At 37.2% G+C, this 115265-nt stretch overlaps 1 protein-coding gene across 4 annotated transcripts; it reads right to left on the bottom strand.

Moving 5' to 3' along the window:
• Positions 1-17803: 17803 nt before the first annotated feature.
• TSC22D2 (TSC22 domain family member 2) lies at positions 17804-65915 on the bottom strand. Of its 4 annotated transcripts, none has more exons than XM_055321654.1 (4): positions 63297-65908; positions 52098-52169; positions 20472-20526; positions 17804-19511 (listed from the first exon to the last, which is right to left on the bottom strand). In XM_055321654.1, exons 1-4 carry the CDS (start codon positions 65225-65227, stop codon positions 19251-19253), a joined length of 2319 nt encoding a protein of 772 aa, XP_055177629.1. In that variant the 5' UTR covers positions 65228-65908; the 3' UTR covers positions 17804-19250. The 4 variants fall into 4 exon arrangements, 3 of the variants coding, with proteins under 3 accessions (XP_055177629.1, XP_055177630.1, XP_055177631.1); XR_008663957.1 differs by lacking the exon at positions 52098-52169 and adding an exon at positions 40082-40240 and having other exon boundaries at positions 19489-19511; positions 63297-65915; XM_055321655.1 differs by lacking the exon at positions 52098-52169 and having other exon boundaries at positions 63297-65906.
• Between the last annotated feature and the right edge of the window lie 49350 nt (positions 65916-115265).

The raw sequence follows: 115265 nt of genomic DNA, 5'->3' as shown, positions 1-115265 counted from the left end.
AATCTGCCTCATGCAACAAGTAAATAATATTCATCCATGGATACACTAATTAACTTAAAAATGATCAGCAATAGTGCTCTTATTAAGATATTCCAGTAGAGCTTTTTAAGTTTAAAATTTATCATGATTTTTAATAGTTTTTGTTTTTTTTTGATTAATTGTATACTGATACAATGATATACTAATAATTGAAAAAAATCTTAACAGCCAGAACTTTACAGTCATGGGTAATAAAAATTGTTTCAGTCTGTTCAGGCTGCTATAAGAAAAATACCTTAGACTAGATGGCTTGCAAACAACAGAGATTTATTTCTCACAGTTGTAGAGGCAAGGCAGTCCAAGATCAAGATGCAGGCCCATTGAGAGCCTGGTGAAGACCCACGCCTGGTTCATAGACAGCCATCTTCTTACTGTGTCCTTACATGGTGGAAGGGATGAGCGATCTCTCTGAAATCTTTTTTATAAGAATATGAATCCACTCTTATGACCTAATCACTTCCCAAATGATGCCATCACACTGTAGTTAGGACTAGAACCTATGAATCTGTGGGGGGACACAAACATGTAGTCTATAGCAAAAATGTATTTTGATTCTTATAAGCATATTTTTATTGCAGTGAGTAGGGTTATAAAGACTTTCAGGCGTAAGAATGTATTAGATGGAGTCAGGTCTCTTACCACAATACATTATGGGGCAGTTAATTCTCTGTTGTTGCTTTCCTGTGTTCTTAAGAATAATTAGCATTCCTGGTCTCTACCAACTAGACATCAGTAGCATACCCCCCAACTCCCCAAGTTATGACAACAAAAAATGTCTAGCTATTGCCAAAAGTTCCTTGCGGCACAAAATCACCAGTGGTTAAAAACCACTGCATTACGATATAATTTTGTGGGGGGAGCGAAATGGAAAATGGAAATTCAAGAGAAATCATGTGCAGTCTCTGCCTCTTAAAGGAGAGCTTGTTCATCTTTATTTAATAATGAATATCTACTCACTATGAGATTTAGATTCTACAGCTCTATATCACCATGTAAATGGAAAACCAATTTTCTTTGCTATTATGGGTTAGATTGTGTCTCCCACCCCCTGCACAAAAGATATATTGATGTTCTAACCCCTGTTCCCTCAGAATATGACATTATTTAGAAATTAAGAGATCACAGAGATAATCAAGTTAAAATGAAATTATTAGGATGGGTCCTAATCTAGTCTGATGGTTTCCTTCTAGAAAGGGGAAATTTGGACACAGACACAGACATACACAAAAGGAAGACAATGTGAAGATGGCCATGTGCGATGGGAAGCAGAGATGGGGCTGATGGTAAACCAGGGAACATCAGGGATTACTAGTCACCACAGGAAGCTATCAGAGGCGAGGAAGAAGTCTACCCAGAGTCCCAGATGAAGCAAGGCCCTGCCAACACCATGATTTTGGATTTCTAGCCTCCTAAACTACATGGCAGTAAATTATTATTATTTTTTTTGATCACCCAGTTTGTGGTTCCTTGTTATGGCAGCCCTTATAGACGAATGTACTTGCCATAAAAATAAAACCATAAAAACAAATACAATAAAAACAAGACAAGGCTCTTAAATGTTATTAAATTCCAGCTAGATGCTTAGGAGTCTACTAAAGACAGGCCTGGGCCTTACTACCTCTTTATTAAGAGGGAAGCATGGCCAATGTTATAACCATGTTAACAGCAGCATTATTTGCAATAGAAAAAAGATGGAAGTAACCAGAGTATCTGGATGATAGATGTATCCATTGTATCCACTGGTGGATGCCTGGACAAACAAACAGTGGTATATACACATACAATGGGATTTTATTCATGCTTAAGAAGAAATTCTGACACGAGCTACCACATGAATGAACTTTGAGGGCCTTCTGCTAAGTGAAATAAGCCAGTCGCAAAAGGACAAATACTGTATGATCCCACTTATATGAGGTTCTTAGGGTAGTTCAGTTCATGGGACAGAAAGGAGAGTGGTGATTGCCAGGGGTAGGAGGAGTGAAGAATGGGAACAGAGTTTCAGTTTTTCTTCTTCTTCCTTTTTTAAAAAATATTTATTTATTTATTTATTTATTTATTTATTTATTTATTTATTTATTTTAGTACTTTATTTAAAAAAATATTTATTTATTCATGAGAGACACAGAGAGAGAGGCAGAGGGAGAAGCAGACTCCATGAGGGGAGCCTGATGTGGGATTTGATCCCAGGTCCCCAGGATCGTGACCTGAGCCTAAGGCAGATGCTCAACCACTGAGCCACCCACGTGCTCCAGAGTTTGTTTTTTAAGATGAAAGGAGTTCTGTAGATAGATGGTGGTAATGGTAGCAAGCAATGTGAATGCAGTTTATGCCAAAGAACTGCACTCTTAAAAATGGTTAACACGAGGGGGCACCTGGATGACTCAGCTGATTAAGTATCAGACTCTTGATCTCAGTTCAGTTCTTGATCTCAGGGTCATGAGTTCAAGCCCTGTGTTGGGTTCCACATTGGGTGTGGAGTCTACTTTACAAAAAAAAAAAAAAAAGATTAACATGGTAAATGTTATATTGTGTATTTTGGCACAATTAAAAAGAAAAAAAAGAATAGCCAATGTTAAAAGAGATGTTAAAGGCTGAGTAACAGGGAGGCCTGGGTGGCTCAGTAGCCTGAGCGCCTGCCTTTGGCTCAGGTCCTGATCCCGGGGTCCTGGGATCAAGCCCTTTGTCGGGCTCCCTGCTCAGTGAGGAGTCTCCCTCTCCGTCTGCTTGCCCCTCCCCCTGCTTATGCACACTCTCCCTCTCTTTCTCTGTCAAATGAATAAATAAATAAATCTTAAAAGAAAAAAGACCTGGTAACACAAACTTGAGGTGACCTCATCATGCAAATTAGAAGTTAATTGAAATTCGAATAACTCTTGATGTGGGTCAGTATTATCTTTTTGCTGGATGAATGTCTACACAGTACCTAAATTCATCCCACAGGGTGGAAACGCTACCCTACATCACGTGGTAACTTCCTCTGACAAGGGTTTTAAGCCATACAGAGCCAGGACCAGGCCTTGGACCTAGGCCCTTTGACTCTTTTAGTTCAGTACACTTCCTTCCCTTTCTTTCTTTTTAAAATTTGAATATAGTTGAGACGCATGTTACATTAGTTTCAAGTGTACAACATAGTGATTCAGCAAGTCTGTGCTTAGGAGTGTGTAGCTCCCGTTTGTGCCCATACAACACTATCACAACACCATGGACTACATTCCCTATGCTGTATTTTTTATTTGCATGATTTGTTATTTAGTGTGCTTTCCCTGTAACACAAAAGAACTTCTATTTTGGAATAATCACACCTGGACCTCAGATATTGGACCAGAGAACAAACTGTGAGCCCAGTAGCCCTCTGTTAGGTTGGTGGTTGGCAATGAAGCATGACATAGGGAAGGTTAGACAAAGGAACTTCTGAATATTCAGTTTCTAGGGAGAAGTCAGGGGGCTTTGAGGCAAAACTAAAGTGCCAAGGAGAGAGACAGTGACCAGAAAAAATAAACATGGTTTCTCTTGTTTCATTGTGATGTAACTGAGGTGGAAAAGTAAAGGTCCATATGTGAAGATTACCACAGGCCTCTTGGAAAAATGAAGTTATTTGGTAGTTATCTGTATCACTCCTGTTTTGTTTGATCATTCTGAGGTGCCTTGCAGCTTGGGTAGTTATTAAATGATAGCTGGAGACAGATGCTTAAAGATATTTAATCTAGAATTAGGAACAAGAAAGATTGGGGATGAATTTGTTAAGTGTGAACAGGAGTAGAATGCTCAGACCAAATATTATTTGAAACACTAATTGTATGCCTGGATTTAGAAGACACATTTTAAATGTGGGTTTGACATTAGTTTGGGAATTGTCTTTAAGCAGGGATTGTATAAATTATTTGAAAGCTGGGCCTCATTAAAAATGCATTAAGTAACAATCAGATACTGTGGGTCTGCTAATGTGATACAGTATGAAGCACAGAACATCATATAGGAAGCTGCTCGCCAATAATGTGGAACTTGAACCTGAGCAGGACTCTGGAGATGACTCCTATTTACAGGAGACAGGGGAGGAAGGAGGGAAGAAAGATTCAATAATAACATTTGAGCTAAGATCTGTGTTAAAATACTTTAGCAAGGAAAAAAGTAAAAGGAATGTGCATTCGTTTCCTGGGTTTGCCATAACAAATCACCACCAACTGGGTGGCTTCAAACAACAAATTTCTTCTCTTTCAGTTTTGGAGGCTACAAGTCCAAGGTATGGGTCGGACAGGATTTCCTCTAAAGGCTCTAGAGGAAAGTTCATTCGTTGTCTCTTCCAGCTTCCACTGGCTTCCGGTCATCCTTGGCTCGTGGCTTTATCACTCTGAGCTCTGCCTCCATGGTTCCATTGCCTCCTCCTCTTCTATGGTAAAATTTCCTCTTTCTTGCAAGGATACATATGATTGCATTTAGAGTCCACCTGGGTAATTCAGGACATACACCTCCTCTCAATACCCTTAACTTAATCACACCTTTGCTGTATAATACACTTTTTCATATAAGACAGTATTAGCCACAGGTTGAGGATTAGGATGTGGACATGTTGTTGGAGGGCCACCATTCAGCTCACTGTGGAATGGAAGGCGAAATCTTGATCATTGATAAATTTCATTATTTATTATTAATTTGTTCTGCTTCATTGAGGAATGATGACAAATATATATATTTAAATTCTATAACATGATGATTTGATATACCTATACATTATGGAATGGTTACCAAGATCAAGATAATTAACGTATCCATTGCCAACTTACATAGTTAATATTTCTTTCTTCGTTTGTTTTTTGTTTCTTTCTTTCTTTCCTCCCTCCCTCCCCTCCTCCTTTTTGTACTGAGAACCTATAATATCTGCTTTCAATGACTTTCAAGTATACGACACTGTATTATTGACCATAGTCAACATGTTGTATATCAGGTTCTCAGAACTTATTCATCTTGATAGTTAATAAATTTGAGTCACAGACATAGAAGAGGTTTCAGTTTGGGACAAGGTTGTACATTTTCAATATGTAAAAAAAATGGATTTCCACCTCTGGTAATGACAAAGTAATTGAGATCAGATTTAGCCTTTTGTTAGAAACAAGTAGAACACTAGACGTAATAGGTGGTTAAACAATTGTTCCCAAATGCTGGACAAAGGACATTGCAGAACTCCCTGACAGAAGGAAAATAAATGAGATGAGCCCTGTGGTCACCCTAATTTTCTACATAGAGGTAATTTTCAGACCATTGCACAGGAAAAGAAAACTCAAATAGGGCACAGCAGTCTCAGTGAGAAGACTGAGACTGGAGTTTGGAGAAGCTGAGGTGGTTACAATTTGTAGAGCAGAGTGCTGATGAGAAAGGAGCTAAATGGAGACATAGCTCAGAAAATTGCATAGAGGTCCTACTAATACATTGCTCAATACCAAATTGTACACCTGCAGAGCAAATTCTGTAAGAGAGGCAAGGAATCACCAAGAAGCTGAGAAATAAACGCCTCAGAACTCATTCTGAATTCCAGTCAACCAGGGTATTAAACTGTCATTGAACATCCAGGTCTTCTCATACTTTAGAAGTGGGGCTAAACTAGCTCAGAGTGAAGGCTTCTCTAGGCCTTCCCTTTAAAAAGCTTAAAAATCAGGGGCACCTGGGAGACTCAGTGGTTGAGCATCTCCCTTTGGCTCAGGTAGTGATCCCAGGGTCCTGGGGTCAAAGCCCACATCAAGCTCTCTGCAGGGAGCCTGCTTCTCCCTCTGCCTGTGTCTCTGCTCTCTCTTTCTCTCTCTGTGTGTCTCTCATGAATAAATAAATAAAATCTTAAAAAAAAAAAGCTTAAGAATCAGCCTAAAAAATATCAAGCTTTTCCTCAATCTGCTTAACTGTCAGAACAAGTCTGATTTTTTTTAAGTCACCAAAATCTAGAAGTCAAGAATGCAAAATTTACAATGCCTAGTATCCAGTCAAATATTACTAGACATGTGAAAAAGCAGGACAATGTGACCCTTAATGAAGAGAAAAGTAAGTAAATAGAAACAGACCTGGAAAAAAAAAAAAGAAAAAAAGAAACAGACCTGGAAATGACAATGTAAGTAGCAAGCAAGGATTTAAAATATTTATTATAAATATGGGCAAGAAAATAATTACATAACTCTGTATGGTGATAGATGTTAGACTTATTGTGGTGATTGTTTTTCAGGATACATGATATTGAATCATTATATCATAAACCTGAAACTAATATAATGTTATATATCACATCTTAATTTAGAAAAATAAAAAAATAAAATTTTCTGAAGTTTGACTTTTACCACAAATAAATGAAAGTGATGATTTAGCATATCTATGCTACATTTGAAGATAATTACTTGTAAAATTCTTTGCTTTTTGCAAGATAAAATTTATCCTATTGTTTTAATTCTGCATGATTTTGCATAGCATGCATATGTACAGACCAAACAAGAAGAGCTTAGATCAAATGGCAAATATTTTCCCATTATCAGCCTGTAATAAGTCCCAGGAAAGTATTTTGAAAGACTTTTTAGAAGGTGACATAGTATCAATAGGGAAGAATTCCTCAGAAGCCAAGAAACAGAATAGCACAAGTGCATAATTACACAGTTTGTAAAACAAAACCAAAAAAATCCCTAAAGATAAAACTCTGGTTTTACCTTTTGTGAGTCTCAGTTCTCCACTTTTTTTTACAGTGAGATGAGTTCATGGCCACAACTCAGCAATCCTCTTGTCCTGATCACCTGGTGTGAAGGCAAAGGACTCAAGAAATGTTGGCTAATGACATTCTGAAGAAATTCTCATGCGATTGGACAAAGATATACAGATAAACAATTTTGGTTATAGGAAAAAATCAAGTGCCAATTGTCCACTAATAGGGAAATGTTATGGCGTAAACTATGCAACCATTTCAATGGTAAAGATAATCTCTGTGGTGATAGGTCCATTGATTACTATAGATTTGTGGAAAGCAGGTTGAAGAAGAATATGTTTGGTATGATCCCATTTATGTGAAAAAACTACACACACGCGTCTTGTGTGATGCACGTATATTTGAATTATATGCAGATTAACTGCAGAGTTAGCAGAGATTAACTGCAGAGTAGGGTTGAGAGTGCGTAGGTAGGGGAGGTTTGGGCTCTTTAAAAAAATAAGCTTTTTTGGGGGAATTTTTCAATGATCATGTAGTACTTAAGGAAATACACATTTAAACAAGTTTTAAATTATTATTTTTATTACAGATTATTGTTGTTGTTTTTAAAGTAGGCTCCATGTCAACAATGGAGCCCAATGCAGGGCTTGAACTCACAACCCTGAGATCAAGACCTGAGGTGAAATCAAGAGTCAGTTGCTTCACCAACTGAGCCACCCACAGGCCCCAGGAATACACATTTTTTCTTTTCTTTTTTTTTTTTAAGATTTTATTTATTTATTTGACACACAGAGAGAGAGAGAGAGAATACAAGCAGGAGGAGTGGCAGGCAAAGGCAGAGGAAGAAGCAGGCTCCCCGCTGAGTCAGGAGGCTGATGCAAGGCTCCATCCCAGGACCCTGGGGTCCTGACCTAAGGTGACGGCAGGCATTTAACGGACTGAGCCACCGGGTGCCCTCGGAATGCACATTTCTTTTTCTTTTCTTTTTTTTTTTTTTTTTTTTTAAGATTTTATTTATTTATTCATGAGAGACAGAGAGAGAGAGGCAGAGACCCAGGCAGAGGGAGAAGTAGGCTCCCTGCGGGGACCTGATGTGGGACTCGATCCCAGGACTCCAGGATCAGGCCCTGGGCTGAAGGCAGGCGCCAAACGCTGAGCCTCCCAGGGATCCCCTGGAATACACATGTCTAACAAATGAACAAATAGCACCTCTCCCCTGCACCGAGGCTGCAGAAGTCGGAGGTGTCAGTGAGCTGACTGCAGTGTGGTTGGTATTGCAGGGTTGGCGACTTACCTTTCTTCATTCCGAGGAGGATATATTGTCACGTATTATTCTCACTTTATGTATCCCATGTGGCCATCTTTTGAATCACAGAGCTGCCTCAATGAAATAAAATAGATGAATCAATGAGTAGGAATGATTTGTATGCAGCTTCAACATTATTTGTTCCACAAAAGGAATGCTCTTTTTCTGGTGACTTCCAACCCATTTGAGTCCAACAGGGAGAAAAGCACGGGATACGGCAACCACAGCCTGCAATCTAGTTCTACCACCAACCTGATCTGACATCTTTGGCGGGTTACAAGCTCTCAGGATTCCCTGAACCTGTTTCCCCATCTGAACTGAGCAAAATACCTGCGTTTCCAAACCTTACAATAGGATAGTTAGGAGGAGGAGATAAAAGGTGAAAAAAAAGGTTTTGGAGGTGACCTGAATTATCACAGGTGCTATTTCTAGGGCTTCAAAATCACTCAGCCTTTTCCCTAGACCTTTTGGTCAAAAAGTGATGAGGAAACAGAGCCTGGCCTCTGTCGGATGGCCAACCGGGGGTAGAAAGGAAAGCAAGACAAACATTTATTGCACGTATCCAGCAGGCCAGGCCCAGGTGAGTGTGTACATATTTCATACTGTTTAATCCTCACAACAAACCTATGATCTGGTTATCTCAGGCTGCATTTACAGACCAGAAAACTCAAGAATAAAGAATATTTAACATAAATGTGAATCCTCATTCATTCGTCCACGTAGCTCTCCATCCATTTAATGAAAGCACTAAGTACTGCAACTGTAAATAAAAAAGGAGTCTCTGCTCTCACTCAGCTACCTTTGAGGGAGGCCTGGTTTGAAGTTGCCCGGCTATCAACGGGCAAAGGTAGATTCTCATTTAGTTCTATACCTCTCAGCTCCCAGCTCTAGGCGTTGGCAGCCTTCTGTGCCATGTTTCTTAGTTAGATTTTAAGTCCCACATATTGGCCCCAGGACCCTGATGCCTTTTCTTCTCCTCTGACACTCTCTACATTGTGCCAACATTTTTTCATCTTCATTTTTTCATCTTTCATCTCTAACATTAGATCACTTTTTTCCACACCATACACAAAAACAAACTCCAAATGGATTAAAGAATTAAATGTGAGACCTGAAAAAAAAAAAAAAGATCTTGTATTAACCAGTGTTTTTCACCCCCCACCCCCCAAGGTGTGATTATCTAAGCAGAGGAAACTTCCAGGAAAGCTGCATTCCCGGATGAGTCAGCTGTCATCACAGGCATTGCCTAATGCCGAAAGGGGATGGGTTCGGGGAAGCTGAAGTCAGTGAAAAAGCCAAGACTCACAGGTTTGGAACTCGAGGTCCTGGAAGCAAGAAGGCGGATGTGTCTCTGCAACCGGGGCCAAGTCTTCACTTGTTCATTTTTTTTTTTTTTTTCTGGAGCACAGGACAGAGTAGTCTTCAGGAGTCCCATGTATTTTTATTTTCTTTTTAAAGATGTATTTATTTGAGAGAGAGTGTGTGTGTGAGACAGAGAGTAGGAATGGGGGAAGGGGCAGATGGAGAGAGTGTCCAAGCAGACTCTGAGCGGGGAGCCAGACCTCGGCTGATCTCCAGAGCCATGAGAGCAGGACCTGAGCTGAATCCAAGAGGAGGATGCTTAATGGACTGAGCCACCCCGGGTGTCCCCAGAGTCACATTGAAAAAGAGGCTGATATTTCAAGGCAGGAGGTTCTTTTTGATCTTAGTGAGTGCTTCAGGAGGACGGTCAAAGGGGGGGGGCAGGATAGGATGGAGGAGGAAAGGGGAGAAGCAAGGGAGAGAAGTAGGACCTAAGAAGGGTGGATGAGAGGAGTGGTTGCTAGGAGGGCTGTACAGACCTAGGTTCTTGTGTCCACCACCTAGGTTCTTAAGCTGATGTCCCAACACTGAAACCTCTTCTTGTGTCCGGGGCAGTATCATGAAAATGATAAAACTGAGTCGCAGGGAGAGTCAAGACAAGGTTAATAAAGATGATAGGACACATGGGCACCAGTGTTGCTGCTCTTCACTGCATTGCTTAGAGGACATGCTGCATAAGCTAAATATCCCTCATCCCATGCTGTGTCTCTTAGGAAACCTCCCGACTTGGAAGGGTAAGCATCTCCGGGATCCATGTGGTCGAAAGCAAACACACAAAAGTCCGCTGCTCATTTGTGTAACTCTTCATTCTCTGCAGGCTCAGGGCACCCTGCCCTGATTTTCCTGTCTGCCAACAGTGCCTCCGAGCCAGCCCCCACCCTGCCCAGAGGTGGACTTCCTACCTGTGTTCTCTCAAGGTACTCCTGCTCGGAAGTTACACCCAGACTCAGCTGAAAACAGGCAAGTCTTTAGGTTGCCATTTCCCGTCTCCCAGCTTTTTGGGAGTTTCCTGGCTCCTCCCTACCAACACCTGAAATAGAAGTCCTAAATCAACTCACTTAATTCTCTCTTCTCAGAATAAAGATCAGAGTAAGTCTTCCTTAATCACTCCTTATTTATTTTTATTCCTTTGTAGGTGTGCAACTCATTGTTTTGAAAACTGAGAAATAAAAGGAAAGACATAAGTCTCTGCCTTCCTTAAGGAACCATACCTCTGTGTAACTGAATAGCTGAGTTTCTCCTTCGAGAAGTGACTTCACTTATGAGTAAGAAGGAATGATAGAATTAAAAGGTTACTGGTCTGGACAGTGATTATTAATTGATGCCCAAATCACAAAATAGGGACAAGCAGACATTATATGATGGAAGTGTACACCACCACTTATGAATTAATCTGGGCAAAATTTGAACCTGAATCTCATTAGGCTTCTAGATCTAACTAATCTAACTCCAGGGGACAGATGATTGTACCAGAAGGTAATCAGGAAAAAATGGAATTTGGAAAAGCTACAGGACAAATGACACTGATTTTTAAAGAACTTCCAGGGAAAAAAGAAGGGAGTAGGGAATCTCTAGATTAAAAGAGACTTCAGAGGCATGCCAACCAGTTGCCCTGTATGGACCTTACTTTGATCCAAATTCTGATAAATGCACTATAAAAAAATTTAAACAAGGAAATGTAGACATAAACTAGATTTTTAATGATATTAAGGAATCGTTAATTTTGAAGTGGGATAATAGCATTATGGTTATGTTTGTTTAAAGAATTCTTATCTTGTAGCAGTATGTGCTGAAATATAATAGGAATGGAGGAAGTGTCATGATGTCTTGAATTTCTTTCAAAATAATCCAGAGGATAGTGGGCAAAATTGGTGCAAGTGTAAATAATACGAGATTGGTCATGAGTGGATAATCGTTTAAACTGGGTGATAGGTATATAGGAGTTCATTATATTGTTTACTTTGTACACAAAATGTTTGACTCAACATTTTCACAGCAAAATGATAAAAAAAATCTAGAACATAAACCACTGGAAGAATGGATATGGAATGTATAACTTACCAATGATCAGAGAGGGAAAAATGAATGAGAAAACAATTAGTTGAATAAAAGCCCAAAAAACGGAGAAGGGGGGGGGGCTAGAAAGCATTTTAAGGAGAAAACACAAAATAAGATGGCAAAAATATAGCCAAATATGCCTGTAATGATAATATATGGAAATGGATGAATCTATTAAAAGACAAATTGCAAATTCAGCTCTCTCATATATATATATAGATATGTACATATATGTATAATTTTTTTTACAAGAGGAACCCCTAAAAAGATGAAAAGAAGGGACATAAAGGAGTCGACAACCATCTTGAAGACTAAACAGATGATAATAAACCAAAATTAGGTAAAACCGTTCAATAAGCCAAGGGCTGAAACTCACTGGATGGAGTTAGCAACACAGGGATCATTGGGGACTGTGTGAAAAGGGCTTTGGGGGCACGGGGGGGGGGGGGGGCTCCTACCAGGTCAGGCTGTGTGCGGCCAGCAGTCAGTGGAAGTGGAAGAGCAGAAACGGAGAATTGGTAGAAAAAGCAAGTGGGGAGGGTTACTTATTTATCATGTATTTACGTATTAGGCCTGTATAAACACGGACTCTGGTGAAGTCCCAGGAGAGGGGCAAGGAGAAGAAATGAGAGAGAGAGGGGAGGGCAGGAGGCTGAAAACAGCGAGACCCAGAGCACCGGGGCGGGTGGGGGGGGGAAGCATTAGCAGAAGACAAGAAGAAAACACTTTCTATTTTATTTTATTTCTAATTTATTAATTTGTCATTACACAAACAATACATGAATGCATACTCAAAAACATCGAATATTACAGTTAAAGCTAATGCACTCCACCAAACTACTGTTAACAGTTTGGTTAGTATCCTTCCAGACCTTCTCTGTACATTTTTATAATATACAAATAGGTACTTAAGAAGTACACTATACAGTATTTGTGTGTGTGTGTTTTAAAATCAATGGTATCATATGTATTGCATGTATTAGCCTTCATTTTCCCCCAAACTCAAAAAAAAATTATTGTATCTTAGAGACCTTTCCATGTCAGTATGCGTATGAATCTTACTCTTTTTCATTGATGCCCAGTATTGTATATTGTTCCATCCTCTTGATTTTTTTTTTTTTACCAATTTTATTCTATTACAAAGGTACACTTGACACCATTGTACACGCCACCCTGTGAAAACAGGTATGAAAAGTGTTTCATTTAAAAACGGAAATGTTGGGTGAGAGGGCATTTGAATTTTAAATTTTAGTGGGGACCATTTGATTGCCTTTAAAGGTAGCTGTGCCAATTTACACATTCCCTAACAATGTAGGATTCCTGTTTTTCCGCACCCTTGCAAGACTTGTGACTTACATATATTTTAAATATTTGCCAATTGGATTTGAGATAGTTTCTTATTTTTTAAGTAAGTGCATTTCCCTTATTCTGCTGAGGTTGGGCCTCTCTTCCTAATTTTGTAAAACTTTTTGCTTATCCGCCATTTCACAGGGAGATTTCTATAAGGGATATGTGACCAAAACGCGTAAGACCTCCTGCTTGTCTAGCTGGAATTACTTTTTGTGAGCTAGAGATCTAAATTTTTTTTCCCTCCAAATAGTTATGTCATCCCAATACTATTTGCTGAATAATCCATTCTCCCCCTACTGATTTGAAATGTTACTTTTATCCTTTACTCAGTACAAAGTTGTTTCTGGATTCTCAGCTCTATCAGATTTATTTTTGGCATCAGGCACCTGAGTTATTCTTAACTTGGTTCGTTGAATGGTAGCTGATTTTGTCAGCCAAGATAATGAGTGTGTTCCTTATGAGACAATAGATAATATAACTCATGACACACAAACTCTATTCTAGTTAAGTTTGATTTAAATCAGTTCCATTATCTACAAACTTAGAATATCAAAAAATGTGTAAACTTCTCTCTTTTAGGGGACACCTCACAGGCTCACTGTAGAGATAGGAAGCTTTTCACCAAGTCCCCTCTTTTTAAAAGTATTGTTTGATGTTAAAGCTTTTTGGTGATTTAAAGTTGTTTCCTGGCAATGTCAAAGGGTTTCATGTGGCATGGCAATATCACTGTTGATTTACATGAACCTTTCATTCAACAGATCATACGAGGTCCACAAACCATGACACATACTTTGAATAAGCAATGGCACTTTAGTTTTTGCTTTTACATTGGACGATAGCTCCTGGAGTGCACAAATCATGTTCCATTTATCTTCCTATCCCCCAATATCTAGTCCAGGGTGCAGCACCTGAATTGAAATAGGATTGAAGTGCATTTCGACAATGTTTCTATAAAATAAAAAAATAAAACCCAAACTTCTCAAAAAGCAAAAACCTAGAGGGGATTTACAAAGTTACACGCACTTATTTTTCTGTCCATCAGACACCCGATTAAATTACATATTGTTATGTATTTTAGTAGAAACACTAGAATAAGACACTGACCTGATATTATTTCATGCCAAGTGTGAGAAAAATATTCCTTTGCTGTCCATGGACGTCCTCAGGTGTGATCTATCTATAGATGAGATGCTCGTCTGTGAAATGATAAGAAGTGTGATCTGGAAAACAGTTGGATCGCACTGGGCAAGAATACTGTACAGTTGTTATATAGAAAAATGAAAAGGTAACAACTTTTTTTTTCTGGGGGGGGGGGAGCAGAAGTGCGGCATTTGCCCTATTTTAAAATTCAGTTACTTTTATGATCTCAGTTGGCACACCTTTTCCTTCCCTCTATCAAGGAGGTAACTGGCTTCTGTGGGCAATGTCTTAGTCCGTAAATTTAGATGCTCTGTTTTATAGCTCAAACCATGGCATCAGATCATGGGAAAATGCTCAAAACTGCCCAATCTATCAGTTTCTCTGGTGAGAAGAAGAAGAAGAAAAAAAATAAAGCTAACTCGCTCTGTGGAACAAATTTTATGACCAAGTAGACTGTGTCAGTGCAAAATACCAACTTCATACTTTACTCTTACCAATCCTGTCTTACTTTTATTTATGATGAGTCTTGGAAAAAAAAAAAGTCTATGACCTTTAACTTGCTTTGTATAGTACCTCACTTAGCATCTTTCATCTGCGAACAAAGCAGGTTAGACCAATTATATCCCACCAAGGAGATCATTAAATAGCACTTGTGCAGTAATATGCTCCGCTGACAAAGGAATACATACATTCAAAGAACACATTTTGCTATAGAAATTCTGTGACTTCAGCATAGAAATACATGTAACAGGGAAGCAACCTAGACGGTTGAAAAGGAGAAAATAGGGCGCAAATATACGTCACCAAACAAGAAGTCCTTAGTATTGCTAGAAAATAGAAACAGGAGTTCCGAGGTTTGAGGCGGCCGGAGGTGGGGAGAGGTGGTTTTGCTAGGCAGCAGACTCCCAGGAAAGAGAAGCCCTCCTGGGTCGAACCGTGTCGAAGAATGAATTAAAGTCGAAGCCAGCAAAACCTCTTTTGACTTGGGTTTCGGTATCTGCAGCGGGGCCAGAACCCGCGTTCTCCTTTTTGGGGAGGGATAGCCCTGAACGGCAGGCTTGGGACTCCTGCTTCTGGGCCGCTCTAATCCTAGTCCCCATAAAAGGACTAAATGTGGTTTACCTGCAGGGATGAACTGACTGAGGCATAAATGTGATAGCCAGGGTTCCTCCATTCTCCTTACCCTTTTGCCAAATTTGTGAAATTCCCCTAAACAAAGACTTTCAGTTCCTAGAGGTATATGGTTGTTGGAAGGAAAAGTCTTGACTAGAACATTGTAAGACTCGGGGTTCTCAGATCTTTCTTTGGAAGCAGAAAGAATAGGCACCTGACATTAGGAATGGTATAGAAAGATCCAGGACAAACTTCCTCATGAGTATCACAAACCTATTTATCATTTTGCAATTTTGCCTATTCATTTCTGGATTAGTGTCTCTCCAACCACAAGTGGAAAAATAAATTTTCCACTTGTGGTTTCAGCTCCCCTATCTACCTCCCATCATTGATAACTACAAGGATTTTTTTTTCCCGATGCTTATCTGATCACAATCCCACTGCCTAAAATCATTCAATAAATTATCTTTACTCTAGATGCCAACCTGCTGGGGCGGATGAGTCGGCCTTTGCCTGTCTCCTGGGAAACAATCCTGTGGCTATCCAACCGTTTGGGTCTCCTTTAAGCTTTTGAGCACTTTTCGTTATCAGGGCACTTATCGTTATCACTCAAAGAGGTGACCTTCCTTCACAAAACCATCCTTCCCTGTGTTTATTGCATTGTACATGTTGGTTCATCTATGCCCTCCAACTGTTGGTAGTCTTTAGAGCTGGGCTTTGTCCTTTTAACAAAATTACTGAAGAAAATTGAGTCATGTTACAAAGTGCCCACCACTGAGCCTCCTTAAAAAAAAAAAAAACAAAAAACAAAACCTCATGACTTCAGATCATCTTAAACATCTGTTCCCCTAAAATCAACTGGTATTTTATTTCTGGTTCTACGGAGATACATTTCCATGATGAACAGGTATTTTTGTTACTCTAATTTTAAGGGCTTTCCCTTGCTCTTTTTAAATAGCTCTAGGAATGACTAGAGTCTGGAGCTCGGAGGAACATCACAATCTCTCATCTGTGACAATTCTTTGTGAATAAAAGCAGTTATGAGTACTCATCTCTAGGGACTTGATGGTAAAGCATTGTCTTAATACTTCTTAGCTCAGAACGTCTGTAACAGAATTGGAAACATCCAGTTATTCTGAACATACAGCTATGAGTTAAAGTAACTGCATACTTAATACTTCGTTAACACTTTTCGGGGGTGGGTGGGTGGGGTGTAGCAGGCTGTAAAATCACATCATCAACTACCTAAAATAAATTTCTGGGGAAAATTAGATTTGTACTGCAGACACGTTGCCATTATCAGAAAAATTTTCGCCTAGCATTTTCTGGTTGGCCAAAGTAACCAACAGAAAACTTATGCGGCACCTTGGTCTATGGGCATTGCATTGAGAAAATTATAGATGGCATTCCTAGAAGACTGTGGCCCAAAATTAGCATCTTAATAAATATTTGAATTATGGAGAGCAAGAGACCTTAAATCTCCTGACGTCTAACAAAGTAATCACTTGGGGAAATAATCTGATGCGGTTTCCAAATACAATGTATCTGATTCTGAAAAGAAGCTTCCTTTCACAGCTGTTTTCAGGGGTAGATACTGAGGAGGGAGATCCAAAGGGAAAGGGCCGGGGAATGGGAGAGCAAAGGACGAGCACTACTGTCATTTTTGAACACTGCACCATGAGTTATCTTCTTATACTATTAAACTGAAAAGTTTATTAATATTTAAGGCTCTTGATACATATTGTCAAGTTAACTTTCTAGAATTACAGAGGAGTTTGCCTTTCTCCATTAGGTCCTGCTATTTAAAAGACAAATGACAATTTGTTAAATGTTAATTTGCATTTTTTTCCGTTACTAGGGGCTGAAACTTTATAAACTGTCATTTATTTCTTCTGTGAATTACCCATATTTTCTATCGTGGTGGTTTTTAAAAAATGTAGTAATAATTGCTTTTAATTACCATTTAAAATTAACCTATCATTTCCTTTGTAATTACTTCTGTATTTATAAAGTGTTTTTTTTTTATCCCAAGAACCAAACTTTATTTTTTCACAAAAATCCCAATACTAGTTTTTCTTTGCCTGTATTAAATATCACACTCTGCACTTTGAGGGGCACATTCGGTGAGCCTTCTGGTTAACATTCCAACACAGAAATTTCATTTTCTAACTCATCTGTGGGTGATTACTTAAAATCTTACTCCACATCTACAGGATAGCTTCTTTCTTCAAGCACACGACATTAGTTCCTTGGTTATTTCTAATGTTATCATTAAGATTAAAATTTTGTTTATATTCAACAATATATCTTCTAGCACAACTGGAATAGAAGATATCTGGGTGATCCCACATATACCCCAACTTTATGCATTTAGTTTGTGGCTAAATCTGATGGAGTTTTAATTTTAAATAAAGAACACTTATTTATCCTCTTTTAACAATACGGAGAGCTAACTATTGGTTCTCATTAACTCCTGATTAGCTAGCTGGCTATAGACACAAAGCATGTTAATTTTCTACAGGCACCTTTCTGAATTCAAGTAAAAGTTTTGGTAGACAAGGATTTACTTAAATGTCACTGACATAATATGAGTCTTGAGTACAAATATTGCTCACCATTCTTGCATTCTTTAAATTATTTTACTTTGAAAATGTAAGAACTATTATTAACTCATTAATAACACAGGTTTTCATTTAACGAATATCTTGAACTGTGAAAATACAAATCTAATCAAATTAAATTTTGAACACATATAGAGCCAAATATTTCAACAAAACTGCAGTTTAATTTCAGAAAATGTGTTAAAATATATATTTATACATCAATTTCTGACATACACTTAATGTGTTAGTATACACAAAATGATGCTTTCTCTTGAAACTGTATTTATGAAATGTACATTTTAATTTAAATACTCAGTATACACTGCACTTAATCTGCATGTTGCATTTATTAAATACATTAAAATCTGCAATGTAACAAAACGTTTTCTGCATACGAAATTCAAAACACCATTTTAAATGAACAAAAGATGGCTCACTTCATTTTTTTTTTTTAACAACTAGTGTAGAGTACACTAGCTCAGCTCCAACATACTACCTGTTCGTTCTTTTTTATTTGACATTGTTCACAGACTAGTACATATTACAATAAGAGTGCTGGATAAAAACATGAGGTACGAAAGTGGTTCAAAGATTATAGATCATGCAGATCATGCTAGACAGCAAAGAAAATTGTGACCGAGAAAACACTAAATAAAAATACATAAAGAATGTGCATTATAAAAAAAACTCCATTACACAGCTTTGCTTCTTTGGTTACAAAGTAGGTTGAACAATTTCACAGCTTTTTATTCCCACCCGAAAAAAGAAAGTCATACGAAATGTCAAAAAGCAGAGGAATCGTGGCAATTTCTCTATTAGAAAGTAGAAACAAATGAACAGTTTTCTTCATCAAAATAGCCCAATTATTTATTATATCACAATAACTGGTGACTACCTGTACAGTTGCACTATGTTCTTCATACTTACACTATACAAAATTTACATTCAAGCTGGGTCTTTACTACTGAAAATAAATACCGAAGGTAAATTGCCATTAGTGTTAGAAATATGCCAGGATTCTTTTGTTCAATTATTGCCTAAACGTTTTATCTATTAAATGCAATCCTGTCTTTCAAATCCTTTACTGATACTTATAATTATTCAAAAAAAAATTAAAAAAGTTCTGTGACATTGTTCATGTACATTATGAAAATAGCAGCCCTGTAATAAATAAAACACAAATAAATGAAAACTTACATAGGCAAATGTTACTGATATTGAAAGAAAAGTGGCTCTTTAGATGAACTGTTATTTATGTGATAGGAAGGCTCAGGGTAAATCCATGGGTAATAGGAAAAACGGGAGAGCCACCAAAGCTCTTAAAAGACCCCACTCATGCGCACCAGGTAAAATGCAGACTTTGCTTGCTTTAATAAACCCCATCTATTATTCTCCTTGTGTACTGATGACATAAAACTGGACATCAACAGCGCTGCATGACATCTCAAAGGGAGGAAAAGCTCCTGTAGAATGATTGTCTAATACTGAAAAGGCCAAACACACAACCGAAGCATGGCTACTTGCTTTCGTATAAAGTGGAAAGAATACCAGTGGCACACAAGGATAGATTGCTTTCAGTTTTTTTTTTTCTTAATGAGGCAAGAAAGCTTTATGCTGAGGAGACATTCGGCTGCTGTGGAGGTTGCGTTGGCTGCGGAGGCTGTGCTATCACTGCTTGCTGTTGAGAAGTGCTACCAGTATTGGCCTGTTGGGCTGGGAGTTGGGATAATTGATCATTGTTTGAAAGAGATTTTAACAGTGCATTTTCTCGTTCAAGTAAAGAGTTTCTTTCAACTAATTCTTTTATTTGTTCCTTTAGAACTTCCACTTCTTCTCTTACTGCATACATCAAATGGCTTTTCACCAGATCCTGTGAAAAACAAAATTAGCAATGTCAAAAACGGTGAAAGGGAAAGGTGTTGCTATTTGGTTCTGGCCTACTTGGTGCCTTATAAACATGAGGCATTTTTATATTAAGTTTTTGTGCTCTTGCTTTTAATGTTTCTACTGTATCTTGACTGGCCTTAAAGGAGATAAGGGTGGAAAAAAAATCCAGTTTCCAACTAGGCAGCAAGCCCAGGATTTCTTTTCAAAGTTTGGAGTGATTTCCAAAAATACTAGGCTCCTTAAATTGTCAATTACAAGCTTAGAATTAAAAAAAAAAGTTTAAAATCACATGCTTAGAGGCTAGACCAAGAGAACAAAGGATATTAAACTAGTTATAGCACTTCTTTAAGAGATAAAGTGACCTACTATTTCCAACTCTAAAACCTTTATAGAAAAATAGTTTGAGACTAATGGTCCTTATTTATAGTCTATAGTTTTAATAAGCTTCAATCAAAATATTTTATACAATATGAACAAAGTATCTTTAAGGGAACAAAAAAATTGATAGTAATAGAAATCAGAAACAGATTCCACAAGGTCTATTTATTAGAACTGACTAAAAACAGCATTTATAAATGCATGACAAAGGTTTCCAGCTGAAGTTTTCATTTTAATGCTGTTTTGTCTATCAACTATTTTTGATGCTGAAATATCTGAAGGCACATAATGCATTCTGATTATGTATGCCCCTCAAAATGGCCCTGACATCAATGGTAATGCATGAAATGTGAGATGTTCAAATGGGGGGAAATATTAACTCCACTGGTATTTCTAGATTAAAAGTCCTCAGTGTTCTAGCATGTTCAACTAAATGTGATTATCAAAAAATATACTTTGGTTACCTTGGTTTAAAGAAATTTGGTGTTTTCTTAGAATTGATAAAAACCAACTGCTTCTTACAACCAACAACCTATGAAAGAGAGAACTATAAACTTTTACTTACCATTGCTTGTTCTATTTTGTTGTCAATGGCTACAACACCACCTCCCCCAGATGCACTGGAAAAAATTAGAATATTTCATTAAATTATTCTAAAAAATGTAACCTGCTTTCCAACTCTTAAAATAATTAAAAACATGTTTTACATAAAGCCAAAAATAGTAACTTAAAATAGCTTATTAAGTCTGTTCTCATAATCTCAGTACCCAAAGCTCTCATTTTGAAAGTGAGAGATCTCAGTAAATAGAGGACTTTTAAAAATGCTTCATAGTTCCAACATTTCTAAATTCCCATGACATATATATGCTACTTTAAAAGCCAACTCCCAGTTCTATTCAGGAGTTCTTAACTCCATGAACTTTTAAAAAGATACATTTTGAATGTATCTCTCCACACTCTCCACATCTCTTAAACTTCATTTACAAATTATATATTCTAATTGACTTTCATGTGGAAATTCTAGTGGTCACTTATTGCATTAAAATTCAGATGAAGGCTTTCCTTCTATAGATATCACTTCTCGTTTAAAAATTTCTAGAACCAGCTTATAAAGAGCCTTTGGGCAAATGATATTTGCAGGTGGGTTAATAGGATCCCAACATTCTGGCAAATCTACATACTTTAATTGTAGCTTACTAGCCGGCAAAAATCACCTACAATGAATGGTATGTGGTTTAGCCCAGTTTTTCCTGGAAATATTTGGAAGTAGTCTAGCAGTAAGTATATCCCAAGTTCAACTATCACCCTAGCAGTTGTATGAGAACACGGAAGGTTCAATAATTGTCCTCTTAAACAGTAAGAATAGTACATATTTATATCCTTTTCTTGGTATTTTTGTAAATTTTGAAGAACAGTTACTAAATTTTCTTGTAAAGACAAAAAATACTTTATCAATACAAAAAAGGTCTTTAAACAATTTTGATACAAAATTTTGCAAAATACTCTTCATAAAGTATATTCTATCTAAGAAAATTTAGATGCTAATGTATTTGAAGACTATTCTATTTTAGATGATATGGGCTCTCAGACTGATATCAGATTGAGGCACAGGAATATTTCGTCTTATGTAGTGGTGCCTTTGATATTGTAATCCAAGTAGATTTAGTTATAATCCTGGTTCTGCTACTCACTCCCTGTGTGACCATCAGCAAATCAAGTATTTAACTTCCCTGGACATATTTTTTCATGTGTAAAATGAAGAGTTCTTTGTCAGTACCTCAGTGGACTTCCTATTTCTAGATCCTTGAATCAATACACGGAAGACACTAAGCTTGTTTATCTGAGCATTAATCATATTAATTACAGCATACGCCTTCATTTCTTGCTTCTATTTCTAAGATGAAAACGGGTTTTGCATACCTAATAACTAGAAAGGATATATAGATTGTTAACAAATACTTATATACATTAGGCTTTAAATGCTTGTAGAAAGCAGTGCAAAACAAAGTATGGCTACATGTAACTATAATATAGAACAATCATATAAACCATAAGGTTTTGGTATAAAGTTCAGTTCAGACACCACGTGGATATGTTCACCAAATATTGGCTACAATTTGCAGAAAAGACAGTACTAGGCATTTAGATCAGAGTTTGTCTGACCATCCTAGATTATACTCTACATTTTTTATTTCTATGTCAAGGAAAAGGTAAATTCGTTTTAGTTGTTTCTTGATGTAAATACATTCTTTTAACACATCTGTTTTAAACAGAACACCTTAAATACTAACAAGCGACCAAAATGAAACGAAAAATTAAGTCCCTAACCCTTAAAAAGGATTTATTGCTTTTTTTTTTTTTTGATGATTAGAGTAATATTAGTAAGTTTCCAAACCATTCCCTTAGGCTAAGGAACAATAATTAGCATCTTATTCTTGCTGATATATTAAACTCTAATTCTACTAACTAAGACCTCCTTCACAGCAATGAAGGGCTATGTTTGCAAAGTATAAATGGATCATACTGAAGATGTGCCCCTTACAAAGTAGTAACAACTCAATTTTGTTAGGCACTGCACTTAATTAAATCAGTCAGATACAATTACTATTACTACAGTGATATCTGGCTATTTGAAGGCTATTTTTTAAAGAATTCTATATAACCTATGGCAGTGGTTCTCAAATTTTAGCATGCACCAGTCATCTAGAGGTAATTCTAAAACAGATTGCTGGATTTCACCTCGTTTCTGATTTAGAAGGTCTGGGGTGGGGCCCAGGAATTTGCATTTCTACACCTTTCCAGGTGATGCTGATTGTGCTACCTGATAGACCATACTTTGAGAACCAATGGCTTACAAAGATGAAAGTTAGAAGAATAAAAACAAAACAAAACCTAATTCTATTTTAAAACCTTAACCTGGAATATAAAACTTCTTACCCTTCATGACTTTGACCCCTGTCTTCTAGGGTCTCCTTTCTTCTCACACTTCATCTGGCCTATTGTGTTATGTCTTGTGTAACTCTTTATAATCTGTGAAACATAGGTTCTCTTAAGTTTCCATGGCTTTGCAGAACTGCTCCCTCTGCTGCAAATGCTCATGGTTTCCAATTCATCATCTGGCTGTCTTGTACTTGTTCCTTAAGATGCTTCAGTGCCAGGTGTTCTGTAATGCCTTATGGCTTCCTAAGGTAGAACCAGTTAGTCCATCTTTTCTGTGGTTCCCTAATCTTCACAAACTTTTTATACTGCATAACCAGGAAAGCAGAATAACAAATTCCAGCTCCTTTATACAGTCACTGTGTGAATTCTGGAAAAAAATTATTTGACGTTTCTAGATCCCAGGTTTTTAATCTAAAATGAGGATTATATACTTCAATACATAAAACTCCTGTAAGGATAAAGGAGCTTAAATAATACTACCACTGTTAACTCTATCAGACTGAGTTCCTTGAGAGAGGTTCCTTATCTTCACCTCTGTGAAGAAGTGAACACAGTGCTTGGCACTGGAAAAGTTCAAATGCATACTGAAAGAGTCTGAAAGAGTCAAAGAGTCAATATGACAGCAATTAGATTTGAAACAATTACTGGTTTATATTAGAAAGCCATTAGAATATATTTTTTTATTTTTTAATTTATTTATTCATGAGAGAGAGAGAGAGAGGCAGAGACACAGGCATACGGAGAAGCAGACTCCATGCAGGGAGTCTGATGTGGGACTCGATCCTGGGTCTCCAGGATCGGGCCCTGGGCTGAAGGCAGGCGCTAAATCGCTGAGCCACCCAGGGTGCCCACCATTAAAATATTTTGAGTTTGAATAAGTTCATAGTTCTTAAAGTATGGTCACTGGACCAACAGTTATCAGTTATCACCTGGGAACTTAGGAATGTAAACATTTGGGTCCACCCCAGACCTACTGCATTACATACTCTTGAGGTAGGACCCAGGAAATGTAGCTTAATAACTTCCAGGTAACTGATAGAAACTAAAGGTTGAGAAGCCAATTTATAATAAAGATATCAATATGGTTGTCTTAAATAAGCAAATAAGAGTATTATATTTCAAGAACATACCTGAACATAGTTTAAGAATATTATTTCAATGAGGGTAGTAACAAGTTGGTTTCTGTTGTGTTCAAAGCCAACATAGTGGTTTGGGCTTCACTCACTCTTAAAAATGAGATCAACTGAAGTGGAATAAAAAATTTTCCTTTATTTGCTTTCTTGATCTAATGTTTAAGTAATATGCCTTGTTTTCTCTTTTACTATTGCATTCATCACACTATAACTTGATGGTTAACTAGTTTCTGAACTTAAGTTCCTAAGACTTTGAACTATTCTGGTAAGCTGTAAGTGCTATACAAAGACAAAGGATAATTTTTAAAAGGAAATATTGGTTTGATATGGGTCACTCTTTTAGAATAAAAACATACAATGATTATTATTTACTAGATGAATTAAAAATTGTGGGTATGGAGGAAATTGACAGATATATACAACTGTGGGGAGAAAAGACACTAAGCATGGCTATATTACCTTTTATATGATGAATTTTTTTTAAAGATTTTATTTTTTTAAAGTAATCTCTATACCCAACGTAGTAGGGCTTAAAAACTCACAACCCTGAGTTCAAGAGTCACACACACCATTGACTGAGCCAGCCAGGTGTCCCTGAATTTAGTGTTTAAATAAATTAAAATCACATTCACAGGAAAAATAAAACCCAATGAATCAAAGGTACAGCATGATAGCTTGGCTTTCAATGTTATTCATTTTAAAATTCATCTCAACTGGCTCTCCACACCTAGCTTTTCTTCCCAGATCTCCTTCCTCTTACCACAATAGATCACTCGCAACCTCACTGAGGCTGGATATGAACTTCTGGCTTCAAAAATTCCCTACATTTTCATCTTTCTTAAAGGGTTAACCATTTCATTCATGCTCTCACTCAGGAAGATGATTGTACAAATCATCTCCAGTCTCTATTCAAAAATTAAAATCCATGAAGGTGAAGGGTTAGGTTAACCTGATCTCTCTATTAAAAAAAAACTCTTTTTATGAGAAATCAACTTTTTTATCTTCATTAATGTGGGCAGAGACATCAATGGCTACTTGTTTAAAATAAAAATAGAGCAAATTTCTTCTCTTACATTTTGATTACTTTTTCTTTCTGTTCTCCCCTCAACACAAATGCTAATTAACAAAGCAACAAGGTAGAGGAAAACACTTGAATGACTGACCACTTTTGCAGGCACATATTACTTTAGTGAGTCCTTACTACAGGGTTGAGAAACAATCTCATCTTACAGTTGAGGAAACTGAGGCCAAGTAACTTACTCAAAAACATAATGCTACAGAAAGAACTGAAACCTAGACTTAATGTTAAAACACATGCTTTTTCTACCTCAACAGTAACACTGTGTGAGGGGAATAAGCAACTGTCTATAACAACCTAAGAGAAATGCAGACTTATGCGTATCATGGAGAGTGCTTTACTATGTACCAAATGTCATTTGTGAAACTATAGCATGGATTCAAAGATTAAATTATGTGCATAATATGCCATTTATCTTAGCTAGCACATTCCTAGAAGAGGCTGAACTCTGAGAACAAGGGAGGTAACTTCTTAGAAAAGGCGCTGTCATCTTCAGACAGCTAGCATAGTTTACCTATTTGCTAAGAACTAAACTGTTCTTTTGGTTTGTTAGAAAGCTGAAGATATCTTAAAATTATATGTATCTATATGCAGAGTATCATTTAAAAAATTACCCTCTTCTGCTTAAAGACCCTTCTAACTTTGTGTTTGAATCACAATCACAATTAAAACTCCACTACAGGAATTCCCCAAATTATAAAATCAAATCTTTTATAACAAGAACTTCTTTGCTTGAGCTGGCAAGTCTGATATGTTTATGTTCAAGACCCCTTATCCAAACAAGGTAAAAATGATTCTTCATAAACTCACAAGTAGAAGCTACAATCTTTCCACAAAAAAAAAAAAAAAGTGATCATCGTTCTTTAAGGCCAGTCTTCAGGAATCATGTATTGTTTCTAGTAAATAATCTAGAATCTTCATCCTCCTACCCCTTTCCAAAAAACTGTAAAATAATATAACTACTACTATACTGGATTAATTCTAACCTGGTAACATTTGGCCAAAATCTTTCCTTTTCTTTCTTTCTTTTTAAAAGATTTACTTACTCATTTTTTTTTGGGGGGGGGGCGGTTGGAGATGATGACGACAAGGGCAGGGAAAGAGGGAGAGACAGACTCTCAAATAGACTCTGTGCTCAGCACACAGCCTGACACTGGTCTTGATCCCACAACCCTCAGATCATGACCTGAGCCAAAATCAAAAGTTGGACACTCAATGGACTGAACGATCCCAGGTGCCCAACTGGCCTTTTTTCTAAGAAATATATATTTTTGTTTTTTAGAAATAAACATATTAAGTCACTGATGCAAAAAAATAAACCTAATGAATGCACAGTTCAGCAAGCCTATGAAAGATAAACAGAAAAAAATACATCACTCTTCTCTAAGAAGAATTTTAAAATATTTACAGTTTAACACTTAAGAGCAAATAACAGTCCTTCTAAAAAAAAAAAAAGCCAAAATAGATATAATTCAGGCAAACTTATTCTATGGCCAAATGCAAACTTCTATGCTTAGCAATAAAACTATCAAAGTTAAGAGTAACTTAACCTAAAAACTAAAAACTTTATGTATTCTAATTACTGATCATAAGATCTCTATGTAAAAACAAACTCTGTTTAATTTCATGATTAAATTTACAAAAAGCCCCATGAAGATTTTTTATTAACACAAAATAAGTGATTTTTGTGAATGATAAAAACTATTATTCATGCTAATAAGCAAGTAGGTAAAATGGCGACTCACAAAACTGAGTATTATTATTTTCTCAAGTAACCAGTGTTCCAGTGGTGCAAAAAAAAAAAAAAAAAAAGCTTTTAACCAAGGAACAATGAAAAAGTTAAAAATATACATAAAGATTGAGATTTGTTTTTAGCATCTACAGAAACCAATTATGTCCTTAGCATCGTTTACATTCAGGTAATTAGTTTAAGGTCAAAATCCTGGCCAGAAATGAGTATTTAAAAAGTGAAAAAGCATACATACTGCGGATTACACCAATGTCAATTTCCTGGCTTTGGACCTTATGATATAAGCATGTAAGATGTTACCATTGCAGGAGGGGGGCAGGAGACAGGACACACAGGACTGTATGAAGGAGTACGTGAGACCTCACTATACTTTTTTCTTTTTTTTGCAACTTCTTATGAATCAATAATTATTTCAAAATAAAAGCTAAAAAAGATACATACACATGGTAAAAAGTACATCCAAAGAGTATACATAAAAGTACAGGTGTACAAGGAGAGTCCCTCTCCTACCTCAGACCCCTTTTGTCCAGAGTCAACCATATCATCTGTACCAATGGCCTTTTGAAAAGTCCTTTTAAGAAGAATTTCTGTAAAATACTTCGAAGAAGCCTAACTAGATGCCTCAAAATATAGAAAAATAAAAAACTCCTTTAATAATTTCACTAAAATATAAAGTACTTCTAGAAATCTATTAAATCTATTAAGACTAGACTCCCAATTTGAAAAATGGGTAGATTTCACATAGAATATTCACAAGACATGAAAAAAAACTCAAGATCTCATTCATAATAAAAATACAGATTATAATGTAATACCATTTCCCTAAACAGACTGGCAAGCGTATTAAAATTTAATACACTGTTAGTGAGGCTGTGGGAAATGGGCCTTCTTATAGAATGGTTATTTAAATTGTATACTGGTATAATCCTTATACAAAGCAATTTGGTTATATCAGTTTTTTTTTAAAGATTTTATTTATTTATTTATCAATAAGAGACACACAGAGACAGGCAGAGACACAGGCAGAGGGAGAAGCAGGCTCTATGCAGGGAGCCTGACACGGGACTTGATCCCGGGTTTCCAGGATCACGCCCGGGACTGAAGGCGGCGCTAAACCGCTGAGCCACCTGGGCTGCCCGGTTATATCACAGTTTTACATGCGTGCGCGCACACACACACATACATGCTCACTCACTCTTATTTATACTCTGAGTCAGCAATCCTACATGTGGGAATTTATCCTATATTTTTACATACAAGGGAAATAATATATTTATACAAGGCTACTCATTATAGCACTGTTTAAAACAAAGTTGAATAATCAACAGGGAACTGATCAACTAAATCATGGTATAGCCATCTATGCAATTGAATACTACCTATTTATAAAAAAAGACCCCACACAAAGATGTTTTTCTGTGTATTGAGATCAGAACAATGTATCTTAGAGACCTTTAAAAGTAAAAGGTGCAGATGTATGTATATTATCACTAGTGTGAGGGGGACACAGATATAATAAATACAGCATTTGCTTGCATATGGATAAAGAAACCGGAAGAATACACACATACAAACTAAGAAAGTGGTTATCTGTCTGGGAAGGCAGGCAGATGGGGGACAGAGATAGAAGAATACTTTCATTGCACTTTGGAGAATACTGAAGTTAAAAAACAAAAGAACTACCACATTCCAAAAAAGAAAATGACTCACGAAAGTTATTAAGTTATTTCCTGTACAGTGTGAACTCAGGGGATGAACAAATGAAAGACAGGAGACAGAAAAGAGAGAGAGGAGCGAAGAGGAGGCAACAACTCCATGTTCCTTAGGAACTACTTCATTCTAGAAGATAGGTACTTTAACATTCAAAATAACAATATAAAGGATACTTGTGATTTGTAAAATTTATTTCTTTGGCTTAGGGTGAATTATAATCACTTAAAAATATGATAGAAAACAATTTTTATAACTTCTATTATAGTTACTTCTGTTCAAAATGATTCTGGAAAGAAAAAAACAAAAGTGTGATTAACATTTGATATATAACAGGCTATATAACTTTATACAATAAAAATGTTACATTAAAAATGTTTTCCAGAGAAGGTATAGATAAGATTAATATTAGCTTTACCTTCTTTTTCTAGATCTCTTTACATTTCCAAGTGAGGATATCTTGGGGGAGGTATCTCTATCTAGTATTAGGCAAGTAAAATTCTGATAGTTTTTTTCCTATAGAGTCACTGAGGAAACAATTTAAAAAACCAGCCAAACTAAAATTCTATTAAAACACTCAAGATGGCAGATGTAAAAATTTAGTCTTGAAAAGCTAGAGAATAATACAAAAGTGAAATATGTACAACAATTTTACCATTACAATCCAATATTCCACATAAACTAAGAAAGTTTAATATTCTATTATTTGAAGTTAAATACTTGTATGTAAAAAATGATATCCACTTAAAGCAGAAGAGCTTATGCACTAGTTATTTTTTATTAGACTAACATTAGGTAAGGTTTGACAGGATGAAAAAGTTATTTTTTTCCTTTGAGTCAGGACTGAAATAAAAAAGGGTGTGAGAAAGGGGTAGGAGGAGAGTGGCATTTTCCCTAAAGTTGGTGTACTTAACATTTAGAGCAGGCTCTCCTAAAAGAAACTGCATTGTACTATTTACACAGCAGCTAGGTAATTTGATGATAGCATAACTGATTACTGAGAAGTGAAGAATATGTATCAAGGAGCTTTGGCCCAAATTAAAAAGTTGACACTATGGTCCTGGTTACTTTACTCCCTGGGGATTGGGAAAAGAGTATATGATTGACAATTATCTAGACTGAGATGTATACTAGCACCTAAGACTAAAAAAGCGGAGAGAGATTAGAAAGGATTTCAAATGTTGCCAACTGATGTCTAGCTCAGAGTACCTTACGAAAATAATGTGATTTTACTGAAAGGGAATAAAGTGGATATAATTCCATATATTCATTCTAGATATTCTAGAACCATTCTTTTAGTCTGCTAGAAACTAATGGTTAACCAACTTCTAAAAACATCAGAATTAACAATTAAAATACACCTTAACCTAGCAAAAGATCTATACTTTTCAGTACTGACTTGATGGACCATCTTTCATAGAAAGATGGAAAATTGAAATAGAAAAGAGAAAAACTCAATAAAAATTCTTAATATGAAATGAGGACATTAAAAACACAGAAGAGTTCAAGTTACTTCAGCTGTGTTAAGAAAAAGTCTTCCAAGGAAGGGGCTATGTTTAACAGTCATTTTGTAGAAAAGATCAATTCTCTTTTAAAAGGTTAACAATAGCATTCCTTCCTTTTGACTATGAAGAAATAACAGCACTTTCATCACTAAGGAAATTTTCATGGTGTTAAGTGTATGAAAATGAACCAAACTGGAGAAAGAACAAGATAGAAAAGAGTGTCAAGGGAAATGAAACACAAACAAGCAGCCTTGAATTAACTTCACCCAGAAGTGGGCCTATTATAAAAACAACCTTTTTATATAGATAAATCCACCTAACATTTCTAAAAGTAATTCAGGATTCTTTAGCAATGACATAAAAATGGGTCAAAGGAAAAAAAATTAGAACTAGCTTACTAAGTTATTTCTAAGGGCAGCATTTATATTACTTCCTCCCATTCCAAATGCTTGCTCAACTTTTAAACCGAATATCCTACACTCCTTGAGACTGTGTAGTTTATTCTCACTCTTTGCTCATACGGTTTCTTATTCTCTAAATACTTCTGTGGATATTCTACCTTTCTTTCATAGCTTTCAGCTCAAATATTTTCTTTTCAGTAAAGGTTAGTTTTCCTATCCTTCCAGAAGCACTAGAGGAAGTCATGGCCCACACTACCCTTACAGCTCTAACCACTTATCTATCATAGGTTGTGTTGTAATAGCTACATCTATCTCCTAGATAATTGTATAGTTGGACTTTTGAGTCATATATATATCATTTACTACGTTGCCTCTAGGACCTCAATTCTCCAGTTACATTAGGTAGCTGTACTAGATCACCTCCAAAGCCATTTCCCATACCTAATGGCAAAAGTGACTTTTCCCGAAGCAGTCCTCAGTATCTAAATGGATATGGATAATGCCATCATTTCAACTAAACTCAAAACAAGTAATTAGGGAAATTGTTCTTAATTTCATTAATTTTCAGTCTGAAACTAAACTTGCCATATCTTCTTGCTGCCTAGTATCTAATTCATACATCTAGGTAATCCAAATTCCTTTAGAGGCAATAGGGCATACATGCTAAACAAATTTTGCCTCTAATTTCCTATGTAGCCAAATCTCAGTAACATTTATCTTTCAGACTTTTTTCTTTCTGACGTTTTTATAAAAAATGAGAAATTCTCATCTGTCTCCTCTGCACAATGTCCAATGCTCAATGAACACTGGTTGGAAGAAGAGAAGTCAGACAATGTCCATCAGTGAAAAGATCACTAGATATGGAATTAGCACATATATGTTGCAGCTTGGCCTCACCTTAGATTTGCTGTGTCCTGAAGCAAGCTACTCTCACTGGGCTTTTTTCTTTCATCATTTAGTTTCAAAGGCTTTTATGGAACTTAATATAACCCTCAAATGTGGGCTTCTCTTGGGCATGCCTGTGTGGTGTGAATGGAGGTTGATGAGAAGGAAAGAAAACTCTTTAAAAAAAATATTACCTAAGCAAGCAAGGGGGGAGGACACTGCAAAATGCTCGGTCACAGGCATTAAGCAAGGAAAAATGAAATAGTTTTTATAGTCAAAGCACAGAGAATCTATGAGAAATCAGAGGGATGGTAAAGGAAAAGGGACTCACCTATAACAAAGAAAATACCAAGGATGGCTGGAATTTTTTTTTAGCTTGGAGCAATTAGGTGTGGGCAGACAGTTTTTGTGTCATAGGAAGGTGGCTAGATTTTAGGGGATAAGGAGTGGAAGAGGAACCACGAATAAAGATGAGAAAATGAGAAATTTAAGTTTCGCTTGGGACTCTTGAATTTTAAGACATCTAGGATATAGATTCTAGCAGAGAAATATATAGAAAGAAGACTGCTGAAAATAGGTATCTAGAACTCTAGAGTAATCTCTGGCCTAGAAGTCTAGATTTGAGAGCCGTAGAAATGTGGTAGGTAGAGCCAAACTGTGAGAGATGAGCTTGCTTAAATAGAGAGAAAAGAAGTAGGGCCAAAACAATGGAAAACTCTAATACGTGAAGAGTTAATGAAAAGATGGGCTCAGGACAAAGTGCCCTTCTTGAGAAAGCTAAGTATTTCATTGAATGGCCTCACATTTATCTCTTCTACCTTCAGCACTCTGTATACCAATTTTTTTCAACTCAACAGTTCTTGAAAAAACCCTTTCAACTCCATTTCCACAATGAGCCTAACCAAATGAGCGATGAGATGATCCCCTTGAATACCACATGCCAAATACTAGCGAAGAGCACAGAGATAATTTTGTTCATCTAAAACTTATCTTTTCACTTATACCCAATTCTTAAAGGTACAGAAATGTTATTCATAATAGCTCCATAGAAAAAGCAAATGTAATTGTATGGACAACCTATCTGACAAAGTAAAATTATATCAGGCTAGTCCTTAGGATTATCTGACCAAACCCTAGCTTTTGTTTTTAGGTGATTAACCAGTCTTTGTTAACCTTATGTCTCTTCCCAATCTGTCCCCAAAGTCCAGGGATAGTAATAAATAAAAAAGGTTATCAAGGAACTGTTTCAAAGCAGGGATAAACCCAGAAAAATAAAAGTATCATAAGGTTTTTAGAGAGACAGTTGCTTCATTCTGGTTTAGCCTAAAGGAACAGTCACCATCCTATCATCAGGGAAAACTCTGATTTATTTTACTTTTAATTAATCAATACATGTTTTGCAATTGAGGTATTTTAAAAATTTGGATTGGCTTGGTTTTGAGCAAAAATTTAAACTGCTTGTCTAAAACAAATATAAAGTATTGTGAATATATACCTAGAAAAGTTAAAATTGTCTAGGTTATCAGCTTACTACCAATTGGTTTAATTCCCTTTTTCTCTCTACTTCATTCTGGGGCAAGACATCTTACCTTTTAGCAGTTACTTAAGTAAAAGACTAAATTCCCAAAGAATAATAAAGTGGTTTTAAGAGCACAAGCTTTAGGGGTGCCTGTGTGGCTCAGTCGGATAAGTGTCCGACAGTTTATTTCAGCTCAGGTCATGATCTCAGGGTCGTGAGATTGAGCCTGGAGCCCACACTGGGCATGGAATGTGCTTAAGATTCTCTCTCCCCTTGTTCCTGCCACACTGTCACTCACACACTCTTAAAATAAAGGGGTGAGCTACAGGCTTCAGAATTAGACAAGCTATCTATCTATCCATTTGTCTATCAATGAGCTTGTTTTAAATCCCAACTCCACTACTTACTAGTGGGATGATCACAGCAAGCTAAATACTAAAACCAGTTTCCTCATTTATAAAGTGGGATCATAGTTGTACCTACCCTAAAGGATTGCTGTGACAATTATGAGATTTTTTTTTATAATAGTAAACACTAAAAAAGTTAGTTTCTTCTATTGTTTGGATCAATTTTGGCCGACACTGTATAAGGTTTACTATCCCAGTGTATCTTAGATTGCAAATGAAGCAGTGAGGTACAAATAAAAATCAATTTTGAAAAGAAACAATCTTTATATTTATACCTCACCCAAAAAATGAAATAATTCTAGTTATGCCTTAAATTTATTCCTTTGTACTCAACTAGTCAAATGTTAAAGATTTAAGGCAGTCATAAAATATATGCAAATAAAAATTATTTGACTTGAGATTTAAATTTACATCAATATTTATTAAGGACAGAATTCCTGTGGATTGAACATTAATGACTGTTTAGAATAAAAAGTCTTAATTTACTGTGGGAAATTTTTTCCAAAGGCCAATGATATATAACTGGACTTATTTCAAAACATGTTTAACTAAACATGTCCCATGCCTTCCTTTTTCAACAGTATTACTAAAAACAGATCAAGTGTGAGTCAAGTACTGCTTTGCTTCTATACTACATACTATACATACATACTAGTTGAAAATCACTGCTTTAGAATTAATTCAAGAAGACATTCTGGTATAAGACAATGAAGAAAAATATAAGTAGCACTACTATAAAATCTAAAGGTTTATAAGGTTTTTTCACTCAAGCAAAACTATACTCAAATAGGTACATTTTCAGCTATAAAGTTTCTGACAGCTAACAACTTTTCCTCATCTCATTGTGCATCAATGTCCTTGAATTCTTCTAGGTGATAACAATACTATAACATAGCTATGATAAATGACAAAGTTATAATCACTTTTATACCTCAATTTGTATAAAATCATTTATGATAAATTCTAGACTTACATTATGATCTAAAATTTGTTAAATCACCTTAGATTCTGGAGTTTAGACTATCATCTGAAATGGAATGCTTCACCTACATTCTCTTTGCTTTCTCCCTTTCTTGAGTCCTCCATAAAGAGTTGTTTTTGCTGTCTCTACTTAATATTGTTCACCCTTGAATTAAAACACAAAGGGAGGAACTGTGTCTATGCAGGGGGTTTACTAATTATAACACTGTCCATAAAATTGATATTAAACATTTAATTGAAGAAAAAGATAGAATATAATAGTATTTAATATGTTATCTAATTATATTTTTTAAGTTACCACAAACTTATGTTATTTGGGGTTAATCATGACAGGAAAAAGAACTAAGAAATTAGCTAGCTATTTAAATATTAGAAATTATGAAAAAAGCATCCTTGGAACATAGTAAAAATGGGCAGGCCCCCTGAGATAGTTTTTCTCCTTGACAAAGATAGCTTAAATAAAAAGCCAATAAACCTTTTGTCATGTTCCTCTCATCTGGTTGTTATTGAGGAGGAAGAAAGTGCAGTAGTTTCTATGTAACTGGCAACTGAAGTAAGCAGAAAAACAGTTTAAGTTTGAGGAATAGAATATACAGAGTTCCACTGACTTTCAGGTTACTTCTGACAAAATTATGCCAGTGAAACTTAGCAGTTTCAGATACAGATCATGGTAATGACAAAACTCATAAAAGACTTTGTGGAAAATAAAAGTGGACTCTAAAGACTCTTATCTTTTGGATAAAAACCTAGACAAAGATCTTTTTACATTAGAATCACAGATTTAGGGAAAATAATTTTGTGAACCTATGAAAGGCTTAACTGTATAACCATACATCATAAATATCTATCTGTGGGTTCTCTCAACATCATTTGCTATAGACAATCAGAATCAAATCTAAGGAGAAGAAGTGAAAAAAACCCAAAAGCTATGCTGAAGGTGGAAAGAGGAAGCCAAAGGCTTGGTAGTTAAAAAACAAAAACAAACAAACAAACAAAAAAAAACCAATAACAAAGGCTGGTAGTTTAGTCAGCTCAGAGAAAGAAGACAATTCATATCACCATGTCATTAAGCATGTCTCATAGACAAGTGGAAGTTCTAAGTGGACTAGATCCAGGAGTCTGAAGAAATTCAGATGTATTAATACTTTGTTTTTACGCATTGTTGGATTAAAGCAGTCCACATAGGAGTCCTGTGAAATCCTTACATCCATCACGAGAATCATTAATTATCAAGTGGGAAAATATCCTTGTGGTCTCTTTAGATATTAAGCAATGTTTCCGTATCCATTTTTGAAAAAGAACTTTAGAACTATATTAACACCAATGACTTTTGGCCACAAACTGGAACCCATGTTCTTGACTATGATAGCTATACTATGATAGCTATGAAGACACTGAAATAGAGAATGTTCTCAGTTCAATGTTTTGACAGAATGCATAATTCAGCTTATATTTTTACATGAACGTAATCTCTATTAAATGTTTTCAGTGATGGCAATCATCAGATTTTTCTGCTCCACATTTTAGACGCTGTTGTACAGGACAAATTTCTAAAAGGTTTAAACATGAAATGTAAAAATAAAGAAGACCAGGATGCCATGATAAACATCACTGGAGGTGTTCGAAGGCTAAACAACAACCGAGAAGGTGTATTATAGACATGAGACAAATATGAGACAAATGGTTGGAATAAATGACCACTAAATTCCCTTCCAACCCAAATTTATAATTCTGGACACAGAAGATAAACTCAGAGGAGATATCGGATAAAAAAAAAAAGGCTTTGCTTCTGGAGTCATACCCAGGTTTGAATCCCACCCTATCACTTTTATAGTTTCATACAAGTTATTTATCCTCTCCAAAGAATAACAGGACCAGACAAGAGTATTCAGTGAGGATAATGCATTAGAGTCTGGCACATATTAAACACTGAATTTATTAACTATATAAATCTGTATTAGTAAGGTATAGTGATCAAAATCTAAATATCAGGAAATACACAGTGAGGTGATGTGGTTTTTACATCTGATTTTTGCCTCTACTAATGATAATTTCTAACATTCTTTCCAGTTACTAAATTTATATGATGTCACATTCTAGGGGGATTTTAATGTATCTAAACATCAGACACTGATTTTGTAGACACATTATCAAATAAACCATACACTAGAACTTACGAGTATACAGTTGAATGTAGGAGATAGACAAGTTAGAGGTGTGATAAATGCTAAGAAAGGGAAGATTTTAGAGGGTGTTTTGGGGAAACATAATCAACATCAAGGGTCAGGAAAGAACGTTTAGTAAAAGAAGTGCCAAAGTTGGGTGGAGAAGATGAAAGGACACACACACATAGATGTTCCAAGTAAAAAGAACAGCAGGTACAGTTAGCCATGTTAGAAAACTCAAATAAGGAAAACCAGTTAGAAGATTGTTGCATTTCCACATAAGGATTGGGCCCTGAATGGGGAGGAAAGAGATGGAGAGGCTGAAGAAATACTCACAAGGGATACGTGGCAGTACTTTCCAATTATGGGAGATCACAGACGATTGAGGGTTAAGGAGAGATGCCTAGGTAAAAAGTCTGAGCGACTACAGCACATAGGCTTCCTACCGTATACAGATGACACTTAGAACCATCTACATGTTCTTAGCATGAAGAAGAATGTGAAAAGAGGGTCTCAACAGCATGCTGAGGACACCAATAATACTTAAAAGAACAAACAGAAAGGAAAAGCTTGACAAGGAGACTAAGAAGAAATGAGAAGTAGAATGAAAAACTGGAAGGGATGGTATCGTAGATATCAAAATTATCAGTCCAAAATTTAAAACCTATGACATGTCAATATCAGCTTTGCACACATTAGATAAGTATTTGGAATGCTAAAAACTATTTAAAAGCTACTCAACTGTGAGTGCAATTGTTAACATCCATGCGTATGTACTCAAAGTCTGGAAGGGAATATGTGAATACTGAGACAGTCACTATGTTAAAAACTTGAATTAGGTGTGATTGTTTATTCTATTTCCCAAAATTCCAAAGTTTTAATTTTGAAAAGGCAAATATATCACTATTAAAGAAGCTGGGATACAAATGTATCATCTGGAAAAAGACTTCTCATGTTCTGACCTATCAAATTGCTATATACTTTAAACCATGGTCTTAATTTTATGCTTAATAGGCTATTTCAACTAAACTGAAAAGTAAATGAATTCTTACAGTTTTACTTATCTTTGTTTTAAGCAGTACTATTATTGTGGATTTAACTGTAAGTCCTATGTAGACAGGAATTTTTGTATAAACACTTTAAAAATAAAGTTTAATATAAAGTATTCAATAAAAAAATCCATGTATCTAATATATAGATTTTGTTATATACATGTTTAAAAAGTAAACATAGAAAAGGTATCTTAATAGAATTATTCACAACTAAGGGCAAATGGGAAAGTGATATAGCACTTAGTAGGAGGTTTTACATGTGATTCATTTCCCTACCTCAAGAAACACTTGCAGCTCAAAGCAGATTTTTAAACTGCTTCCCAATGTTTGCTATTTATAAATCCTAAATATTAAAAGGTGAGTTCTTTTTTCTTCTAAAGATTTTATTTTGACAGAGAGAGCGAGCGAGCTGAGTGAGAGAGAGCACGTGCCCAAGCAGGGGGAGCAGCAAGCAGAGGAACAGGGAGAAGGAGACTCCCCGGTGAGCAGGGAGCCCCATGTGGGGCTCTATCTCAGGATCCTGGGATCGCGACCTGAGCCCAAGGCAGACGCTTAACTGACTGAGCCAACCAAGTACCCCTAAAGGGTGAGTTTCTTAATGGTTACAGTTGATACAAAATCTGTTTAATAAGTACTAAAACTTTTCTAACACATGTATATTTGCTTACAGTCATAAGCATTAAATTTGAATAGAAGTTATTTTCTAATGCAATAAGTATTTAAAATCATAAGCAACTTACCAAATTTATTTTTTTGACAGGTGCCTTAAAAGATGGTTTTATAATAAAGGATCACCCAATGGTACTTAAGTTCAAAGGAAATCAAATTTATGTATTCACATCTTCACTCAATATAAAATTCTTCTTTATCAAGTTCCCCAGGGTTACTCTCTGCATACCAGCATACAATTGAGAACCATGATTCCAGTGAGAAAGCTAGATTTGAATCCTAGCTCCACCACTAAATGGCTGTGTGACCTGATCAAGTTATATAATCTTTAAGCTTTCAATTTCCTTCTATACTATAAACTGAGGATACTGATAATATCTATATAATACAGCTGTTGTAAAAATTAAACATGACAAAAATACTTAGGAGAGTGCCTGACACATAGTAAGCACTAAGTAGTAGCAAGAACAAACAAACAAAAAACTACTACGTGGAGCAATCAACATTTGAGCCCAGGGACTGACAGTATGAAATTCTTAAGCTAAAAGTGGGTAGGGTCTGATCTGTTCCATCAGTCTAATGATCACTTAAACTAGCCTTGGATTAAATTCAGTTAAGAGTTATAGAATCAGCATACTCATTAAAAATCTTTCCTACATCATGTACTTGGGTACATAACAAAGCTTGTCTCTTAGATGTATTCACTAGCAATGTTATTTAACTGCTTGTGAAAATCTGGCAAATGCTCTGAACTTTTCATCAAAAACTGAACATACATTAAGTTCTATCCAATATTTCACAGGGTTCATGATCCTTTGAGACGTACCCCATCCACTGACTACTAAAGACGGATATCCTACAATAAAGAAATTAGAAGTTATTTTCCTAATTACCTAAGTTGGGTGGGTAACGTTATTGTACTAAGTGAAAAATAAAAATTTAAGTTTATAGAATACAGGACAATTGTTATTAGTTTGCTGCATTTCCTTCCAGACTACTGACTGGAATACCGTATCAGAAACAATTTAGAATATTATTCAAAAGACAAGATGCATGTATGCAAGGGAGAGACTAACATATTTCTGGTTAAGGATAAAGTTTAAACCAGATATGGTAGCCTATTCAATAATTTCAAATAATTTTTGATACACTTATAGGATATGTATGCCATACTTTAATGAAAATATTAATTCTACAATTTTGGACATATAACTTAATCCAAGCTCTTTTTCTACACTTGCAAGATATGGATCTTCAGGTTGAAGATTAAGATCTCATCCTAGTCTAAACTGTATTATTCTAAGAGTCCTCTGCAAAATACAGCTGTGTAAAAACAAAGCAGTAAGACACTATATAAAACAAGTATCAAAATTTGTTTTCCAAGCAGAATACAATGCTGAAAGGAAGTATTTTATTTTCAGGGAAAATAAAAAAAGTATACTGACTTCTACTGTATCATTTTCATTTGATATTGATTCTCAAGATAAGAATTGAGATAATTTTCCTGGCTTTAGTTTTAGAGACATCGAGAAGAAAAATAAAATCCCAAAAGCAATAGGAGTAATTTAAACTATATTTTATGAAGAAAATGGATATAAGGTGTTTTTTTTTAAATAAAAGATTAATATATTATTTCTCAAATACCTCCTGTGATAATAACTAGAAAGTATTTGGGGCTCTTAACTGCACTGTAAGCACCTATAGCAGATGCCAGAGCAATATTTAAATAATGTTACTATAATACAGGATGTCACTTTATTTTTTAAACTGATTATTTATTAAACACCACTGCAAAGATACGGCCTTCAGCCTCACGAAATTTTGAAAGGATGACATATTCCCAAGTATTTAAAATTCCAAGTTTGAACTTATATTTAATACTATACTTAGTTATACAATGTGCTCATTTTGTTCATAAATATTCATCTCAATACAATAACATCAGGTATAATACATAAAATCTAATCCATTAAGTCTTACCAATTTATGACCTGATGAGACACTCTTGTGGACAACATTCAGTCCTTAGAAGCTAGAATAACCCTCCAACCATGTGAGGGCATCACAACTTTTAAACTTTCGGCTTTCGATCATTATTATGTCACATTCCTCCTCCGATGCTGAATTCTAAAAAAAATTCTAGCAAAGAGTTTAAGTAAATAAGTGTTTTAATCAAATAGCCTTTAAAAATCTTTTATAGCAAAGTTTTATGTTTTACCATGATTACACAACTGATATTTTGTACTTAAGTATTTTTTTTAAAATGTAAAATAATTTCATATTTAATCTGGATACTTCAAACTGTAAATTTCAACATGGACTTTCAGGCCATCAGGAATACTTGTTAGTAAAGAGTCAAGGAGAAATGGAACCAATTAAAGGTTTAAGATCATGATCCAGAAATTATGATTTAACACCATAACTTACTACAGACATTTTTGAAGTCCTACAGAATGGCACTTGAGTCTATCATCTGACTCACATCCATATGAATTTCTAAACTTCTAACACAGGTGGATGGATCAATAATAATCCATACCAATCATTTAAATGCTCAAGACAGCATTCAATTTTTATACCTAAATCCTAGTCTGTCTCTACCACCCCAAATTTTAAAATTAGACAACATGATGGAAAGAATAAAATTTTATTATGCATTTTCTGTAACAGACATAACAATGTATCCTGTTCAGAAGTGGTCCTATAGCTCATCTATGTTATGAGCAAAGAACAAAATTAGGGATAGGAATATTTAATAATGGCAAAAACTACTTCATTAAGAATGATCTTATATTCATTAAATTTTTACAAGAAAACTTTCAATTGGGCATCTATTTTAATTGTTGAAGGGTAGTATTAGTAACATTTGTGTAGTGTGAATACTCATTTCTACTTTTAGTTGTCAGTAATCCACAGAAAAAGGCAACCCACATATTTATGGGCATAGTTTTGCCTAAATTAACCCCCTAAATAAAATGGCACAGTGGGTCAAAAGAAAGGGGGGAAAGGAAGCCATTATTGAGGAAGATCAATAATATATGCAAAGCTATAGAAAACTCAAAGATAGCACTGTAAGGAAACTCTGCGGCCATCTCCAGAAATATTTGACCCAAATATAGGGGGTTGGAATTATGCTGTTACAGATGTTAACTTTTAATGGAATTTTTCTATTATGCATGGTCTTTAAAAGTCTCCCACACAATCTGAAGATTAGGATTTTTCCAATTTACAAATATAACCTTTCCAAATGTAATCTCACAACACATTTGACTTAAATAAAATCATAAAACTTTACTATCTTTTGTCAAAGCACAGCCTTATTATGTAATCACCTGGTGAAGGCAAAAACCCATACTGATGAGGATAAGCAACAGTTTAAAGTTGTGGTCATTTCATCAACATATTACCAAAACATTTGTTAGCAAGTTTTTATGCAACTTTTGTCTCCTATCAACCAAAATACTACCATAATTTTAAAAAATCCTTTTGATTATTTACTCTTATGGGGCAAGTCCCAAGAGAAGATATAATACCAGCCACATGCAGCAAAGTAAATGCTTCCTGAAATATATCTATCTGTAATGCTGTTAATTTGGCTTGTCTGTAAAGGCTCTGATAGACTGGCCATTTTAAGGGCAGACTACAAACCCTCTGTTAAAGGGCCTGCCAACAATAAACATTTTTTATGATAAATGCCCGGAAAGCCTCTGGAATATAGAATTAAAACCAGTCATATAAAGTAAATGTAGTTATTTTCCTATGAAGCTTATAGAAAACAATTTATAAAGGGTGTGTACATTATACAAATACATGGTAAGTTTAGGACTTAAGAACTGTATTACATTTAAAAATACAAAGCTTCCATTATCAGATTTTTCCCCATCATGCACTTTCAAAGTTAGTTGCTACCAACTACAGGGGTTAACTTTGAAGGGTTTCAATGACTTAATTCCAATGTGTAGGAAATCCTTATTAAAAATTTGAAAACTGGGTAACTGAGGTGTCTGTAGAGGAACATAGTTAAGATTAATTTGATACTCCTTAAAATTTAATTTAAAATTATAATTCTCCCCCAAATGAGTATTTAGAAGCTTGTTCTAATATATCAATCATATTGAATCTCTGACAAGACTGCTATCAAAAACAAATCCTCAATATTTGCAGTTTATCATTTCTTTCTTTTTTAATTTGTGAGGAGGAAAAATTCCATTTACCTAAGAGTGAGCTACTAAGTTGTATGGTATAGTTCGGCAAGAACTAGGCTTAAATTTACTATTATTTAGCTACTTTTATGGCAAATTTATACTGATAGAGAACAAAGTAGAGAAAACAGGGGTAAGAAGGTGGGATGATCTGCAATTTCCAAGTCATCTGAAAACTTATATGTGAAATTAAGTAAAACCTACAAAGTTCCTAAAGGAACTTGCTATTTGAATAAATATACTTTGCTTTGTTTGGTACAAAATTTCACTTTCAAGTATAAACCACCTTCTTCAAAAAGTTCACTACACTGTTTTGAGAAACCCTAGACATGATAAATCAATGCTTGCTTCCCTAAACATCAGAAATGCTTATTTTTAAGAAGAATTTTAAAGGGGGAAATGGGCCAATCCTGTATGACTCCCAATAAAGTATGTATAGTCTTTCCATAGATTACTTATTGGGAAAATGAGGCTAGGAATATCAAAAATAAGCTTATGAAAAAAAATTAGTCCAAACGTATCTAACAGAATACGAACACTGTGAGTTCTAAGAAGCTCACATATAAAAAGACATACACAATTATAGGAAACTTCATGTATCTGTGGGTGAGCCAAGATATAACTTAAGATGATTAGCTATGTTAAAAACTAAGTATGAGAAATATATGAAAAGGTGTTTAGCATGTTATACATATCAAATGTACCTGTTAGTGGAAGAAATGCAAAATACATGGCTTAGAAAATTTCATTCATACAGCTTTAGAAAATACACCTAACAAGATAGGTTATTGGTATTTTTAATAGATCATGTTCATTCACAAATGATTTAAAATCCTCATTTTCTCAAAAGGAGTAGAAATAGCATACAGAGGATTAAAATAAATAGAAATGGGGGTTGGGACAGAAGATAAAAAAGGTAAAACAGTAGATGGAAGCCGGTTATACATTATTCAAATACATAGGTGATAAGGAATGGCAGGCTTTGTTAACAGAAAGCTGTATATTTGACTCTGAGCTTTCATAACAGCTAACATTAGAAAATACAACTACTCTTCAACTAAGTTAGCAATATCTAAAATAGAAAAGTGCTGCAAAGTAATTTTCTGAAGATCAATTGTCAATAATCACCGTGAACAGAAGGAGTGGGATTAGCCAGACAATACAACTCTTCTCCCTCCTTACCCTTCAAATAGTCTGTAGACCTAGGGAAAGAATACCTTCTTCATCTGGACATATCACCAGGTAGATATGTCATATAAGATACAATTTTTGGCTTCCAAGACACAAGTTACATATACCACTCTTTCTGGGCCAAAAATAATTAAAAACAGAAAAAAAAAATATGACGAGCACCCTCCAAACCTTTTAGTATTTATAACTAAGGATCTTTAAACTTTGAAAATAACCCAGAAACAAAATGGCATAAGAATGCTATTTCTTTTTTTTTTTAAGAATGCTATTTCTTAAAGATATATATAAATGAATATATATTCTAAATTAGCACGTTTAAATTTGTTTCTGTAAAATATGAAAAAAGTTTTAGAAATAGTTAACAGAAACCTAAACACAGGAGCTAATTTTGGGTAAGCTAATACATTTAAATGCTTTATATCAATCACAAACATCATATATATATACATATATATATATATCTTGATCTGAGTGATTTAGAATATTGGTACAAGTGGGCACATTTGCACACAAAGAGAATGCCAACTAGAATATAGTCAGCCATTTCTCTCATCTATACCAACCCAAATGAATGAAACAAAAATATAAAATAATTCCACTTCATATTTCTTTCTTCCCAAAAGGTTGCCAAACTATCTGCAGATAAAATACACTGTATTTTGTATTTTTAAATACACTGAAAGAAGTGTGAGTTTGAATTTTTAAATTGTCGAAAGTCTGGGAGGAAAACAAACCAGATGTTACATATGTTTGTTCTGGTTCAACAACTTCAGGCTGTATTTAAATATCCTTCTCATCTGAACAAGTTCAGTAAGAGATTTTTCTTAAAAAGCTTTGCTACAGAGTTCTAGATTCTGCAGAAAAAAATAAATTGGGTTTAGCAAATTAGTTTACACGTTAATTCACACAAGTTTCTGTTCTAGTCAAAGGTTTGGTTTACTTAAACTATTCTGGTGAAAAGTAAAAATAAATTAACAAGACCTTACCAACTATTTTCACCTATTTCAACTGCTTCTCAAATTCCACCCTGAAAACAATAACCATGACCTTATAGGGTAGGCTGTGATCACTTATGTTAAGAAAATTTACTAACTAAAGAAGGTGGTAAACACATGAGCAGAAGCATATAATGGATGAGCTGTCAGTTTTTCATCATCAATTCTGAAGTCTGGTTATGTGATGAAAATAATGTCAGTATATCAGGTATCCCATTTTAGCCAACCACAGCAAAGCTAAGAGAGGAGAAGAAATGCTTAGGATCCACTAAATAGCATATCAAACAATGAGATGCAGACCTAATGGTTAAAAATCTGGCAGCAGACAATCAACCCTAGGCAACTGTCAGAATGAACCTACGAGGATACAACAGAACAGATAGTAATTACATAATTTGTAAAGCCCAAGAGGTAACTAAAAATGTCTTCAAATGAACTACTTTTTCCAATTCCAGATAATTAGAATCCCAACTTAATACATACATATATATATATATATATATATATACACACACACACACACACATATATATGTATATAAAACGATACAGGAAAAAAATGGTGCATGAATACACTTCAATTTCTGTTCCAAGGGACACATCCACATTAATATGTTCTCCTTGCCATTACCTCTCTCCTTGCCATCACCCCCCTCCAAACTGTGAGAAATAAGACATCTTCTTTTTTTTTTTTTTTTATAAATAAAGTCTTTTTTTTTTAATTTTTATTTATTTATGATAGTCACAGAGAGATAGAGAGAGGCAGAGACAGAGGCAGAGGGAGAAGCAGGCTCCATGCACCGGGAGCCCGACGTGGGATTCGATCCCGGGTCTCCAGGATCGCGCCCTGGGCCAAAGGCAAGCGCCAAACCGCTGCGCCACCCAGGGATCCCAAGACATCTTCTTATAACATTTTTCCAGTCCCAATAATTGTTTCAGCTGGATTTTAGGCATCTTGCCTATCTCTGCTCCACACCCCTTATAATACAGACTTTAAGTCTACTCAAACTTTAGATAGTTCTACTGAAGACTAATAAGAAAAATATTTATCTATATAAGACAGAAGGAAAAAAGACAAGTGTTTGATAATTAAATGCATTCTGTGGTCTTGGCTTTTGGATGAAGTAAAAAATGTCATGAAAGACACTGGGACAACCGTAAAATCTGAATATAAACCGTATATTACATATTAGATAACAATATATCAAACCTGAGTTTGCTAATTAAACTGTTGTCATATAACATAATCTTCTTAGGCAACATATGCTGAAAGTATTCTTTGATCAAATGGACAGGGTATCTACAACTTACTCTTAAAGGATTCCTAAATAATGTTAGGATAATAAAGCAAGTATGACAAAATGTTAATGAATGTTCAATCTCAGTAAGATTACTGGAGAGTTTTTAATTATTCTTATAATTCTTCTGTAAATTTGAAATTTTTAAAAAATAGATTCAAATATTCTCTTTCTTTTTGGTTAGTAAATAATATCCCCAGAATCTTCTAGTCTCTAAGATCACGTGTCTTCTTCAGAGCTTCTCCTGTTCTCTAAAAGTAGGTAGTGGTTCCCAAGGTCCTGGCTTGATCCTCTTACCCTACTCTGCTACTTCTTGGCAATCTCAGCCTTTTCTAAAGCTCGAACTCTAAAAAAATAATAGCAATAGTAATAACAATAATGAAACAAATAAATAAATGGTCTTCAATCTCTTCTAGCCTTAGCTTCTCTAACAGGTCTGCAGGTCTGCAGCTCTAGTTATACCTTGAGTATTTCCACCTTGATTTTCCACCAGCTCAACTCATCCAAAAGTAACTAAAACTAAGAAGCTCATTATTATTTTCTCCTTCCCACACCAATTCTTTCACTAATATTTCCTAACAGTACCACCATTCCCTCAGTCAATTAGGTTTTAGACTCTGGAATCAAATTTGACTGCTTTTCCCTGGCATATCCCTTGAGTTGTAACATCACATAATTCCTATCTTCTGACAACTGATCTTTCCTCATCTTGATTGCCTCATTCAGGTCTTCATTACATTTCTATGATCTTTGATCTCTGTCCAATCAAATATCTCTTCTCTGTTGTCTTCAAATGATTTGTGCACCAAATTTAACCATCCTTATCACATATGACCTGTACTTTCACAGTGGCTGAATTCCTCTAACTGGAATTTTCGCTTTCCCTCAGGTCTTTAACTCTTGATGACCAAATTCTAAGCACCTTTCAGGTTCCAACTCAAAAAGCCACTTCCTAAAGAAGCTTTGACCAATACTTCCAGGCTATACTTGAGAGACATAAAATGTCTGAATTTTAAATGACAACACTTTCAATCATGTGATGTCGTTCTTACATATCTTTTCCCTATTAAGATCCAGCTCATTGTTTTCCCTATTGTGACCGCCCCGCCCCCCCTTAATTACCTCTGATATGGGATTCTTTCCTAAGAGTTTGCCAGTCTTTCATTCATTAAGCAAATACACAGCTCTTTGAGGTTTTAATTAGCCTACTACATGCCCAACATGGAGCTCAACAAAGGGCTTAAACTGAGATGAAGACCTGAGGGAGACTGAGTCAAGTACTTAACCAAATGAGCCGCCCAGGTACCCTATTTCAGGTTTTCTGATAATCGTGGCCAACAATGACAAAACAAGGAGCTCAATTCCAATGTTTTTCTTATCTCTTCTTTCCCATTTAGAACTAAGTGTGTGTGTGTGGGGGGGGAGGGGGAATAATTCTACAGAATAAGGATTTTAAAAATAATTGGCTTTAAGCCTCATTCAAGGTCATCATTCCTGACATAGCCAGGAAGAAAATTATTAATTGTATTAATATTAATTTGTAGTGATGGCAAGACTATTTTGTAGGAATGCATCTACTTGTAGAAAGTAAGCTCAAAGCCTCTGTTGAAATACCCCCTGGCTGCCCAGGTAGAGTTTCTAGTTACCTTTGTATTTAGAGTAACTAACCTATACAAATACAGTACATCTGTCACTACTTTTCCTCTTTTTTCTAATTATTAAAAGATTGCCTAAAATTACATTAGCTTTTTTGACAGGCCTGTCACTTGCTAATCAATATCACTTGCTGATCAATACTGTAAAACACAGGCAACTAATACATTTTAGGTATTTTTTCATTCTAACCTAAATTTCAACTTTCCTGAATTTACATACAAGTTCTGCCAATTTCTCAATCTCTTCACATGCTTCAGATTGTTAAATTTATAAATGCTATCATCCAAGAATAGCTGTAACTTCCTACTTTAATGTCTGGATATTCTATAAGCATGTCCTTAGATTTTTATATAAATCTGAGATCCAGTCCTACAAGGTGACAGGTCACTAAAACTTTGTCCTCTAACATCATCATGTCTTTAATTATCTTCTACTGGGTGTCTGTAACTGGAATAGGTCAAAATGTAATCACATAATAAATTATGTAAGTACTAAAGGACGAATTATTAGAGAATATGTTTGGGGTGCTTACAAAAATAGTTCAGGTTCATATCATCCTCAAGGTACTTATAATAAAACGTCTCCTAAATAAGGAGAGAATATTTAACTAGTAAAGTCTCCAAAAAAGCAATTCACTATGGTGATTCTTCAAAATTATGTACTGTTGACCTTATAACAACATAGGTTTGGACTGGTTGGGTCCAGATAAATACAGACACAAAATACGGAGCTTACAATATTGTGTCTGAGCTGGGTCTTGGTTACACAGGTGTATTCAGCTTGAGGTATACATTTATAAATTGTGTACCTTTCTGATACAAATTATACTTCAATAAAAATATTTTTAAAAAGTCTTATCACTGAGCTTTCAAAAACTAGATTAACCCAATCTTCTAGGCAGATGAATAAAACAAATTATCTCATACAAGCAGCTTATTTCTGATTTACTAACTTCAAAAATGAAATTTCATAGGATCAATGATAGAAAATACTGAATACTTGTTTTCTAACACAAAATAGCTTGATTTAAACAAGAACTTTAAAAAATCCAGTAATTCTTAAACTACATATAGATTAAGTGAATAATCACTATAAAAAACATCTTCACTGAAATCAGGTATCTAGTAAAAAGACCATAAACTTAGACATTCATTTTAAGTTAATAATAACCATGTGCACTACTTTCCTTATTCGTATCTCTTTAAAGAGTGGTGCTATCATAAAGAAGGACAAGCCAACTCACAGGGATAGCACACCTAGCAACTGTTACTCATTTGTTAACTACACTTATGCATTTTCTTCATTAAGGCAGAAATACTGCAAGCGTTTATTAACGAAGTTTAAATCCTGACAGATTACCTGGTTTCTTCCTTTAGTCTACCTGAGCAAAAGTTTCTTCCTCCCTAATATTCTTTTACCTTACTGACCTGCTATATACAAGAGGGTAAATTTGTTTGCTATAAATTCTTACCCTCAGCTTTTTTTTTTTTTTTTTTTTTTTTTTTTTGCAGACAAAGGACTCCCAACAAGAGCCTGTTCCCCAGTAAAGTAAGTTTCTAAACTAATTTTGTCGCTGTTAACAAAGCAATGCCAATAATTAAGTTTGGGACTGTTCTTTAAAGAAGTAGAAAGTCAAAATTTAAAGTTGTTACTCTGAAATGCCAATAGGCTAGACTATCACTAGGTATCACTATAGTAAGATAATCTCCAGAAAGCTAATTATGACAGCTACATTATTCAGTTTAATAAACCATCAATGCAAACATTCTGCACTTCCTAAGAAAGGGTTGTATTATTTTTGAGCTATCAGTATCATTTGTCCTTTTATTTGGAATAAGAGGTGTCCTTTTATTTGGAGTAAGATGGTTTCAGCTTGACTGATTCCCTGAATACTCTGCAAATGACAAACTGGGAAGACCGAGAACAATGATGGCACCTACAGGAAAAGGGAAAGGAAGGCTTGACAGTAGCTTCAATTTTAGTACAGTAACTGAATAAAGCATTGGCTATCAATGGAAAGAGAATTTCTAAATACAGGCAGAAGCAAATGGGTGGAAAACTTGTCAACTTACTAATTCTAATTTAAATAGGGAAGGAAACAAAGGAGCCATTAGGGACCTCTGAGTCAATGTGAGGAAAGGTATATTAATTACTTATATTTTGATTAAAAGATACTCTGCTAAAAGAATTCTGAAAAAAAAAAAAAAGATTCCAGTCTTTCAAGTAAAGCAAAGCCAAGGATCTTCAGCTATTTAGGGCAGGTTTAATGAAAACTGGCACAGGGCTTAAAAGCTGTCTACTGAAAATGAGTTCCATGATTTCATAAATAAGAGCCTGAAATATGGTATATGTCAACACTGATAAGCAATTTTTATACCTCAAACTAAGTAGATAATGTAAAGGATTTACAGTCCCTTAAGCTCTTGAATGGTTCTGTTTAATAGAATCATTCCTGCAAAATACATTCTTCCCAAATTAGTAAAAATGGTTTAAAAACCCTTAATTTATAACAGTAAAAAAATGAACAAGGCAATTTGGTGAAATCTAACACAAACATAGTCAGGAGAAGTTATATTTAATATTTTTAAAAGCTTAACACAAATCTTCAACCCTGTCTGCAATGAAAAAGAATGTATAGTCGATAATACTTTATTTGCTAATTACTAAAAAGTCTGTAGTAGATATTGGCCAACTGAAGTCATACAGTTAGAACTATTAAAGCTAACCTACTGCTCGTATCAATTGAAACAATTTTAAGTTTTATCTTATTTAAGTAATCTCTATACCCAGCCTGGGGCTTGACTCATGACCCCGAGATCAACAGTCACACACTCTACCAATTGAGCTAGCTAGGTATCCCTCTAATGAAAATTTAATAAGCTAGGTGCCAAGTTAAAAGGAAACCACTAGTATTGGGTTGGACCTGTCACTTTAGTACCAAAGGGCCAACTTATAGTGCAGAATGGCTGATCTAGAATAGAAGTTCTGATTATAGTTTGGCATTAACGTACTATTAACACACTATTAACTGTTTTGGCTCTGGATAACAGGCTTCAAGAAGAGAAAATACATTCAACCAATGAGAAACTACAGATACAGCAACTTGCCTCATTTCTGATACCTTAAATACTTCTGTATCTAGAAAAGAAAACAGATAAGGAGTATTTGGCTGTAACAACAAATGATGAGTAGGCAACTTCTATGGTTGTTTTATTATGAAACAAAAACCTTTAATATTAGGTCAAAATTAGAAAAAAATAAAACATTGTTTTATTGTTCTGATGAAAATAATAGCTCTTACTAATAATGGTATCATGGTAGCTTACAAAATTTAGCTATTTGAAATAAATTACCATACAACCAATACTATTTCTTATTACATTTCTAAACAGAATATTATTTTTCCTTTTTCTAATGGGAAAGTAAAGTACAACCCAAAGTACTCACCCTGGCTACACTGGATAAGCCTTTTGAATGACTGAACTTTCATGCTTGTTTCATGCCACAATTTACATTTATGTCTTAATTTACATTGATACAGCTATATAATTTCAAAATTGAAATTATAAACATTGTACTATAAATTTCAGAAGTTCTTGCTCTGTAGTAACTGTTTTAAAACATTTTTGGTTAAGGAACATTCACTGAAAAGATGTTTTGTTAGAAAATCTCTTTAGAGTAACACACAAACAAATCAAGCCTAAGAATTAAAAGACTGTTACCATTTGTAGGCAATATAAACCATGTCTGAACATGACATGTACATGCACTTAGCAATACTCTTTTCTAATGAAAGAGATGGAGTTAAGTCCATGAGTAGTATCCAAACTATGCCAGAGGACACAAATGCGTTGCCAGGCAGAGTTAAAAGAATCTAACGAAGCTTTGTGTGAATTTTTAAAATAGCATTTGTGCTTGTTCTATTAATTAAAGACAGAATGATGGAGCACTGATAATATTCAGCAAAATAACTGAACAGAGCATATACTACTTAAAATGTGTGTTAAGCAGAAAGATAAACCAAATTATCTTTTGCTATAAATGAACTCTTAAGACTTTATATTTTAAAAAGTTAAAAACAAAATGTATATAGCATTTCTAAGAGAAAAACTGTTTTAGGGGTTTACAAAACAGTAAAGTAGGCACGTCTAGGATATCTAACAAACAAGCTTGATGTTAGTTTCTCAACAGGATTCAACAATGACTATTTTTGATACCTTGGTCTTGTAATTTCTCCAATTTCTTAATATGAAATAACATTTTGCTTTGAGTCACTAAGGCATTTACAGGGAAAGCATATAAAATAGGACAAAAGTAAATTAACTGTAGTTTATTTTACAGAATATATTTTTACATTAAAATATACAAGGAAAAGTGGTATTTCATATAATAAAATTCAATAGAATCTGTAAATCCTTCAAAAAAGTAAATATAGTTAAAAGTGAAGTAAAAAGAAAAGTATGTTTATATTCTATTTAAAATATAGATTGTTCTTTTGGTTTATTTTGCTGCTTTGTCCCATGCTAGATATCGCATGATTTCCCCCCCTAAAATGACATATAAAGTTTAGGTTTAATGATGAGAAACCAGTACAGTGCAAAGCAATTCATGCATACACTTTTGTATGTATGCATTCCATATATAAGTATTCATACCTATCCCAGAGGTTCTTTGATTCCTGAAACGTGTTCAAATGGAACGCTTGGTAGAAAGCAGTTGAAGGATTCCTGTGAGATCCAAGAATCAAATGGAAATGAGGTTGAGAAAGTACAGTAAAATCACTACTTTTCAAAAAAAGATGGAAGATTTTAGATTTCTAACATTGTGTAACAGCTTTAATAAAAAAAAAACACTTTTGCTTAAAAACATTTTGAAAGAAATTAAAAAACCGAATGAAATCTAGCTGACCCTCACAATAATTCAGGATTATGGTTCTAGAAGAAAGGGTTTAATACAGATAAAATAACATCCAATTATGTGTGTGCGCCTATGTTTGTATCCATGTGAATGGGACCAGTGCATAGCCTAATCGCTACTACTCTGTATCAGATGCCTTTATAAGTCTCTAAACATTTAGCAGTTTAGCAAAGCTGTTCCCAGGTATGATATTCATGTAAAATAAATTAAGCTACTACATCTTCATAGTATAAAAATTCAGATCTATTTGATAGGGTTTGATGATGAACAATTGAGTCCTTTTCTGGGATGAACTTGATATGATTTCTACCTTCATAATCCATTTATTTACATGTGGTTTCTCTGGATTAGGGCAAAACATGGCACAGCAATTATATGACAGCTTTCTAATTTCTTGCATTAGTAATGCCCCTTTAAGAGGTAAAAGCTCCCACATCTTAATCACCATCTATTTCTACCATTCCCTAGAGACACACTCCCTAGGGCTATAACCATAGAATCTTAACTGATGGGCTCATCCTGGCAAGCTCCCAGCCTTCATGATTCACCTCACAGCTCTGGAGTAGTTTCTTAGGGACTACTAACTAACCTTTTGACAAACCTGCTTTCTAATAGCTCCCCGTCTACCTCAGCATATTGCCGTAGTTCCCCAACTCCAATCTATACAACACTAGGGAGCTAACAAAAACTTGTCACATTACCTCTAAAATCCTTGACCCATGCTATCGCAAACTAACAGCAAGTTAAGAACATAAGTGCTTATTACATACCAGACATTATTCTGAGTGTTTTACATTTATTAATGCAATTCTACAACAACCCTAAGTGGTAGGTGTTATTGTTCCCATCTCATCAATAAGGAAACAGATCAGATAGAAGTTACTTGACTGATGACACAGAGCTAGTAGGTAACAATCTGGTCCTAGAGTTTATGCTCTTAAACCACTATGCTAAACATACAGTAGAGTTCAATATTAACCCCTCCAGGATTGTCTCTTTATCAGTTAAATGGTGATATTATGATCTAAGCCTTGCAGGGTGGTTAAGGAACTGAGACTATATATAAAGCTCCCTGTATATATAATCAATGGCCAACAAATAATGGCTATTATTTTATCACCAAAATGAAGTTCAAATACAACATGGCAATTCTGAGACCCTCACAAGCACCTTAAGACAGTCTCTACATTACTAGTACAATAAGAAAACGATTTCCAAATTCTACTGGAATACCAATCAAGTATCAATGATCAACAAGCAGAACAAATGCTCAATAAATTCCATGATTTCAAAATTCAGATTAGCCTTACTGTGTAATCTACTGAGTTTTTTAAAAATACATTTTTTAAAAGGCGTTTATTTTAACACTAGGGTACCTCTTAGATGATCCAAAATTAGGAATGGCAGACAAGACACTAGAAGCCAGAGTATCACCAAAGCAACTGCTTTAATTGGCATCTTCAGTGTATGTATTTCTCTTTGCCTGCTCTATCTACTTTAAACTCCTTTCTATTCTTTTAACTCTTTCTCTATTTTTCTCTAGACTAGGTCCAAGACCTACTAATACCAAGGATTAAGAGGCTGCTAACTACTGTTTAACAGCTTGGATCCTCTCAAGATAGATTTGTCAGGCCCTTTTCTCCCCACTGTGCTTACCTGGAAATCAGTCTAACAAATTAAATCAAAGACAAGTGAACCAACTGAAAACTCAATTGGCTTTTCTTTTTTTTTTCTTTTCTTCTTCTTTTTTTAATACCAGGCTTACCCGGGACCATCTGAGGACAAGTTTGCTACTCACAAAGGTCTATTTGGAGACCTTGGATTTAAAACAGAGTGACTCAAAGAGGAAAGTAGTAAATATGAGAAAATAATAAAGAGGAAACCTAGAGGTTATTCTGCAGGTCTGGAATTTAAAATTCATTAAAGAGTATTTACAATATATTTATGAGGATGACATTCTTTAAAAAAAAACCTTCAGATCCCCTGACTTTAGAATACATACATATATATTTAATTTGAATCAAATTCATGCCAGATAAATTGGTTTTAAATGAAATCATGTAACTTAAGTTATGAGACTCCAGCATTTTTACAGCACAGACTCTAAAAATGAAATGTTTCTTATAAGTCAAATGTAGAAGTGAAAAAAGAACATATCTGCAGTTAGTTGTGTATCTTGAGGCAAAAAAGGAACCTATGAAATAAAATACTACCAATGAACCTAAAGTCTTCAGAACATGTCAGGACGAATAGATTTAGGTTCCAAAAGCTGGCAGTGAATCACTTTCTACATACATTCAAAATGAAGAAGCCATATGGAGTAATTCAATCTATGTACTCTAGAAAAATTTAAATAGTCTAGATTCCAAAGATAAACATTTAGACAAGTCTTTATAAAACATGGCATTTTTGGTTTCTGGAATACTTCAGCAGGGATGTTTTCCATAAACTTGAGGGATTTCTAGCAAATAGCAACAATTACTCTCAAAATATTGATTAATAGGCATAGGTTAAACAAGTCTGTAAAACCTAGCTGATCAAGAACTTCAAAAGAGCCATTTGTAAATACTGAAGGGCTTGATCATCAAAGACTTCTGTTTTGGAATGACATAAAATTGAGGAAATTAAAAGCCCAAGGAAAACACTGTTAATGGGGATCATTTCAAGGTTACAATCTATGTAATCTAAAGGCACCAAGTGGCAACCGACATTAATAAAAATTTATTAGAAAGATATAATGAATTTTATTCAACTGTGGTCACAAATTCTCTTTTGCCCAAGAAATAAAATTTGAAACCAGTTTTCTAATAACATATTTGATGTCAATGTTAACTACTGATCTAAATATAAAGCCAAGAAAGCACTTCTTAGGAAGACTGAGGTGTGGTTTATTCCGAATTTATTTCAGCCACATAAATGAAAAATGAAAATGTTCTCTCATTTGTAGACATTTTTCAAAATCAATGAACAAAACATATCCTTTCCCCCTTGACTTTATATACTAAATAACCTGTCCTGTTAATTTCTGAGTACATGAAAGTAGTACATCACAGAGTGACTAGAATGTGACACATATCTACCTGCTTTGCTAAGATACTATCTTTGTAGAGTAACTGTAACAGAGGAAAAACATAGACATATACTATACCTAAAAACTAAACTACAAACATTGTGGGAGCTTAAAGGATGAGGTACATGAGCCCTGAACTCAGCAAATATTTTCTTCCCTTATGTCAAAACTCAACTTTAAAGATCTCTAAATAGAAGCCAGGGAAACACAGTAAGCAGAGGAACAAGGGCCATCTCCAACATTATTATCTAAAGGATTTAAAATGATTAAAAATATCCTTTAGGTAAAGGGTTACAACACAAAATATCAGTAGCTAGAGAAGCTTTTCCTTCCTCCGTCTCATAATCAGCAAATTAATAAAACAAAACTAACTCTGGAAATATCCAAAAGCACTGGCTTTGGACTCAGAAGGCCTCACTCTGAATCTATGCAATGATACTCAATAACTATGTAATTCAAATCCTCAAAGTGTCAGTTTCCTTAGTCCATAAAAATGGGAGGAACACTTCCTTACAGTTGCTGAAATGAGATTATGCATCCATAAGGCCTAACAAAATTTAAGCTTGGTTTGTATTTAATATAGGATTAGTTTCCACGTCATGCTATATAAAAATCTACTTTTGGTAGAGTATCTTAACGGATACCAAATATTCCAACATTATTAAGATAAGTACAACAATCACTGAAAAGGGTAATGAAATGGTTCCAAGATACATACTACTTTAACAATAAAAGCTTCAAGAAACACCTTTAATGGCAACCATAAACTTCTGATAAAAAAATAAAAAACAACAACAAAACACCTCAATTTCTCACCATGACATTTAAGCCCTTCACTCTGGTTCCTGTCAAATTAATCACATCATTTCCCAAATCTGACATCTCATTCTTCCACACTGTTACACAAACTGTCATCTTCCTCTACTCAGAAAATCATCCCTTTTTCTTATCAGTGACCTAACCTAAGTCACCCATTTAAAAATTCAGTCTTAAGAGTTGTCTTTAAAAGAATGCACAATAATGGAATGATGCTGAGGATAGAAACTGGGTGGCTGGAGGACGGAGGTGCAGAGGCTTTCAGTTTATATTCTTGTATATTTAGAGCTCTGTGAACGTATTACCTACACAGATAATAATTTTAAGCAGGAGTCAGTCTATTTCCTCCCCATACTAAATCTGGCTTTGTGTCCTAAACTGTTCTGATTAGCACCTTATATTTACTCTACCACTGCCTATAATGTATATCAAAGTACACATTTGATAATTATTTTCATATAATCTGAGATCTTGGCAGGGCAGGATAGTCCTCATTTCTGTATCCAAGTACTTACTATTTAGAGAACACAAAGTTGAATGGCATACTGTCACTTTAAGTGTTTTCTTGGGCATTCAACCTACTTGATTAGTATCTGCAAGCTTTGTTTTTTTGGTCACATGATAGTCTGGTGGCAGGAAGGTTTAAGTTGGCAAGCTCTCTTATGAAACGCATCTAAATGTATCGAGTCACACACAGGGAACCTTAAAAATCTGCCCAAGTCTCAAATTCTAACTTTACCAATGAGGAAAACGGAGATAAAAGACTTAACCAAAGAAACGGACTAAGTGGTAGAAAAGCCAGGATTAGAACACAACTGCTATAAATCTGACATCATCATGACTTTTCTGGCCTAGAACAATGTCTCCCTTTCTCTGATTACATCTATACCATGCAATTATACTTTCAGATCAAAACTGAAGACTCTTGCTATGATTTATAGCATGTTAGGATGTGATCTGGGAGAGCAGTTTGTGGACTATGCAATTGCTAGTATTTCGGTGATGTGTATGCTTGCCATACATACATTATATACGAATTGTTGACAAATTATTTGTATACCTCATTTAATCCTCTCAACCTCACCAACACAAGTATTATCCTCATTTTTCATATGGGGGTAAACATGGGGTCTATAAGGCTAAATAATGAAAGCTGAAGGCCAAAAAATGCTTCAGGTATATAGCGTAGTTGGGATTTCAGCCCAGGCATGTCCAACTCCACTGTCTGTAACAGTCATTCACATTACACGCTAAAACATAATTAAACACTCTACTGATTCTATTTGACCAAGAGCCTCCCTCTCCTTTTTTGTTTTTCAAAAGCTAGGTAGCTCAAATACAAAGATGGGTTTTGGTTTAACTTACAAAACTATTTAGTAAAACTTAATTCTAATTCTCCCCTAGAAACTAGTTAGTTTTAAACTTTGCTTTGGGCATCTTTCATTCACAGATTAAACAATTTACTTGTTTAATAATGAAGTATTGCCTAAAACGTTAAAAATTGCATTTAAAACACACCAGCGTTATTTACAAATAATCGACATATTGATTTCAGTTTCTCTTCTATCTATACATTAATATTATTTTATCAAATTTTAGTGAAAGCTCAAGGGGAAAGGAGGCTTTAAGTAACTTAACATTCGGACTTCACTTATTTGTCTTGCTTACTCCAACTAACATGGGACTTAGTGTATGTCCTACTCAATGATCTGCAGAATTTTAATGTAACCATCACATATAAACATACAACTTAATAAGAGTTCATTCTTTTTAACAAATGTTAGTAGGGTACAGAGAAATAAAACTAAGTCTAATATTGGGCTTTAAATTTGAGATGTAAGCAACCCAGAGAAGCATGAATGAAATTTAATTCAGCTGTTTAAAAGCAGAAATTATGAACATACTTTTTAGAGATATAAGCAAATAACATATCCTTAATATTATCAGCCAAATTTGAAATGTATACATTAAAATATATTATGAGAGTCATAGAACAATGTATAGGAATGATATGAATTGGTTACTATGCCTAAATCTTTATGGAGGGGTTTTTGCCCTGAGCTATGTCAGATTGCCAGATTAAGAATGTAATAAATATTGAGTAATCTGGTATGTTCAAGAACTGCTGTGGGAAAGACCCAAATTATACCAATGATTCAGGTATGTACATTCTTTGTGGATGCAGTAATTTTATTAGACCACATAAAAGAGCAGCCTCAAATCACAAGTCCACTTGGTTTAGTATAAAGAAAAAACTAACATAAAGGATTTATTCCAAGTCAGGAATTTTGCTATTCATACCCCTTAAATACTGTCAACTATTACAAATTTTTATTAAAACTCTGCTCTTCCCATTAACAAGAAATTACTTAGGGAACATCATTAAGGCCACATTAAAATAGACAAATCTGTTTTTATAAACCCCCTCTTCCTCATACTTAAGGAGTATTTAAAGAGTAATGCAATTAAGAAATAAACAGTATTCAAAAAGGAAATACCTACTAGTCTAAAACAATTATTTAAAAAAGGAATTAGATGCCTTTTCTTCACTAGTAATAAGTGTTCCTGATTCCTTCTGAGACCCATATTTCATGTTATTTTGCTCTATTTTCTTCTGTCTTGGTTATCTGCCATCACTCTCTACCTCCCCCTGCCCCAACCTCTGTTATGTTAGGAAAGAAAAGTCAAGATCTTTTTATACTCCCCTATCAAAACCATTCCTCAGTAAAGAGACTAATTTTGTCTTTTTACCATCTGATTGTTGGGGGTGCTCTTTGTTACTAGAACACTAAAGCGCATGACTTACTTCCAATCTCTTCTGGTGCAGAGAAAGACTAAACTCTATTTCAAATTAGCAAATACCAGATCTATAAATCCAGTATCATGTTTTACTATTTCCAAAGCAGTGATATCAGAATTCTCAAAGAACAGTTTAATATTACACTTTCCTCAGGAAGTAGAAAACATATACAGCACAGTCCTAGTATTATTAAAAAAAAAAAAAAAAAGGCTTCTCATAAAAGCAATTTCATTCAAGATACTCCCCCCCTACGAGGAAAAAATAGTGTTACTAAAATAGTTACTTAGAGTGTGCCTTACACACACACATATAAGCCCCTATGTTTACTAAAGGTTATGCAATGTACAGCCTATAGAATTTCGTTCAAAAAAACTTTTGAACAATATATAGGTCACTGTTAATAAAAAAAAACAAAACTAAAGCCATATTCCTACTGATACACTTTTGGACCATCAATCCTTCCGGAAATCTATGATAATTGCCTTTATTTAGAGCCATGTTTATGACTAAAGTATATTTTAGTAATTAGTATGGCACTCTGATGAATCCATCATTTTTCATATTAAATAATAATGCCACTCATACACAGGATTTCACACTTTGATCACAAAATCCTGGGTAAGAGTACATAAGATAACATCCAGTGTGTGATTTAAACAACTGTAAAGCTGGAAGGGCAAAAACTATGTCCACATTTCAATATTGATAAAGAAACATAGCTCCCAAGAAATACAGATTCACCTAAGGAGCTTTCATTTGTAAAGACTAAATGCAGTGAGACTTTCAGAGCTCTAGACTAAGTATCTATAGGTTATACAATAAAGAGTGACAGTTCTGGCTCTTATACGTTTATATAATCTCACTTAACCATCAAGTTAAAAACCTGCATAAGTGTGTGTGTATATATTTGAGATATACATATAATTGTATAAACAAAATTAGTAGTAATAGCACCTACCAGGGTACACCACTTAACATTCACAATTTATAATACTTAATCAGTAGTCATTAGCAAGCTACACAAATAAAGTCATTAAACAAGGTATAAAGATGTCTACCACTAAGGGATCCTTACAATCAGGTTTCTAACAATCCTTGGTTGTAGCTGACAGTTCACAATTGCAGCCATTCATAAGAGTTCCTGGAATGTGGCCTACAGGGTTCACATTGGTCAGCTATCTATGGAAAACGATCTGTACTGTGTTCCCATTCCAAAAGGGCCAGTAATATTTTGCATCTCTCCCCATTTACCAAAAAGGGGTCTGTTAAGTGTGTAAGTAATTTAAAGAAATTTTGTAACTTTCACTGGAAAAGTGGTTTTTTATGAACTCTATTTTCAACCATTACAACATTCTCCAGTTTACACAAAATCAGTTTAAAGAAACAATTGACTATAAGCCTTTCCAATGAGAAAGGCTAGAATAATATATAGACTTTATAGTAATTACTAATATAGAGTCAACAGGCAGTGTTAACTGAACTTTAAAATATATTCTTGCTTTCTATACACAACCATCAGCCCTTTGAAAGGTATATTACTAAAAGGTATTACTATAAAGTCCTCTTTTTAAAAATAGTCTCAAAATGACGCCTTGTATTATGGTTATGGAGCCAAAAATCACAAGATAGTTTTCAATATATCAAACTGAAGAAACTCAATCGTTTGTTAATCTTCCATTTCCCTTCCTTTTCTCAAAAAACTAGTTACTAACACAGTAACTTAAAAGAGCAACTATTCACAAAATTTTAGGATCTGAAATTTGTCAATCCATTCACAAAGTCATAATTGTTCAAGACCTGTCACTCCAATGTTTTATTTCACATTTGAATGACTGCAACTAAAACTGTATGCAGATTTTAAGAAGGCAACCCCAAATCATATTAAAATTATGATTTTTGTTGGTACGTTTTCCTCAAAAATAGTCATCTCAGTAATTTTAGCATACGCCTAGAAAAACTGTTATTTAATTTCAAGCATACAACTTTAAAATTCCCTTTTACAAAGGCTTTCCATTAAAAACAAAAAACTTTCTACTTAATGGATTTATTCCTTCACCAGGTGTGTTGGTCCAGAGACAAAATAGTCAAATGTGTAAGATTACATCTTGAAAACTAGCATGTTACATTAAAAACCAATGAAAGAGTATAACAAAAATTAGAAATGGACATTTGATAAGCAATGCAGATTTTAAAAGACTGGGTGGGGGAGGGAAGTAACACATTAAATATAGGACTGCACACACAACATCAAAACCCCAGCACTGGATTAACTGTTGCAATTGATAAGAACTGATATGGTTAGTATCTGTAGTTCTTTCACCTTCTGAAATAAGATTCTCAAAAATGATTAACCCTTTTAATAAAGTTAAGAGGATAAATAATTGCATTTTTGAGGTCATACCCCAAAGAATACATCCCAGAGTTTCCATTTGTCAACAGAGCTCTCTGCTTCATGCCATATCATCGTATTAAAGTTCTGGGGAATTTAATTACAAAGGCTGTAAACAGAGAGGTGGTGAAGAGGAGAGAAAATACATCCTTCATTTATAGATGTGCCTGTGTTTTATGAAGGGAGTGTGGTTTGGGAAACCACTCATCATTTCTTGAGATATGGGGGCAATGTACAATAGGAACAGAGGCAAGCAAATGGTTATTTACCAACCCATGAGAAAAACCTGGCTTCTGGCAGCTAGAAAAGGGAAGATTATCTGTTGCCTCTTACAAAAGGTGAACAAATAAACTCAATCTGCATTTCAGATGTGCCCCTATGTGTGAAAAATGAAATATGGGAGCAGATGTAAGAGGGATTTTTCTGAATGGCTTGTGGAATCAGTTTCTTTACTTGGTTAGTCCCATCCATATAAAATTTCTCAATGACTAGCTAGCTGGGCTCACTTATGGGACACGTGGTATTCTCTAAGAGTTCTCAAATGGAAAAAAGACTCCCAATAAGCAAGTCACCTACAAAAAAAGATGAACTTTGAATTACAAAAAGCAGAGAAGATGATTTCAGTGAGCATTTTTCAAACCAACAGAAGTATATAACAATAATTCAGGGCTAATTAGAAATGAAAAGTTGAGAATGTGAAGGAACTCAGAAGAAACAAGAAGAAAAAGCTTTAACAGATCTCATTGTTCTACATACCAATTATTCTAGAAATCCATAAAAACAGCTTTTAACATATCTAAAATTAACCTCGCTCAAAAGAAAAAACTCCAGCAAATAAATGCTTAACTGTAAAGTACCTGAAACCTTCTCTGTAATTTTTAAATGTAATTTTAAAGCTTTGTAACAAGTCGGTTTTTAAAAATTTGCAATGTGTGTCAAATTTTCCGGTGACATTTCCTGAAAACCACTTAAAATCCTCACTGAACCATAACCAAACATCAACTGTTGTAGAATTGGTATGGCAATACACCAATTTTCACTTAAACTATTAAGAAAGCATCCCTTAAATAGAGGGAGCCAATTATTGACATGAACACATTTACTATAAAATTACTCTAACTTCAAGAACTGTAGCTTTTACTACTGTCAAAGAGTCTTATTTCATACCTCCCTTTCTATAGTAACAAAAAACAAAACAAAAAACTAATGGATGATAACACACCTTTTGCTTTAAAAAAAAAGGGGGGGGGGATGTTAACGATGTCACTGGGAAGCCTCCTGACCTTCTATGTTCTTTTATTAAAAAGGCTGGAGGACGATATGATCTTCAAAGCCAGACATGACATTTCACCACTCTCTCCAGCCTTTGCAGACAGACTGGAGAAGATTCCTTACATGGATCTATCCCTATTATACGACCTCTGGTTTTCCAGAATGGGAAACTTCTAATTGTATGTCCTGGTCTCCTAACTCACACTGACAAAACTCTGCCATAAGCGTTCAGGTGTGATTGTTACCTAAGAAAATGCTATGGGGCATAATCTACCAGTTACCACCTGTAAATCGAGAAAATTAAGCTTAAACAAACGAATGAACAAACGTTGTATCCTTATCCAATTCAGTGCTCTTAAATGACTGTGACAAGACCAATTCTCTCATCACACACCTTTACATTAGCAATCTAACGCCTTTTCAAAAACTGACAAATCAATCTGACAAAAAACACAATTTGTCTATTTAAAAAAACGCTAAGGGCCTCTCAAACTGCGGGGGTTAAAAAAAAAAAAGAACTCTTAAGTTGCATTCTAAACTAGTGTTTGGTCAAGGGTTCCTATCAAGAATTTTAAGGAAGATTTCCATACCTGTCTTCATCGCCATCCACGGGAATAGCTATGCTGAACACAGAGGTGGCGAGACTGTTCATAGGTGTTAACTGAAGGGGGTTGGCCAGGGCATCTGCAACAGGCGGCTTCACGACAGGCTTAGTTTCAGCAATGAGAGAAAGTGGCGGTTGAGGTAGGGGTTCTGATTTTCTTCTGGTATCGTCGGCTTGCCCGACCAAAGGCTGGGTCTGAGTCTGGAACTGGCTTAGGTCAGCCTGCGGTAGACTCGTCGGTGCACTGGGTGTGCCTGGCGCTAAGGGCAGCCCACCGTGCGGGATTACGCTGCTGCTCCTGCTGCCGGGCGTATGGCTGCTCAGCTGCTGCGACTGGGCCAGCGGCGCGGGGACATTTGGCATAGTAATGGAGGTGGTAGACGCACTAGGCACGCTTGGAGCGGGCGCGGCTGCAGGCACGTTTGGAACTCCGGGTAGAACGGCGTGGGGGCCGCCGGGCACGGCTGCCGGCGCCCCACTGCCACCCATCTGCGGCGGAGGCACGGACTGGGGCTGCACGGTCCCAGGGGGGACCAGGCCCGGCTGCACCGCGCATCCAAGAGCAGCCAGGGGCACTACGGCCGGCTGACCGGGCGCCGCCTGTCCGCCGGGCGCGGGTCCCGGCCCCGGGGCCACGGCCTCGCCGGGCAGGGAAGCCACGCCCATTATCTGCGCCCCCACCGCGGCGGCAGTCGGGCCGGCGCCCACGGGAAGGCTCGCTCCGGCGCCGGTGGACGAGGGCTGCGCGGGGCTTGGCGGCTGCAGGCCGGCCACGTGCTGCTGTAGGTACTCACTCTGCCCCGCGGGCTGGACTGGCAGCAAATGCCCGGGCGGTAGCTGAGGCTGGGGGTACGCGAACGGCTGGGGCTGCTGCGTCGCAGGGGCGCCGACCGCGGGGCCCGGCTGCTGCGGCAGGGTTACATTCGTCAGCGGCAGCCCTTGTCCATTGGGGCCCTGCGGGAGGACGCCGGGGCCGGCTCCCTGGGGCTGGCTTGGCTGCGGGGCCGCGATCATTGGCTGGGGCCCGGCCGCGGCTCCCGGGAACGGCGGCACCGGAGCCGCGCTTTGAACCACAGCCCCACCTACGGGCGGCGGTGGCTGTGGCTGCCCAACGCCAAAACTCTGCGGCTGGGCCGGGGCGGGCTGGCTCATTTTCTCCGACGGGGGTAGCTGTGACACAGCAGTCAGGGAACTGTCAGTTCCCGAGTCGGGCCCGTGCGCCCCCGGCACGGAGGCCACCACCACCACCACCGACCCTCCGGTGGCGCCCAGGCCGCTGTCCCGCTCCGCAGTCTGGTCGAAAGTACTGCTGTGCCTAATGCAATCCCCGGACCTGGTCAGGACGCTGCTGTCTGAATCCCGCTCATAGTATTCCATGCACGTCCATCGGCCGCGTCGGTAGGGCTCCCCGCTCCCGTGGTCCAGCTTGATGACTCGAAACCGGGAACTGCAAGTGGTGGGGGGCTGCGCCGGGGCCGCAGTCCCAGGCCCGGCGGACGAGCCCGCCACCGGGGGGGCGCCCGGTGCCCCCGCCACCGGGGGGGCCGCCGGGGTACCGGCCAGCGCGCCGGCCACGCTCCGGGCCGACGCGGCTCCTCCTCCGTTGGCGGGAGCCGCCGCCGCCGCCGCGGCCGCCAGCTGTCCGTCCAGCAGGAGGTTCGGGGACACGGTCCCGGGAGTCTCCGCATCCCCAACGTTGTTGAGCGTCTCTTCGGAGGAGCTGCGCTCGCAGACCTCCTCGGGGCCGTAGTCGGTGGCCCGAGACACGTCGAAGATCTCGGAGGACACGTCCTCCGTGCGCGACTCGTCCGGGTCGTCCAGGCTCTCGGTGTCCTCCGTGATGCTAGTGGCCACCTGGGCGGTGGTGACACTGGTGATCTGGAAGCAGCTCTTCTTCTTGGCCGGCATCTTGGACATGGTGAGGGAGGCCGGCGGGGGGCGGAGAGGCGCGCCGGCTCCTCCGCGCTGGGGCCGGAAACCGGCACGGGGGGGCCCCCGGAGGCAAAGTCCGAGTCCGCGCTGGGGTCGGTCGGGGAGGCCGGCCGCTGCTCAGAGCCCCCGGCCGCTCGGGGCGCCGGCCGCCCCGGGAGACATCCCTCCGCGCCGCTTCCTCCGGCTCTGCCCCCCGACGCCCTCGCGCGGCGGCTCCTCCTTCCTCGTCGCCTCCCGCAGCCGCGGCGCCTCAATTCAATCCCCTCCGCGGCGGCGCGAGCGCGGTGGCAGGGGCGGGCCGCCGGCTTCCTGCTCCCGGCGCCGGGGCCGCCGCGGTCCGCAGGCCTCGGCCGGGGGCGGGAGGGCGCGGGAGGGCGCGGGAGGGCGGCGCGGCCCCGCTCGGGCTCGTCGGCGCCGGGAAGCAGGGGAGGCAGCGGCGAGTCCGGAGCCGGGGAGTCCGGGTTCCGGCCGGAGCCGCGGGCTGGGGCGGGCTGAAGGTCCGCGGGCGGCCCCCTCCTCCCCGGCGTCAGCCGGAGCTCAGCCCCAGGGCCATGTCGGCCGTCTCCGGCGGAAGCCCGCTCCGGGGGGAGGGAAGGCCGGCGCGGTCCTCCCCTCACAGGGGAGCCACCCCGCGGGCGGCGGCGGCAGCGGCGGCGGCGGCGGCGGCGGCGGCGGCCTCCCCGCGCGGCTCCTGAGAAGACTGAGGGGCGGCGGCGGCGGCGGCGGCGGGCGGGCGGGCGGGCCGGCGAGCGGAGACGCTCCGGCTGCGTGAGGTAGCGAGCGGCGGGAGCTTCCTCGGCTCCTCCTCGGTGCGCCCGGTCGGCGGACCCCGGAGAAACTGAAAATTCAAACTGCTCAAGCGGCGGCTGCAGCTCCCTCCCCTCGGCCAAGATGGGGCTGAAATGGCCGCGCCAGGGATGCTGGGAGGAGCAGCAGCCCCGCTGCCGCCGCCGCCGCCTCTGTCGACTAAAATGCCGCCGCTGCCGCAGCCACCGCCAGCGCCGCAGCCGCCGCCGTTCCGTGACGCGCCGGCGTCGTGACGTCAGCGCCCCGCCCCCTCCGGTTTCCTGCAGAGTCGCGTGGAGGCTTGGGGAGGGGAGGGGAGGGGAGGGGAGGGGAGGGGTGGGCGGGGCTAAAGGTTTGAAAAAATAAAAAAGGGAGCTTTTTTTTTTTTTTTGAATTTAAATTCTTTTTTTTTTTTTTTTTTTTGAATTTAACATTTACGCTTCAGGCCCTTAGGAGTTGAAGAGCGCAAAGCCTCCTAAATGCGCGGCCTGGAGAAGCCGGACGACCGCGCCAGCCGGTTTTGTTCCGAGACGCCGGAACGCTGATGGAGGTCGTGTGCTGTGTCTAATGTTTAGCAAAAAAAAAAAAAAAAAAAAAAAAAAAAAATCTTAAGAGAAACAGGGGGCGATAGAAATGGGGGTGAGGGGTGGGGGTTGAGGCAGGGTAAAGAGGGCCGCTGCTTAGGGGGAGCGAGTCCCTTAAAAAACTCTTCTGAAGACTAGAGTCAGAGGCGAAATGGGGATGATTAACCAGGAGCAGCTAAAGCCAGACTGAGTCAGAAAACTGATCTTTTCAGCCAGAAATTCTGTCTCCAACAATGGCATCAGGATGATGGTTACTCGCCCAGGGTGAGGTCAGTTTAAAAAAAAAAAGATGAGAGGTTACCAGCCTATTCCTAATTTTCCTGACCCTGCTGTGATGTCAGCGTCGAAGAGTTCATTTAAACTCCAGAGACTGTTTTTTTTTTCTTTTCTTTTCTTTTTTTTTTTTTTGACTTTCAGCAAGAAAGCAGCTTACGGGCTCCCTAAATGTAGAGCCTGCCGCGTTAAATAGTTGTAGTTCTTTCTTTTGTTTATCCTAAAACCCTTAGTTGGAGCCAGAGTGTTACAAGGTTTGAATTGGGCCGTGGACAGCCAGAGTTAAGTCAGAAAGCACCCTTTCCTCTCCCAGTTCAGAGAGCGGCTGCAAAGTGCTGGAGAGTTTTTCTCATCTTTTAGCTACTTCCTGGCAAAAGAAAAGTGCATTCTCTTAAACGGTTAAAAAAAAAAAGAAAAGAAAAGAAATGGGGAAGGTGGCTCTTGAACTTTGACACACGAATATATCATGTAAGTAAAATCCAAGAAATCTTGCTGGAAATCAACATTTCGTACACATCGCAGCTTCAGCAGTCCTATCATTAATAACTTGCATAAATCAGTTAATCATTACACTCGGTTCTCTAGTCTTTGAAGAGTAGAAATACTTTTTATCGCAAAGGATGTCTTGATAATGGCAGTTTACAGAGAATTTCCAGGTCCTTAGTTGTAAATAACCTACGCACATGTCTCTTAGCCTTAGTGGAAACCATGTCCTCCAAACCCAAGTGAATGAGGTCAGGATGTGAAATAAGACCACATAATAACATCCCTGTTTCTTAAAGAAGATGGGAGAGAGTAAAGGAACAAAGTGTAACATTATGCTGCTATTGTGGCAGAGATAGCTAATGGAATGTTTCATTTCTAAATCTGTAATTTTAGTAATTGTTAGCTATATGCTCCATTAATAAGTAAGATCAACTATTAAATCCAAGACAGACTTAAAAAAGCTTAATTTGACTTTGGATTGATTTACCGTATTGTTAACAATGGTGATTAATTTTGGAAAAATAAGCATCAGATGCCTGCCTATCCCATTACATGATCTTCTTACATAAACTTGATTACTTGTTATGATAATCTTAAATCTCACACTTAAAGGAAAAATCTAAAGTAAGGTGTAGGATTATTTCTCCTTAAAGAACACATTAAGGATTTATTATGAAATCGAAGTAATGATAAAGATAATTTAGATGAGATCAGTATATATTTTGGGGGGGGGGTAAGAATAAAGGTTAAAGATGTTAAAAGACATCTTGGCCTAAAATCAGATGTGTAAAGTTAAAATGTTTTATTTATATGCTTAAGCATTTCTGCATGAATAAAATTGTTCTCTTGAAAGTAAGTTTTCCAAAAGTCTTAAAGGCTCTAGCTTCTTTTATACGTTTGCTCCTTAGAAATGTAGAGAATTTATTGCATAAAGCTGCTATGAAGAAATAATAAAAATTCTGGTTGTTACAAATAGGTTCAAAAGCATTTTACACAGAAAAACAAATTATAGAACTGTCATAAAACTACACAGTACTGTGTAATGCATGGTTGGCCCACAAAGGATTAGAAACCTCCACTATTTAAAGTGATAGGAAACCAGATGTACCCATCAGTATACATGCTCTGTGTGTGTGTGTGTGTGTGTGTGTGTGTGGAAAGTTGGTAATAAGTAACATGGTAGCCTAACTCATTGAACTGGAGAGGTCTCTGGAGTCCCAAAACTCAAGACCAAGGGTCTTAATGTGAGTATCCTAGCTCTATGCTTACACCCCAAAACCACACGTGGAAACTGTGGGAATCCTTGATTACTGCTCCCGAGCACCCAACTTGACTGTCCTACGTCTGGTACCTCCCCCCAACGATTTACTTTAAAGCCATGTAGGGGAGGTATGTTTAGGAAGAACAATGCAGGGAGAAAGAAAAAAATTGCAACAACTTAGAAACTAAGGACTGTTTCCACTGATGACCAAGAAAACCAAAACCAAACAAAATAAAACACCACAACTACTAGCAAGATTTCATCTGAGAGTATCATACTCCGAATTCTACTAGGTTATTATCTAACCATATCAGTACCAGATGGTAAATTGTTTCACGGTCACAAGATCCTGGAATGTGAACTGTAGATACTCAAGACAACCCTTTTTATTGTTCTCAACAAATGCATCATACGTTTAAAGCAGTAATAGCACATTACCTAGCTAATCTGGGATAGAGAAAAGAAAATCATACTTTCAGGAGAACTAAGCAACTACCTAGCTAAGAGAAGTAACCCTTAAGCGTTAATACTACCAGTCAGTGACATTTATTGAGCCCTCCCTGTTTGCTTTAAGAATTGGACAGCTTGGGATCCCTGGGTGGCGCAGCGGTTTGGCGCCTGCCTTTGGCCCAGGGCGCGATCCTGGAGACCTGGGATCGAATCCCACGTCGGGCTCCCGGTGCATGGAGCCTGCTTCTCCCTCTGCCTGTGTCTCTGCCTCTTTCTCTCTCTCTCTCTCTCACTGTGTGCCTATCATAAATAAATAAAATTAAAAAAAAAAAAGAATTGGACAGCTTGTGGGCACCTGGGTGGCTCAGTGGTTGAGCGTCTGCCTTTGGCTCAGGTTGTGATCACAGGGTTCTGGGATCGAGTCCCATATCAGGCTCCCCGCTTCTCCCTTTGCCTGTGTCTTTGCCTCTCTCTGTGTGTGTCTCTCATGAATAAATAAATAAAATCTTAAAAAAAGGAAAGAATTGGACAGCCTGTATCCTAGCTGACAACTTTTTCTGGGATCTAGAAATAGCTTATCTTTACTTTCTATATTTTTATCACCAAATTGTTAGAAAAATACAAAATGGAGGACTAGTTTTCAGGTTCCAAAGAGCATTTGCTAGAAATAAATATCAGTTGCCTAAACAAGTAGTACTTGATTTATTACTATGATTTCCCTGGGGTTCCATTTCTGGAACCATATCTTACCATTAACTCCTTGCAGTGAGATCATTGTATAATATCTGAAAAGTAAAAAACAAAAACAAAATAATAACAACAACAAACTACAATGAAAGAATTCTAAACCTGGTGAAACTCCATAAATACTTTTATGAAAGAAAACATAATCTGATTGACATGCACAATCTTTTCATCACTTGAGAGCAAATGAAGTGTATAAATTTTCACATTTAAGAAAAATTCTATTAGATAATCTAAAGTTTGATATACCATGAAACAATATTGTCTTTTTTAATAGTGAAGATTCCCTTTAGTCCCAAAGATCTTTGAAGTTCTGGCAAAATGTAGCAATCTGATGGAATAAAACAGTGCATTTCAAACTAATAATAAATATAATTTCCTCTTAAAGCCTATTTTCTTCTATTGTGGCACTTAATTTAGAATCTAAAATATTCGGGATCCCTGGGTGGCGCAGTGGTTTGGCGCCTGCCTTTGGCCCAGGGCACAATCCTGGAGACCCGGGATCGAATCCCACGTCGGGCTCCCTGTGCATGGAGCCTGCTTCTCCCTCTGCCTGTGTCTCTGCCTCTCTCTCTCTCTCTCTCTCTCTCTCTCTCTGTGACTATCATAAATAAATAAAAAAAATTAAAAAAAAAAGAATCTAAAATATTCTGTGGTTCTGAAATCTAGCTTAATGCTGCAACTTCAATAGATAATCTGTTAGTTATTATGTCACCTTTAAATAATATATATAATTATTTAAATGATTATATATACTGTTTATATAAATAATATATTATATGTAATTTAAATTATATAAATATTTATTACATTTATATATTTTATATATATATTTATTATATATATATTGTTTGTGACCAGTAGGGGTAAAATTAAGTAAATCTATATTGCCTAATTGGAGAAAACTTGAAATCAAGAGTAAGCTTCAGTTTTTTTTTAAGCTTTTATTTATTTATATGAGAGAGAGAGCACAAGCACAGGGGAGAGGGAGAAGCAGGCTCCCCACTGGGCAGGGAGCCCAATGTGATGTTCGAAATCCTCGGATCATGACCTGAGCCAAGGGCAGATGCTTAGCTGACTGAGCCACCCAGGTACCCCCTGCCTCCTTTTTTAAAAAAAGATTTTAAGGTAAATTTAAATTTTGTTGTAAACTTGTTTTGTGACGATTGGCAAATCTATTAATCCCTCAATTTCCCATTACTAAAAAGAAGCAACATTGTGGTAGTGAGGTGTTAAACTACCAATTCCACTGAGAGAGTGGAAAGAAAAAAGATAACATGTGGCAGTGTTTTGGTGACTTTGGAAGAAAAGATGACTACGTAATGTGATACTATTGACAGTAATATTTTCAATGCTCTTCATTAATTAAAAAAGAAAGTTACTTGGGGCGCCTGACGGGCTCAGTGGGTAGAGCATGCAACTCTTGATCTTGAGGTTGTAAGTTTGAGCCCCACAATGGGTGTAGATATTTTCTTAAAAAAATAGAGTAGAGGCACCTGGGTGGCTGGTTAAGTGTCCGACTTTTGGTTTTAGCTCAGGTCATGACCTCATGGGTTGGGAGATGGAGCCCAGAGTCCAGCTCTTCCCACCATCCTCTCTCTCTCTTTCTTTCTCTCATGAACTTGTGTGCTCTCAAATAATTAAATACATCTTTAAAAAATAAATAAGTAGGGACGCCTGTTTATTATGGGATTGAGTCCTGCATCAGGCTCCCCGCAAGGGGCCTACTTCTCCCTCTACCTGTGTCTCTGCCTCTCTTGTGTCTTTCACGAATAAATAAATAAAATCTTTAAAAAACAAACAAATAACATAAAAACCTTTTAAAAAGTTACTAGGTATACATGATTTTATGAAGAAGCTGTATTCTGTCATAGATGAGCTAGTTATTTAAGGACATTTAATGGGATATCCTTTGGTAAGGTGAATCATACCATCTATTCTGACTTTCTTGTATATGTGAAGTTGGTATAAGCACAGTGTAATTATGTATCGCTTCAAATGGTAGTATACCTGTAATTTTAAGTTGTGACTTTAATACGCACAAAAGAACATTGAAAGACATTGTCAATTTCTAGACTTCTAGGTTAGGGTTAGTTCCATACGTTACTATTATCAGCTTAGGAAGTTCAAAAAAATGTGTTTGAGTATAGAAACTTGTATAAGCTGGATTTGGACATGAAGGATGATCTAAGTGTCGACTGATAATCTGGTGGTCATTCTGACCTGGCTGATTGGACTAATTTTAAAAATTTTATTTATTTGGCACACACAGAGAGAGAGGGGGAGAGAGAGGGGGAGGGGGACACAAGCTGGGGAGCAACAGGCAGAGGGAGAAGGAGAAGCAGGCTCCCTGCTGAGCAAGGAGTCTGATGCAGAGCTGATCCCAGAACTCTGGGATCATGATCTGAGCTGAAGGCAGACGCTTAACTGACTGAGCCACCCCGGCGCCCCTGGACTAATTTTAATTCATAGGAATCAATGGTTGAAAGGCACAAATATAATCTTGACTACTTTGTATTAGCAGTTACATTTTAATTCTAAAATAAGTAGCTCTTTAGTTATTGGAAACAAAACACTTCTAGCATTTAACTTTAGAATACTTGAAATCCTACTTTGCAGCATTCATGCTCATTAAAAGCTCAACCCATGATCCATGGATCCAGGATTTGGGTGTTACTTAAAATGGTCATGTGATGAGCTGCTTCTCCGCAAATTAATTTTCACTCCTCTCCCCCAACTATAACCTGGGATCTTTGGAGAAGAAGGAGTCTAGTAAGAAATAAGGAAATGGGGGAAAATTCAAAATCAAGGTGAAATGCTAACCAAAGATCTGTTACAGTTTTGGCCATCAAACATCTAATGAATAATCATAACAGTATTACTATGATACCCGTTTTGTGACATTTACCTCTTTTTTAACTAAATTAACTAGATACAAAGATATTTTCATCTTCAAATATCTAATATGTTTTTTCCATCTTCACTCCGTTTCTTCTGGATTTTGATTCTAATCTTTTTTTGCATATTGCAGGTGGTTATTCAAGAGCTGATTTAATTCGAGATTTTTAGTTTATAAATATTTCATTCATACTTGTTTTATAGGTTCTCCATCAATACAGTGATTCTACCCTTTAAAGAAAAAAAGATCAACACTTTCACAAAAATGCATATTTTAAGGAAATATAAATTATATGATAATGATTCGTTGATATTTTCCAAGTATTCTCCGCTGGATTTCCTTAAGCTTAATTACTGTATTTAAAATAATTGTGCTTATTAAGATTTCATTTGAAGTATTTTGATAAAAGAAAAAAATTCTCGTAGTAAAATCAAGCCTGTATTTTGAACACACAGCTCCAAATATTTCCCTGTTCATTCGTCTAACATATATTTAGAAGACTACCATGTCTTTGCTTGACTTGGGGAACAGTTGTGAACTAGCCAAGAAAAGTAAAGTCTTTGTTCTTTTTTTATTTTTTAAGATTTTATTTATTTATTTATTTGAGAGATACAGAGATAGCAACAGAGATAGAGAACAGGAGCTGGGAGTAGAGGTGAGCAGGGAGCCGGATGTGGGGCTTGTTCCCAGCACCCGGAGATCATGACCGGAGCTGAAGGCAGATGCTCCACTGACTGAGCCACCCAGGCATCCTGTAAAGTCTTTCTTCTAATAGGTCTTATATTTTAGTACAGGAACAGACACCGAAGAAATAAATGAATAATGTGGTAATTTCAAAGACTCATAAGTATTAAGAAGAAACAAAACCCAATGGAAGGTGGGGCAAAGGGCACCTCAGGCATCTGGCAGGTGGGCTCTTTATCAATAGCCATCTTTAAGAAAGAGAAGCAGGTACAGGACAATGATTGTTTGGTGGAAACCAGTGTGTTGTGGGGAGGGCACTGTGGACATTTGAGAAGTAGGCAGGCGCTACATCTTATGGACCTTGTTGGCCAAGTGAAGGAGCTTGCAGTTTATTTTAAATGTAACAGGAAGCCACAGGAGGGTTACAAGCAGATGATTAACATGATCGGATTTGCATTTAAAAAGAAACTTCTCTGTTTTCTTAACTTCTCACAGTTTAGAATGTGTTGTGTATTGTGTTCAGAAAGATCTGTTAAAAAATAGTCAAAGGTAAGTTTCATTTTATATGGCTATAATTATTTGTGTCATACCAAAATGGCAGAAATATTTTAACAATCTCTATGACATTTTCAAAATAGAGATTTAACAACTTTGCAGCATAGCTCATTAAATACCTGTAAGAGGGAAGTCTTTTTCTCAGTAAAACCTTAACTGACTTACAGTCAGTAATTTTGATTACTCAAGAACTTGAAATGCCCCACTTGGAAAAAAAAAAAAAAACCCAACCCTGAACAACAGTGAAAAAGAAAGCATTTTTGTTTAAAGGTAATTATTAGATAAGTGTGATAGAACCACCTGACAAGGAGAACTTCTAACAAGTAGAGCTAATTTTAGGGAGGCTCAGGGCTGAGCCTCATTTTTCCAATGAGATAAAAATATACATAGATAAATCTAGGAATGATGTGAAACATTCAGTTAGTTATAAAAGAGCCACAAAGAAGGGATCTTTATGAAGAAAGTAGGAGGCAAGGCCATACACTTCTGTATTGATACATTGCATTTTCTTTCTTTCTTGTCAGGTACAATTGAACAGTGGATGATTTTTACTGTTTCTTGGGCTAGTTTTTTATTAGTAAGAGAAGGCTAGAGTAGCATTTTTTTAATGAGGTTGCACTCTGGTGCACTGGTGGTGGTGACAACTGGGCTGGCCACTTTCCTCTTTCCTTTATCTTCTTTCAATTCCAGGTTTATGTCTATGAATGTTAAATTTATTCTTACCATGGTAAACTCAGTAGCGAGCGAACATGTCTGAGAGCTTCAGCAGAGATAGATGGATAGGCCATTATTTTCTCTGAAGCACACAAAGTTATTTTCCTAGTGAAACATGGGAGAAGAAACACCTAGAAGTTTTGTGCTATCTGCCCCAATGTAAGGGTGAATGGGCTGGTATAAATTCCAAACAAAAAGGGAAAGAAAGATTGCTTATCTTATCCAATACTTTTGAAATATATTGTTTATTATTTGATGGCACTAGATGTTTATACGATTATAAAGCATTAAGACTAAAAAGAGAAAAGGGTAGCACACCAAGGTTGTTCAAATTCTTTAAAAGGGATACACGTGTTCCATTGTTGCATTTTTGTTAAATATCATTCCAAAACTCTTAAATTATTTTACAACTTAATTATGAAACTTACAACTGTTGATCATATTACTTTATGACAGTCCCTTGTTATGGGTAGGAAAATATTACTTTATACAAAGTTTATATACCTCATCTAATTAATGAGCTTGTAGTTGACTTCTTTTTTTTTTAAGATTTTATTTATTCATGACACACACACACACACACACACACACACACACACAGAGAGGCAGAGACACAGGCAGAGGGAGAAGCAGGCTCTGTGCAGGGAACCCTACATGGGACTCGATCCTGGGTCTCCAGGATCATGCCCTGAGCTGAAGGTGGCGGTAAACCGCTGAGCCACCTGGGCTGCCCTGTAGTTGACTTCAATTTTCAAAAGAGCAAAACATTTTAAAGATGAACATTTGTTATCATTTGACGATTTTTTAAAAACATGACAAATATGGTACAATATTGAGTTAAGAGACATTAAACAAAATTGCATCTCATCTCTGAAAGAAAATTACATGTATGCATAGTAAAAGAATTCGGGGGAAAATGCATCAAAATTTAAATAGTGGCTATCCCTGGGTGATGAGGTTATTGGCCTTTTATGCTTGATTTTTAAAAATATTTTCCGAATTTTCTACAACGATCACATAGAATTTTTATCTGAATGTATTACTTTTATAGTAAAAAAATGTACCCCCACGCACCACCTAAACCAAATGTACCTTTGTAAAGGTATAATGACAGACAAGACAATTTTAGTCATGTGATAAATAACACCTCATAATTGCTGTCTAAAGATAAACTGCCCCTGAGGAATAGTATATATTTGAATCCCATCGAAAGATAACATTAGGAACCATTAGTGCTTTTTCAGTTGAATCAAATTAATGCAAAGACACTTTAAAGAGTTAATTTATGAAGTTAAAAAGGAATTTAAAAGAAATTAAAGAGACACAAAGGACAGAAATGTGATGAAAATGTGAGAAGTAAAATTGAACGAAAATGGAGTATTAGGAAACCTTTGTGGGCTCTGCAGCTTTCTGTGCAGCTATGTGTCTTTTAATAGGTCATAACCTTTCTGGGTCTCATATTCTTTATCTGTAAAATAAGGAGGTGACTGAGAGAGGATGACTATTTTTGGTTCTCATATTTTATGAATCTAGATTCCCAAAGGACAAGTTTAGAGTCTTGATGTTGCATGCGGCAGCCAACAAATAAATAGGTCCACAAAATGTTTTTGCTTCAGTTTTGGAAACACTCAAATATGCTAATTTTTGTCTCATTCCCCAAGGTCATTCTCTGCCTCAGGACCTTTGCATTTCCTGTACCTTCTGCTTAATCCCTGAGATGTTTGTATCCTTACTCTCCTGACCTCCTTCAAAGCTTTGCTCAAATGTTACCTTCTCAGTGAGGCCTACCCTGACTACACTATTTAAAACTGTAAGCCTCTTCCATTCCCATCCTCTTTCCTATTTTATTTTTCACTGTAGCCCTTATTACCTTTTAATACATTATGTCATTTCCTTATTTTGTTTATCGTCTATCTTCCTACACTAAAATGGCTTGCTCCTAGGAGGGCAAGGGTTTTCATCTGTCTTGTTCATTCATTTTTTGTTTTTAAAATGTGTTTATTTGGTGGGGGTGGATGGAGTAGGGCAAGGAGGAGCAGAGGGAGAGAATCTCAAGCAGACTCCCCACTAGAGGTGGGTCTAGGGTGGAGCTGAATCCCAGGACCCTGAGATCATGACCTGAGCTGAAACCAAGAGTCAGACACCTGATGGACTGAGCCAACCAGGCACTCCTCTTGTTCATTCTTGCATTCTTAAGGTCTATAATAGAGGCTGGCATATTTTAGTTGCTTAATAAATATTGTATAAATGGATTTTCCACTTTTACATCTTACATTTTCATTCAACATTATGAAAGTAAAGCAATAAATATGTCTAAAATCATGGAAGATTGGCACAGTGGGAAATTCCCTGCAAAATGTAGGTGCTTCTATAAACATGTATCCTGAAGAGGAAATAAAAAAGAATTCATTTTAATTATTAGACAAAATTTTTAACTTTTTTGTTGAATTAATTTTTATATTTGCAGAAAGTTGAGGAAATATCCAAGCTAACATCAGATCATATGGAGAAATCCTTGAGAACACAGCATCTTTAGTATTCCATAGAAAGCACAGATTGAAATTTTGATCATGAATACACATTCCTTTGACACTAGCCATTATTAATCTCATTAATTTAAGGCACATTAAAACGTTTTCAATATTTGGTATAATAGTCTAGTTTAAATAACATTCCCTTTTCATAGGAAAATTTAATAAACAGATCTACTATGTGGGTAAAAAGTTCTCCCCATATAGTTTTTTAAATGTAGGTCTATAGATATGTCATGATAGTAACAAATTATTGGAAAGAAGGCTCTATTTTTAACTCAGAGAGTCTAAATGCTATGGGTTAATGAATACCTAGGCTTAAAAAAATGTCTTTTATAGACTCCCTAGGCTTTGTTTTCTTCATCTGTTTAGTTTGGCTACTCTCATTTACATACTTGTTCTCATTAGGGTTTGAATTTCAGAGCTGGCCTCACTCTGCAATGGGAACAAATGTCTTGCCATGTGATACTAACTTTCCATTACATGCTGAATTATTTGCAGTCCCAGAGGCAAAGAATTTATGGTTGGTACATGAGAGATGGAACCATCACATAAAAGAAGCCAAATTTGAAAACATATTTTTTTCTTGGTACCAATATAGTTTCAAGATAATGAGAACTTAGGATAATCAGCTAATGACCAAAAATGAATCATTGTTAAAACACTGTTTTTTTGGCATAAAATAGCTAATGTTTCTAGTTGGTTGATAATTTTCATAGCAACCATGGTATTTGGCACGTCCTAAACACCTTTCATTAGAAGGCTTCAGACCCCTCTGAGGCAGCTCATTATACTCTGAAACAGTTCTGAGAATAAGGAAAAATAATACACAACTTTTGCTGATATTCTGTAGCTGTGTAGAGGGCGTCATGTAGCACATACTTAGGATGCATTACAAGATTTCTCAGTAATTCTCCAGCCAAGTAGGAAAATCAGTAGATGCAGCAGGAGAGATTTGAAGTATTGAAAGTCAACTCCCAAGTTAGAGTTTGGTCAGAATTCCAAACTTAATTGTTTTATTCTTTAAAAAAAAAGTAAATAAATCTTAGAGGCTACTTCACTAGCAGGATCACTATTAACACCCATAAAGATAACATGGCACCGTATTTTCAAGGAGGTCTGTATACTTTGTATGCTCTAGGAGATTTTTCTGGTGGCAAGTTTTATTTTAGTTTTGGTCAGAAAGTCAAGGGAAAAGAATATTAAGAATAGTAGTCAATGACTACAAGAACTCATCACAGATCTATTTATATTTCTGGTCATACCTTGAATTTGCATAGTACTTTATGGTTGTCAAACGTTTGCCATGTGTCATATCATTTGATCGTTATAACTCTCTGTATGATCTTGGGCAAGTCATTCAGCCATAGCTGTGGTTCCCATTAGGTCAACTAAATTTAATAGATGGCTTCTACTAAGCCTAACAAATGCTTCAGAATTAATAACAAAATAGGTCAACACATTATGAACTCTTTAAAAGAAAGGTATTATTATAAATATATTTATATCCATCTAACTTGGGAAACTGAAATTTGGAGAGACCAAGTGAATTGCCCCTAAGTATTTAACCATATTAGTCCCAAGAAACCCACAGAACCATGGATTAAAATATTTATATTTTATACCTTAGTTTAAAAATGGCATGAGATTTTATCACAAAGGGCAAAATACTATCTCTTAGGTGGAGAATAGTGCCTTCTAAAAAACATAGACAAATATCCATTCTGAACCATGAACTTACTAATTTTACTTAAATGCATCAAACTGAATATGATTTCATTGGTTGTTGATCAGCATTCAGGCTGTATATATAACTGATAATAAAACAACATTTTTTAAAAAGATACCCAATTTAGCAGTGTTTATATACTTAAAAGACAAGTAGGTAATATTTTTGATTAAAAATGTTTTCCAAATATATACATAATCAGAATAGTATTTCATAAGCAATAATTAAGATGGTCAACTGCTATAGCTTTGTTGTATAGCTTACATATTAGACTAAAACCTCCCTAAGAACATTGGCTATTCTATGACATGTCTCAGTATGCATAAAATGTCATTCTCTAGCTTCTAAAGTATTGTGTTTTGTTTTTAAAGATTTTTATTTATTTATTCATGATAGAGGGGGAGGGGCAGAGGGAAAAGCAGGCTCCCTACTGGGAGCCCAATGCAGGACTGGATCCTGGGACCCCAGGATCACACCCTTGGCCAAAGGTAGGCGCTAAACCGCTGAGCCACCAGGGATCCTGTAAAGTATTGTTTTTTAAAAATATATTATCACCCAAATCTGCATGATTGAAATATTATTTATATTTACTAAACATTGTGAACATTAGGAAATGATCATTTTTAATAACTTTATTTTGAAATTTTTATAATTTTGAATTTTTAATAATTCCAAATATATAGAAAAGTAGAATTATATAACAAATGACACTATTTGCATATTCAACAGGGTTCCTAGAAAATGGAAAAAAAGTGGGCAGCAGAGAGAGAGTAGAAAAGAGTTCTTAAAGTGTGTGCCAGGCAGTGTGGTAGATCCTTAAAGGTGTCTTCATTTAATCTCTATAGCAACTCCATGGGATAACCATTAGCATCTCCAGTTTAGAGATGAAGAAATTGAGCCTTAGAAAGATTGAAGAATTCTTCAAGAGTTTAGAGCTAGAATCATATTTGCACTGGGTCTGCATGTTCTTCAGGCCCGTGTTCTCTATATTACTCCATTTTATAATTTATGAGCCAGCAGATTAGATATTTCCAAACTTGGGAAGACAAACTACTTTCTGGGTTTTGGTCTTGTTTTGCGATCTCATGATGGTGGAAGGAGAGGCCAAGATAAAGGGATTGAACCTTTTATGGATGGCTTTGTGGAGAAGAGCTGATAGTGAGGTTCTTGGGTGGGAAGGAAGTGGGCAGGAGGTCATTGCCTGGCACATGAAAGAAACGATAGACCAGTACAGGCTTTGGGTTGTACTAGTTAATTAGGCTAATGTGTTGGGAACCACTGCTGTGGTTGAGTAAGCTTCTCTGGAGAACTTTCTATTTACTTATATTAAGGAGTAGAATTTTTATAATATGAGATAAAGAATTTTATTTTTCTATTATTTAAAAAAAAAAACAACTGGAGGTATTGGTCTGCCATTCTATTAAAATGAAGATGCATCTTTAGCAGGAATGTATGTGTAACTGTCTTGGAATTAGACTCTCCAAGGTCAGACTATCTCCACACAGCAGACAAGCAAATTCCCGGGATACCAGGCAATGTTTTCAGCAGGCTGCTGCTGCTTCCTGTCCCAGAGAAGAGGAGACATTGGTTCTCATCCCAGCTCTGGAACTGGCAAATCATCTCACCTCTCTGGGCCTCTGTTTTCCCTCCTCTGAAAAATAAAGAGGCTGCAGTGGACAATTCCTAGACCCCTTTCCAGGCCCTTTATTCTGTGGTTTTATGAGAACAGAAATCACAGCTATTCCTTAGGCCCTGTGGGGGGAATAAAACCAAAATAATTACCTTGCGTGGTAAAATCCTCTGTCTGCTACACAAATTTTAGCGTCCAAAGATTTAAAGAACTTTTATCCTATAGACTTGCTGGGAAGCAGGTCAGTTGACATTTTCTTACACTTATTTGAATGTGTTTTAGCATTGTTCGAAAATTGTTCTGTAGGCTGAAACTTTGCTGGGAGTTTTTTTTGTTTTGTTTTACATCTCATATTGAAGTTCAAAGTAATTGACTTGTTCTGTGTGTCTTATTTAGGTGCTTTCCAAATCTCAAATAATTTTGTCGGACACTCCAAAAACTGTACTCTGCTCTCAGAAATTGTCTGGGACAACTGCTTGTTACATGAAATGGGATAGATGAAAACTTAAATGTTATAATATTTCAGTTACTCGAACATTCACAACTTAGCAATGGATTCAAGCTAAGTGGAGACATATCTCACTATCATATGACTTTATGCTTTTCTAATGCATAAGGTTCATTTGTTCTTGAATGGGTGGATAAGCTTGGTGAGAAAATGAAAAGATTTTTGCATGTGTGAAAATGTAGACTCATCTTCTTTTGGAGTTATTGCTTGCTCAGCACACATATGTTGACTTCCTGCTCACTTGATAAGCACTGACCACTGACTGAGATGACTACTTTCACAGATGAGTAAGATACGCTCTCTGCCCCTGGTAAATCAAGACTAGTAGAAGATGCTTGTAGTTTGTACAGAAAAAGAGCTGATAAAGTTTTTCTACTCTATTATCTCATTGGAGCTCATCAAGTAGTATTATTGTTTTCTTTATACTACTCTCAAGGAAACTGAGTCTTATAAAGGATAAATTATTGTAATGGTCTACTTGTTATTTACTTGCTCAGTATTTGTTGTCCTGTTTCTCAAGGCCTGGGACCATGTCTGTCCTTTTCACTCTATAGCGCTAGTGCCTAACACAGCACATGGAACCTAATAGGTGCTCAACACATAGTTAGTGGATTAGTAAATATTAGATTATTAGTATATCCAACAAATCTGATATCCCAGATTGGCATTAGTAGCATTAATCTTCTCCCTCTTCCAGCAAGTGTTTTTTCACTATGCCTTGCTGCCTCTTTAATTATATCTGTTTAGTATTAACAGAATGGATGCTTGAGGTCTGGAAAAAGAATTACGTACTACCTAATTATAAATAAGGAAAGAGATTGCCTTTGAAAAGCAGAAGCTGAACACCCTTGCAAAGCACCACAATAAATCCCCCAGAACTTGGACTTTGAAACTCAACAAAGTAGTACTCTTTCCTTCATAAAGAAACAATTATGTCATATGTATCAGGATTTCCAATTGTTTAATGGTTTGAAATACTTTTGAATTAGCCATTAAAAGAGATGGCAGCAAGTTTGAGAGTCTAGAAGAACTTGTGTGCTGTGTTAGTAATTTGCATGATATTTATGAAGTTCAGTTTACGGTGGAAGCTAAGATATTGGGTTATTAGCACTTTAGAATATAAGAATGGAATTCAAAATGACCTTGGCAAAACAGAGTTGTTAATCCTAAATAGGAACACATGTAGGCAGGAAAGACAAATGTACAATAACTGTAATATGCGACTGTGGCAGGAAGGAATTTAGAGTTCCAAATTCAGTAATCACAAAGTAATTCTTGTATTGCATTCTTCAGACTGTTACTAGAATACTCTGGCCAGTTGTGGGTCTACCTGTTTAAGAGATTTGTAACAAATCATATGAGATTCAGAGAATATAGAAAATAATTGAAGGTTGGAGATTTGGGAACATAAAAACATAGAAAATAAATTGAATTTCAGTCATGTAAGGCCTCAAAAATTTTCACCTCTCATACACCCATTCTCAGAAGCTATGTTAGGACTTGCTGCACCAAAATGAGGGAATGAAGACAGAGAAAGGCAATGGAGACAGGATACAGGGAAGGGGGAGCCAGGGTGGCAAGTGGGTCTCCAGTGTCCGGGACTATCCAGCTGATCAATGCACATTAAAAGGCTCAAGGAGAGGCTTCTTTAGAAAGATGAAATTAAAAGAATCCTGATGTGTTTGAACATTTTAAGAAAAAGGTTAAATAATTGATGGAGACCTTGGAGTTAAATTAGTGATAATACATAGAGTACTTGGCAAAACAAACAGAAAGTAACCCTAGGGAGACAAAAGTCTGAGCCAAAAAGAATAGGAGAAATATAGTATATATATGGCAAATCTTAGCTGTAAATAACATTTATATATTTACTATAATATAAACACTAAGTATTAATTGAACCAAAATTGTGATCTCGTGATACTGAGTGCATGAAGAGGTGAGAAGGGGAGCTGTGCCTGATGGGGTGGGAGAAGGAGCTGAAAGGAAACTTTGTCCTTATCGTCCACAGTGAAGAGTCATGTTAATCAAATTAACAATCTGAACAAATATAGTATATTTAGAATTGTGGAAGTTAACACCAAAAACATCATTCAGCCAATTAATCAAACAGACAAAACAAATAGCTAAAAATGTTGGACATGGTTGCCTTTGGAATGGGGAGAAAGGTGCTGGGGGAGGGATGAGGGACTGCTGTTTTTCACAATAGACCATCTAAATTGCATTCTTTTTTTTTTTTTTTAAGATTTATTTATTTGAGAGAGAGAGAATGTGAGTGGGGGAAAGGGCAGAGGCTGGAGGGAGAAGGAGAGAGTCCTCAAGCACACTTCCCACTGAGCAATGAGTCCCAACATGGGGCTCAATTTCAGAATCTTGAGATCATGACCTGAGCCGAAATCAAGAGTCAGGCACTCAACCAACTGAGCCACCCCCTAAATTGGATTCTTTACGCTGTGTGTGTGCATAGCTTTGATTAAAACTATAAAAAATCAAGTTATTTAACTACCAAAAAATATATTTAAGTGGTGACCTAATAATATCCAAACATGGAGAAATTTGTCTTTTCTCAAGGTGATAACTCACTGCTTGTTGTATTTGTGAAGTCAAGCTTTTGCTTAATGCTGCATTCTGGTAAGGGTTGTTCTGCTGGAGTTTCTAAACAGATGAGGCATTTCCTTTCCTGGAGCTGTGCGGCACTAGCAATCCACACTCAACAGTCTGGCATGGCTCGCCTTATATGCAGTTATGGAGTAAGGCCCTAGTGCATTGCCCTGGATCATCTCTTGGGTTCCTTATACTTTTGTGGGCCTCTGGCAGGGCTGTGATGTAAAGGACAGAGCACTGGCCTTGTAGACACACAGACCCAAGGTCAAACTCGAGCTCAATTATATGCTATTCATGTGACCTCTTCAGGAAAGTTACCTAACCTCTCTGAACCATGATTTCATCATCTGTAAAATGGGTCTGTGCAATACATACCTCATAGTGCTGCTGAGGGATTAAATGCAATAATAAAGCACTTGAAAGATGCTCTAAAAATAATCCCTTCCCTCCCCTCTGACATAGTAATCTCACAGGTTCAGAGAAGTAATCATTTGAATCATATTATCATGGTATCTGTTTAATACAATCAGGTAGAAAATTTTAAATATGTGTTTAAATATATGCTTGTTCTTTTCATTTACATGAGGCAAAAACAATCGGTTCTTCCATCCTAGATGAATATGCTTTAAAAATAGTCGATTTGTTCAAATTAGATAACTATTTTGATGTCTTGTAGACATAATTGGAGTGTTTATGTGTTACATGTGGTTTCATAGCATGAAAAGACTCCAGAAATGCTCAAGGCCTGTGGGTGATGGAATAGTCAAAACATGCCCCATCCAACCCGTCTCCCAAATTGCTACATAACCCCTTGAGAGCCAGTGAATCATAGTTTGTAAACAACTATTTATGGATCCAGGTATTTCCCTTAGGGTAATTTTTATGTGAGGTTGCTAAAGAGCAATTTGGGGGAGGGGGTACTTGCTAAGTGTTAACTCTAGTGCCTGGCTCACAAAGGCAAAGGGATGCAAGGGTGGAGAAGAATCCACTTAAGAAGAGCTAAAGAGACCCCTTGCAGAGCAAAGATGGCAAAAATTAAAAATAAATAAATAAATTTAAAAAGTCAGCCTTTGAAGAAAAGTCTTCTTAAGGAACGGAAACCATGTGGTCCTATGGTCCTCCACTATCCAGATGCCAAGAATAAATGATCCTGCTTGATGAAGCACAACTTCATAATTCTGTCCAAAATGGGTTTCCAGATGAAAGATTAAAAATAAATACTCGGGATCCCTGGGTGGCGCAGCCGTTTGGCGCCTGCCTTTGGCCCGGGGCGCGATCCTGGAGACCCGGGATCGAATCCCACGTCGGGCTCCCGGTGCATGGAGCCTGCTTCTCCCTCTGCCTGTGTCTCTGCTTCTCTCTCTCTCTCTCTCTCTCTCTCTCTCTCTCTCTCTCTCTCACTGTGTGCCTATCATAAATAAAATAAAATAAAAAATCTGTCTTTAAAAAAAAAATAAATAAATACTTTATGTTGCTGCCTCTCACATCCACAAGATATTGACTATCTTCAGTGCCTATTTTCCACATTGAATTTCTGTCATTTAATAAAAATATTTTCATCTTATATACCCTTAAAAAATGCAATCCATAATTTTTCCAGAATTGGCTTAGGTTAAAATAGATTTCTCACCTTTGTTCTAGGTGAGAAAGGGCATTGAGTTCCTACTTTGGGTTATTCCATTTTCTTTGCCTCAAACAGGAACAAAAATCCTTTCCATCATTCTTCAGTTGAATTCATCAGTTCCTTGGATTGAGCACCTGCTGGACTCTGGGGATACTAAATGGTTGTGACAGAGTAACTGGCCAGGAGGAGCTCATTTTCTGTTTAGGGTTGATGGTGGAGGGAGAAGAACCCAGATTTGGAAATAGTGATGATGAAGAGAACAGCTAATAAGGCCAACCATGGGGTTTTCCGGAAAGGCTTCCACAGATGCCCATCAGTCAAAGGGAAATTGAGGACATTTATGAAGGATAGCAAAGGAATGGTGTATGGTCAAGGAATCGAGTTTAGGACCAAACAGTATTTTAGGGAATGGCATGAAGCTCCCTGTGGCTCAGGTGAGAAGTAAATATAGGAAGGTGGTAGGAGGTGAGAACCAGGAAGTCAGTACAAAAGTGACAGGCTCCAAGATGCAGTGCTGACAGGGCTGGAGTAGGTGAGACACTAGTTAGGAGTCATTATGGTGAGGGATATGGCGTTCCTGAGCTATGGCCATAAGCACATCAGCAGGAAATGAAAAGTCATCAGAAATCATTGACAAATGTGAAGTACTATGCAAAATCATAAAAAAGATATTAATTATTGGTGTTATTATCTGTCCTAACTTGGAGTGTGTTGGGACAACCCTTCCCCAGTTTAACTAGTCCCTGTGGCCAATCTAATGTACAATGTCATCTACAGTAGGTAGGTGCTAGTATCACAGTCCCCTCATGGCTTCCCAGAATTTCTTAGGAAGGCTATTTATGGAATAAGCTCATTTTAGTCTCTTTAAACATCATAAAACACACTTAGATTGCCCGCTTCATTTTCTTTACCCTGCAGAAGACGATTAACTTTGCTTCTAGCACAAAAGATAATGTCAATATAACTTTTGTGGAATTGATAGGATAGTGAAATTTAAGGATGTGGCCAAAGATGCCTGTGATTTTATAGGCTTTTTCACTCAGATGAATGAATTGATGGTTTTGCCACAGCATTTTTAGCATTCCAGGCTTTTGATAAAATGGTATCCAGTTGGAGTTTCTTTAGCCTTCATTTTAAGGAGCCAAGTGGCACTTGTGAGTAGATGTGTAAACATTTGTCAATATACATGCTTGGATTTGAGAATAATTTAAATTCTGACCAAATACCTATGCTAAATCCATCAATAAGGCAGCTGAAGAAATAATTTCTGGAAGAATTTTTACTGTTCTTCAGTGTCCCTGGGCAGGAAGTCACAGGAAATAATGTATTGTGGTGCATATTTCCCTGCAGGATTTGGTGTGTCATTCATTGTGCAGAATTTTGCTTTCCAGCTGCCTGTAGTTCACGTTTTTGTACTTGCTTTTCCCTCCAGGATAATTCGATGAAGTCAGTTCCTCAGAGATAGAATATGTCTTTTTATTATTATTTTTTTAAGGTCAGGCACTTCCCTCCCCCCCCCACCCCAGTTGAGAGATAAACTTGATTAAACAAAATATTGAAGTAGCCAGAATTAATTATTTTGACCTATGAAATAACCATGATTGCAATATGAAATAGTCATTAGATAATTTGAATAATCTAATTGGATAAATGTTTTTGATTAAATGGAAAAATAAGGTCTGTCAAAATTGGGGTAGTTGAAGATGCAGTAAGTTAGAACCTGGAATTGGAAATGAAAACCACCCCCTTCTGAGAGAACCTCACTATTCTTTTATTAGGTATGGTTTTTGCCCTAATGTTTCTTTGTGCTTTTCTTCTCACTTTCCTTCACACTGTCTTTATTGAAAAGTGAGACATTTTCCCCAGTCTTACATGGAAAAGTAGTAGACCAGAATGCTTTTTAAGTCAGGACGGATATTCTCCAGTGAAGTAACTCTTTTCTTTTGAACACCTATACCGCTGATTTTTCAACCCTGTCCACCTGTTAGAGTCACCTGGGAAATTAAAAAAAAAAAAAAAAAAAAAAAAAAAAAAAAAACGACTCACAGACCCCACCTTCAGAATTACTAATTAGTTGGTGTGGGGAGGGGCCTGGGTGTTCACATTTCTTAAAACCTCCTAGGCTGACTCTAAAGTACAGCAGAATTGAGACCACTGCCCTCGATCATTCTTTGTACTCTTTGGACGAGTATCCCCAGGTTCATTTTCAACCTGCCAAACTTGGCCCCCGAGCCCCGCTTAGAGACTGCTCTTGGAATAACTATGGCAATTAAGAGCAGTAGTCTCCAAGGAGGGGAACATGATGATTTATCAGGGTATGGGGGAAAAAATGAAAACTTCTGTCTCTATTTTTAAATCCCATTCTCTAATGGTAGCTGTTTTTAAAATACTTTATGCTGCACGTACTATAGTAGCATAATAGACTTTATTTTTCAGAGGGGGATGCGCTATCAAAAAAGTTCACAACCTTCAAGGTAAGTGGAACAGAAAATGTTCTTTTCCCTGTCACTTGGGTCCCATGATTTTTTGCTGTCATCAAAAGTAGCTCAAATATTTTTGTGGCAACTAATTGACGTAGTTATTTATTTATGATTTTATTTTTTTAATCTCTATACCCAAGGTGGGGTTCAAACCCACAACCCTGAGATGAAGAGTTGCGTGCTCCACAGGCTGAGCCAGCCAGGCACGCTGTAGCAGAGTCTTTTAGAGCTGTTGTATGGAGTCTTCTGGTCCCTTCTCTTAGTAAAGTTTCCTTAGCTTTTCTAGGTTGTTTTAAAATGCATAAGCCCTTTTGGGTACAGCAACAAAAGGAGAGGCTTTATCATAGAAATGACTTCAAAGTAGCCCCTGATATGAAGAAATTGTTTTTAAGGTATAATAACGATATTGTGACTATTTAAAAAGAATAAAAGAAATCTTGATCTTTTAGAGATACATACTATATTTCCTGATGAAATGGAACAGTAGCTGGAGTATGCCTTCAACTAGTGTGAGAGTATTTTTAACCACAAAAATTAAAAAAACAAAAACAAAAACCTAGTATGAGAATGAGGGAAATAGATGGAAGTTGGATGAGGCCTGATTAGCTGCGATTTGACAATTATTGGAGTAATAGGTATATTAAAGCCATTTTTATATTCTGCTTACTTTTTTGTATGTTGATTTTTTTCTATGATGAAAAGTTAAAAAAAGTTTGGATCCTTTATGGTTCATTTATTTATTTACTTTGAAGGATTTTCTTTATTTATTTGAGAGAAAGAGCATGAGCAGGGGAGGGGCAGAGGGAGAGGAGAAGCAGACTCCTTGCTGGGGCTGGATCCCAGGACCCCAAGATCATGACCTGAGCCACCCAGCGCCCCGACGGTTCACTTATTTAGAGACAATCCTCAGCCCAATAATAAGAGCATCCCAAACCACAACTCTTGGGCCTGTACAATTTCAGATTGTGTTCTGCTGTGAATTCCACTCCTCCTGGGGGTGTTTCCTCCCCTCTCTCTTTCCTGGTGCTCTTTCTTCCTGACACCCCCCAGCCCTCTCTCTCAACCTGCTGACTCACTTGCCTACAGTGAGTAGCCCCTCTTCTACCTTTTCTCCTTCACCTGCCTTCATGGTTCTCTATCAAATCATTTCAGTTTCTTTTTTTTTTTTTTCATTTCAGTTACTGCTTCACCTCAAAGCCCTCTCAGACATCAAACAGTCGAACCTAGTTGGTGCTCCTAGGCCATTTTCTCGAACCACCACCTAGTTTTGCCAAGTGGGCTGACCAAGCACCAAACCAATCCTCCTTTGCTGTGCTTCTGTCCCTGGGGGACTGGCCTTCCAGCAGGGTGAGAAGAGCAATTTCCCAGCTTCTTTTGGGGGCTGATTCTTGATCTCACAGCTCTGGCCTGGAATCTCATCCTGTAGTGTTCTGTGTCCTTGGGTCTCATATCACAATCCTGCCTAAGGGGATTTCAGATATTTGCTGACTGGGAGAAGGTGACCTTTCTGCTCCCTTCTGCTGGGCTCAGTGGAAACCACCCCCCACCTTCCGTGTCCCCATGAAACGGAAAGTCTCTATGCAGGTTTCAGAGTTTGTTGGGGGGAATTTCTAGGATGCCCATTAATCTTCCCGAGTTTTTGTACTCTTTTTAAATATGAGTTGCTCTGAAAGTCCCTGAAGCATTTATCTTCATAATTGTAATTCATCCCTGATATTTGGAGAATTTCAGGGTTTTCAAACAAGTTGGATGCATGTCATCTCATTTAAACAATTATTTCTTGTTCTTTCATGAGGCACACAGCACCTGCTTTGCACGGGCCATGATGGTAGGTGAAAAGGGCCACCCTCAGCCACATGGATACAGGCGCCATTCACTGTCCGGATCTTGGTTATTTTCCTAACAGCTTTCTGGTCCCCTGCCCCTCGCCTGGCTATTAGATATTGCATCACCACTTCCCTTTCCCCTACTGCTCTGTGACCTACCATGTGAAAAGTGGTCAGTGTGAACAAGCTGGCATCACAGGGTTGGCAGCTGCATTCATCTTGACCTATAGCTGGGCCTGTGTTGGGAAACTGAGTGGGGAGGAGCCAGAGCTGGGAGAGGGGAGAAGAAACTGAGAATTGTTCACTTTCTCTTCTCTCTCTGCACTTTCAGTTTTAGAGTGGAGCCTCCTCTTCAGCTTGTGTTTCAAGGACACTAGGAGAGTACAGCTTAGGACCTTCCAGCCTCACTTGGAGCCCCAAGACTGAGACCAAATAGGGGAGGGAGGTGGAGGGAAGGGAAGACACCAGGGCAAGGCAGTCCTGGGGGGGGGGGGGGAGGAGGGAGAGAAGTGGGAGGGGAGACAGCCAAAGAGGGAGAAGGAGAAAATATTTACTTGTTGATTTGCTTCTTATTTAGAAGAAAGCTGGATTATCCTGTGCCTTATTTAATTAAAATGCATTTCATGAGACTTCTGATGAGGTATTTAAAATGTCTAAATGGTAGGTAAGTTACTGATATGCTAGGATGTGGGGGACAAAATAAGGCAATTTTTCAGATACTTCGTAAAGCAAGAAAATCCTGACATTGAAGAGACAGTCATCTGTTGACCATATTTTCCAAGTTTCCTTCACAGCTCCTCAATAATATTCTGCATAATATGTATTTCATATCAGGTTGATGTTTTAACTCAATTTTCCAGGCCATTGAAGATAATTGCTTAAAATTCTTCCTTTTGCCTCTATAGACAAAGCCTGTGTGTTGATAACATTGGTTTATTCTTTTTGTCTAAATCCTGGCAGGAGCCTATATATAACATTTACCTTTTTGTGTAATCTGGCTGCCTAAGGAAATGCAGAAAAAGTACAAAAGAAAAGAAAAGAAAGAAAGAAAGAAAGAAAGAAAGAAAGAAAGAAAGAAAGAAAGAAAGAAAAAGAAAGGGTTGAAAGCTCAGAGAATTGCTGTTACTATTTGGTGTGTATCTGGTCCACCTGCTGGATGGATACATATACCCACTTCTCGCTTTCTTCCTCTCCCAGTAGGGACCATGGTGTTCATTCTAGCCTACATCCTTCTTATTTAACACTGTACTCCAGACACATGCCTGGGTACGTAACAGAATTTTTTTAATAATAAATTTATTTTTTATTGGTGTTCAATTTGCAAACATACAGAATAACACCCAGTGCTCATCCCATCAAGTGCCCCCCTCAGTGTCTGCCACCCAGTCACCCCCACCCCCCACCCTCCTCCCCTTCCACCACCCCTAGTTCTTTTCCCAGAGTTAGGAGTCTTCCACGTTCTGTCTCCCTTTCTGATATTTCCCACACATTTCTTCTCCCTTCCCTTATATTCCCTTTCACTATTATTTATATTCCCCAAATGAATGAGAACATATAATGTTTGTCCTTCTCCGATTGACTTACTTCACTCAGCATAATACCCTCCAGTTCCATCCACATCGAAGCAAATGGTGTGTATTTGTCGTTTCTGATGGCTGAGGAATATTCCATTGTATACATAAACCACATCTTCTTTATCCATCATCTTTCAGTGCACACTGAGGCTCCTTCCACAGTTTGGCTATTGTGGACATTGCTGCTAGAAACATCGGGGTGCAGGTGTCCCGGCGTTTCATTGCATCTACGTAACAGAATTTTTAAAGTATGGATTTGGTTGCAGTGTAACACAAAAGTGGAAATACACAAACTGTGAGCAGTTTGACAAATGTTAACAAAGCGAATGCACCCACATAACCAACACGTGCAAAAGAGGCACCCCAGAAACAGGACGCACCAGCTTCCCCAAAGCCTCCCCCATGCCCCCTTCTAGGCACTGTGCTCCATCTCAGGTCTTCCCACTAGCCCGCCTTCTAAAGCATAGATGCTTCCCCACCCCTGATTTTGAACTTTATACAAACAGTATATTTATAAAATGGATGATCTGTCATAAAATATTTATAAAGGCTATAGTATGTATTTTTCACTTTTGTTTTTTTGTCTAGCTTCTCTCATCCTTATGTTCAGAGCAGCACCATTCATAATAGCTCAAGAGAGGCCAACACCACAAATGCACATGGAAAATAGAATGGTTAAATACTTTGTGGTGAAATACTATGCAACAAATCTTCTAGCAGACATACATACTCCTTTCTCTCCTAGAAAATGGATTGTTGGGTTGTATGGTAGGCATATGGTTAGCATTACTAAATGCTGAACAGTTCCCAAGTGGCCATACCAATTTCAGGCTCTCACCAGCAACGTATGTTTAAGGGTTCCACTTGTTTCTCATTCTTGCCAACACTTGGGATTCTCAGTTTAAAAAGGCCAGACCATTGAAGATAATCTGTTGAAGCTCTTCGTTTATGTACACTGATAAGGCCTATGTATATGTTTATCTTTTTTTGGATAAACTCTACAAAAGCATATAGATACTACTTGTCGTTTTTATTACCACGATGATATGTTCACTTAAAGAAATACAGGACAATTTTGGTTGTTTTCATGGGTGGGTAGTGGTACCTCATTGTGATTTTAATTTTCATTGCACGTATTTACTGGTCATTTGCATGCACTGTTTTGTGAAATGTCTATTCAAATCTTTTGCTTATTTTTCTCTTGAGTTGTCTGCTTTTTTTGTATTGACCTGTAGAAGTTCTTGATATCTTTGAATGAGTCCTTTGTCAGATATGTAGTACAAATATCTTCTCCCACTCTATGGCTTGCCTCCTAATGATGACTTTTCATGGAAGGCAAGTTCTTATATTTAATGTAGTCGAAATTTATCACTTTTTTTATGATTAGTAATTTCTGTGTCCTGTTTGAGAAATCATGGCCTATTTTAAGGCCATGAAGATATTCTCTTATGTTTTTTTCTGAAAGTCACATATTTTACCTTTCACATTTAGGTCTATAATATATCTAAAGTTTATTTTTATATGTAGTTTGTGGTAGACGATCAAGATTTTTTTTCACATGTGTAGCTGATTGACCCAGTGTGACTTATTAAAAAACTCCTTTCCACACAACATGTCTTTTATGTAAATCTACGATATTTCACCGTATGAATGGAGAGGTACTATTTAACTAGTTGGGAAAGCATTTTAAATGAGTATTTTCTTGTATATATTCTTCCTTAACATGAGGCCCGAGTAACTGCCAAAAAAAAAGAAAAATTACTGCAGAGTGCTAAAGCACTTTATCCTATAAAGAATAAATACTGAGATGCTAAAAACAGCCATGTGTGTTAAAATATGATAAAAATTCTTAGTTATAATTTTGAATTGACCATTAAGAGACAAACAAAAGGTAGACTTTAAAAAGTGAATTTTTTAAAGAAGATTTTATTCATTTATTTATGAGAGACACAGAGAGAGAGCGAGGCAGAGACACAAGAAGAGGGAGAAGCAGGCTCCCTGTGGAGAGCGCAATGCGGGACTCGATCTCCTGACCCAGGATCACACCCGGAGCCAAAGGCAGACACTCAGCCATTGAGCCACCCAGGCATCCCTAAAAAGTGAATTTTGACTTAAGGCTTGTATAAAGCAATAATTTGGGAGGTTTAGGTTAATTCTAATTAACAATGACATTGTTATTGTATTAGCTGTACATTAATCAGCTGAATAATGTTTTATTATTCAGTGTTTCATATTTTGATAACCAGTTTGGAAATGTAACAAATTATGTGATATTTACCAGAAGAAACTTGGTTTGAAAATACATAAATACTATATTAGGATTTTTGGTTATTTCACTATTAGCATTCATTTCCCCAGTAACTTATTTTGAGGTCTCCACTTTATTTGATATGACTCATAATTGTAAAGGTTTTAGAAAAATGGAAACTTGTGAAGAGTTATTTGACAAAGATGGCTATAATTAAAACTTAGTTAGGAAGTGGGTTTTGGGGGTGCCTGGGTGGCTCAGTAGGTTAAGCATGTGACTTTGACTCTGGTCATGATACCAGGATCCTGGGATAGAGCCCTGCATTGAGCTTCCTGCTCAGGGGGTAGTCTGCTTCTCCTTCTCCCTCTGCTGTTCCCCCTCCTTGTGCTCACTTGCTCTCTATGTCAAATAAAAATCTAAAAAAACAAGGGAATTAAAAAAAGGAAGTGGGTTTGTATATGCTGATGATATATATGTGAACTTTATGATTAAAATTTGACATTTTCATATGGTTAGAACAACCATTTTGCATAGTTTGTTAAAATACATTAATCAGGAAAGAATGCCAATTGTTCAATGGACATTAAATACATTATAAAATGGTATTGGAGGAAATTGCTATTAATCTTATTTTTAGTTACTGAAAGAGTGTCAGTGGTACTAATTAGCCTTTGACATGGTTTTTCCCCCCTCTATTTATATTCTTATGAAATCTGATTTCATGTATCTGATTTTTAAAACATAATCTTAGAGTATGCTTGATAGTTTTTGCCATTTAAAATGGTTGTAATCAGGGGTGTCTGGGTGGCTCAGTCGGTTGGGCATCTGCCTTCAGCTCGGGTCCCATTCCTGGGGTCTTGGGATCAGGCCTCGCATTGAGTTCCCTGCTCAGAAAAGGGATCTGCTTCTCCCTCTCCCCCTGCCTCTTCCGCAGCTTGTGCTTCTTCTCACTCTCACATTCCCTGTCACATAATAAAGTCTTTAAAAAAATAAAATAGTTGTAATCAAAATAACCAAGCTGGATTTGTGATAATTTTTTGCATTTGGTTGAGCAAAAACCATTAATTTTAATTTAAAAAATCTGATTAATCTGCAGTGCATAAAAATGCATTTAAATTGAATTTTAACCTTTAGCAATAAACTTCTTGTTTTTCTGTAGCATTTACATTAGTTTATAGTCACATATATTTATCATTACACGTATTAATCATTTTTAATTTTGTTGAAATTATTTTAGGGTGAATAAATTGGTGAATTAGATTTGTTGTAACTCATGTACTCTTTTATCTTTATACTTGCAAACCAAACTATTTTATCTTCTAAAGAATCCTATCTCCTTATTTATCCCTGAACAAAATGGAATTGGAAGCTAGAAATTACCACAGCGAGGCTTGTGAGCTGTGGAGAGTGATTTAGAGCAGAGCTTCCTGAAGTCCTGGTTCTCAGGACTTAAGCATTGCTGTGTTCAAACAAAGCAAAACAAAATAAAACACGTACAAACATGTACAATGGTCAAACTAATTGGGAAATCAAAATTAACCAGTTTTTCAAAATGCTGAATTATTCAGAGACTTTAATATGCTAAGGTACATTATGAGTGCCCCAGTGGTTGGGGGATGAGGGGTGGGGGAGTAGTGCTAGGAGGAGCAATATTTCTCCAAAAGACTTGAGGGTGACCTGGGATCTAGTCTGGCATTTCTGGAACATTCTTCAGGAAATCTTGTTTTACAGAAGCCTTCTTCATTTACCTGTTCTTCCCAGTTCACCCCCACTGCCCCCCAACCCTTAAAGGCCCCAAGTCTAAAGTGGACTTGATCATTTTGGTGCTTTTCTCTGTCTTATACTCCCGAACTGAAAAGTTAGTATAATTCCAGTTCCCAAACAAGACGAGTTTGAATCTCCTTTACATCCCAACCAATCCCTTCCTTCCAAAAGCATTTTGAGCTCTTACTTTTTTCCTTTAGCCTGGAATAATCTCATCCTTCATATTCCTTGACATGACTGGCCTCTCATCAGTTTAGTACTCAAATGCCGTGATTAGGCCACTTTATCTTATGTTGTTCTTCCCCTCTCTTACCACATTTTAGCATATTATGCCATTTTATTATCTTCACAGCTCTTGTCCCTATCTAAAAATATTTATTGTTGCACTTAACTTTGTTAATTGTCTGTTTTAACCCACTGGGCCATGAGCTCTGAGACATCAGGGACTTTCTCTTGCTTGTTCTTTGCATTCTTAATTCCTACACCTGTGCCCTGACACATAATGGGTCCGGGATCTGTGGTCAAGGAATGTACATTCTAGAGGGAGGGAGATACAAACACAGAATCCTCTATGTTCCCAGTTGTGCTTGAGGGTCATGTAGGCTGCTCTGGGACCTCTAAGGAGGGATGCTGCTCTTGGGCATAAGGGCTGGGATGGGCAAAGGGTATCATAGAAGACTCCCCACAGGCAACCTCCGAATTGACTCTTGAAGGCCAAGTAGGACATATAATGTTTATGGCCAAGGATACAGCCCATGCACAGGGCTGAAGGTGAGTTAGATAACTCAGATATGTGCAGTCAGGGAGGGCAGTTGGCAGAGTAGTGGAATTGAAGATGGCAAGGATGGTAGAAAGAGATAGGGACGGGGCTAAAGGGCTGTGCTAAGGAGCTAGGACTTTATTCTGAATGTGATGGGGAGCAGTAAAATTGGAAGGATTATAATCACGTTGAAATTAGTATTTTATTTCTGGCAGCTGCAGGGATGCTGGATAGAACAGCATGAGACTATAGGTAGGGAAGCCAGTTTGAAGCCTCTGAAACCAAATTAATTCATGTGTGAGAGACCCCCAGCATACCTTGCCCTTTTTCTTCTTTGTGCACAGTTGTTTCTTTGGTGGAAACCATCTTTTCTTCCATTTCCACATGCTCTAGTGCTACCTGTTGTTTGAGGGCCAGCTCAAATGAATGAATATGGGTGCTGTGGGCCAAAGAGAACCAAATATATAACCCTGGATCTGTTTCTGAGGGCATGTGGCAGGAGATTATCCTGACCATTCATGAATTCACTCTGGGCATTTGGGACTACCTAGAGCATTTCAATGTCTTGTTGTTTCCCACATGCCAGACACCGTGTAGAATGCTATATTTATAAGGATTATCTGTTTAATCCTCACAACCTCCTGTACACTAGGTATTATTATTATTAGCTTTACATTGTGGATTAATCAACTGATTAATCAATTTATTTTCAGTTTTGTACATAAATTGCTCAAAGTCACACCATCTTTAGTAAAGATTAAATATAGAATCTTGAAAGATTGGCACTAGAACCATAGTAACAGTGTTATCTTATACAGAGCATTAGGCTAAAATTCAACAGAGCTGGATTCTAGTTAATAATTAATAATGACCGTATATCCAGCTTCATAATCCATCAAGGTAGGCGTTATCATCCCCTTTTTAATAGTAAGAGTATCGTGGATTAGAGGGTTTAAATTAATTGTACAAGGGCACATAGCTTTGGATTTGAACCCAAGTGTATATGACTCCAAAGTTAATTATTCTAATCACTTGGAAATACTCTTCCCAGTAGCTCTGGTCTGGATTCAGATGAATGGTCTATGACATTGGACTCTGAGGGCCCAGCACTGTCATCTGTAAAATGGCAGAATTGGACTAGATGCCATCAAGGATTACTCTGCTTTATGATCTGTGATCTAAGAGCATCCCAAGCCCTCACTGATTTCTTCCTCTGTTACCTATCCTCTCTGCTTTGGGTTGGGTTTACTCTTTTGATCAAAGAGAGAAATATGAAGAAAAGGATGACCTGGATAGGTAATATGCAAGGTGATTATGGGGAAGAGGGCCAAGGGCTGGCTCTCAGCCAACTGGAAATTAAAAAAGGCATTAAGGTGGTAACAAACCTGAAGCCAAGCTCCATATAGCCAAAGTATTGGAGGAGAACACTGGGGAAATGATTAGGGAGTTTCCAGGTCACTCCGAGACCCTGTGAGAATCGCGAGGGAATAAAGAGGATGCTAGCAATGAGTGCACGTGGCAGGTGTGGTGGTGTATGGATAGGGCTGAGAATGGAAGTCAGTGAAGAAAAACCGGGACTTAGAGGATAGTCTGTTGAGACAACATTGTGTTGAGAATAAAGGTAGAGAAAAGCAGGTCAGTTGGGTGACACCCGATCAAGGCAGCTTGTCTAAAATGGAAAGATCACATGCCATCTGGGGACATTTCCTAGGAAATGTGTTTGTAGAAAATCCAAGCTTTAGTAGATAAATTGCTAGGAAAGTTTTCAGGGGAAGAGATGCAGGTCATGTTTATGGGGCTAATGATATCATATGTAGTTGAGACTTTGAGGTATACAGTTAGCAATTTGCCTTCTTAGAGTTTTTATGTCACAGACACAAAAGCATAAGAGAAGAGAAAGGGTGAAGTTTTAAGAGAGTGAAGGAAAAAGGCATAATTGACACATGATAAAGAAAAAAAGTAGGAAAATAGAAGCCTTTGTTGTGCAATCGATGTGCAATTCAACTGAAATAGATCATTAGGAAGGAAGGCCCCATTCCCAAGTCTCTCAGGCCTCCCTACAATTGCTTAACTCTCTCTGTCTGAAATACAAAGTTATAATGAGAACAAGTTGTCAGAGACCCAGAAACATTCTTGTATTGGAATGCTTTTTTTGCATTATAAATGTGTTGAGAGTCAGTTCTTTTTTTTTTTTTAATTTTTATTTATTTATGATAGTCACACAGAATGAGAGAGAGAGAGAGGCAGAGACACAGGCAGAGGGAGAAGCAGGCTCCATGCACCGGGAGCCCGACGTGGGATTCGATCCCGGGTCTCCAGGATCGCGCCCTGGGCCAAAGGCAGGCGCCAAACCGCTGCGCCACCCAGGGATCCCAAGGGAGTCAGTTCTTTTTAGAAGGATAAACCTAGTCACATTTTCCCAACTGGGGCCTGATAATTAGAGATATCCATTTCATTATCCTTCTGTCTCCTTTTCTCCATATCAAGTAAAGCTCATTTAAGGAAAGCATGCTTAACATAGGTTAGAGAGACCGATTACAAACCCACTGAGGTAAGAAATAAAGATTTGAGACATTTTGACATGTAGATGAAGTGATAGAAAAACATCATTTTCATTTCTGGGGTCCCAAACACTGTGATGTGAAGTTCTGAAAATGTGACCTGTGACCATGACATAACCAGCTACACTTCTGTGTCAACACTAGGAGTCTGTGAAGATGAAAACAGGAGGAAAGAAATTGTTTTAGGGTGAACGATGATATAATGTAACATAGTTCTCCAGAGGTGAATGCATTAATAATAAGGAAAAAAACTTGAGTCTTCACAGATGTTTACGTGAAAAAGGAAAATATAGAGCCTTCCTCAAGCAAAGTAACACACATAACAGTGCCTGATACTCAGTAGATCTTCCTTTTTCTCCCTTTCACGACTCCTAACTAGTGAACTTGGGAACAGAGAGACTGTGGGCTTAATTTTCCAACACTTTCCAACACGTAAACCAGGTTTACATGAGGATACTGCAGGGAAGAGAACTGGCATCTATAGAAACAGGGCAAATCCTTTTAGGAATGGAGCGAGTAAATTAGCATGCAATATTTATTGAACACCTATTTTGTTCCAGGAGCTTTAGTATGTATTAGTGGTTTCATTTTATGCTCACAACAGTCCAGTCTTAATCTTGAAAATGAGGAACCAGAAAATCAAAAGTGTAAAAATATGCCCAACATCACCTAGCTGCTATTAAGGCAAAATTGGGGATTGTCTCTAACCTAATTGCATGATTTCTCAAACTACCCAACCTTGGCAATCATCATGAAAGCCATTAAAGGGCAACTGTGATGCAAGAGGTAGATGGTGCAGAAAGATCACCTGGGTGATGTGCTTCAGGGATGATGTAGAGACCTCTCTTGCTTCCACCTTTACATGCAGTTAAATAAAACACTACTAATCTTTCTTCATGCAGAGATAAAACAAGTTATTTGAGCCAAGGGACAAGTAAAATAAGAAAATAAAAGTCACTCAAATTCTGACACCCAGAGGTAAGCAGGATTAACATTTTTATCATATCTCGCAAATTTTTTCTGTACTTATGCATTTATTAGTACTGTGTTTATACAAATATATATTCTACAAAAAATGATCAAAATGTACATACTTGATTTGCAAACTGATTTTCACTCAAACAGATGGCATGTGAAAGAAGCTTTTCTACCTTAAACTTATTAAGACTGGATATTAGAACAATATTTTGACAAATCCATTCATATGAATGGAAGTGTTACAATATTTATTAGAGTTTTTGAGAGTGCCAGAGAAGTAAAACTAATCAGTATTAATGCTATTTATGTCGACTAAAATAATATTTATTCTGTGAAGCATAATAGCTTCATCTCATACAGATTTGATGTCCTCATCTCATACAGATTTGATGTCCATTTAATAATTAATTAATATTAATATCGGAGTGCTGACAAGGCTAGGTACACAAACTCTAACTGTATTTCCTTTGTAACTGGAGTTATTATACTCCTTCAATCAAAGACAAAAATCACCAGAGTAACTTCTTTTTTGATATTATAAGACCTTAAATTATGTTATCACATTAGTCTGACTGAAAGAAAAAATATTTGGAGACCACTAAGTGACATATTATTCATCTTCTCTAGGGTATTCTGAGTTCTATCCTTGGATCAAATAAGGTGTTTGGACTATCTCATATATTTATTTTTTAAAAAATTTATTTATTCATGAGAGACACACACAAAGAGAGAGAGGCAGAGACACAGGCAGAGGGAGAAGCAGGCTCCATGCAGGGAGCCCGACATTGGACTTGATCCCGGGTCTCCAGGATCAAACCCTGGCTTGAAGGTGGCGCTAAACCACTGAGCCACCTGGGCTGCCCCCTGTCGCATATATTTCTATCTTGAAACCCTGTACTGACAGTAATGAGGATCCCTATAAGAAACATATGTGAAATATGTTCCTATGTTTGCTATAGAAATGCTATTGAGGACAGTGTCTATTATAACTTGATGATCCCTACTATTAAACTCCTTCAGAGAATTTGTTTTACATTTCAGTGCCAGGAAATAATGTCTGACTGAGAGTCTGATATATAATTCTTCCTTCATCATAGTATGGCAGTTTTAACGACTGTGAGTCCTAACCTTTTCATCACCAACCAGGAAGCATAGAGCCAAATTTCATGCCAAATCATATAAATTATGTTAAAGGCGTAACCATGTTGGCATTTCCTTTTTCATAGCATGGTTTTCTATCTCCAGTTTATTATCCTCATTATTATATTTGTATATAAAGGACATTATTTTCTCTCTTAGGAAGCTGAAGCAAATATCTTTATGTTAAAGGAATGTAATATTATAAATATTGTGCTTTACCATCTTACTAATTTATTTTGTTCATTTTATTTTGCTGTGTGTGTCATCTCATGCGATTTTTCTCCTCCTGATCCTTGAAATTTAAAAAGTGCATCAGGATGTAGCTGACTGTGACTCCCTTTTCAATGATCCTACCTTGCCATTGGTGAATTCTTGACCTGAAGAGTAAAATCTCTCTTCAGCTCAGAGAAATTTTCTTCTTTTGTTTCTTTGAGGATTGTTTCCCCTTCGTCTGATCTATCCTCCCATGGAGTTAACTTTTTCTTGGAATTAAAACACTTGTAGGGTGGCCAACTCATCCTGGTTAAACCTGGGACTTTGCCAGGTTTAGTGCAAACCAGGACGGTTGGTTACCCTACACTTAGCTAAGCTATTGTGTCCCTGAAGACAGTGGTTTTTTATAGTGACAGGGGAGCTTTTCATTTTTAATTTTGAATCCGTTGTAGACTGATTTTTTGAAAATACAATAAAAATAAATACAACAGAAGTTAAATTAAAAAAAGATGTACAAAACACCAGTCCAATTTAAAAAGTTATTTTTAGATGCAAAAGACAGACAATCACCCTGTCAAAATGTTCCAGAAGTTTTAAATACTTTCTTTCTGTTTCTGTAGGTAGCTTGTAAGATCTGGTGTCACCTTGCGGACCACACTTTGAGTAGCCCTGCTCTAGGATTTCTCTAATCTGCTCTGATAATCCCTTCCATCTCCTCCACTCCACATTCTGTTCTCTCCAGCCTGTACTAAATGCCTCTTTTGTGTTCAAATACCCCCTTACATTAAGCTGTGCGCTTCTTAAGGGAGACAGTTGGAATCTTATTTATCTTTCTATGCCCAGCATCCACCACGCTCCCTGACAAAAGCTTGCTAGGCTGCTATATTCATTCTTTATTGAGAGTGGAAGAAATTGACAAAGTTTTAGTTATGATTTTTTGGGAGAAGGATCAGATTGTGGGGGGGCTTTCCTTCCCTTTTGTTCTTTTCAGTATTTCCTAAATTTTCTCAAACAGACATGTAATACTTTTTAAACGGGAACCTTTAAGCATTATTTTAACAATGGATATTATGGAATAAGTGATATCCACCTTGTGGTTTGCGGTCAGTAAAAAGTCCCCTTTCACAGTGTAGTTGAATTGTAGGACAGAGGCCAACTTGTGGAAGAAAGAAAAAAACAATGCTAAATAATCCCTGTCTTCGCTGAGAAACAGGATCCTATTCTCATGCTCTGGATTTGGAAAATCATCAAGCGGTTGGAATGACTAATTGGAGGCTACAGTCCAGAAAATATTGTACAAATTTTCCCTTAAAAATGGAAGATAGAAAGTGTTTCCTTTTCACACTGTGTCCCTTTTCAAGTGGCCTGTGCTGTTATGAAGTTCGATAACCACTTCATTTGCATGATTCAGATGCTAGAGTCACTGGATGTAATCATTTAAACTATGAGTGATGGGGCCCCGACTTCCCTAACTAGACAATAGTGCTATTTGAACTGGCAGTTAATCAGTTTAAAAGTGACTTATCGGTAACGTACAATATGACTAATTTAGCAGCTAAGCAGTTTCATTGTGATCTTGGTGTCAGTGGAATTCCTGTCACCTATCCAGCAGTTAAGTCATATTGCATAATTGTTGGGTGACATCACTGGGCTGCAAGATCATTGGCTGAAGAAATGAAAAAAAAGTTTCCTGGAGTGTCAGCCTTTCCGGCATCTGAGCCAATGACTTGTACTGTGACTGCAGTGCAGCCGGAGAGCAAAGTAAAAATGCGAGTTGAAGTGGCTGGCTTTTGGTGTGTCATTGAAAATCACAGTCTGTAGATTCGCCAACACGCCTAATGATGAGGTCTCTTCCCTTTATGTGGGACTTCACGATGCCAGTCATTAAGGTATGGGGTGAGGGAGCAGAGACAATGGCACTCTCTTGTAATGAGGGCATTTCATTTTTCTGAGAACTTTACAGTCTTCTCTTTGGAGAGGACAGTTTTGAAAATGCAGCTCACCATCTGCTATACACATAGACCCTGAAAAGATGGTCAGCTGGGACCCAGTTGAAAACCTTTTATGGTTAAAAACCTGGCTTATTTCCAAGGGAACTGGTAGTTCAGGTTAATCACCACAGAATACATAAACGTTAAGTTTATTTAATTGTACAAAATGTCAAGCTTTACCACGACCCACAGAAATGCACAAAAACTGGAGCTATGGGTGATTGGAATTTATAGGACTGATGACTAATATTTATTGTTTACTGTGCATCAGCTTCATACATATGAATTTATTTCATCTTTATGAAGAAGATACTATTATCCCCAATTTACGCATGAGAGAATGGAGACTCTGGGATCATACAACTGGTAAAGATAGAACAAGGATCAGAAGCCAGCTAGTTCAGCACTAGAGCACACAGTTTTAACCTTTGCCCTCCACTGCATCTTTTTAAATCAAAACAACAACAGCAACTACTACTACTACTGCTGCTGCTGCTACTACTACTACTACTACTTCCACCTACTGAATACCTTTCATGTGACAGGCACTGTACTATAACCATCATATCCTCTCATCAGCTCTGTGAGATACTGGCTGCACTATTATCCCCATTGATAGATTCGGAAAGTGAATCACAGAAAGTAAATTATGCAGAGAGTAGGTAATTAAAAAAGGATTCAAACCCAGACAATCCAGATCCAGACTCCATGCTTTTAACCACCATGCAAGACTGCTTTTCATAGTTACTATTTATTGAGTATCTACTGATATGTAATCTTTATAATAATCCTGTGACACCTGTGATCCACAAAAATATCTGCACTATAGGAATTATTAACCCCAATTTATAGATGAGAAAACTGAGGCTACAAGCCATTAGGTAACCTGCCAGCTTCTAGGTAGCAAGCAGAGCCAGAAGTCTTCCATTGGACTCCACCCTCCCACACTGCAATTCTGATGCAGGGCGACCAATAGTATGTCAGGTAAAGGGCAGGGATCTCAGGAGTCACTGAGTGTGAGGAATAGTATCTTGGTCTGGGCATCCCCAAAGGATGGGGCCTGCTAAAGAGATGCCAGAAAGGTCCTGAGAGTCAGCAGTGCTCTGATGAAGAGGCTTCCTTCTTTGATGCACTCTCTCCATTTGTGGATCCTGGGTGATCTCCTGAATGTGGTCAGACTCCCCTCTCTCCCTTAAATTCCTTTTCTGTTTGCCTTCTTGATATTTCCAAAACTGCACTTCCCTGCCCTCCTTTGGTTAGTACAGAAACTCGCACATGCTCAGTTCTCTTGCCTTGTAAGGGTTTCCTCCCCACCCCCAAGCCTCCTCGCCTTTCGTAGCACATATTCAGTTCTGTGGAATGTGGCCACCCATAAGCATGACACACATTTTCAGAAGGCTTTAGAAATGAATGTGATCAGCAAACTTAATTTTGTTAAAGGGGAAAGGCATCAACAAGGCACATGTGTAACCCATTACTTTTACAGTATCAATGTCCTGCCTTCAAGGGTGTAATAATTTAAAAAACCTGAAATCACAACAAAAAGCCAACAGAAACTAAAAAACAAACAAAAGATTGAAAAGGAGTTTGAATATTGCAAAAGTATTTACCTTCAAGTTTTCAAAAGTAAAGAGTTCTTTTTAAATGTTATTCTAATAAAGGATATCCAATGTATCTATTTGTTCATTTAGAGACTATTTATTATGGAAAAAAGGAATATTTTATTTTGGGGAAGTAGAAATTAAAATAGGTATGACACATCCTGCATATACCTAAATGCTTAAAGAACAGACTCAAAGGCTGAGAGTGAAACAAATTGTAGGATAGGGTTGGTCCAATTAGGAAGTGAACTCCCTGGAGGGAATGATCAGGGAAACTTCTTGTAGGAGCAGATTCTTGGCTGGAACTAGAAGAACTAGTAGAATTAGAATAGGTTGATATAAAAGTGAAGGAAAGGACAGTCCACACAGGGAACTAGTCATACAGAAAGACAACATGAAGGTATAAGGCTGTGAATCCTTCTCAGAAGTACACAGCTAGTAAGTAATATGAGAATCTTCAATAAAAATTTGAAGAAATGGCCAGTTATTTGTTCTGCTTTTATACCAAAGATTAGGACGTAATGGAAAAGTGTGTCTCATACCAAAATTAGGAAAGGGAAAATCTTAACATTTTGATGTCTGTGAGCTGGCCATCCCTTGCAAATATGAATCTCTCTTTAATGAAAATAGGAGAAGACTCAGCATTTTTTTTTTATTATTAAAGATTTTATTTATTTACTCACGAGAGACACAGAAAGAGAGGCAGAGTCACAGGCAGAGGGAGAAGCAGGCTCCATGCAGGGAGCCCAATGTGGGACTCGATCCTGGGACTCCCGGGTCATGCCCCGAGCCAAAGGGAGTCTCTCAACTACTGAGCCACCCAGGGATTCCAAGACTCAGCATTCTAAACAGCTCAACACCATCCAGAAGGTGTGCTCATCTAAAACTCTTCAATGGACAGGGAGTCTACTATTGGGTCATCTGACCTTTGTAGTGACCTCAGGTCAATCGCTCTGCCTTTCCTGATCTGAGTCCATATTCCTGAAAAATGATAATAAGATCCTTCAATTCGGAGAGTGGGTGAATAATGCATTGGGAACCTCTCTCAAGTGCTTTTCGTGGTCCTGGTCAGTGTCTTGGGAGACTATTATAGTTGAGACTGCCTTAAGATACATAAGTTCGTTTTGGTTGTTTAATCAGTAAGTGCTTTGGGATATGGTCCAGAGGTGGTTCATTCATTCATTCATCCATTTAGACATTGAATAAGTGCCTACTATGTTTTTCAACCCCTAAGATGGCTCCCAATGATTCCTGCCTCCTGGTATGCGTGCTCTGTATGGTGCTCTTCCACTTTACCAGGGTAGCTTTGTGTGACCAATAGTCTACAGCAAGAATGCTGGTATGTAACTTCTGAGATAGTTTATTGAAAAAAAATTGTGGCTTCTGCCTTCCTTTCTCTCTTGGATCACTTGTTCTGGAAGAAGCCAGCTGCCATGTCATGAGGACAGTCAGTGACCTATGAAGAGTCCCATGCGGTGAAACTGAGGCCTTCTGTCAACAGCTGGACAAGAACTGAGGCCTTTTGTCAAGAGTTATGTGAATAAGCCATCCCCGAAGCAGATCCAACAGCCCTAGTCAAGCCTTTGGATGATTGCAGCCCTGCCTAACACCTTGATTTGGGCCTTAGGAGAACCTGAGACAGAATCCATCTTTCTACACTGCTCTTGGACTTACATATTTATTGCTTTAAGTGTTTTTAATTTTGTTTTTTTCACATTGCAATAAATAACTAATATGTCTACCATTGGTTTGTTACTATGACAGTGATGAGAATGAACAGAGCTTGATTTGACTCTCTAGAAGCTAACAGTACCCAGAAAAGCAACAACAACAGATATACAAGCACCTATGTACAACAGAGTACAACAGATGCTACAAGGGAGGTCCCTTACAAAATGCCATAGAGGCAGGAGATAACAATTAACTGCATTTGGAGAGAAAAGGGTCCCTAAAAAGACAGAAAAACAGATATTTGGAAGCTAATCTCCAAGAAAAACCAGAACTTTCCCAGTGAAGAAGAGGGAATAGCAAATGCAAAGATCCAGAAGTGAGAAACCATTGCGTATCTTAGGGAATGTGTTCTCTTAGCTATGGCCAAGGATTCCTGTGAGGATGCCTTGCTAGGAAAGATGGATTTCTTTTAAGATATGAGAAGCCCTTGACAGGGTTTAAGTGGGAGATTGACATGACCATATACCGTCTAGCTGTTTTAGATGGACTGCTATTACGGATATCACCAGAAAGGCCTAGTCACTAGGACTTGAAGCAGGAAGAAATGGAAATCATACAGAAAACTGTTGCAGTTCTTCTCAGCAGCTACTCCTGTTAGAGACTAATGAACTTATTTTTTTTTCCTCTAAGATTTTATTTATTTATTCCTGAGAAACACACAGAGAGAAGCAGAGACATAGGCAGAGGGAGAAGCAGGTTCCCCATGGGAAGCCTGATGTGGGACTCGATCCCAGGGACCCCGAGATAACGACTGGAGTTGAAGGTAGATGCTCAACCACTGAGCCACCCAGGTGTCCCTGAGACTAGTGAGCTTCTGATGTGACTATATCACTCATATCTTTTTATTGATCCTTTAATTAAGATACATATTTTTACAATAATTTTTATTTTTTGTTTTCATTGATTTACCAAAGGTTTACAAAACTAGAACAAGGAATTCCTATATACTGTTCACCCAGATTCCTCAAATGTTAACATCTTATATAACCACAGTACAATTATGAAAATGAGGACATCAACATAGCACTTTAAACTAGCCTACTATACTTATTCAAATTTTACCAATTTCTGATTAATATTGCTTTTTTCTGGTCCAAGATCACATTTTGTTTTTATATCTCCTTAGTCTCCTTAATCTCTTTTAATCTGGAACAACTTCTCAACCCGTCTTTGTCTTTCATGACCTTGATACTACTGAAGAGTACTACCCAGTTATTTTGTAGAATGTTCGTCAACTTGGATTTAGCTTATCTGATATTTACCCATGATTAAATTTAAGTTATGCATTTTTTGGCAAGAATACCACAGAAATGATGTTACGTGTCCTCAGTGCATCATATTGGAAGTCACCTGATATGTCTCGCTGTGATGTTAATTTTGATAATTTGGTCAAGGTCACGTTTGCTAAATTTTTCCATGTAAAGTCCTTATGATTCCCTTTGTAATTAATAAATATCTTGTAAGAAGATACTTTGAGACTATGCACGTTTTCTGTTTTCTTTTTTTAAAGATTTTATTTATTCATGAGAGACACACACACACACAGAGAGAGAGAGAGAGAGAGAGAGAGAGAGAGAGGCAGAGACACAGGCAGAGGGAGAAGTAGGCTCCATGCAGGGAGCCTGACGTGGGACTCGATATCAAGACTCCAGGATCACGCCCTGGACCAAAGGCAGGTGCTAAACCACTGAGCCACCCAGGGATTCCCCCTGTTTTGTTTTTTAAATCAAACTTTTGCCCAAGAATTTTAATTCCCATTAATGCCTGAAAGAATGATTACTTTGGTACTTTGGTGACAATCAAGAGATTTTGAATTGTGTTGTGTGGTCATTTTAAAACATGTGCACAAGTTCTTTGATGCTCCATTTTTCAAGACACAAAGCCTAATTCTCCTCTCCTTTATTGTCTACATTTAGTGCCTTTCTTATAAGGAACAGAATGTCAGAAGTGACTTCAAAGACCAGGTCGGAAAAAAAAAAAAAAAAGACCAGGTCGGAAAGGGCATTGTGATTGCCTCTTTGCTCCTCTCTTAGATCCCCCGCATGTAGAAGTTGGCCGCCATGCATGAAGACACTTGAGCGCTCTATGGTGGCTGCATTAACTTGTAAGGTGTCTGAGTGAGCTACCATAGAAGTGAATCCTCTGGCCCCAGGGAAGCCTTCAGACTGCAGCCCTGGCAAATACCTTGACTGCATCCTCTTAAGAAATCCTGAGCCCGAACCACCCAGCTAAGGCACTCCTGGATTCCTGACCTACACTGATGAGTGTGAAAGGTAATACGTATTTGTTGTTTGAAGCCACTAATTTTTGGTATAATTTGCTCCACAGCAATAGGTAATGAATTTGTGCTGGTAAGTCGAAATTAAATCATGAGGAAAATGTTAAGGAAGAGCAAACAGTAGGAAAGAAAGTGTACCCCAAAGAGGGGGGAGTAGGCATGCATATTAAAATGGTAATGAGATCCTGCTTCTTCCCGGATAAGCTAAAAGTCTGATAGTACCAGGTATAAAGAATTCTCAAACACTGCTGGTCAGATTGTAAATTGGTGGTCATTTCAGAAAGCAGTTTGACATTATCTAATAAAGGTGAAGATACACATACCACCAGATAAGTTATCAGAATCCTACTCCGAGACACACACACAACAGAAATAGGTGCGTTTGCACGTCAGGAGACACGTACATGAAATGTTCACAGCATTATTACTCATAATATCCTGAAACTGGAAACAGCCCAAGTATCCATCAACGGGAGAATGTGTAAACAAATTGTGGGACATTCATTCACTAGAATACTGTGTATAAATAAAAGCATATAAATACTGTATGTAATAAAATATTGCAGCTACAAGCAATAATGTGGATAAATCTTAAGAACGATGTTGAGAGGAAGAAATCCAGCATGAAGAAATATATGTTGTATGATTCCATTTGTGGAATGTTTAAAAACCGACAAAATTAAAGTTTTTTTTTTGTTTTGGTTTTTTTTTTTTTTTTTAGAGATGCATACTTAGGTGATAAATCCATTAAGGAAAGCAAGAAAAGGGGCACCTGAGTGATGTAGTTGGTTAGGCATCGGACTCTTGGTTTCAGCCCAGGTCGTGATCTCAGGGTCTCTGTCTGAGGTGGAGTCCCATGTCAGGCTCTGCATTCCGTGCAGAGTCTCCTTAGGATTCTCTCTCTTCCTCTAACCCTCCTCCTGCTCCCTACTCTCACTTTCTCACAAATAAATAAATACATCTTTAAAAAAAAAAAGAGAGAAAAGAAAAGCAAGAAAAGTGAATGCCATAAAAGTGAGAATAATGGTTCTTTTAGGGAGGGTTGTAGGAAATGTGGTTGGACAGGGGCCATGGGTAGGGTCTTTTGGAGGTATTTACAATATATCATTTCTATTTGTTTTCCCTTTAAAAATTCTTCCTATTGTGGTTTAACTGAAATGCAATAAGATTATTGTAATATTTTATATATGTATAATATATACATATGCAATGTAAATATAAACTGTTTTAGTCACATAAATATTGACTTCATGATAATTCATTAAACTATTCATTTATATTCTATGCACTGTGTATGTTATATTATATAGTTTAAAAAGTTAAGAATAGGGGAGTCTGGGTGGCTCGGTCGGTTCAGCTCAGGTCATGATCCCTGGTGATGGGATCGAGCCCCTTGTCAGTCTCCCTGTAGAGCCCTCTCCGTCTCCCTCTGCCCCCAACTGGTGCTTGCTCTGTCTCTCTAGTGCCCTGTCTCCCAAATAAACTAAATATTTTTTAAAAAGTTAAAAATAGGATTTGCATATAGTCAAGGCTCTTGGGAACAGACTGGATCAAAGGTGAACATGAATTAGCAGTTAGGGTTCTGGTTAAAAAAATTAACATATGTTGGGAAATAAGAATGAAAGAAGCACACAGTAGACAAGAAGCTCTCCTCCCAGCTCATATGGGAAAGCATCAGTGGGTGGACCAGTGATAGATCGTGACTGCCAAGGCAGGTCTTAAACCCGGGCAGTATGCTTCATGAGCTTCTTATCCTGAGAGCAGAAAGCAAATGGGCCCAAGGGAAGGTAGGCTTGACACTAGCAAGGTTAGGAAGAAGATGAAGCCTTCAACATCTTATCCCATCTGTGTCTCTGCTTTTGCTTCACTTCTCCAACACCTTCTTCGGATCATCAGCAGCCCGTGTATTTATCCCCCTTCCTTCCTGCCATACCCATATCCGAAGTCAAGGCAGGTCTAAAGGTCAGCTTTGTTGACACTTGGTCTAGTCAGTGGTATCACACTGGTGGAAGGTATTTGAACCCTAATCTTTATCTCTGATTATGAATGGAAGGTTTTGTGTCCTTTGGTGAAATTTTTGTCACTAGTGACTGGTTGTAGGGGGTGTGTTTTGGGTGAAGTAGACCTTCCTGCCCCATACAGCACACTGTAAGATCTGGTAGTTACACCGTGGGGAGAAGGTGTCAGGTAACTTAAAAAAAAATCACCCCAGGTGATTCATATATGACACCCTGTATCCTGTATGACAGTCTGCCTTCTTTCCACACCCCATCCCTCACTGAGAACCACCCATTTACAGGAAGACCATTCACTGAGAAGATATAATATCTGTCTATCTATCTATCTATCTATTCATTCACTCATTCATTAAACAACTATTTCTTGAACTCTAACTATGTGTCTGGCCCTGGGCTAGCACTGATTCAGGGTTCAACAAAAACAGGCACGGGCCCTGCCTTCTTAGAATGGTTTAGTATACAAATTAATGAAACCAAGCAGGTAAATGTAAAATCACCAGTCAGGTAAGTGTTACAAATCTGGGCTTATTCATCAAGAAGAGAGCTAAATGGATGAGGAGCTTAATAATTAGGATATAAAAAAATAAGTAGGATATAAGATGAGGAAATTATATGGAGGAGAATGACTAGTTATTTTAAATTGAGAAAAGACATTAAAAAGGTTTGCTCTGTAACAACTAAAACTGATGAAGATCATTATTATTGATACTTAAGAACCCTGTTTATCTGCTCCAGTTATTCTCTCAAACTATCTTGAAAAATATTAGGCTGTAAAATTAATATCCCCCCCCAAATCACAGGAAGTTTGCTGTAGCATAAAGAATTTAGCACCCTAGCTATCATTATCAGAAAATTTGTCCTGTGCCAGGTACAGTATTATATATAAATATATATGATGTATCTAAAATATTATAAAGATATAAATATATTTATTATATATTGGTGATGATATATATGTACATACATATATATCAGTGGTTATATATATGATAGTGATTATATACCAGTATTAAATATATATCAGATATACATATTAGTAGAACCACACAGTACCCTATAGAAAAAAGAAATTAAGACTCAGGTTAAATAAGCTGTTGAAGGTTACATAGCTAGTATATATATATTTTAATAACACTTTTTTGATACATAATTCACATAGCATAAAATTCATTCTTTTAAAGTGCACAATTGGGGCAGCCTGGGTGGCTCAGCGGTTTAGCAACTGCCTTCAGCCCTGGGTGTGATCCTGGAGACCCGGGATCGAGTCCCACATCGGGCTCCCTGCATGGTGCCTGCTTCTCCCTCTGCCTGTGTCTCTGCCTCTCTCTCTCTCTCATGAATAAATAAATAAAATCTTAAAAAAATATATTTAAAAAAATAAACTGCACAATTGGATGGTTTCTAGTATGGTTCACAGTTATAAATTGCTGCTAATTTCTAGATCGTTTTCATCATCCTGAAAGAAAACTGTCTGGACTTAAGTTTTCTCTCGTCATTCCTCCTCTTCTTCCCAGCCCTAGTAATCACAGACTCTATTTTCTTTCTACATGGATTTGCCTATTCTGGATGTATCATATAAATGTAATCACAATATGAAGCCTTTTGTATTTGGCTTCTTAGGGTGATTCTTTTTTCTTTTTAAGGATTTTATTTTTAAATTACCTCTATGCCCAATGTGGGGCTTGAACCTACAACCCCAAAGAGTCCCATGCTCTCTTGTCTGAGCCAACCAGGTGCCCCTAGGGTGATTTTAAAATAGCTATTCATGTTGTAGCATACATTAATACTTCATTTCTTCTTGTTGCCAAATGAGATTCCATTACATGGGTGTATACCACATTTTACTCATCCATTTATCAATTGATGGACATTTGAGCTGTTCCCACCTTTTGGCTATCATGAAAATGCTGCTATGAACATGTGTATACAAGTTTTGTGTGGACATAGGTTTTCATTTCTCTTGGGTATAATTTAGACATGGAATTTCTAGATCACATGGCAACTGTATCTCAACCTTTTGAGGAACTGCCAGGCTACCACTTTCCATTCCAATCAGTGTGTATAAGGGTCCTAACTTCTCTGCACCCTCACGAGTACCTGTTATTTATTATCTGTCTTTCTGAAGATAGCTGTTCTAGTGGGTGTGAAATGGTATTTCACTGTGATTTTGGTTTGCATTTCCCTAAGGGCTAATGATATCGAACATCTTTTTATGTGTTTATTGGCAGGAAACTATGTATGATATGATTAATTTTTTAAAATGTAAGTTACCAACACTTACTAAAAGCATAAGAAGATTATGTACCAAACTGTTAGCAGTGAGTATGGCTGTTGAATAGAATCACGGGAGACGTTGACTTCTTAAATTTTACCTTCTGCATTATTAATTTTCATAGCAACAGGCATACATTCCTTTTATAATCAGAAAAACAAAGCACAGTTAATTAAGCAAACAAACAAAAACAACAGAGACAGATCATCTCTAACCCTGGAGGCTCAGAGCATTCCCCCAGACACTGCATTGCCTCCTTCTTGTGTCCAAAAGTGCAGGAAAGCATGGAGGGAGGGTAAATGACTTCTGAGCCATGGTTGGGAATGCATGTCCTCAGTGGTGAATTTCCAAGGCTTGCCCATTCTGCTATAGGGTAGGTATAGGCTTCTGAGGCTATCTGGTAAACTCAACTACCAAATTTAATATTGATCCTAAGGATATATGTGTTCTATTGTCAGAATGCTCAGCTTTTGAAATGCATCCTTAAAATCAGTAGAGAACTACCTAGACAAGTAAATAAAATGAATAAATACAAGAAGTTTGGGTGTGAATGTGGCATGTTATGGCAATGTGTTCAGTATTTTTAATTCTCTTTCACCATGGAACGTTTCTTTGATTTCTCACTTGCTGTTTGTGTAGCTTATGAAGGCAATTATATTTCTATTTTAGTATTGTGAGAAACAAAGTTGATAACAGAATGCATAAACCTTCAGAATGTATAATACATTCTTGTTTTCAAACAGATCAATTTTTCAGAATATGGTGAAAATAAGCAGTTCTTTTGGGAATGGAATTTTTTTCACTCCCAGACAGTTATCCTGGAGTGAATATTTATGGTCTAAATAGAATCCCCCGAAAACAGAAATGTTGTCATATTCTTATTTGTATGTAACACTTATTTATTACAAATGGCAGGAAATGCTAATTTAAAACTAACTCTTAAAAATGAGTTCAGAGAAGCATAGTTCAGAATTAATTTATAACGAACACTGAGGGAATATTTGGGTCAATTTATTATTCACTGAGATTGTTGAAAATTTATATGATGATTATTCTGATTCCATCTCTAGGCAGAAGGTTACTCTCAGTGGAAAAAACCCAACAACATCCAAGGTTATTGAAATGCCACGCATATAAGCATCCAAGCTCCATCGGCAATTTGCATATGTATGTGTTCCCACCCCCACACACAATCCTTAAAATTACCTGGAATATTAACAGATAATATCCTTCCGTTCCACGTTAGTAATAGCAGAGAGATGGTCATTTGTGAGAGTCTGTGACCATCTTGCTAACGACTAGTTTTATATCCCGACTCTACCATTCTGAGCCCACAGTGGTTTGCCCACATTCAGACAGTGAGCTAGTGACAGGCTCTGTGGAGAACAGAGCACTTCTCTGTCCACAAAATTCCAGGCACTGGGATGAACACATATGCACTGTATACTTGGAGTATTTTTATATGACTCAGTATAAATGTATACATTCATAGCTTCATGAGCACATGTCTGTAAATATGGGGGTCTCAATAGCTTCATGCATTTTCCTCACTAGCCAGTAAGTTTTCTGGTATATTTTATAAATCCTCTACTATTCCTGGATAGGAAGTACTAAATTTCTGAGGTTTTTTAAGAAATATCATGTTTCACTTAAACCATGTAGAAATTATCCCAGTATAAGTACTTTAAAAAATGTATTTGATTTAAATTTTATTTAAAAATAATATAAGTTAATTCATGTTCATAGTGGAAACATATAAAATATAGGTAAGTAAAAAAAAAATCACACCTGATCCCACCACCTGGAGATAATAACGATCATAATAAATTCGATGTATAATTTTTTAGATTTTTTTCTATGTACCTTTATGCATGCGTATTCATAAAAATAGATTATCATACATATGTCCTAAAACTTCCAAACTCTGCTTTTAAAATTTAATATGCCATGCATGCTTTTCCATTTCCAACATAACATTGAATGGCTGTGAGCCCAAGGGATTCTAGTTACATGGTACCGGGAATTCCTCATCCCAAAGAACTCAGCCCCCTCCAGGGCCTTATGGCCTAAGGGAGTGGGCTGCATCACTATGGAATCGAGGGGGAGCTATCTCAGGTGGCTGGATGTCCACATAAATGTGAGTGAGTGAGTGCATGTGGGTGTCACTTCACAGGGTAGAACTGGGGCAGAAGGAGGAGTAGACTACAGGCCAGGGGCCAGGGACCAAGAGCTAGGGTCTAAGATTGAATACCCCTACACTACCATTGAGAATTCTAAATTTAATCCTAGTTTCCAGATGGTTATGAAGCTATCTTTTTCAAGGCAAAAAGAGTATATTTAATTGAATAGTTTGTTAGACTGCCTTTGAAACTTCAAAATATTTTGTATGCGAGTCTCCATTTATTTTCTAGGTGGGCCCCCAAAATGTGAGGAACAGGCTCACAGCATATATATTCTATGACTACTACTTTCTAGAAAATATATTTTGTTTTGTTTAATTTTAATTTTCCTTATGGATGAAAGGGA

This window comes from Nyctereutes procyonoides, unplaced genomic scaffold, assembly GCF_905146905.1.
Source record: "Nyctereutes procyonoides isolate TBG_1078 unplaced genomic scaffold, NYPRO_anot_genome, whole genome shotgun sequence".
NCBI lineage: Eukaryota > Metazoa > Chordata > Mammalia > Carnivora > Canidae > Nyctereutes > Nyctereutes procyonoides.
This window is presented reverse-complemented; position numbering and strand designations above follow the sequence as displayed.

Excerpts from the sequence above, each read along its gene's own strand:
- TSC22D2 (XM_055321654.1), bottom strand. The coding sequence starts at position 65,227 with ATGTCCAAGATGCCGGCCAAGAAGAAGAGCTGCTTCCAGATCACCAGT. Across the intron at positions 52,170-63,296 it reads GTGGATGGCGATGAAGACAG|GAATCCTTCAACTGCTTTCT; the intron begins GTATGGAAATCT and ends TGGATCTCACAG. Across the intron at positions 19,512-20,471 it reads ACAAAATAGAACAAGCAATG|GATCTGGTGAAAAGCCATTT; the intron begins GTAAGTAAAAGT and ends TGTTTTTCACAG.